The sequence below is a fragment of the Somniosus microcephalus genome, chromosome 1, assembly GCF_052327205.1.
Source record: "Somniosus microcephalus isolate GS21.2 chromosome 1, FLI_Smic_1.0, whole genome shotgun sequence".
NCBI classification, from domain to species: Eukaryota; Metazoa; Chordata; class Chondrichthyes; order Squaliformes; family Somniosidae; genus Somniosus; species Somniosus microcephalus.
In genome coordinates this window covers 428,260,429-428,404,607 of record NC_140987.1, presented here as the reverse complement: position 1 = coordinate 428,404,607, position 144,179 = coordinate 428,260,429, and positions in this window count along the sequence as shown.

The following is a 144,179-nucleotide window of genomic DNA, read 5'->3' as shown; positions in this document are numbered from 1 at the left end:
TCGCATTTCTGTAGGCTAACAGGAAATTGTCCACCTTATGCTGCAGTGGAATGTCGTCATTGCACATGGCCCTTACTGCTTTTTTAAAGGTTTGTACGAACCTCTCAGCCAATCCATTTGTGGCTGGATGATACGGGGCGGATGCCTTACCCCATTCCTTTTCATAAATCTTCGAATCTCTTCGGACACAAACTGTGGTCCGTTATCGGAGCAAATCTGCTCTGGCAAGCCGTTCCTGGCAAATATGGTCCGTAGGACTGCAATCGTTTTCTCCGTGGTGGTGGAGGACATTTTGATCACCTCAGGCCATTTCGAGTGCGCACCCACGGCTATTAAAAACATTGAGTCCATGAATGGACCAGCAAAATCAATATGCACCCATTGCCATGGAGAGGAGGGCCACTCCCATGGGTGTAGAGGAGCATGTGGTGGTGCATTTTGGACCTTCTGGCATCCTGAGCAGCTCTTTGTCAGGTCCTCGATTTGCTGATCGATCCCCGGCCACCACACATAAGCCCTAGCAAGGCTTTTCATTTTCACCCCTCCCCGATGGCCTTCGTGAAGCTCATTGAACACTCTCTCCGTTAACTTGGGTGGAATTACCACTTGGGATCCACACATCAAGGTCCCCTGGCATACTGACAGCTGTTCTCATCTGGATGAGAATGCTGGCAACAGTGAGTCGCCATGTGTTGGCCATCCCTTCACTGTCAAGTCATATACCCGAGACAGTGTCGGGTCATTTCGGGTCTCCTCCTCTATATCAGCGTTAGTTACTGGCAAGCATTCAATTATAGTCGAATAAAATATTTCGACAGGGTCCACTGCTGGTGCTTCCTCCGCAGTAGGCAGTGGCAGGCGTGATAGCCCATCAGCGTTTCCATGCTGTTTCGTGCCTTTGTACTCAATTTCATACTGGTTCGCCCCTAGAAAAAGGGACCATCTTTGTAGCCGTTGCGCAGTCATCACCGAAACGCCCTTCTTTGGATTAAAGATGGAGACAAGTGGTTGGTGGTCAGTCAGCAAGGTGAACCTCTGCCCGTGCAGATAGTGGTTGAACTTTTTCACTCCCACACTAGGCTGAGGGCCTCCCTGTCAATCTGGGCGTAGTTACGCTCGGCTGAGGTTAGTGACCGAGACGCAAAGGCTGCTGGCCTCTCCGAGCCGTCTTGGAATTTGTGCGACAGCACCGCTCCAATGCCATAGGGTGATGCATCACACGCCAACCGAATTGGTAGTGCTGGGTTGAAATGAGCCAACACCTCTTTTGATGTGATCAATTCTTTGCACTTCTGGAAAGCTCGTTTACATTCGTCATTCCACTTCCATGGTACCGCCGTTTGCAGTAGGGTGTTCAGTGGGTGTAGTACTGTAGACAAATTCGGCAAGAACTTATGGTAGTAGTTCACCAGCCCGAGGAACGACCTCAGTTGTGACACATTTTCCGGTGCTGGAGCCTTGACTACTGCCTCATTCTTTTCAGGGGACTTATGTAACCCCTCTTCATCAATAATGTGGCCACAATACGAGATCTGCTTCTGGAAAAACTCGCATTTGTGGCGATTAGCTCGGAGCCCATATTCCTTCAATCTAGTGAGCACCTGCTGCAGGTTGGCGAGGTGATCACTGTCATTTTCGCCCGTGACCAGGATGTCGCCCAAATAACACTGGGTCCCTGGAATCCCTTGCAGGACTTGATCCATTGCCCTTTGCCAAATAGCCGGAGCTGATGCTACCCCGAACACCAGCCGGTTGTATTAGTAGAGACCTTTATGAGTGTTGATCGTGAGGTACTGTTTCGAGGCTTCTTCAACCTCCATTTGCAGGTACGCCTGGGCCAGATCAATCTTAGTGAAGCGTTTCCCTCCAGATAGCGAGGCGAAAATATCTTCAATCCGCGGAAGCGGATATTGTACAGTGTGAAGGACTGTGTTCGCTGTCACCTTAAAGTCCCCACAGATGCGAACCTTCTTTGGTTCCCCAGGCGTATTACTCAACGACCTCTTCATTACAGGAACGATGGGTGTAGCCCACTCGCTCCAGTCCACGTTGGACAGTACTCCTGAATGTTCCAAACCTTCCAGCTCTGCTTCGACGGCTGGGCGGATCGCATAAGCTACCGGTCTGGCCTTAAAAAACTTTGGGCTTGCATTTTCCTCTATGTTGATCATCGCTATTATGCCTTTTAGTGTTCCGAGTCCCTCCTGGAACACTTCTTGTGCATCAGTTAGCATTTTTGACAGTCGTCCAGGTGTGACGTCGTCATCCTTTTTGGCATCTACAGTCAGTGCTTGTATGGAATGCCAATCTAGCTGTATCTTCCGGATCCATTCACGTCCTATTAGTGGTGGTCCTCCATCTGGCAATACATATAGGTCCATTTTTGGTGTTTCCTTGCCGTTATATATAATGTTCACCCTTATTTTTCCTTTGGGGTAGACTTTTTGCCCCGTGTACGTCTTCAAGACAATCTCTGTATCTCTCAAGGGTATATGTGAGAATAGCCGCTTGTACTCCCTTCGGTTTGTGACTGTTAGTGCTGATCCTGTGTCCAATTCCATTTTCACTTGGACTCCGGCTATCTTGCGCATGACCCAGATAGTTTGGTGATCCTCCGTTTTGATCACATTATGTAGTTTCAGACAACCCAGCTCATTGCTTCCAGAGTCTGTATCACTTTTCTGTTCGTCTGCAATACTCTCCGTCACCTTATGTACCTTCTTGTACTTCTACTGTGGAGATTTCTTGCTGCTGGTTTTCTTTTCCGACCTGCAGACTCTTGCTATGTGTCCTACTTTTCCACACTGTCTGCACACTTGGTCCTTGAACCAGCAATCCTTATGGTCGTGTGTTGTTCTGCCGCAGCGATAGCACTTCACTGTTCCGTATGACATTTCATTTGTGCCATATTCTTGCGGTCTCCATTGTATCTCTACCGCGCCCCGTGCTGCTGCTTCATGTGATACTGCCATGCTGAAAGCCTTGTCCAGCGTAAGATCCTTCTCCGATAGAAGCCATTTCTGGGTTCCTTCACTTTGAAGCCCACACACAAACTTGTCCCTTAAAGTATCTGCTAGTCCCGTTCCAAACTGGCAGTGTTTCGATAGCCATGGAGATGAGGGCCACTCCCATGGGTGTAGAGGGGCATGTGGTGGTGCATTTTGGACCTCCTGGCATCCTGAGCAGCTCTTTGTCAGGTCCTCGATTTGCTGATCGATCCCTGGCTGTAGTGTATGTACCTTTAAGGGGAGAACTACTTTTTACAGCTCCTGTATACTGTAGTACCGGCAGTGACCACACCTGTATATAAACCCTGAGTAGGGATCTGTACAGTTAGTTTTTAGTGTAACCCTCATCCAGTAAACACCTGTTGATTGTTCCCTGCAGTCTCTTGTCTAATTATTGAAGGACACACAACATCAAGATACACGGATCTAACATTGGCGATGAGAAGATTCAAACCTACCTGCAACTCTGCATCACCTCCCAGGGATTCGCTCCTGGAGAACAGTGAAAGAAGAAGGCCGAGTCCAGAAGCACGGGCGTCGACCATCCAGCGGAGACTTGAGCATCGCAGGGGAGGCTGTTGAGAGCTGGGCTTGGTTCTCCAGCGTTCGACAATGAAGTCGAAGATTGGATGACATATGTCGAACGCATAGAAGTGTACTGCAAGGCGAATGAAGTGCCAGATGACAGGAAAGTGCTGGTATTGTTGAATTCAATGGGTGCAAAAATGTATGGCTTACTGCGAAACCTAGTAACCCCAGAGAGGCCAGTGGAACAGGATTTTGAAAACATAGTGTCAATCCTACAGGACCACCTAGACCCCACACCGCTGCTGATAGTGGAAAGATTTAAGTTTCACAAAAGGAACCAGCATAAAGATGAAAGTAATGCTGAGTTTTTAACGGAACTGCGCAAGCTATCGAAACACTGCCAGTTTGGAACGGGACTAGCAGATACTTTAAGGGACAAGTTTGTGTGTGGGCTTCAAAGTGAAGGAACCCAGAAATGGCTTCTATCGGAGAAGGATCTTACGCTGGACAAGGCTTTCAGCATGGCAGTATCACATGAAGCAGCAGCACGGGGCGCGGTAGAGATACAATGGAGACCGCAAGAATATGGCACAAATGAAATGTCATACGGAACAGTGAAGTGCTATCGCTGCGGCAGAACAACACACGACCATAAGGATTGCTGGTTCAAGGACCAAGTGTGCAGACAGTGTGGAAAAGTAGGACACATAGCAAGAGTCTGCAGGTCGGAAAAGAAAACCAGCAGCAAGAAATCTCCACAGTAGAAGTACAAGAAGGTACATAAGGTGACGGAGAGTATTGCAGACGAACAGAAAAGTGATACAGACTCTGGAAGCAATGAGCTGGGTTGTCTGAAACTACATAATGTGATCAAAACGGAGGATCACCAAACTATCTGGGTCATGCGCAAGATAGCCGGAGTCCAAGTGAAAATGGAATTGGACACAGGATCAGCACTAACAGTCACAAACCGAAGGGAGTACAAGCGGCTATTCTCACATATACCCTTGAGAGATACAGAGATTGTCTTGAAGACGTACACGGGGCAAAAAGTCTACCCCAAAGGAAAAATAAGGGTGAACATTATATATAACGGCAAGGAAACACCAAAAATGGACCTATATGTATTGCCAGATGGAGGACCACCACTAATAGGACGTGAATGGATCCGGAAGATACAGCTAGATTGGCATTCCATACAAGCACTGACTGTAGATGCCAAAAAGGATGACGACGTCACACCTGGACGACTGTCAAAAATGCTAACTGATGCACAAGAAGTGTTCCAGGAGGGACTCGGAACACTAAAAGGCATAATAGCGATGATCAACATAGAGGAAAATGCAAGCCCAAAGTTTTTTAAGGCCAGACCGGTAGCTTATGCGATCCGCCCAGCCGTCGAAGCAGAGCTGGAAGGTTTGGAACATTCAGGAGTACTGTCCAACGTGGACTGGAGCGAGTGGGCTACACCCATCGTTCCTGTAATGAAGAGGTCGTTGAGTAATACGCCTGGGGAACCAAAGAAGGTTCGCATCTGTGGGGACTTTAAGGTGACAGCGAACACAGTCCTTCACACTGTACAATATCCGCTTCCGCGGATTGAAGATATTTTCGCCTCGCTATCTGGAGGGAAACGCTTCACTAAGATTGATCTGGCCCAGGCGTACCTGCAAATGGAGGTTGAAGAAGCCTCGAAACAGTACCTCACGATCAACACTCATAAAGGTCTCTACTAATACAACCGGCTGGTGTTCGGGGTAGCATCAGCTCCGGCTATTTGGCAAAGGGCAATGGATCAAGTCCTGCAAGGGATTCCAGGGACCCAGTGTTATTTGGGCGACATCCTGGTCACGGGCGAAAATGACAGTGATCACCTCGCCAACCTGCAGCAGGTGCTCACTAGATTGAAGGAATATGGGCTCCGAGCTAATCGCCACAAATGCGAGTTTTTCCAGAAGCAGATCTCGTATTGTGGCCACATTATTGATGAAGAGGGGTTACATAAGTCCCCTGAAAAGAATGAGGCAGTAGTCAAGGCTCCAGCACCGGAAAATGTGTCACAACTGAGGTCGTTCCTCGGGCTGGTGAACTACTACCATAAGTTCTTGCCGAATTTGTCTACAGTACTACACCCACTGAACACCCTACTGCAAACGGCGGTACCATGGAAGTGGAATGACGAATGTAAACGAGCTTTCCAGAAGTGCAAAGAATTGATCACATCAAAAGAGGTGTTGGCTCATTTCAACCCAGCACTACCAATTCGGTTGGCGTGTGATGCATCACCCTATGGCATTGGAGCGGTGCTGTCGCACAAATTCCAAGACGGCTCGGAGAGGCCAGCAGCCTTTGCGTCTCGGTCACTAACCTCAGCCGAGCGTAACTACGCCCAGATTGACAGGGAGGCCCTCAGCCTAGTGTGGGAGTGAAAAAGTTCAACCACTATCTGCACGGGCAGAGGTTCACCTTGCTGACTGACCACCAACCACTTGTCTCCATCTTTAATCCAAAGAAGGGCGTTTCGGTGATGACTGCGCAACGGCTACAAAGATGGTCCCTTTTTCTAGGGGCGAACCAGTATGAAATTGAGTACAAAGGCACGAAACAGCATGGAAACGCTGATGGGCTATCACGCCTGCCACTGCCTACTGCGGAGGAAGCACCAGCAGTGGACCCTGTCGAAATATTTTATTCGACTATAATTGAATGCTTGCCAGTAACTAACGCTGATATAGAGGAGGAGACCCGAAATGACCCGACACTGTCTCGGGTATATGACTTGACAGTGAAGGGATGGCCAACACATGGCGACTCACTGTTGCCAGCATTCTCATCCAGATGAGAACAGCTGTCAGTATGCCAGGGGACCTTGATGTGTGGATCCCAAGTGGTAATTCCACCCAAGTTAACGGAGAGAGTGTTCAATGAGCTTCACGAAGGCCATCGGGGAGGGGTGAAAATGAAAAGCCTTGCTAGGGCTTATGTGTGGTGGCCGGGGATCGATCAGCAAATCGAGGACCTGACAAAGAGCTGCTCAGGATGCCAGAAGGTCCAAAATGCACCACCACATGCTCCTCTACACCCATGGGAGTGGCCCTCCTCTCCATGGCAACGGGTGCATATTGATTTTGCTGGTCCATTCATGGACTCAATGTTTTTAATAGCCGTGGGTGCGCACTCGAAATGGCCTGAGGTGATCAAAATGTCCTCCACCACCACGGAGAAAACGATTGCAGTCCTACGGACCATATTTGCCAGGAACGGCTTGCCAGAGCAGATTTGCTCCGATAACGGACCACAGTTTGTGTCCGAAGAGATTCGAAGATTTATGAAAAGGAATGGGGTAAGGCATCCGCCCCGTATCATCCAGCCACAAATGGATTGGCTGAGAGGTTCGTACAAACCTTTAAAAAAGCAGTAAGGGCCATGTGCAATGACGACATTCCACTGCAGCATAAGGTGGACAATTTCCTGTTAGCCTACAGAAATGCGACACATGCAGTCACCAACCAGACCCCGGCCATGATGTTCTTTAACCGAAGGTTGAGATCTCGTCTGGATTTGCTCAGACCAAATGTACGAAGAGATGTTGAGAATAATCAATTCCAGCACATCAATGAGAAGCCGACAAGGAGCTTCAATGTAGGGCAACCAGTCTTGGCCCGCGACTACCGAACAGAGAAATGGCAACCAGGAACGATATGCACACGGCAGGGGCCACTAATGTACACAGTGGATATTGGGGAGAACATTGTGAGACGCCATGTTGACCAGATCCTAGAGTCACAGGAACGAGTCAACCCCATGTCTCGCGTACCTGGTGATGAACCTGACATACAGGTAGCATCTACCCCAGAAACAGTAGCATCGGAAGCTGATGAACCAACCGATGACAGGGGGCCAGAATCGCCTCCACACCAAGAGCAAGACACTCAGGAAAGGCGCTATCCAGAAAGGATCAGGAAGCTGCCCCAAAGGCTGAATTTATAAATAGACTATTTTCAGTTAATGTTGCATGTTAAAAGTGTTAATTGTAATTAGTTGATATTTAATTGTTAAATGAATGTTATGGTACTGTTAATCTAAAAGGGGAGGAATTGTAGTGTATGTACCTTTAAGGGGAGAACTACTTTTTACAGCTCCTGTATACTGTATTACCAGCAGTGACCACACCTGTATATAAACCCTGAGTCGGGATCTGTACAGTTAGTTTTTAGAGTAACCCTCATCCAGTAAACACCTGTTGATTGTTCCCTGCAGTCTCTTATCTAATTATTGAAGGACACACAACATCAAGATACACAGATCGAACACTGGCCACCACACATAAGCCCTAGCAAGGCTTTTCATTTTCACCCCTCCCAGATGGCCTTCGTGAAGCTCATTAACCACTATCTCCGTTAACTTGGGTGGAATTAGCACTCGGGATCCACACATCAAGGTCCCCTGGCATACTGACAGCTGTTCTCATCTGGATGAGAATGCTGGCAACAGTGAGTCGCCATGTGTTGGCCATCCCTTCACCGTCAAGTCATATACCCGAGACAGTGTCGGGTCATTTCGGGTCTCCTTCTCTATATCAGCGTTAGTTACTGGCAAGCGTTCAATTATCACAGAATCACAGAAATCACACAGTGCAGATAGAGGCCATTTAGGCCCATCGAGCCTGCACCGACACATATCCCACCCGATCCCCGTAACCCCTACATCAACACATATCCCACCCTATCCCCGTAACCCCACGTATTTAATCCCCCTAACACTAAGGGTCAATTTATCATAGCCAATCAACCTAACCCGCACATCTTTGGACTGTGGGAGGAAACCGGAGCACCCGGAGAAAACCCACGCAAACATGTGCAAACTCCACACAGACAGTCATAGTCGAATAAAATATTTCAACAGGGTCCACTGCTGGTGCTTCCTCCGCAGTAGGTAGTGGCAGGCGTGATAGCCCCTCAGCGTTTCCATGCTGTTTCGTGCCCTTATACTCGATTTCATATTGGTTTGCCCCTAGAAAAAGGGACCATCTTTGTAGCCGTTGCGCAGTCATCACCGGGGGAATGCCCTTCTTTGGATTAAAGATGGAGACAAGTGGTTGGTGGTCAGTCAGCAAGGTGAACTTTTGCCCGTGCAGATAGTGATTGAACTTTTTCACTCCCCACACTAGGCTGAGGGCCTCCCTGTCAATCTGGGCGTAGTTACGCTCGGCTGAGGTTAGTGACCAAGACGCAAAGGCTACTGGCCTCTCCGAGCCGTCCGGGAATTTGTGCGACAGCACCGCTCCAATGCCATAGGGTGATGCATCACACGCCAACCGAATTGGTAGTGCTGGGTTGAAATGAGCCAACACCTCTTTTGATATGATCAATGCTTTGCTGTTCTGGAAAGCTCATTTACATTCGTCACTCCACTTCCATGGTACCCCCGTTTGCAGTCGGGTGTTCAGTGGGTGTAGGAATGTAGACAAATTCGGCAAGAACTTATGGTAGTAGTTCACCAGCCCGAGGAACGACCTTAGTTGTGACACAGTTTCCGGTGCTGGAGCCTTAACTACTGCCTCAATCTTTTCAGGGGACTTATGTAACCCCTCTTCATCAATAACGTGGCCACAATACGAGATCTGCTTCTGGAAAAACTCGCATTTGTGGTGATTAGCTCAGAGCCCATATTCCTTCAATCTAGTGAGCACCCGCTCCAGGTTGGCGAGGTGATCACTGTCATTTTCGCCCGTGACCAGGATGTCATCCAAATAACACTGGGTCCCTGGAATCCCTTGCAGGACTTGATCCATTGCCCTTTGCCATAGCCTGAGCTAATGCTACCCCGAACACCAGCCGATTGTATTAGTAGAGACCTTTATGAGTGTTGATCGTGAGGTACTGTTTCGAGGCTTCTTCTACCTCCATTTGCAGGTGCGCCTGGGCCAGATCAATCTTAGTGAAGCGTTTCCCTCCAGATAGCGAGGTGAAAATATCTTCAATCCGCGGAAGTGGATATTGTACAGTGTGAAGGACTGGGTTCACGGTCACCTTAAAGTCCCCACAGATGCGAACCTTCTTTGGTTCCCCAGGCGTATTACTCAATGACCTCTTCATTACAGGAACGATGGGTGTAGCCCACTCGCTCCAGTCCACTTTGGACAGTACTCCTGAACGTTCCAAACCTTCCAGCTCTGCTTCGACGGCTGGGCGGATCGCATAAGGTACCGGAGTGGCCTCAAAAAACTTTGGGCTTGCATTTTCATCTAATTTGATCGTCGCTGTTATGCCTTTTAGTGTTCCGAGTCCCTCCTGGAACACTTCTTGTGTGTCAGTTAGCATTTTTGACAGTCGTCTAGGTGTGACGTCGTCATCCTTTTTGGCATCTACAGTCAGTGCTTGTCTGGAATGCCAATCTAGTTGTATCTTCCGGATCCATTCACGTCCTAGTAGTGGTGGTCCTCCATCTGGCAATACATATAGGTCCATTTTTGGTGTTTCCTTGCCGTTATATATAACGTTCACCCTTATTTTTCCTTTGGGGTAGACTTTTTGCCCTGTGTACGTCTTCAAGACAATCTCTGTATCTCTCAAGGGTATATGTGAGAATAGCCGCTTGTACTCCCTTCGGTTTATGGCTGTTAGTGCTGATCCTGTGTCCAATTCCATTTTCACTTGGACTCCGGCTATCTTGAGCGTGACCCAGATAGATTGGTGATCCTCCGTTTTGATCACATTATGTAGTTTCAGACAACCCAGCTCCTTGCTTCCAGAGTCTGTATCAGTTTTCTGTTCGTCTGCACTACTCTGCATCACCTTATGTACCTTCTTGTACTTCTCCTGTGGGGATTTCTTGCTGCTGGTTTTCTTTTCCGACCTGCAGACTCTTGCTATGTGTCCTACTTTTCCACACTGTCTGCACACTTGGTCCTTGAACCAGCAATCCTTATGGTCGTGTGTTGTTCTGCCGCAGCGATAGCACTTCACTGTTCCGTATGACATTTCATTTGTGCCATATTCTTGCGGTCTCCATTGTATCTACCACGCCCCGTGCTGCTGCTTCATGTGATACTGCCATGCTGAAAGCCTTGTCCAGCGGAAGATCCTTCTCTGATAGAAGCCATTTCTGGGTTCCTTCACTTTGAAGCCCACACACAAACTTGTCCCTTAAAGTATCTGCTAGTCCCGTTCCAAACTGGCAGTGTTTCGATAGCTTGCGCAGTTCTGTTAAAAACTCAGCATTACTTTCATCTTTATGCTGGTTCCTTTTGTGAAACTTAAATCTTTCCGCTATCAGCAGCGGTGTGGGGTCTAAGTGGTCCTGTAGGATTGACACTATGTTTTCAAAATCCTTTTCCACTGGCTTCTCTGGGGTTACTAGATTTCGCAGTAAGCCATACATTTTTGCACCCATTGAATTCAACAATACCAGCGCTTTCCTGTCATCTGGCACTTCATTCGCCTTGCAGTACACTTCTATGCGTTCGACATATGCCGTCCAATCTTCGACTTCATTGTCGAACACTGTGACACTGCCACTCTTCGGCATCCCTGGGTGTGGTTAGACTGGCTCAAAATGGCGTCTCCCGCGCTCTCCCTTCTTCTGCGCTGCGGCTGAAAATGGCGTCTCCCGTGCTTTCCTTTCTTCCCCGCTGACGCTGCTCGGCCCTTGAACACCGGCTGCGCGCTGCGCGTTTTCCTGCGTGCCTCTCTCTCTCATTGACGCTGCTCGGCCCTTGAACACCGGCTACGCTCTGCTCTCTCTCGTCGACGCCGCTCGGTCCTGAACACCGGCTGCGCCCTGTGCGCTCTACCCTCTCTCTTCTCCCGTCGACGCTGCTCGGCCTTTTTCTGTGCCGTCGGTCGGCTCTAGCCGCCGCTGTCCGGGAAGGGTCTGCGCCGTACCTGTTGCCAGCCCGTTTCGCTGGACCACCATGACTGGAGAACCAAGCCCAGCTCTCAACAGCCTCCCTTGCGATGCTCAAGTCTCCGCTGGATGGTCGACGCCCGTGCTTCTGGACTCGGCCTTCTTCTTTCACTGTTCTCCAGGAGCGAATACGTGGGAGGTAATGCAGAGTTGCAGGTAGGTTTGAATCTTCTCGTCGCCAATGTTAGATCCGTGTATCTTGATGTTGTGTGTCCTTCAATAATTAGACAAGAGACTGCAGGGAACAATCAACAGGTGTTTATTGGATGAGGGTTACTCTAAAAACTAACTGTATAGATCCCTACTCGGGGTTTATATACAGGTGTGGTCACTGCCGGTACTACAGTATACAGGAGCTGTAAAAAGTAGTTCTCCCCTTAAAGGCACATACACTACACAAGGGAAGCTGTATTAGAGGGGCAAGAGATGGTGCATTAGGGGGGCAAGGGAAGGTGCATTAGAGGGGCAGAAGAAGGTGCATTAGAGGGGCAAAGGAAGGTGCATTAGAGGGGCAAGGGAATGTGTGTTAGAGGGGCAAGAGAAGGTGCGTTAGAGGGGCAAGTGAAGGTGTGTTAGAGGGGCAACGGCAGGTGCGTTAGAGGGGCAAGGGAAGGTGCATAAGAGGGGCAAGAGAAGGTGCATTAGAGGGGCAAGAGAAGGTGCATTAGAGGGGCAGGAGAAGGTGCATTAGAGGGGCAAGAGAAGGTGCATTAGAGGGGCAAGAGAAGGTGCATTAGAGGGGCAAGAGAAGGTGCATTAGAGGGGCAAGAGAAGGTGCATTAGAGGGGCAAGAGAAGGAGCAGTAGTGCGGCAAGAGAAGGTGCGTTGGAGGGGCAAGAGAAGGTGCATTAGAGGGGCAAGAGAAGGTGCATTAGAGGGGCAAGAGGAAGTGCATTAGAGGGGCAAAAGAAGGTGCATTAGAGGGGCAAGTGAAGATGCATTAGGGGGGCAAGGGAAGGTGTATTAGAGGGGCAAGAAAGGGTGCATTAGGGGGCAAGAGAGGGTGCATTACAGGGGCAAGAGAAGCTGCATTAGAGGGGCAAGAGAAGCTGCATTACAGGGGCAAGAGAAGGTGCGTTAGAGGGGCAAGAGAATGTGCATTAGAGGGGCACGAGAAGGTGCGTTAGAGGGGCAAGAGAAGGTGTATTAGAGGGGCAAGAGTAGGTGCATTAGAGGGGCAAGAGAAGGTGCATTAGAGGGGCAAGAGTAGGTGCATTGGAGGGGCAAGAGAAGGTGCGTTAGAGGGGCAAGGGAAGGTGCATTAGGGGGGCAAGAGAAGTTGCATTAGAGGGGAAGGGGAGTTGCCTTAGAGGGGCAACAGATGGTGCATTAGAGGGGCAAAAGAAGGTGCATTTGTGGGCAAAAGAAGGTGTGTTAGAGGGGCAAGAGAAGGTGCATGAGAGGGGCAAGAGAAGGTGCATGAGAGGGGCAAGGGAAGGTGCATTAGAGGGGCAAGAGAAGATGCATTAGAGGGGCAAGAGAAGATGCAATAGAGGGGCAAGGGAAGGTGCATTGAGGGGCAGGAGAAGGTGCATTAGAGGGGCAAGGATGGTGCATTAGAGGGGCAAGAGAAGGTGCATTAGAGGGGAAGAGATGGTGCATTAGGGGGGCAGGAGATGGTGCATTAGAGGGGCAAGAGAAGGTGCATTAGAGGGGCACGAGAAGGTGCATTAGAGGGGCAAGAGAAGGTGCGTTAGAGGGGCAAGAGAAGGTGCATTAGAGCGGCAAGGGAAGATGCATTGGAGGGGCAAGAGAAGGTGCATTAGTTGGGCAAGAGAAGCTGCATTAGAGGGGCAAGAGAAGGTGCATTAGGGGGCAAGAGAAGTTGCATTAGAGGGGCAAGAGAAGGTGCATTAGGGGGCAAGATAAGGTGTGTTGGGGTCAAGAGAATATGCATTAGAGGGGCCAGAGAAGGTGCATTAGAGGGGCAAGAGAAGGTGCATTAGAGGGGCAAGATAAGGTGTGTTAGGGGTCAAGAGAAGGTGTGTTAGAGGGGCAAGGGAAGGTGTGTTAGGGGGGCAAGAGAAGTTGCGTTAGAGGGGCAAGAGAAGGTGTGTTAGGGGGGCAAGAGAAGGTGCGTTAGAGGGGCAAGAGAAGGTGTGTTAGGGGGGCAAGAGAAGGTGTGTTAGGGGGGCAGGAGAAGGTGTGTTAGAGGGGCAAGAGAAGATGCATTAGAGGGGCAAGAGAAGATGCATTAGAGGGGCCAGAGAAGGTGTGTTAGGGGGGCAAGAGAAGGTGTGTTCGATCTGATGGAGGAGGGGTTGATATAGGAAGTGAGAGAAGTTGTGTTTCGAACTTTCAGAAGCTTGATTGAGGAGCAAGGGCAGGAATGCGAAAGGGAGGTCATGGAATTAATTCGGGAAGATCCAAGAAACAGCATCTTCTCCACACTGAATAGCCATGCTGTTACATCCACTGTACATGGCTTCCTTCCAGATTCACATACTCAGGCAGTCATCCTCAGCCATTCCATTCAGATTTCAAGGGCTTCAAATTCTAAGAAAACTACGATATATAATTATTTTGTGACTTTTCAAAACATGAACAATGAATTAATTACATTTTAATAGCTTAGAAATGACTGCTTCTGTAAAAATGCCATATCCCTGGACACCCTTACTCAAAACTCTGTCACTCTCAGTCTTGAAAGCTCTCATTGTCCCAGCATCCACAGTCTTGTGGAGGAGAGAATTCCCGATTTCTACTACCCTTTGTGTCAAAAAGTGCTTCCTGATTTCCCTCCTATATGGCCTGCTTCTAATTCTAAGATTATGTCCCCCATCAGAAGAAATCATTTCTCTGTATCTACCCTATAGAATCCTTTTAACATTTTAAACACCTTGATTAGATCACCCCTCAATTTTCTGTACTTGAAGGGAATATAAGCCAAGTTTATGCAACCTGTCCTCAGAATTTAATCCCTGGTATCATTCTGGTGAATCTGTGCATCACCCCATCCAAGGCCAATATGTCCTTCCCGAGGTGCGGTGCCCAGAGCTGAACGCAGTACTCCAGATGGGGTCTGACCCAAGGCTCTGTAAAGCTGAAGCATAACTTCCACCCCTTTTGTAATCAGGAGTATGGCATAGCATGTTTCCAAATCAGCCCGACTGCCGCTCCACATTGCTGACTATGTGAGGATGCTTCAGTACGATGTGAGCATTAGTTCACATGTTAGGCTGTTAATTCCAGCATAATTGTCTATTACCAAGGAGATGAATCATGCTCCAGAGCTTCTGCATTGCTCATGTGATGCATTGACCGCGATTTCCCCTACCTGGGCTGGTTTCATTGAGTGGCGGAGCAGGCTCGAGGGGTTGAATGGCCTACTCCTGTTCCTAGGTGCCAACACCTTCATAGTATTTGTCACCAAGCAGCAGTTGAACAATTCCATTGCACTGCTGGATTTCCACATGAACAAAGAGCTACTTATTCCACTAATGTAGCCATTTGGGCCTTTGCCGTGACCTACATCAACAGAAAGTGGTTCCACGCTGTCAATGCTCGGTTGATTTGCGCCCGCCAGAATACAATCATGTGAGATAATTCCCCAGGAATTCCCACCATGTATTTATTTTGTGCCAATGGTCAGTGCTGGCCTTATTTGAAGGGGAACATAGATGGCGAGGTGGCTCCTGAAAGACCAAGGCTATTTCTTCAGCCCTGGCTAATGATACCATTGTGGCATCCACAGCCAGGACCTGAATGCTGATACGAAGAGGCTTATGCCACCAGTAGGATCATTTTTGAACATACCACTGGCCTCTTGAAGCAATGCTCCAAATGTCTGTGCAGATTAGGGGGGGATATTACAGTACAACTGTCCAAGGCCTCCAGGATCACCCGTGTGTGCTGTATGTTTCATAACTGCTCTGCAAAGAGGCCTAATCATGGAATACCAGCAGAACCTAGAAGGCATGACAGCACAGGAACAAGACTGAAAATGAAGAAATAGCTCCTGAAATACTAGTGCAACCTGGAAGACTGGTGGGCTAGCCAATAATACCAGATATATTTAGCTAAGTGTTTGAGCTGCCCGGTTAAGAAACCCTTCTGTCCACATGTACCAAAGAAACTGGCCCAAAATGCCTTCCAGAACAATGTCCTCAGCACTTTGTGCACTCCCTATGCTCATCTTCAGGACTTGTGCTGCATTGTTCCACGCAATACCGAAGAGATTCTCAGGAGAATGTACAAATCAAGTGCATCAAATTTATTGAATAAATTGTGTGATGCATGAATGAGGTCAGTATGTTTCCCCACAGTGCTTCCCCTTTGTGCTCGCGGATTCACTTACTTTCCCTAGTGAAAGAAGTATATGCGCTACTTGGTTACGGGTCTCATTGAAACTCTGCTGAGATTCTGATGGCCCTAGACCTCCTTGGGTTGTGCATTGTGTGTCGGCCGCATCCGAGATTGTGGTGACTGACTGACGATGTAGACCTTGAGCTACTTCCTCCTATGACTGGTGCACCAGATGATTCTGTGGGGGGGGGGGGTGCGGCGCGAGGGCGAGAGAAGGGCAGCCATACATCCCATAAATTCTGTACCTTTTCCTGACTCCTCAAAGTAGGGTTTGCAGCTCTTGGCCTGGAAAACTGGCTTTCCTCACTCTGCAATGCCTGATTCTACTATGATTTTGCTGATTAAATGTCTGGCTTTGTTCTGCCAGTCCTATTTCAAATGCTTAACAGCCTCCTATTTGAGCCCATAGCTGATTAAGAGGATTAATGCTTCCTCCTTTTCACTGGCTGGCCCGCTGTATGGAAGATACAAGCTACACTTTAGCCCAGAGTCTATAAACAAAAAGAGTGTGACTGAATCGCCAGGCTTAATATCCACAAAAACATTAATAATGTACACTTAACCTTTGAAAGCACCAGAACAACAATTTCTCGGCTTGTCACTTTTTTATCGTGAGTGCCAGAACATTTAGGTCTAGAAATTCATCTCAGACGGCGGCACAAAACGGCCGGTATCAGATCAGCCGCCCGTTATACACAGTACCTGATATTTAATTCCATTGACTGTAGTGGAACTGAATATCAGGCGCTGTGTATAATGGGCGGCCAATCAGATACCGCCCGTTTTGCGCCTGAGACGAATTTCTAGCTTATGTCAAATTTTGTAAGATAGAAACATAGAAGATAGGAGCAGGAGTAGGCCATTCGGCCCCTCGAGCCTGCTCCGCCATTCAAGGAGATCATGGCTGATCATCCAAACTCAGTACTCTGTCCCTGCCTTCTCCCCATATCCCTTTAGCCTTAAGAAATATATCTAACTCCTTCTTGAATATATTTAATGAATTGGCCTCAACTGTCTTCTATGGTAGAGAATTCCACAGGTTCACCACTCTCTGGGTGAAGAAATTCCTCCTCATCTCTGTCCTAAATGGCTTACCCCTTATCTTTAGACTGTGACCCCTGGTTCTGGACTCCCCGGCCATCGGGAACATCCTTCCTGCATCTAGTCTGTCTCGTCCTGTTAGAATTTTATAAGTTTCAATGAGATCCCCTCTCATTCTTCTAAACTCCAGCGAGTATAAGCCCAATCGATCCAATCTCTCCTCATACGTCATTCCTGCCATCCCAGGTATCAGTCTGGTGAATCTTCGCTGCACTCCCTCCATGGCAAGAACATCCTTCCTCAGATAAGGTGACCAAAACTGCACACAATACTCAAGATGTAGTTGTTGCGTTTGCAAAGATAATCCAGAAGCCGTATGCAGAGCTCAGTTCATGTTGCTTTTAATGGCTGATCCAAACACACTCTTTCAGGCAAAAGCAATTGAATACCTATAGCCAATGTCAGACACAATACAACGATAACAGCACTATCAAACTCCATGTGCTCAGGCCAAGGCAATCGAGTACCTATCACCAATGTCAGACATAACATTTCCTCCCCCCTCACAGAATTTCAAACATGAAATGTAGTGACAAAGTCCTGCAGGTGGCCAGGGCGAGAACGTGTACGAACAGGCCGAGGTGCGGACTGGTGAAGAGCAGGCCGAAGTGGGGACTGGTGAGGGGCAGGCTGAGGCATAATATCTGCTTGAGGGTTGGCTGGCTGAGCCACATGTGCATCCCGCCACTCTGGGGGTAAGGCTTGGGGATTAGGTCTGTATAATCCCGCATCAGGGGGTGCTGGCACCTTCCAAAGGCGGCTGGCATGCCACCGAGAGCGGTCAGTGAGGCAGAAAGTGCCTGGTCCAAGTTGGCGGCTGATTTGGAGAGGGGAGGACCAGAATGAGGCCATCTTATTGTTGCGGTGAGGCCTGCGGACTCTGACCCAATCGGAGACTGAGATGTTGGGCGCCTTGGCCCTCTTCGACTGGTCGAAGTGGAGTTTCATCTTCTCCTGCTGTCTAGCAACTGTGGCTTGAGCCCGTGGAGCAGGGCTCTGAGCTAGCGAGGGGCGGAGCCTGCCAAGGGGCAGCATGAGCTCACGGCCTAGCATGAGGGATGCAGGTGAGACCCCTGTAGTGGAATGCTGGGAGGCTCTGTAGTGTAGCAGTGTGTGGAGGAGGGCCTTGTCAAACGCACACCCCTGGGATAGGTGTGCTCTGAGGCCATTTTTCAGTGTCTGGTTAAAATGCTCCACCCCCCCATTTGACTCGGGGTGGTAGTACATATGTGACGGATGCCCTTGCTCTCAAGGTAAGAGGAGAGTTCCGAAGAGACCATTTGGGGGCCATTGTCTGTGGTGATGGCCTTTGGATGCCCCCAGCGGGGGAAGAGGGACTCAAGGATATTGATGATGACCCGAGAGGTGACGGAGCCCACGGCAGTGACCTCTGGCCATTTTGAGTGCAGGTCATAGGTCACCACTAGGAACCGTTGATGGTGAGGGACACCATAGATCTCCCCGCAGACGTCCAGCTGCAGGTGCTCCCAGGGCTGAGAGGGCCAGGCAAGGCGTTGCAGGGGTGGAGGAGCTTGGTGGCCAGTCTTGCCACTTACAAGGCAGGCTGCACAGTCCTTGACCAGGGCCTCGATTTCCCTGTCGACACCCAGCCACCACACTAGGTCTCGGCACCGTTGTTTGAGCTTCACTATGCCCAAGTGGCCCTCGTGCGCCATGGATAAAACACGTGCACGAAGGGCACTTGGGACCACAGTGCAGAGCCCACGTGCAACACTGGAGTCATTCCAGCAGGAGAGCTCCTCTTTAACTCTGGAGTAGGCAGACAGTTCCTCAGGCACCTTGCGAGGCCAGCCACCTCTGATGAAGGTGCACAGCTGGGAGAGGACCAGATCCTGTTCAGAGGCCTCTTTGAGCTCCTGGAGAGAGACTGTGGTTTGGAGAGGCGTGTGCAGCATCTGGACGATATCCTGTTCCACATGTTCAGACCTGACGAGTGGGGCTGGGGCAGAGACAGTGCGGGAGAGCAGATCTGCAACAACATTGTCACGTCCTGGTGTGAACTGGAGACTGAAATTGTATTGGCGGAGGCGGTCAGACCAGCGGTGTAGACGCAGTGATCTGTGGCCCGTGCCGGATGTCGACAGCAGGGCAGTGAGAGCTTGGTGATCGGTTCGCAGGGTGAAGGCACGGCCATATGTGTACAGGTGCCACCGCTCACATGCCCAGACGCACGCCAGCGCCTCACGCTCGCCTACTGAGTACTTCTGTTCAGTGGGGCTAAGGGCTCGGGAGGCAAAGGCGATTGGTTTCTCCACTCCATTCTGTATCTGCGATAACACTGGCCCCACAGCTGCAGCGGACGCGTCGCAGGTGACGAGGGTGGGGCTGGCGATGTCAAAGTGAGCCAACACTGGAGGTGACGTGAGCTGCGATTTGAGGAGGCGAACAGCTTCTGTACAGGCTTGTGACCACACCCAGGCTCATCCTTTCGCAGGAGCTGGCGCAGTGGGGGCTGAGTACTGGGGCAAAAACTTCAGGTAGTACCCAGTCATGCCAAGGAAGGAGGCAACCTGTGCTGCAGAGCTGGGTTCTGGGATGCTGTGAATGGCATCCACGTTTGACTGGAGTGGGGTTATACCATCAGCCGACAACCGAAACCCCACAAATTCGATCTCTGAAACAGCAAAGACACACTTTTTGCCATTCAGTGTGAGCTTGTGTTTTGCTAGAGCCGTGAAAACTCTGTGAAGGCGTTCGTCATGAGTGGAGGTCGAGGGCCCATGCACGACGATGTCATCCGTCAGACATAACAGTAGTCTCACCAAGGCCCTGTACAACTGCAGCAAGACATCTTCTATGGGCTGGATTTTCCTTCAGCAGTCAGGAAGGAGGCGGGACTACAACTTTCGGGTTTTAGTCCCGCCTCCATCAAGATGCGGCCAATCCATGCGATTTTCCCTTGATTGACCTTGTTGAGCCCGCCCAGCGGGCTCAGCAGGCCAATTAAGGGCCACCTGGCAACAGGTGACGTCACAGACTGAAATTTCATCTGTCAAGACGTCTTGACAGATGAAATATCAGTGTTTCACAGCTGTTTGAAGCTGTCAAACACTGACAGTCTTACTTCTAACCTGAGTCCTTCTACACAGACTCAGTTAGAACTCTCGTCGGCACTGAAAGCTGAAGGCTGTCACTTTTGACAGCTCGCGGCCATTCTGCTTTCAGTGCCGGCTGAATGATGGACTCCTGAAGCCTAGAGGAAGAAAGGCTGTAAAGGTAAGTACAGGTAATTTAAACTTCTTTACATACTTTAGACACACCAAACACACTTACCTTTGCACTCATGCACCCATCGCTCATCTGAACACCGACATCTCGACCCCTCCAAGTCCTTCAACCCGACGGCCCGCCTGCTCTAACCTGGCGTGGTTTGGAGCCGTCGGGAATGTAGTGTATGTACCTTTAAGGGGAGAACTACTTTTTACAGCTCCGGTATACTGTAGTACCGGCAGTGACCACACATGTATATAAACCCTGAGTAGGGATCTGTACTGTTAGTTTTAGAGTAACCCTCATCCAGTAAACACCTGTTGATTGTTCCTCTGCAGTCTCTGTCTATTTCTTGAAGGACACCATACGTCAAGATTCACGGATTTAACATTGGCGACGAGTCGATTCGAACCAACCTGCAACTCTGCAGAGGAAGGCCGATTCCAGAGGCATGGGTGTCGACCATCCGGTGGAGACTCCAGCGAGGCGGGCTGGCAACAGGTATGGCACAGACCCTTCCCGCACAGCGGCGGCTAGAGCCGACCGACGGCACAGGAAAAGGCCGAGCAGCGTCGACGGGAGCAGAGAGAGAGGGTAAAGCGCACAGGGCGCAGCCGGGGTTCAGGACTGAGCGGCGTCAACGAGAGAGGCGCGCAGGAAAACGTGCAGAGCGCGGCCGGTGTTCAAGGGCTGAGCAGCGTCCGCAGGGGAAGAAAGGAAAGCACAGGAGACGCCATTTGAGCCGCAGCGGAGAAGAATGGAGAGCGCTGGAGACGCCATTTTTGAGCCACAGCGGAGAAGAAGTGAGAGCGCGGGAGATGCCATTTTTAGCCAGTCTAACCACACCCAGGGATGCCAAAGAGTGGCAGTGTCGCAGCGTTCGACAATGAAGTCGAAGATTGGGCGACATATGTAGAACGCATAGAAGTGTACTGCAAGGCGAATGAAGTGCCAGATGCCAGGAAAGCACTGGTGTTGTTGAATTCCATGGGTGCAAAAATGTATGGCTTACTGCAAAACCTAGTAACCCCAGAGAAGCCAGTGGAAAAGGATTTTGAAAGCATAGTGGCAATCCTACAGGACCACTTAAACCCCACACCGCTGCTGATAGCAGAAAGATTTAAGTTTCACAAAAGGAACCAGCATAAAGACAAAAGTAATGCTGAGTATTTAACGGAACTGCGCAAGCTATCGAAACACTGCCAGTTTGGAACGGGACTAGCAGATACTTTAAGGGACAAGTTTGTGTGTGGGCTTCAAAGTGAAGGAACCCAGAAACGGCTTCTATCAGAAAAGGATCTTACGCTGGACAAAGCTTTCAGCATGGCAGTATCACATGAAGCAGCCGCATGGGGCGCTGCAGAGATACAACGGAGACCGCAAGAATATGGCACAAATTAAATGTCATATGGAGCAGTGAAGTGTTATCGCTGCGGCAGAAAAACACACGACCATAAGGATTGTTGGATCAAGGACCAAGTGTGCAGACAGTGTGGAAAAGTAGGACACATAGCAAGTGTCTGCAGGTCGGGAAAGGAAACCAGCAGCAAGAAATCTCCACAGGAGAAGTACAAAAAGGTACATAAGGTGACGGAGAGTAGTTCAGACGAAAAGAAAAGTGATACAGACTCCGGAAGCAAGGAGCTGGGTTGTCTGAAACTACATAATGTAATCAAAATGGAGGATCACCAAACTATCTGGGTCACGCTCAAGATAGACGGAGTCCAAGTGAAAATGGAATTGGACACAGGATCAGCCCTAACAGTCATAAACCGAAGGGACTACAAGCGGCTATTCTCACATATACCCTTGAAAGATACAGAGATTGTCTTGAAGACGTACACGGGGCAAAAAGTCTACCCCAAAGGAAAAATAAGGGTTAACGTTATATATAACGGCAAGGAAACACCAAAAATGGACCTATATGTATTGCCAGATGGAGGACCACCACTACTAGGACGTGAATGGATCCGGAAGATACAGCTAGATTGGCATTCCATACAAGCACTGACTGTAGATGCCAAAAAGGATGGCGACGTCACACCTGGACGACTGTCAAAAATGCTAACTGACGCACAAGAAGTGTTCCAGGAGGGATTCGGAACACTAAAAGGCATAACAGCGACGATCAAAATAGAGGAAAATGCAAGCCCAAAGTTTTTTAAGGCCAGACCGGTAGCTTATGCGATCCGCCCAGCCGTCGAAGCAGAGCTGGAAGGTTTGGAACGTTCTGGAGTACTGTCCAAAGTGGACTGGAGCGAGTGGGCTACACCCATCGTTCCTGTAATGAAGGGGTCGTTGAGTAATACGCCTGGGGAACCAGAGAAGGTTCACATCTGTGGGGACTTTAAGGTGACAGTGAACCCAGTCCTTCACACGGTACAGGGATAGGGTGGGATATGTGTTGGTGTAGGGGTTACAGGGATCGGGTGGGATATGTGTCGGTGCAGGCTCGATGGGCCGAAATGGCCTCTATCTGCACTGTGGGGTTTCTGTGATTCTGTGAATGAAGGTTCACCAGACTGGTTGGGCAGCACGGTGGCATAGTGGTTAGCACTGTTGCCTCACAGCGCCAGGGACCCGGGTTCAAATCCGGCCTCGGGTGACTGTCTGTGTGGAGTTTGCACATTCTCCCCGTGTTTGCGTGGGTTTTCTCCGGGTGCTCCGGTTTCCTCCCACAGTCCAAAAATGTGCAGGTTAGGTTGATTAACCATGATAAAAATTGACCCTTAGTGTTAGGGGGGATTAAATACGTGGGGTTACGGGGATAGGGCTTGGGTGGGATGGCTGTTGGTGTAGGGACCGGGCGCTAGGGTTTGGATGATCAGCCATGATCTCGTTGAATGGCGGAGCAGGCTCGAAGGGCCGAATGGCCTACTCCTGCTCCTATCTTCTATGTTTCTAATATCCGCTTCCGCGGATTGAAGATATTTTCGCCTCGCTATCTGGAGGAAAACACTTCACTAAGATTGATCTGGCCCAGGCGTACCTGCAAATGGAGGTAGAAGAAGCCTCGAAACAGTACCTCACGATCAACACTCATAAAGGTCTCTACCAATACAACCGGCTGGTGTTCGGGGTAGCATCAGCTCCGGCTATTTGGCAAAGGGCAACGGATCAAGTCCTGCAAGGGATTCCAGGGACCCAGTGTTATTTGGACGACATCCTGGTCACGGGCGAAAATGACAGTGATCACCTCGCCAACCTGGAGCAGGTGCTCACTAGATTGAAGGAACATGGGCTCCGAGCTAATCGCCACAAATACGAGTTTTTCCAGAAGCAGATCTCGTATTGTAGCCATGTTATTGATGAAGAGGGGTTACATAAGTCCCCTGAAAAGATTGAGGCAGTAGTCAAGGCTCCAGCACCGGAAAATGTATCACAACTGAGGTCGTTCCTCGGGTTGGTGAACTACTACCATAAGTTCTTGCCGAATTTGTCTACAGTACTACACCCACTGAACACCCTACTGCAAACGGGGGTACCATGGAAGTGGAATGACAAATGTAAACGAGCTTTCCAGAAGTGCAAAGAATTGATCACATCAAAAGAGGTGTTGGCTCATTTCAACCCAGCACTACCAATTCGGTTGGCGTGTGATGCATCACCCTATGGTATTGGAGCGGTGCTGTCACACAAATTCCCGGACGGCTCGGAGAGGCCAGTAGCCTTTGCGTCTCGGTCACTAACCTCAGCCGAGCGTAACTACGCCCAGATTGACAGGGAGGCCCTCAGCCTAGTGTGGGGAGCGAAAAAGTTCAACCACTATCTGCACGGGCAGAAGTTCACCTTGCTGACTGACCACCAACCACTTGTCTCCATCTTTAATCCAAAGAAGGGCGCTCCGGTGATGACTGCGCAATGGCTACAAAGATGGTCCCTTTTTCTAGGGGCCAACCAATATGAAATAGAATATAAAGGCACGAAACAGCATGGAAACGCTGATGGGCTATCACGCCTGCCACTGCCTACTGCGGAGGAAGCACCAGCAGTGGACCCTGTCGAAATATTTCATTCGACTATAATTGAACGCTTGCCAGTAACTAACGCGGATATAGAGAAGGAGACCCGAAATGACCCGACACTGTCTCGGGTATATGACTTGACGGTGAAGGGATGGCCAACACATGGCGACTCACTGTTGCCAGCATTCTCATCCAGAAGAGAACAGCTGTCAGTATGCCAGGGGACCTTGATGTATGGATCCCGAGTGGTAATTCCACCCAAGTTAAGGGAGAGAGTGCTCAATGAGCTTCACGAAGGCCATCTGGGAGGGGTGAAAATGAAAAGCCTTGCTAGGGCTTATGTGTGGTGGCCGGGGATCGATCAGCAAATCGAGGACCTGACAAAGAGCTGCTCAGGATGCCAGAAGGTCCAAAATGCACCACCACATGCCCCTCTACACCCATGGGAGTGGCCCTCCTCTCCATGGCAACGGGTGCATATTGATTTTGCTGGTCCATTCATGGACTCAATGTTTTTAATAGCCGTGGATGCGCACTCGAAATGGCCTGAGGTGATCAAAATGTCCTTCACCACCACGGAGAAAACGATTGCAGTCCTACGGACCATATTTGCCAGGAACGGCTTGCCAGGGCAGATTTGCTCTGATAACAGACCACAGTTTATGTCCGAAGAGTTTCGGAAATTTATGAAAAGGAATGGGGTAAGGCATTACACATCTGCCCCGTATCATCCAGCCACAAATGGATTGGCTGAGAGGTTCGTACAAACCTTTAAAAAGGCAGTTAGGGCCATGTGCGATGATGACATTCCACTGCAGCATAAGGTGGACGATTCCCTGTTAGCCTACAGAAATGCGACACATGCAGTCACCAACCAGACCCCGGCCATGATGTTCTTTAACCGAAGGTTCAGATCTCGTCTGGATTTGCTCAGACCAAATGTACGAAGAGATGTTGAGAATAAGCAATTCCAGCACATCAATGAGAAGCCGACAAGGAGCTTCAATGTAGGGCAACCAGTCTTGGCCCGCGACTACCGAACAGAGAAATGGCAACCAGGAACGATATGCACACGGCAGGGGCCACTAATGTCCACAGTGGATGTTGGGGAGAACATTGTGAGACGCCATGTCGACCAGATCCTAGAGTCACAGGAACGAGTCAACCCCATGTCTCGCGTACCTGGTGATGAACCCGATATACAGGTAGCATCTACCCCAGAAACAGTAGCATCAGAAGCTGATGAACCAACCGACGACAGGGGGCCAGAATCGCCTCCGCACCAAGCGCAAGACACTCAGGAAAGGCGCTATCCAGAAAGGATCAGGAAGCCGCCCCAAAGACTGAATTTATAAATGGACTATTTTCAGTTAATTTTGCATGTTAAAAGTGTTAATTGTTAAATGAATGTTATGGTACTGTCAATCTAAAAGGGGAGGAATTGTAGTGTATGTACCTTTAAGGGGAGAACTACTTTTTACAGCTCCTGTATACTGTAGTACCGGCAGTGACCACACCTGTATATAAACCCTGAGTAGGGATCTGTACTGTTAGTTTTAGAGTAACCCTCATCCAGTAAACACCTGTTGATTGTTCCTCTGCAGTCTCTGTCTATTTCTTAAAGGACACCATACATCAAGATTCACGGATTTAACAGGGAATCCCACACGACACCCTTCAAAATAGGGATTAGGCTAAAAACTGCCTGTTAACTACCTGTTAACAGGCAGTTAATTGGCACTAATCCCTTCCCGCCTCGGGTCGGCGGGTCCCAGTGCGGGTCGGGTACCCGCCTCCTTTGAAACTTATGTGGAGGCAGGTTTTGAGCGGGGTGGTGTTGGGACCCCCGAATTCGAGATTTTTGCCCCCCGCACGCCTAAAAGCCCGCCTCATGGCACACTGAAAATCGACCCCCATGTTTCTATGTTTCTATTATATTGAAGTATATTTCTTACTACCCCGAGTATATGATACCTCCTTTTTTTGTTACTTGCAGGGAAGCGGCATCATAACTGAGCCTTTTCATATTCTCATCTGACATCCCCACACATGTGCTTTCTAGCAGAGGTCACTGGTCAGCAATTGGCTGCGGGGATCCTGGTTGATTTTTCTTTCCTGTCCCTTGACTGGGGACACTGAGGTAACCGTGCAAGTTTTAATCACTTTAAGCCACAAACTTGCCCAAAATGGCAAGTACATTTGGGACCCGGTTATTGTTTTGGGTGTCGATCCTTCATCAGAATTGAAAACTGGAAGACAAGAGAGTCATAAAATGGGATGGGGACAAAAGAGAATAAAAGGTAGAAGTTAAGAATAAAGAATGATGACTTTTGTCACAGAGAGGAATTAATGTGTTGACTGGCCAGCAAATAGGTCATTTGAAAATCTGGAAAGAGGTGAAAACTAAAGAGTGATAAACAACGATTGAACCTGACTCCTTTCAGGCCTGTACAGCTCAGTACCACTTCATACATTACACTCGCCACCCATGCAGCCATCGCAGGATCCCGAGGCCTATACTTTTAAAGCAAAGTAAGGGAATTGGTATTTTCTTTAATTCGCTTATGGGATGTGGGCTTCGCTGGCAAGGCCAGCATTTATTGCCCAATCCTAACTGCCCTCGAGAAGGTGGTGGTGAGCCGCCTTCTTGAACCGCTGCAGTCCGTGTGGTGAAGGTACTCCCACAGTGCTGTTAGGGAGGGAGTGCCAGGATTTTGACCCAGCGACGATGAATGGGCTGTAAAACTGGTGGTGATCTGGTTATAATGCTCCACATTGTGCTATTGAAGACCAGATATAGTGATTTTGAAGTCATTCACAAAGCCCTTGGAATTACCGCGGGGGTTCTGCGACTCATCCACTGTAACTTTGGCGAAAGAACTGTGCAAACCCCAGAACAGTGGTGTAACCGGTAAGCTCTTCCAGCGAGGTTATGGCGGAGAAGCGGGAGAATCTCCGTGGAAATTCGCCCCCTTGTGTATATTGTAAAAACGCAGTGGACTGAATCCGTCTGTTGCCCACTCAGCAGCAAGGACCTTACATTGCAATAGTGTTTTGTCAAAAAGAGCCTTTGATATATGGAGATTTAAGAGTCAATTTCTTTGTGTTTCATCTTTTTTTCAAATAGCACTGCTTTGTGGTGCGGTCTTTTATTCCGACATTTTCTCCCCACATGAAGGTAAGTTGCCTTCGTGTGAAGAAGTTTAAAAGATGTAAGTTCACATAAAAGGACTTGTTTAACTAACAGTGCATGTTCCCATCCACTTCATATTGGCTACTGATGTGGTTTCCATGGTGAGATCACATCGTGTGGCAAATGTTATTTTTCTGCTGTGAACTAATATTTTTTTACATTTTCTCTGAAGCGAAATACCACAGTGTAACATATCTGGATGGCAGGAATATCAGTGAAATCAGGCACTGAGATTTCCATTCCAGTGAAAATAATAATATTTTGACTGGAGTGAAAATATCTGGAGCATCATGATCTCAATATTCATTTGCCAACTTAAAAAAAAACCTGTTAAAATATAGCTTTGATATTTTTTAGGGAGGTCTGAAAGGACTCCAGTAAAATATTCCTTTCTATTTGTCAGGGCATGACTGTTTCTGGAACAATTTCCCTTGCAGGTTTTCTCCCCGCCCTCCTGAAGGGGTTGGTTCTTTGCTGGGGAACAGCAGTTCCACGGACAGCAGTCACCCTCTCGTACTTTGTCCAGGCAGTATAACTTGTGATTAGGCCTTAGCAGTGGGTGTCGGCAGGCTAGTGAACTGCAGGAGTGGGGAAGAAGGTGAACGTAATCCTGCCCTTTGTTTTGGCCCTTTCCCCCCCCCCTTTTTTCTCTCCCACATGGCAGCTGTCTCCCATTCTGCCAGCGCATTTCACACCTAATCTAGAGCCGTCTTTTGTCTCCACTAGTCCTATCACCATCTCGTCTGGTTTTGAATACCTCTTAATGTCTCTTCACTTCTCTTTTGTTCTCTTCCAGCCTGGCCTCTTAATCTATTTCATTTCCTGTGCCTATCCAGTCTTGACAAAGGGTTTGACTCGAAACGTTGACTCTATTTTCTCTCCACGGATGTTGCCTGGCCTGCTGAGTTTTTCCAGCATTTTCTGTTGTTATTTCGGATCTCCAGCATCTGCAGTATTTTGCTATCGTAATCCTGCCCTCACCTGACGTCTACACTTCCAGCAGGGGTCGCTGGATAGCCATTGGGATTGAGAAACGTGGCCAACTTCTCCCATTCTCACCCAGCCGCGCATCTACTGCGGCCTTTTGCCGAGATCAGGTACTGCAGCACAGGTGGTGGGTCGATCCTGGCCCTCCTTGGTATTTATGGCACAGCTACTTACTGCATCAATTCGTTGAGCCGTTGGAGGTGTGGTTTAGTGGGTAAATGCACCACCTGACGTGGGGCTGAGCCATACAAACCAGGAAAGTCTCAGATTTTTTCCCTGGCCTGTGCTGTGTTCGATTACACCAGTAAGGGTAGCAGTGAGGCATGACAAAGAGCCAATGATCCCTGCTGCAACATGTGCATGAGCACAAGAACAGGTATATGAACGTACATAATTGGTGGGCAGGAAAAGACCAGCTGGTCCATCAAGCCTGCCCCACACTCATCATGACTATATACTACCCCCACCCCCGCAGTCACATAGTCTCCTGGGAGAGGCAAAATACCAGACAAAAAAGCCAGGCCCAATAATGGAATAAATACTCGGGAAAATTCCCCTCTTTTTTTATTCATTCACAGGATGTGGGCGTCGCTGGCAAGGCCAGCATTTATTGCCCATCCCTAATTGCCCTTGAGAAGGTGGTGAGCCAGCTGCTTGACCGCTGCATTCCATGTGGTGAAAGTACTCCCACAGTGCTGTTAGGGAGGGAGTTCCAGGATTTTGACCCAGTGATGATGAAGGAACGGTGATATACTTCCAAGTCAGGATGGTGTGTGACTTGGAGGGGAACTTGGAGGTGGTGGCATTCCCTTGCACCTGCTGCCGTTGTTCTTCTAGGTGGTAGAGGTCGCGGGTTTGGGAGGTGCTGTCGAAGAAGCCTTGGCGAGTTGCTGCAGTGCATCTTGTAGCTGTTACACGCTGCAGCCACAGTGCGCCGATGGTGGAAGGAGTGAATGTTTAAGGTAGTAGATGGGGTTGCCAATTGAGTGGGCTGCTTTGTCCGGTATGGTGTCGAGCTTCTTGAGTGTTATTGGAGCTGCACTCATCCAGGTAAGTGGAGAGTATTCCATCACATCCCTTACTTGTGCCTTGTAGATGGTGGAAAGGCTTTGAGAAGTCAGGCGGTGAGTCACTCACTGCAGAATACCCAGCCTCTGACCTGCTCTTGTAGTCACAGTATGTGGTTAGTCCAGTTAATTTTCTGGTCAATGGTGACCCCCTCAGGATGTTGATGGTGGGGGATTCAAGGATGGTAATGCCATTTGATGTTAAGGGAGGTGGTTAGATTTTCTCTTGTTGGAGATAGTCATTGCCTAGCACTTGTGTGGCACAAATGTTACTTGCCATTTATCAGCCCAAGCAGAATGTTGTCCAGGTCTTGTTGCATGCAGGCCCGGACTGCTTCATTATCTGAGGGGTTGCAACTGGAACTGAACACTGTGCAATCATCAGCAAACATCCCCACTTCTGAGCTTATGATGGAGGGAAGGTCATTGATGAAGCAGCTGAAAATGGTTGGGCCTAGGACACTGCCCTGAGGAACTCCTGCAGTGATGTCCTGGAGCTGAGATGATTGGCCTCCAACCACCACAACCACCTTCCTTTGTGCTAGGTATGACTCCAGCCAGTGGAGAGTTTCCCCCTGATTCCCACTGACTTCAGTTTTACTAGGGCTCCTTGATGCCACACTCGGTCAAATGTTGCCTTGATGTCAAGGGCAGTCACTCTCACCTTACCTCTGGAATTCAGCTCTTTTGTCCATGTTTGGACCAAGGCTGTAATGAGGTCTGGAGCCGAGTGGTTCTGGCGGAACCCAAACTGAGCATCGGTGAGCAGGTTATTGGTGAGTAAGTGCTGCTTGATAGCACTGTCAACGACGTCTTCCATCACTTTGCTGATGATTGAGAGTGGACTGATGGGGCGGTAATTGGCTGGATTGGATCTGTCCTGCTTTTTGTGGCAGGACATAACTGGGCAATTTTCCACATTATCAGGTAGATGCCAGTGTTGTAGCTGTACTGGAACAGCTTGGCTAGAGGCGCGGCTAGTTCTGGAGCACAAGTCTTCAGCACGACAGCTGGGGTGTTGTCGGGGCCCATAGCCTTTCCTGTATCCAGTGCGCTCAGCTGTTTCTTGATATCAGGTGGAGTGAATCGAATTGGTTGAAGACTGGCTTCTGTGATGGTGCGGATCTCAGGTGGAGGCCGAGATGGATCATTCACTTGGCACTTCTGGCTGAAGATGGTTGCAAACGCTTTTGCACTGACGTGCTTGACTTCACCATCATTGAGGACGGGGATGTTCATGGAGCCTCCTCCTCCCGTTAGTCCATCACCATCCACGCCTGGATGTGGCAGGACTGTAGAGCTGCAACCCCTTCAGGCAATCATGCTGATGCGATGCTTCCCTACAATCAAATATCCTACAAACACTCGCTATCTAGGCTCACACATGAAGAATGGCTATGTGGGCAAGGAACTGGAAGACTGCTGCCACCTGTAGAACAGTATCCCCTAGCATGAATCACATCTTTCAGTAGAGGAGTAAGGAGATGTAATGTTGCCTGATCATCTTGTCTGTGCAGAATGTTGCCACACAAGGTCAGATGCTAGTATTTGACCTGTAAGTTATTGGCATGTCAAGTATTCCCATGGATGTTGCATGCACCTCCTAAATGTTGGAATTCGTCCAGCATAAGCAGTCTACAGACTCAGCGAGAGCAGACCCAGCCTGCACATAAATAGTGTGAGTCGCAATGACAACTTAATTCGCAGCTTGTGATTTTTCACAGAGGCGGGGGGGGGGGGGTGGGGAGAGTCTTGTCTCTTGTTGGAGAAAAAGCAGTTTTTGAATAATCCAGCAATAGACAGTAGAGCAAAGCGATAGTCAACAATGAGTCAAACTCACTGCACAATGCATGATGGAAAGAAAGCTGTACATCCTAGAACTCTGAAATAAAAACAGGCGCTGTTTAATACACAGCAGTTCGACCAGCATCTGAAAGAGACACGATCCGCTAACATCTTGGATGCAACCCTTTGTCATAAGGAGGGAAACACCCTAAATGTTAACGTAACCTTTCTCAGATGCCTGCTGACCAAATTGCTGGTGATTTCCAGTATTTTCTGTTTTTATTCTGCAATACAGATGTTGACTTCAGTTGAACGCAGAGATTTTAACTTTCACTGCGGCTAAGGCATCAATTTCTCATGTTAAAAGCAAACGTGACTTTTTTTAAATTTATCCTTTTGGTTTCAACATTGGTCAGGCCTTGGAACAAAATTGCTTCAGTACTAAAAAAAAAGAGCCTGCATCACTATTTTATGTGGGTGAGATCAGCACTTGCAGATTGAAAGACTGAGAAACCAAACCAGAAAACATTCTCAGAGTGGCCGCAAACACAGATGTACAACTGCAAATTATTACCATTATGGATATAAATCTATGGAAAAGAAGCAAAGCAGAAATCTAACCTAAAAGGAGGGTAAAAAAAAAGCCAGTAGACAAGAACTTTCTTTGATGGGGCATAAAATAAAGATTGAAATTTGAGTCTCGAATTTCTACATTAGAAGCTGTTTGCTCCTTTGCCAAAACAAATGTATCTTTAATCCCAGTATGTAAGTAACTATTCTACTGGAGACAGCAGAACACATACGGGTACTGTCTGAGGAATCCCACAAAAATGAAATCGCCCCTTTCATTACTTCAGATAAACTATAGTCATAGACAAAACAATGATTTTTTTCCATTTATCAGCTTATTGCTCAGTTTTTCCATCACCATTTTTTTTCTACCAATTTATTTTTTAAATTCTCCCAGGAACCCATAGTTTTCCCCAGAAAATGTTTGATATTCATCTCCTGTCAAAAAAGCTCCTTAATTGGACATTAAGGAATAGTGCGCACAGATTTCTGTTTCGCCACAAGAATTGAACACAATATCAAAAACCTACCAGATTTTGCCTTTCAGCATAGTACAATCAATCATTATTAAACGATGGAGCTGGTGTGAGGTATTTGAGTCTGAGGAGATGTCCCATTTGACTCTTGAAGCATGACTCTCGCAAAGTCTCACTGCTTCTTTTGAAAGTGATACACTGACAGTCGAGGCTGGAGACCACAGAGTAAATGATTCCCTTTCCTCTCTCCCCCTCCCCCAAAAGACATGGGAGATGCTGTCAAAAATAGGCCAGATTTTTTTTTTTAAATACATAGTTTCTGAAAAGAGCAGAGCTTTCCATCTTAAAGGTATGTTGACCTTTATATTCATTAAGTATTTGAAAGCAACGAAAAATTTATGCAAATAAATGCAAAAAAACTGCAAATGCTGGAAATCTGAAGCAAAGGTAGAAAACGTTGGAAACATACAGCAGGTCAGTCAGCATTTTTGGAGAGAACAGCGAATTCAACGTTTCATCGAATTACAACATGGAAACAGGCTGTTTGGCTCAATGAGCTTGTGTTTATCCTCCAGCAGTTGTAATCCCATGTGCCTGCTCTGTTCCCATATCCCTTTATTCCCCTTCATTACAACAGTGACTACACTTCAAAAGTACTTCATTGGCAGTAAAGCGCTTTGAGACGTCTGGTGGTCGTGAAAAGCGCTATATAAATGCAAGTCTTTCTTTCTTTCTTTCACTCATTCTTAAATGTTACATGCAAACACACCAAAAAGACAAGACAGAAAAAGACCAGTCTGTCCCACAAGTTAATGCTGATGGTGCATTCCACAATCTCACAACCCTGTGTAAAAGGGTTTCTCCTGCTCTCTGTCCCCAATTGGTTATATTTAACCCTATATTTATGTCCCCTTGTTCCAGACCCCATCAGTCATTGGAAACAGTCCGTTTCTATCTACTCTGCCCCATCCCTTCATAATTTTAAACCCCTCTATCAAATAACCCCTTCACCTCCTATGTTCAGGCTGGACCCTGCTTCAGAGCCCTGAGTCGACTATTTTAAGGGTCTCACTGGAATATAAAGGTTGTATACTTGGCAATTTACTCGCATGGAGATTCAAAATAAAGATATTTTCTATTTTTTGGCTCTTCCTTTTTACCCTTGAATGCTAAGTATTCTGTTTGTTTTGAGGAAAAAGGGGATATAATCCCAATAAAAATAAACCCTCAGGGCTCGATTTTCCAAGCCCCGTGGAGGTGGGCATGGAGGCAGGACAGCACGTAAAATCGGAGAAATTGGGGGCGGGTGGCAAACCCGCCCCCATCCCGTCTCTGTGCCCTTTTGCCAGGAGGCGGGAGGATGTGCAGCTTCGGCTCCCGTCTCTCCTGGAGGCGGGAAAGGCTTTTAATCCTTTTAACTGCCTGTTAACAGGTAGTTAACAGGCAGAAAAAGGGATTAGTGCCATTTTACCTTCACAGGTGAAGGCTTCCCGACCTCGGAGAACCCCGCCGGGTTGGAGGAGGTCTGCGGCGGTCGGAGGCACCTGGAAGTAAGGTGTAGAGGTGAGTGATGGGTGCAAGGGTGGAATGGTAAGTATGCAAGGTGAGTGATAAATGCATGCAGAGCCGAACTAGGCAGATACCCACTGATAATAAACATCCAAAAACGAGCACTAAACTTCCTAAATCACCTCAAATCTAGCTCCCCAGACACCCTTCATTTCAAAGCCTTTCAGACCCAAGAGCTAAACCCAGAAAAGAGTCCCCTGAGTCAGCTGCTACTGAAACTAAGTACTCAGCCGGACCCTGACCAGCCCCAGACCAACACAGCCGTCCAAACACCAATCCGAGTGAACCAAATCATTAAACAATGCAAAGAAACCTACCTGGAACATTGGAACAAAGTAACCGAAAGCCAAAGCAGATTAGAATGTTACCGGGCCCTAAAAAGAGATTATAAACTGGCAGACTACCTCACGACCATCAGAGACACAAAACAGAGACAGACCCTCACCAGGTACAGACTAAGCGACCACCAACTGGAAATTGAAAAAGGCAGATACAAGAAATCCTGGCAGCCTAGAGAGAATAGAATATGCGATCAATGTCTGGCTGGCGAGGGTGAAACAGAAATGCATTTCCTCCTAAAATGTGAAAAATTCAACACATCAAGAAACATATTATTCAACAAGCTAAGCCAAACAACCCCAGATTTCAAGGAATTGGATGACCTGTCAAAATTGAGATTAGTCCTGGGAGAAGGAGACAGACCATACCTTGGGGCCAAATATGTAACAACATGTCACAACCTGAGGACTGTTTAAAAGTAAGACTGTTTAAAATTAATATTGTTAAAAGTAATATTGTATGTACCCAACAAATGTCAAATCGATTGACACCTACAGAATGTTGGAAAACTGTACCTTTTTGCTATGTAAGCTTTGGCAATATGGTTCTCTGTAAACTTTCATGCCAATAAAGCATTTGAATTGGAATTGGAATTGGAATTGGATAAGTTTAAAAAAGTGTTCACTTACCTTTTTTTACTTCTATAGCCTTTAGCCGTGCTGGATCGGGAGAGCGGACATCCACCTTGTCAATTTCAGGTAATGGCTGATGGACCCTCCGATCCATCAGACATCTGAAATTTACTTTATTACAATGTTTTTTCAGTCCTCACCACAAAAACGAATCAAACTCAAGAGAATGTCAGTGTTTGACAGCTTCACAGAGCTGTCAAACACTGTCATTTCTTCTTTCAAGAAGTCTTGACAGATAGCACGTCTGACGTTGACGTGATCTGTCAGTGACTTCTTCCCTAATTGGCCTGCTGAGCCTGCAGGGCGGGCTTAACGAGCTCAATCAGGGAAAAATCCCTCTGAATGGTCAGGCAAGGATGGAGGTGGGACATTGACATGACAAGCAGCAGTCCCGCCTCCATTGACAAAATCCAGCCCTTAGTTTTTATTGAGATTATAGTGCCCTTTTGGTCTCAGATTTGTTTTTCTTAAGGGAGGTTTCTTGGGCCTTGGCCCCTCTTTGCCTAATGATATGCCCAGGCTCAGCACCTTACCAGGAATGTATGTTTCTACCTGAGGGAATGTTTAATTTTTTTTTTTGGTCAGCTATATGTCAGATATGCACAAGTAACTGATCATCTTATTTAAAGTCTCCAAGTCAAACCACTGAGAAATCTACTCAGGTAGAATTTCTATGTGCTCAATATAGTAGCACACTCTCTGTCCGTAGGGACACACCCCACTAACGTACGTCTAGAGAACTTAGGCTCTGGTTGGCATTGGCAAGGTTAGGTACCATTTTTTATTTGTTCTCAGGATGCAGGCGAATCTGGCAAAGCTGCATTTATTGGCCATCCCTAATTGTCCTGAAAAAGTGGTGGTGGGGCTTCTCCTTGAGTTGCTTCAGTTCTTGTGATGATGGTGTTCCCACAGTGTGTTAGGTAGGGAAATCCAAGGATACTGACCCAGCAATAATGAAGGAACAGCAATATATGTCCAACTCAGGGTAGTATGTGACTTGGAAGGAAACTTGGAGGTGATGGTGTTTCCATGACCCTGTTGCTCTTGTTCTTCTTGGTGGTAGATATTACAAGGCTGGGAGATGCCGTAAACTTGGTGGGTTGTTGCAGTGCATCCTGTAGATAACACATATTACAGCTAGTGGTGGAAGGGTGGATATTGAATCCAATGGCAAGAGAGCCAATCTAGTTGACTGCTCTGTCCTGGATGGTATTAAGCGTCTTGATTCACCCAACTAGGCAAGTGGTGAATATTGCATCACACTACTGACTTGAGCATTGTAGTTGGTGGAGAGGCATTGAGGGATTAACAGGTGAGTCAATTGTTGCAGAATACGCAGCCTCTGCCCTGCCTTTGTAGACACGTTGTTGATATGGCTGGTCCACTTAAATTTCTGGTCAATGGTCATCCTCCTAGGGTATTGGGGATGGGTGATTCAATGATGGTGTGCCATTGAAGGGTAGAGGAATTGGTTCAGCCTTTTGTTGTTGGAGATGGTCACTGCCTGCCACTAATGTGGCACAAATATTACCTGCTGCTTGTCAGCTCAAGCCTGGATGTTGTCCAGGTTCTGCTGTAGGCTGGCATGGGATGTTTAATTATCAGCTGAATTGTGACTGGTCTGAACACTGTAGACTTGTCAATCCTGATCTTATGATGGAGGGAAGGTCATTAATGAAGCAGCTGAAGATGGTTGGGCCGAGAACACTTCCCTGAAGAATTCCTACAGCGATATTGTGGGGCTGCAATAGTTATCTTCCAACAACCAAAACCATATACATTTATATCAGGCATAACTCCAACCATTGAATGTTTTTCATCTTGAATTCCATTGATCTCAATTTTTCTGGGGCTCCTTGGTGCCATACTCAGTTGAATGTGACCTTATTGGCAAGGACAGTTACTCTCATCTTGTCTCTGGCATTCAGCTCGCATCCATACCTGGATCAAGACTGTGACAAAGTCTGGAACTGAACGGTTCTGGCACAACTTAAACTGAGCATCAGCAAACAGATTATCAGTAGATGCCACGATGGTATTATTGATGACCCCTTACATCACTTTGCTGATGATTGGGAGGAAGTTATAGGGGTAGTAATTGGACGGTTTACATTTGTTCTGCTTTTTTGGATAGAATATACCTGGGCAATTTTCTACATTGTTGCGAGGTGCCAGTGTCACAGCTGCATTTGAATAGCTTGACTAGGACAAGCAGCTATTCTGTTGCATAGGTCTTCAGCACTACAGCCAAGATGCTGTCAGGATCCATAGCCTTTGCTGTGTCCAATGCACTCAGTCACTTCTTAATGTCACATGGAGTGAACGGAATTGGTTGGACACTGGCATCTATGATGGTGGAAACTTGGAAGGAGGCCAAATGAGATCATCCACTTGGCAATTTTTACTGAAGGTACTTTAAAACACTTCAGCCTTGTCTCTTGCACTTATGTCCTGGGCTCTGACATAATTGAGAGTGGGGTTATTCATGCAGTTTCCCCCTCCCGTTAGCTACCTGATTGTCCACCACCATTCTTGAATGGATATGGTAGGGCTAGAGAGCTTTGCTCTGATCCATTGGTTGTGGGGCTGCTTAGCTCAGTCTATTGTCTGTGACCTTTTGCATTTAGCATGCAGGTAGCTCTCGTTGTGGTTCATTAGGCTGGTTCCTCATTCTAAGGTGTGCCTGGTGTTACTCGTGGCATGCCCTTCTATACTCCCCTCCTGCAAGTATAGGCAGGTTTACTGTTGGAGCTTAATTAGCTAAACCAATGCATAGAGCATTAATAACTTTCTTGCTGCTAGTCTGGCCAGGTTAGGTTCCATTAGTGAGCCCGGTTGACTGCTCAATCATGAACAATGCTTTGTGACCTGCCTGGCTCAGATATTAGATAAGTCCGTCACACGAGACTGACATGGTTCTGAATTTCTACTGCCATGGGCTGGAGGAAGCTGTTCCATTGCATGAGTAGAGTTTTGAATCATGAAGAAGATCTGTTTGGGCATATATCTTACACGCCACAAACTTACCTTGCATTGGGACTTGCTGTTATTGAAGAAAAATGAGATCAAAGTACCCTTCGCCTCCTTCTCAGCACTGTCCTGAAGGACTATGTTGTCAGTTTGCATTTCCGACATCCAATATTGGATGAGCCGTAATTTCCTTCAGTTAAACTTTGGGAACATAAGAACATAAGAACATAAGAAATAGGAGCAGGAGTAGGCCAGTCGGCCCCTCGAGCCTGCTCCGCCATTCAATAAGATCATGGCTAATCTGATCCTAACCGCCAATCTACTATCACAGAACCATCTCCTGAATCTAACAGAATTAGACACACGAACTAGATGCAGGATCAGGCTACACGGCCCCTGGGCCCGCTCCGCTACCCACAGGGCCATGACCGATCCGAACCTAGACTCATGTCCAAATTCCTGCCCGCTCCCCGTAACCCTTAATTCCCTTTACTTCTAGGAAACTGTCTATTTCTGTTTTAAATTTATGTAATGATGTAGCTTCTACAGCTTTTTGGGGCAGCATATTCCATGGACCTACCACCCTCTGAGTGAAGTAGTTCCTCTTCATCTCAGTTTTGAAAGAGCAGCCCCTTATTCTAAGACTATGCCCCCTAGTTCTAGTTTCACCCATCATCGGGAACATCCTCCCCGCATCCACCCGATCCAACCCCTTCACAATCTTATATGTTTCAATAAGATCGCCTCTCATTCTTCTGAACTCCAATGAGTAGAGTCCCAATCTACTCAACCTCTCCTCATATGTCCATCCCCTCATCCCTGGGATTAACCGAGTGAACCTTCTTTGTACTGACTCGAGAGCAAGTATGTCCTTTCTTAAGTATGGACACCAAAACTGTATGCAGTATTCCAGGTGCGGTCTCACCAATACCTTGTAGGGAAGACTGAAGTCATTGTCTTCGGTCCCCACCACAGAATCCGTACGCTTGCCACGTTTCCTAGTACCCCCCACTCCCACCCCCGGCCACCGTCGCAGGTTGAAGCCGATTGTTTGCAACCTTGGTGTCCTATTTGACACCGAGCTGAGCTTCCGCTCCCATATCTTGTCCATCACAAAGACTGTCTACTTTCACCACTGTGACATTGCTCGTCTCCCCCCTCGCCTCAGCCCATCTGCTACCGAAACCCTCATATATGTCTTTGTCACCTCTAGACTCGACTATTCCAATGCTCTCCTGGCCGGCCTCCCATCCTCCACCCTGCATAAACTCAGCTCATCCAAAACTCTGTTGCCCATATCCTAACCCATACTGTAGTGTCCGTGTGTAGATAAAGACACTGAAGACAGGAGTTGGTTCATAGGTATTTACTAAGCAAGTCTGGGGGGGGGTTTCTAAAGGATATACACAATACACAGGCTTATATAGCCCAAGTGGCAATTACCGGCATTACGCACACCTGGGGCTCTTAAAGGCACATACACCATAATTGCTCTTAAAGGCACATACACCACAATTCCTCCCCTTCTAGCTAACTAGTACATCATATTTTAAGTAATTATTAATTACATGTTATATGCAAAATAATATACATTGCTGTATTAATTAATTATAAGTTAGTCTCTCAGGAGGCTTCCTGACTCGGTCCGGATAACGCCTCGGGGGTGTAGTAGTTTCTGGTGGTGTAGTAGGTTCTTCTGGCAAGGCTGATTCGGCTTGAAGGCCAGTGTCGGGTTCATCGGGCTCCAGTATCACCGGATCGGAGGTAGATATGGGTATCTCTACTTCATCGTTAGATGTATAGAGTGGTGGTGTAGGTTGTCCCTTTTCGGATGACTTGATGATTTGGTCAACATGGCGCCTTATTATGCTGTCTCCGATGTCCACGGTATACATCAGTGGTCCTAATCGTGTGCAGATTGTTCCAGGCTGCCATTTCTCGGTACGGTAGTCCCGGGCCAAAACCGGTTGGCCTATCTGGAAGGCCCTAGTTGGCCTTTCATTCATGCCCTGAAACTGCCGGTTCTCCACGTCCCTTCGGATGTTGGGCTTGACCAAATCCAGCCGGCATCTTAGGTTTCTATTGTAGAACATCATGGCGGGAGTTTGGTTAGTAACCATATGCGTTGCATTCCTATATGCAAATAAGAAGTTATCCACCTTGTGCTGAAGTTTTATGTCTTCATTACCCATGGCCTTGATGGCCTTCTTGAAGGTCTGGACAAACCTTTCAGCCAATCCATTGGTGGCGGGATGGTATGGGGCGGACGTGTAGTGCTTTACCCCATTGTTCTTTAAGAACTTTCTGAATTCTTCGGACACAAATTGCGGTCCATTATCAGAACATATCTGCTCCGGCAGCCCATTCCTGGCAAATATGGTCCTTAATACTGTGATGGTTTTTTCCGTGGTGGTGGAGGACATCTTTATTACCTCCGGCCACTTGGAGTGTGCATCAACTGCGATTAAGAACATTGAGTCCATAAATGGACCAGCAAAGTCGATGTGCACCCTTTGCCAGGGAGATGAGGGCCACTCCCATGGATGTAGAGGGGCCTGTGGCGGAGCATTTTGGACCTTCTGGCACCCTAGGCAGCTCTTGGTCATGTCTTCGATGTCTCCATCGATAACTGGCCACCATACAAACGCCCTAGCTAGGTTCTTCATTTTCACTCCACCCAGATGCCCCTCGTGAAGCTCCTTTAGCACTTTATCCTGGAGTTTGGGTGGAATCACCACTCTGGATCCACACATCAAGGTTCCTCGGCACACTGACAGCTGTTCTCTTCTTTGCGAGAATGCTGGCAACAGTGGTTCGCCATGTGCTGGCCATCCCTTCACTGTTAAATCGTAGACCCGTGAGAGAGTAGGGTCATTTCTTGTCTCCCTTTCAATGGCAGAATTTGTCACCGGTAGACATTCCACTATGGTAGAGTGGAATATCTCTACTGGGTCTACTGTAGGTGCCTCTTCTATCGTTGGCAATGGTAGGCGTGATAAACCGTCAGCATTCCCATGCTGTTTTGACCCTTTGTATTCAATGTTGTATTGGTGTGCCCCTAGAAAAAGGGAACACCTCTGTAGTCTTTGTGCCGTCATAATGGGGACACCTTTTTTAGGGTTGAATATGGAGATGAGGGGTTGATGGTCAGTCAGCAAGGTAAATTTTTGTCCATGTAGGTAATGGTTGAATTTCTTCACTCCCCATACCAGGCTGAGTGCTTCCCTGTCTATCTGGGCATAGTTACGCTCAGCTGAGTTCAATGAGCGTGACGCAAAAGCTATCGGCCGTTCCGAGCCATCAGGGAATCTATGGGACAATACCGCTCCTATGCCGTAAGGGGATGCATCGCACGCCAGTCTGATTGGTAGTGATGGGTTGTAATGAGCCAAAATTTTCTCGGATGTGATTAAGTCTTTACATTTATGGAAGGCACGTTTACAGCCTTCGTTCCATTTCCAAATCACTCCTGTCTGTAGAAGATCATTAAGAGGGTGTAGAATAGTTGATAAGTTCGGTAAAAATTTATGATAGTAATTTATTAATCCCAGGAATGACCTTAATTGTGAAACATTTTCAGGTGCTGGGGCTTTTATAACTGCTTCAATTTTTTCAGGTGACTTATGCAACCCTTCCTTATTAATTATGTGGCCACAATATGATATCTGATTTTGGAGAAATTCGCACTTGGGGCGAGTTGCTCGTAGGCCTCGTTCTTTCAGCCTAGTGAGCACCTGCTCCAAATTGGCAAGGTGCTCATTGTCGTTTTCTCCTGTTATAAGGATGTCGTCTAGGTAGCATTGAGTCCCCGGAATCCCTTGCAGGACTTGCTCCATAGCTCTTTGCCAGATAGCTGGAGCTGATGCTATTCCAAAAACCAGTCGATTGTACTGGTACAGGCCTTTGTGTGAGTTTATTGTGAGATACTTTTTAGAGGTCTCTTCAACCTCCATCAGCACGGTGGCATAGTGGTTAGCACTGTTGCCTCACAGCGCCAGGGACCCGGGTTCGAATCCGGCCTCGGGTGACTGTCTGTGTGGAGTTTGCACATTCTCCCCGTGTTTGCGTGGGTATTCCTCCGGGTGCTCCGGTTTCCTCCCACAGTCCAAAGATGTGCGGGTTAGGTTGATTGGCTATGATAAAATTGACCCTTAGTGCTAGGGGGATTAAATACGTGGGGTTACGGGGATAGGGTGGGATATGTGTTGGTGTAGGGATTACGGGGATCGGGTGGGATATGTGTCGGTGCAGGCTCGATGGGCCGAAATGGCCTCTATCTGCACTGTGGGGTTTCTGTGAATTTCTGTGAATTTCTGTGAATTCTGTGAATATGCCTGTGCCAAGTCAATTTTTGTGAAACGTTTCGCTCCGGATAGTGAGGCGAAAATATCTTCTATCCTCGGAAGAGGATACTGTACCGTGTGAAGGACCGGGTTTACAGTCACCTTAAAGTCCCCACAGATGCGAATTTTTTTCTGTTCCTCAGAGTTATTTTTCAATGTTTTTTTCATGACTGGAACGATGGGTGTTGCCCATTCGCTCCAATCTATTTTGGATAATACGCCTGCCTTTTCCAAATCCTTCAGCTCTGCCTCGACTGCCGGACGTATTGCGTATGGCACCGGTCTTGCCTTAAAAATTTTTGGAATTGCTGTATCTTCCACTTTTATTGAGGCGGTGATGCCTTTCAAGGTTCCTAGTTTCTCTTGAAACACTTCTTTGGCGTTGGCCAAGATGTCTTTTAATCGTTCAGGTATGATGTCATCATTGTTTTTTTCCTTACTGGTCACCGTCAGTGCCTGAATGGAGTGCCAGTCTAAACGTATCTTCCTTATCCATTCACGTCCCAACAACGGTGGACCACCATCTTGTAGAATGTATAAATACAACTTTTGTATTTCTTTGCCGTTGTATACCACAGGCACCCTTATTTTTCCTTTGGGGTAGACTTTCTGCCCCGTATATGTTTTTAAGATAATGGATGTGTCTTTTAGAGGTATATGCGAAAATAGCCTCTCGTAATCTCGTCGATTTATTACGGTTAGAGCTGATCCTGTATCTAGCTCCATTTTAACTGGGGACCCTGCTATTGTGAGGGTAACCCAAATGGTTTGGTAATCCTCTTTGGCAAGTACATTATGTAATTTGAGACAGCTTAGTCTCTTGTTTCCGGAGTCGCTATCGCTATTCTGGTCTTCGGAGCTATTGTCCGTCATCATTTGTACCTTCCTGTACTTTTCTTTATTGATTTTTTGTTTTCTGTCAGTGGATTTATTTTGTCCAGATTGGCATACCCGTGCAATGTGTCCAATCTTACCACATTGCCTGCATGCTTTGCCCTTGAACCAGCAGTCCCTCTGGTTATGGGTGGATCTGCCGCAGCGATAACATCTTCCGAACTCCTGTGTCATTTTATGGGTGCCGAAGTCCTGTGTCTCTTGTTGTATCTCTGCAGCTCCTTTTGCTGCTGCTTCGTATGATACAGCCATACTGAAAGCTTTGTCCAATGTTAAATCTTTTTCAGAAAGCAGTCTTTTTTGTGTTCCTTCACTTAAGAGACCGCAAACAAATTTGTCTCGAAGATAATCCGATAGTCCTGCTCCGAATTGGCAGTACTTTGATAGCTTTCTTAATTCGGTTAGGTAATCAACGTTACTTTCATTCTTGTGTTGATTTCTCTTGAAGAACTTGAATCGTTCCGCTATCAGCAGCGGTGTTGGGTTTAAATGCTCCTGCAGGGTATCAACAATTTCTTTAAAAGTCTTGTCCTTTGGTTTGGCTGGAGTGATTAAATTTCGTAACAGCCCGTATGTCTTCACGCCCATTAAGTTCAGAAGTACTGAAGCTTTTTTTTCATCTGTTATTCCATTTGCAGTGCAATGAACCTCTACTCTTTCCACGTATGTGGTCCAATCTTCTATTTCGCCATCAAAAGCCTCAATATTACCAGATTTAGGCATTTCAGAAAAGATATGGCGCTTCCCGCGCTTTTTTTCTTTTCTTTTTTTTTTCTCTCTCTGTAGAAAAGATATGGCGCTTCCCGCGCTTTCCTGCCGCTGCTACCGATAACAACGCTGTTTTACTGTGGTTTCCGTTTATTCACTGTTGGAGACTCGTTCCCGACGGAGGTCTAAACGCTGACCTGCTTGCCGCGCCGGCTGTCTATCGAGTGCACCCTCCCAGTCCGTTATTGCTTGCCTCCGATTTCGCTGCCTGTCTCAGCTGTAGAGCCCGCCGCTGGAGCTCCAGCCTGACGCCCAGGAAGGATTAGCGCAGTACCTGTCACCAGCTTGGCCAGCTGGTGAAACCACAGTTTCTCTTACTTCCTTGAGTCTTCTGGACGCTGGAGGAATCGATGTCCTTGAGGTGCTGCCGAATTGCAGGTAAGTCCGTTTCCACTTCGTCGCCACTGTAGTGTCCGTGTGTAGATAAAGACACTGAAGACAGGAGTTGGTTCATAGGTATTTACTAAGCAAGTCTGGGGGGGGGTTTCTAAAGGATATACACAATACACAGGCTTATATAGCCCAAGTGGCAATTACCGGCATTACGCACACCTGGGGCTCTTAAAGGCACATACACCATAATTGCTCTTAAAGGCACATACACCACACGTACCAAGTCCTGCCCACCCATCACCCCTGTGCTCACTGACCTCCAATACCTCCAATTTAAAATTCTTATCCTCATATTCAAAGCCCTTCATGATCTCGCCCCTGCCTATCTCTGTAAACTCCTCCAGCCCTACAATCCTCTGAGATCTCTGCGTTCCTCTAACTCTAGCCTTTTGTGTACTCCCCACTCTCTGCCTCACCATTGACAGCCATGCATTCAGTCGTCTAGGGCTTAAGCTCTGGAATTCCCTCCCTGAACCTCTGCCTCTCCACCTCACCTCCTTAAAACCTATATATTTGACCAAGTTTTTAGTCACCCCTTCTAATATCTCCTTCTTTGGTTCAGTGTCAATTTTTGACTGATTGCACTTGTGTGAAGTACCTTGGGACATGTTTCTATGTTAAAAGGTGCTATATAAAGGCAAGTTGTTGTTGTTCTCCTGGCTGAATCCAACATCCATCAGGACCCCCCAAATCAACGATTAAGACAGATGCAGGATTTGTTTAAGGAAGATAGACCTGAATAGGCTAGGCCAACTGTCCTGTTTTCAGATCAAAAGGAATGAGCAATGTAATAGGAGAAGGAGAAGGCATCTGTGAGCTTTAGATGGTTTCTAAACTGTTTCCAGTTCATGGGATGTGACTTGAACTGTGATATACCTATCAATTCATCCAATGAAAAGCGACGAGTTAAGAAAGTAACTATAGGTTTTTATTGGCTAAATAACAGAGCCCACCCTCGTGGGTGATCGGATACAACAAGGAGCAATGCCAGCCAGTCGACTACCTTTATACCTGGGCAGGTAGGTGGAGTCATGGGCGGAGTCAGCAGTGGTCAGCCCAGGTATAGCAGCGTGACAAGAGGCGACCTCGTATAGTGATACAACAGTGTGAACAGTGATAACCATAGAGTAACGATATAACAGTGATAACTATAGTGTAACGATAGTGAACGATAAAAGTGGTTTACCACATTCACCCCTTGTTTAGATTTGAGTCCGGCGGGGTGAAGTGTACTACCAGTTCTGGTATGTCAGTCTGTCCGGAGGCCTCGTAAGCCTTTCTGATCGTCGCAGCGGCGGTGTTGCATTATCCGGTGTTAATGCTGGTGTCTGCGTGGTCGGCGAAGGCTCGTGGGGTTCCGGCATGCCGTCTACCTGGTCTGGAATTGGGGGGGTGGTGGGGGGGGGTGAAGGTGGTGTCTCCGGAGTGCCTGAGGGTGCGAGGTCTCGTAAGGAGACTGTGTCCTCCCGCCCGTCTGGGTATGCCACATAGGTGTACTGGGGGTTGGCGTGCAGGAGGTCCACCCTCTCGACCAGGGGGTCCGTTTTATGGGCCCTCACGTGCTTTCGCAGCAAGACGGGCCCCGGAGAGGTCAGCCAGGTTGGTAGCGTGGTTCCCGTAGTCGACTTCCTGGGGAAAGCAAACATTCGTTCATGGGGGGTGGCGTTGATGGCAGTACAAAGTAGTGACCGGGTGGAATGCAGCGCTGCCGGGAGGACTTCCTGCCAGCGGGAGGTTGGGAGGCCCTTAGACTTTAAGGCTAAGAGGACGGCCTTCCATACCGTCGCGTTCTCTCTTTCTACCTGGCCGTTCCCTCGGGGGTTGTAGCTGGTGGTCCTGCTTGCAGCAATACCTCTCGCTAATAGGAACTGACGGAGTTCCTCGCTCATGAAGGAGGAGTCCCGGTCACTATGTATATAGTTTGGGAACCCGAACAAGGCGAAGAGGTCGTTCGGGCATTTAATGACCGTGGTACTGGTCATGTCTGGGCAGGGGAAGGCAAAGGGGAAACGGGAGTACTCATCAACAATGTTGAGGAAGTACACATTACGGTCAGAGGACGGGAGGGGCCCCTTAAAGTCGATGCTCAGGCGCTCGAAGGGGCGGGTGGCCTTGATCAGGCTTGCTCTGTCCGGCCTAAAGAAGTGCGGTTTGCACTCGGCACAGATCTGGCAGTTCCTGGTCATGGTCCTGACCTCCTCGATGGAGTAGGGCAGGTTGCGGGCCTTAATGAAGTGGTAAAGTCTGGTGACCCCGGGGTGGCAGAGGTCGTTGTGGAGGGTCTGAAGTCTATCACTTTGCGTGCTGGCGCATGTAATTCGTGACAGAGCATCGGGGGGTTCGTTCAGCTTACCTGGCCGGTACAAGATATCATAATCGTAGGTGGAGAGCTCGATTCTCCACCTCAAGATCTTGTCATTCTTGATTTTGCCCCTCAGCTTGTTATTAAACATAAAAGCGACCGAACGTTGGTCGGTAAGGAGGGTAAATCGTTTGCCTGCCAGGTAGTGCCTCCAGCGTCGTACCACCTCCACAATCGCCTGGGCCTCCTTCTCGACCGACGAGTGTCGGATCTCAGGGCCCTGTAGGGTCCTTGAGAAGAAGGCCACCGGTCTCCCCTCCTGGTTAAGGGTGGCGGCTAGGGCGAAGTCGGATGCATCGCTCTCGACTTGGAAGGGGATGGACTCATCCACTGCGTGCATAGTGGCCTTGGCAATGTCTCCCTTAATGAGGGAGAAGGCTGCGCACGCTTCCTCCGTAAGGGGGAAGGATGTGGACTTCATGAGGGGTCTGGCTTTGTCCGCATAATTGGGCACCCATTGGGCATAGTAGGCGAAGAGCCCCAGGGTTCTCTTCAGTGCCTTTGGACAGTGGGGGAGGGGTAGCTCCATGAGGGGGCGCATTCTTTCGGGGTCGGGGCCGATGACTCTGTTCTCTACTACACAGCCGAGGATGGCAAGGCGCGAGGTGTTAAACACACATTTATCCTTATTGTAGGTGAGGTTCAGCCGTTGGGCCGGACAGAGGAATCTCTCCAGATTAACATCGTGGCCCTGCCGGTCGCGGCCGCAGATGGTGACGTTATCTAGATAGGGGAACGTGGCGTGCAGCCCGTTCTGGTCAACCATCCGGTCCATCTCCCTTTGGAAGACCGAAACCCCGTTGGTGACGCCGAAGGGAACCCTAAGGAAGTGGTAGAGGCGGCCGTTCACCTCGAAGGCTGTATACTGGCGGTCCTCAGGGCGGATAGGGAGTTGGTGATAGGCCGGCTTAAGGTCGATGGTGGAGAATACCCGGTACTGCGCAATCTGATTGACCATATCAGATATGCGGGGAAGGGGGTATGCGTCCAGCTGGGTGTACCTGTTTATGGTCTGGCTGTAGTCGATGACCAGGCGGTTTTTATTGCCGGTCTTAACGACCACGACCTGGGCACACCAGGGGCTGGTGCTCCCCTCGATGATGCCCTCCTTCAGGAGACGCTGCACCTCAGAGCTAATGAAAGCTCTGTCCCCGGCGCTGTACCGCCTGCTCTTGGTAGCGACGGGTTTGCAGTTGGGGGGTGAGGTTAGCGAACAGGGAAGGTGGCGGGACCTTGAGGGTGGATAGGCCGCAGGTGTTACGTGGTGGGCGGTTTAAAATCTGCTGGTTGTCGACTGTGAGTGGGGGGAGGGGTCCGCCGTATGCTAGCGTGACGCTTTGGAGGTGGGATTGGAAGTCTAGGCCTAGTAGGACGGCAGCGCATAGCTGGGGCAGGACGAGGAGTTTAAAATTTTTATACTCCGTACCCTTAACCGACAGGGTCACAACACAGTAGCCGCTGATGTCTGTGGCGTGTGACCTCGATGCCATCGAGATCCGGTTGCGCGTTGGCAGGACAGGGAGGGAGTAGTGGCTCACCGTGTCTGGGTGGATGAAGCTCTCCGTGCTTCCGCTGTCGAACAGGCAGGTCGTGGCGTGGCCGTTTACTTTGATGTCCATCATCGACTTGGACAGGTGATGCGGGCGGGCCTGGTCCAGTGTGACGGAGGCTAGTGTATAGCTGAGCGAGTTGTTGTAGTCTGCGGTTGAGGCGGTAGTTGGGTCTAGAGGCACGGTGGCGGTCAGGCGTGGTGGGTAAAATGGCGTCTCCCACGAGGTTGGACAAAATGGCGGAGAAGATGGCTGCCCCCATAACTCACATGAGGCACTGCTGGTGTCAGTTGCCTGTATCAAAGATGGCCGCCCCCATGACTCACATGTGGGGATGCTGGCCTCTGTTGCCTTGAAGGAAGATGGCCGCCCCCACAGCTCGCATGAGGCACTGCTGGCCTCTGATGATCCACCTCTGCAGGCCTTAGCGAAGTGGCCTTTCTTCATGCAGTTTGAGCAGGTAGAGTTCCTGGCTGTGCAGCGCGACCTCGGGTGTTTCGCCTGGCCGCAGAAGAAGCAGCCGGCGGCCCGATCGCGGGGGTCCGATGTCGGAGCCGGTACCGGGGGTGGCGGTCTCGATCGGGTCCGGGACGCCGACGCTGAGGTAGGTCCCAGGGGGGTTGCTGCGGGGGGTATCGCGGTCGGGGTCGGTCCCAAGTCCCAGGGTCGCGAGTTACAGTATCTTGAGTATGCCTCGAGGTCCCGATGGGCCACCTCTAGAGAGAGAGCGAGGGCTGCAGCTTTGTCCAGGTCGAGGTCCCTTGCTTCCAGTAGTCTTTGCCGTGAGTAGTCGGACCGCAGGCCTTTCACGAAGGCATCGCGGACATTGTCTTCAGTATTTTCTGTCGCTGTTACCGCTTTAAAGTTACAGTCTCTGCCGAGTGCTTGTAGCACCCGTAAAAATTCCTCCACGGGCTCTCCTGGCTGTTGCAGGCGGGATCTTAGGAGGTGTCTGGCATACATGGAATTTACCGGGGTTTGGTACTGTCTTTTCAGCCGGTTGATGGCGTCCTCATATGTTTTAAGGTCCCGGATGAGTGCGAATACTTTAGGGCTCACTTGGGCGTTCAGAACTCTTAGCATGGATTTCTGAGGCACACCGGATTCCCCCAGGTAGGCTTCGAAGCAGCTCAGCCAGTGTTCGAAGTCGAGGGCTGAGTTTGCTGCCTGTGGGTTTAGATCCAGGTACGGTGGTCTGAGGGCTCGCAGCCAGGCCGGCTGCTGTGGCTGTTGTAGCTGGGCGTCTGGCTGGTCGCTTGGCTGGTCGTTTGACTGCTCAGGTGTCGACATTTTAAAATTTAGCCAATAAAATTGATATACCTATCAATTCATCCAATGAAAAGCGACGAGTTAAGAAAGTAACTATAGGTTTTTATTGGCTAAATAACAGAGCCCACCCTCGTGGGTGATCAGATACAACAAGGAGGAATGCCAGCCAGTCGACTACCTTTATACCTGGGCAGGTAGGTGGAGTCATGGGCGGAGTCAGCAGTGGTCAGCCCGGGTATAGCAGCGTGACAAGAGGCGACCTCGTATAGTGATACAACAGTGTGAACAGTGATAACCATAGAGTAACGATATAACAGTGATAACTATAGTGTAACGATAGTGAACGATAAAAGTGGTTTACCACAAACTGTACACAAGCCTTTTCACAGTTATGTAATTCTACCTCCAGTGCTTTCCACTCCACTATAAATTTGGTAAGTATCATTAATCACTCCATCGGTAAAGCAAATGATCAGCTCCTACTGTACAGTTTTACATGTTTCCTGCTGACTGATCTTGGGCCATATTTTCCTCTGTTCAATAATTAAAGCAAAACAAGTAGATGTGGTGGAATACCAGTGGAAAGCACTAATAGATTATTCATTTGTGCTCAGCCTTGCTGTGAGGATTGCTATTATTAAAAAAAAAAGGCTTAGGGAAATTAGTGAGAAGAAGAAAATAGCAGCATTTCCCAATTAAGACCTTGATGATGCATTAGAGGTCTGTCTTGTTTCTAATCATAAAAAGGTTATTTTTCTATTGCTTTAAGGAATTTTAGTAGCTGGCTATATGGTCACAACTTTGATTTGTTTACTGCTGGCTGGAAAAAGACTAGCTTAGTGACTTAGAATATACTTGGCTGCACGTGTTAATGTCACTTCAAAGTGGGGGGGGATTGACTCACCTCTGTCTAGGCAGACGATTAAAACAAGCGTTAATTGCCAAGTCCACTTAGATGACAGGAATATTTTATATTGTTTACTTGGCCACAAGGAGACAGTTAATTAGCTAGGAACATAGGAACAGGAGTAAGCCATTCAGCCCCTCGAGCCTGTTCGCCATTCAATTTGATCATGGCTGATCTTTACCTCAACTTTATTTACCTGCTTTTGTTCCATATCCCTCGATACCCTTACCTAATAACAAAATCTATTGATCTCAATCTTGAAAATTTCAAGGCTTAAAAATTCGGTTGCCTTGCGCCTCCCGTTAGCGCCCTAAGAGGGCGCGGCGCAGCCAACGCCTCCTGTGAAATTCAGCGGGAGGTTAGCGGCAGCGGTAACCGTTAGCGCCCCATGGCACTGCGCCGCCAGCGATTAGGTCATCGCCGTGCACAGCACCCTGCTCGGGCCCCGGCTGCGATCTTCGGTAGTGCCCCCTGACTTACTGCCGCCGGGGAGGCGCTAATTAAAGGGAAGGTGCTGGGCAGCCATTTTTGTTGCTGGCCGCCTGCCAGCACCTGCCACCTCTGCCGTCCCCAGCCTCCTCTGAAGCCCACCCCCCGCCCCCCCTTGCACCCCGCAGAGTGCCAGCTGCGCTCCGTGAGCCCGGCACTTCTCTTGAGTGCCGGGCTTTTTGCCAGCACTCCTATCCCTGATGGCCCAGCTGGGCCCCGGATCGCGCTGCGCAAGGCCCCTCCCCTTTAAGAAGGGGAGGAACGCCTGCAGTACCGTGGCGTGACGCTTCCCTCTTGGGGCACTACCGATGAATTTCAGCGGGGCCGTGGGGACTCTAAAAGTAGCGCCCCGGCGAAGTTAGTGCTCCAAAGGGGGCGCGACTCCCCCCCAAGAGTTCCAGATTTCCACTAACCTTTAAGTGAAAAGTGCTTTCTGACTTCACTCCTAAATGGCCTACCTCTAATTTTAAGATTATGACCTCTTGTTCTGGATTCCCCACCAGAGGAAATAATTTCACTGTATCTACTCCATCGAATCCCTTTATCATTTTAAACACGTCGATTAGATTATCCCCCTCAACTATCAAAACTTAGGGGAATACAAGCCAAGTTTATGCACCCTGTCCTCATAATTTAACCTTTTAAACCCTGTAATAATTCTGGTGGATCTGTGCTGTACCTCTTCCAAGGCCAATATATCTTTCCTGAGGTTCCGTGCACAAACCCGAATGCAGTACTCCAGATGCGGTCTGCCCAAGGCTCTGTACAACTGAAGTGGTGATTGTTTGGGAAGTTGGCTAGGAAAGCATTGCAATACTCGAGCCTGGAGGTGACAAAGTAATAGATGAGGGTTTCAGTAACAGATGAGTTGAAAGGTGGAGGTGGAAACAGTCAATGTTATGGAAGCAAGCAGAACTGTGATGGAGAGAACATGGGGTTGGAAGCTCAACTCAGGATCAAATAGGTTGTGAACAGTCTGGTTCAATATGAGACAGTGGCTATGGTGGGGTGGCCTTGGTGGCAAGGGTACGGAGTTTGTGTGGATGGAATGTAAAGCTGGGCAGGGTTGCTTAAGAAAGGGGCAAGGTGTTGCCTCCCATGACTCAAGTTTCAGTCAAAGCCAGGATGGCAACGCAATCGTCCACAATAAGCTTGTGGATGGCAAGAGGCTTCTTCACAACTGAACGGACATTTTGGAGGGAAATGCAGAGGTGCAATAATTGTTGATCTGCTGGCAGAATCCAAGAGGGCATTGGTGGATGGGGTGGGTGTAATGAGCATGAGGTGGGTACACTAGACGGCCAAGTTGATGAGAGATAAGGATGGGCCAGTTTGGGAGGCTGGACATACGAAATCAGTGACAAGTACGTCGATGGTCATTCAAACAATGCCAAGAGAAGCACAGAGGGTAGGTTTGGGCTTACTCAAGAGGGACTCATGCCTGGGATGGCAGCAGGACTGTAGTAAGGCTAGTGGTGGATTGGGGGAAGGGGAGGGGCAACGGGTCTGAGAGGGCAGAAATTAAAGGTGGCATGACTGGGTGACAGGAAAAGAAGAAGCCAGGAGACAAGGGTCCCAGGAGGCCATTAGAAAAGAAGGGAGCTGGAAGTAATGAGCTTGGGTTTACATTGTAACAGTTTACTTAATTGGATATTAATGAAAATTATGCAGGCTGGAGAAGGTGAAAATTTAGCATAAAACTTCAGTTCTGCCCTAGTGTTGGTCAGCTAATGTAGTAGGGAAAGATTTCAAAGTATTGCCACAACATTGACAGAAGTAAATTGTGAAGAGGACTTTTCTGGTGTGTAGCATGGGTCAAATAACCAATGTTGGGCATCTGTTGGTGCAGCAAGAGCAGAAGACAGAGGACAGCCCAGTAGAGCAGACGGTGTAGGAGGTGTGTGTCTTGTAAAACAAGCTGTACCAGGCAGGGGATGTAATGCAATGGAGTCAGCAGAGGTGCAGTGTATAACTAGTTGAACTAAGCAGAGATGCATGACACAAGGTTCACCAAGACCTACGGGGATAGTGAACATATAACCATTCGCACTGCACCATTGGTGATGGTGAAAGGCACCACTGTCCTCAACTTTTGTGTCACAGATTCCTTCTAGGCGCACACAGAGGATGTCACAGGAGTTAACAGCTTTTCTGTGAATTGTACTGTAAAGGAGGTAACACAAGCTCTGTTTTGTCACACAGCCACCTGCCTATACTTCAGCAGTAACCAGCAGCAGAGGCACCAACACTTTTTTCTAAATTGCTTACTGCAAGCTGGGCAGCGAGGGTAGGGAGTGTAGTGACCTCTTCAAGTGCATGTCAAAGACCGCTTGGCTCTTACACTTACAAGTAGATAAAGCCATTAATCCATTTGTGTACTCTATTGCCATTACATGTATTCTAATGAACATATGCCCCATCAGTGTGCTTGAATAAATTGACGTAACACTGTGCAAATCATAGAATCTGATTAATGCCAGTTGGTCTACGCACCACTCCAAATGCCCCATGTCCAGTGCCTTTAAGTGCCTCTCTCGCAAATAAATCATTAGAAGAAGAGGCAAGAGAAATTATAATGGGCAGTAAGGAAATGGCAGAGGCATTAAACAAATATTTTGGGCTGGATTTTCTCAATGGGGAGCTTTTGGAGGCGGGACTCCCACTTGTCGGGATTTAGTCCCGCCTCCATCGACTTGTGGCCAACCCACGCTATCATCCCTTGATTGACCTTGTTAAGCCCGCCCAGCGGGCTTAGCAGGCCAATTAAGTGAAAGCCAGTTACAGGTGACATCAGCAAGTGACATTTCATCTGTCAAGAGCTTTTGACAGATGAAATGTCAGTGTTTGACGGCTCTGTGAAGCTATCAAACACTGACAATCTGTCCTCTAAGTTGAGTCCTCCCACTCAGACTCAGTTAGAGAGCTCTCCTGAGCAGAAAGCAGAAGGCTGCAGCTTTTGACAGTTCAGCAGCCATTCTGCATTCTGTGCCGGTGAGCTGAGGGACTCCCGAGACCTAAGAGCATAAGCATAAAGCGCATAAGAAATAGGAGCAGGAGTAGGCCAGGGAGGAAGGGAGGAAGCCTGCAGGAAGAAGTAAAGGTAAGTAAAATTTATTAAAACACTTTACACACACCTCACACACTTACCTCTCCACACTTGCACTCATCACTCACCTGCCACCGGACATCTCGACCCCTCCGACCCCTGCAGACCGACGGCCCGCCTCGCTGACCCTGGCGAGGTTTGGAGCCGTTGGGAAGCCCACACTTCAGGGCTGAAAATAGGGATTCTCAAAAAAACTGTCTGTTAACTATCTGTTAACTATCTGTTAACAGGCAGTTAATTGGCCCTAATCCCCTTCCCGCCTCTGGGAGGTGGCTCCCAGCACAGGTCGGGTACCCGCCTCCTGGGAAGATGGCATGGAGGCGGGTTGGGGGCGGGATGGATACCTGCCCCCAAATTCTGCCATTTTCCCAGCATCCCGCCTTCATACCCGCCTCCCCAGGGCTGGCAAAATCGCCCCGAGTATCTGTCTTCACGGTAGAAGACACAAAAAACATTCCGGAAATAATGGGGAACCAAGGGTCTAGAGAGAATGAGGAACTTAAAGAAATCAGTCTAAGTAAAGACATAGTACTGGAGAAATTAATGGGACTAAGTGGCGATAAATCCCCTCGACCTGATGACCTGCATCCTAGAGTTTTAAAAGAGGTAGCTGCAGAGATAGTGGATGCACTGGTATTAATCTTCCAGAATTCCCTATATTCTAGAACAGTCCCCATGGATTGGAAGGAAGCAAACATAATCCCGCTATTTAAGAAAGGAGGAAGAGAAAAAACAGGGAACTATAGGTCAGTTAGCCTGACATCAGTAGTAGGCAAAATGCTAGAACCTATTATTAGGGACGTGGTAACAGGGCACTTAGAAAATCATAATATGATTAGGCAGAGTCAACATGGTTTTATGAAAGGGAAATTGTATTTGACAAATCGGTTAGAATTTTTTGAAGATTTAACGAGTAGGATAGATAAGGGGGAACCAGTAGATGTAGTGTATTTGGATTTTCAAAAAGTATTCGATAAGGTGCCACACAAGAGGTTATTACACAAAATTAGAATTCATGGTATTGGGGGTAATATATTAGCATGGACTGAGGATTGGTTAATGGACAGAAAACAGAGAGTAGGAAAAAACAGGACTTTTTCAGGTTGGCAGGTTATAACTAGTGAGGTACCGCAAGGATCAGTGCTTGGGCCTCAGCTATTTACAATCTATATTAATGACTTAGATGAAGGGACTGAGGGTAATGTATCCAAGTTTGCTGATGATACAAAGTTAGGTGGGAAAGTAAGCTGTGAGGAGGACGCAAAGAGACTGCAGTGAGGTATAGACAGGTTGACTGAATGGGCAAGAGCAAGAACATGACAAATGGAATAAAATGTGGAGAAATGTGAAGTTATCCACTTTGATAGGAAAATTTAAAAAACAGATTTTTTTTGAATGGTGAGAGACTGGGAAATGTTTGCACTCAGAGGGACTTGGGTGTCCTTGTACATGAATCACAGAAAGTTAACATGCAGGTACAGTGATGTGCCTCAATAAATCCGAGACTCGATGTTAGCGAAACAAAACAAGGCTTTTATTGACTTAGAAGGTAACACACAGAGGAGAATGTATCTTCCATCCAGAGGTCTGCCGTACTGGATGTGCTGCAGGCTGGGCCAGCTTACGTAGGAGCCAGGTATGGGCGGAGCCCTACACACAGTACAATACAATGGAAATGAAACTGAAACCAACCACAGTCACAGGCAGAGAAATACTGATGAGTGATGAATGGAATATTTCATCACATACAGCAAGCAATTAGGAAAGCAAATGGTATGTTAACTGTTACAAAGGGATTAGAGTATAAGGGTAAAGAAGTCTTACTACAATTATACAGGGCATTGGTGAGGCCACACCTGGAGTACTGTGTACAGTTCTGGTCCCCTTACCTAAGGAAAGACATACTTGCCTTAGAGAGAGTGCAGCAAAGGCTCACTAGACTGATTCCTGGGATGAGGGGATTGCCCTTTGAGGAGAGATTCAGTAGACTAGATATATATTCCTTAGAGTTTAGAAGAATGAGAGGTGATCTAATTGAAACATAAAATTCTTAAGGGAGTTGACAGGGTTAATGCTGGGAAAATGTTACCCCTGGCTGGGGAATCTAGAACACGGGGTCACAGTCTCAGAATGAGGGGTCGGCCATTTAGGACGGAGATGAGGAGAAATTTCTTCACTCAAAGGGTTGTGAATCTTTAGAATTCTCTACCCCAGAGAGCTGTGGATGCTCAGTCGTTGAGTATATTCAAGACAGAGGTTGATAATCTTTTGGGAACAAAGGGAATTAAGGGATATGGGGATAGTGCAGGAAGGTGGAATTGAGGTAGAAGATCAGCCATGATCTTGTTGAATGGCAGAGCAGGCTCAAAGGGCCAAATGGCCTATTCCAGCTCCTATTTCTTATGTTCTTATGTTCTTAAATAAATCAGCAATTATATCTTGTTCTCAGGAGTGGTGTTTGCCTTGCAGGGGCCCCCTGCAAAGGTTTAATTTGAGCTCCTACATTTTACTAGACAATACTAAATTCTACCTACGTAATACTTTCTTCTTAGGAAGTCCCTCGGAACCGAGGATGACTTGCTTCCACACTAAAAATGAGTTCGCAGGTGACTAATGAATCCAATGCGGGACCTACAGTCTCTGTCACAGGTGGGGCAGACGGTGGTTGAAGGGGTGGGTGGGTGGGATGCTTGGGTTGACGTGCGCTCCTTCCGGTTTGCGCTTGGCTTCCGCTTGCTCCCGGTGAATAGACTCGAGGGCCCCGATTTTCGGCCAGCTGTCGGGTGGCTTTTCATGCGGCCGTGGTCCGAAAATCGCGGAAAAAGCGGGTTGGGACCCCCCCCCCGCCTGATTCCCCGCCCCGTCCGACTTTTGGACTGCCATTTTCACGCGCCCCGCTTCAGTCCCGCCCGCCGCTGGCGGGATTGTTCGTCGGAGCACTAACAAGCAATTATCTGCTTGTTGAAGTGGATTTTCCCGTGCCGTTGTGACTTTGGGGCTTTCCCCACCTGAAACCCCGCCGATGAGAGCTGGCGTGAAAACAGCTGGCTTGCTTGCTTGCAGCAGCAGGTCGCTGAGGGCTGAAGATATTTAAAGAGGCAGCCTTTGCAGGCTGCAGGACCTTGCTTACAAGGCTTGGGGGAACTATTTGAAGCCTTAGGAGCAGCTGCAGAAAGTTGGAGCCTCACACACTTCTTCAGTGTGAGCTCCTGGGAAGCCCCTCTCACCACCCTAACTCAGGACCTCCTCAACCGAGGCATCTGCTAGAAGCATGGGAGGCCTTTGGCACCTTCCCTTCCTGGCATTAGAGGATCTCCAACAGCAGAGGTGGCAGCAGCAGAGCCAGGAACAGCAGGATGATTACCAGGAGCACCAGGCTGCTGCTCACTCACCTGAAGCTGCACAAGCCAGAAGGGGCCAGCACTTGGAAGTGGCTTGAGAGCACCTTGCTGCGCTTTAGGGGGCCAGTGGGACCCGTTTCTGCACTGGCAGTCCTACTCAGAAGGACTTCCATGAAGATCTGGTTTCTCTGTTCAACAGATGGCCAACACTCCTCAAGAGATGTCATTCTCTTATGAGCACTCACCATGTTTTCCGTATGCTGGCGAGTTATCTCCTCCATGGAGGTTGCCAACCTTTCCATGGTGCTGCGTTCATGCACCAATGACTCCACAAAGGCTCTGCTCATGGTCGCTATGGACTCCTCCATTCGCTCCACACTCGCAGCGACCCTGGAGACAAAACCTGCCAGAGACTCCTGCATCTGTGCATGGAGATCCATCACCTCTTCTCTTGCGGATGGACCCAGAGGCAGAGGGTCGAGATGCAGCGCAGCTGAGCTGAGCTGGCAGAGCCCTGCGCCCTCTGACGAGGACTCTCCACTGCTGTCCCTGTCTCCAGAATCTGCTGAGGCTCACTTGTCAGCTGTGAAACACCAGGTGACAACACTACTCTATGTCCCAAAGGTCCCCCCGAGGTGTGAATGTCTGCGCTGGTGCTGGGTGCGCTTACTTCTGCTGACGCTGCACCCTCAGAGGTTGGAGCTTCCTCTGAGGAGTCTGGCTGCACAGCCTCTTCCTCCTCCACAGTGAGGACGGGGGCTCTGGATGGTACTGTGGGGGAGTAAAGGAAGGAGTTAGAGATATAATGCCAAGGTTCCTCTGGTGACTCCCAGCGAGTTGGCATCTGCTGACACCTGCATCCATGCAGCATTGGTCTCAGTGGGAGGCCTCTTCCTCCCTGACCTAGGGAAGAGGACCTCCCTGTGGGCCCTAACCCCATCCAATAATGCCTGCAGTGAAGCCTCGTCGAATTTGAAGGCAGCTCGGGGTCTGGCACTGGCCACAGCTGCTGCAGGCTCCTTATGCCATCCTGTATGGTTCATTTGGAAGCCTTCAGAGGATGCAGTGCTTGCCATGGACCTTGAAAGCACCACGAATGATGACATCATACTGTGGGGTTTTCTGACTCGATTTAGACAATTAGCAAGGCTTCCCACATGCTGGGAATTAATTGGCCAATTGAGGGAAAATTGCGTGGGGCTGGCTGACACTTTTTTATGTGTGTCAGAAACCCCACATTCGGGGAAATCCGACCATTTCCCACACAAGCCGAAAATCGGGCCCGAGGTGTTCGGCGCCTTCCCAGATGCTTCTCATCCACTTTGTGCGGTGTTGGGCCAGGGATTCCCAGGTGTTGGTGGGGATGTTGCACTTTTTCAAGGAGGCTTTGAGGGTGTCCTTGAAGCGTTTCCTCTGCCCACTGGGGCTCTCTTGCCGTATCGGAGCTCCGAGTAGAGCGCTTGTTTTGGGAGTCTCGTATCGGGCATGCGGACAATGTGACCTGTCCATCGGAGCTGATTGAGCGTGGTCAGAGCTTCGATGCTGAGGATGTTGGCCTGAGCAAGAACACTGACGTTGGTGCGCCTATCCTGCCAATGGATTTGCAGGATCTTGCGGAGGCAGCGTTGGTGGTACCTCTCCAGTGCTTTGAGGTGCCTGCTGTACATGGTCCATGTCTCTGAGGCATATAGCAGGGCGGGTATCACTGCTCTGTAGACCATGAGCTTAGTGCTGGCTTTGAGGTTCTGGTCTTCAAACACTCTCTTCCTCAGGTAACCAAAGGCTGCACTGGCACACTGAAGGTGGTGTTGGACTTCGTCATTCGCTATGCCTGCCTTTCCGTGGGATATGTGGAACATTCTTTGTTCCAGTCCTGCTCAGGTCCCCTCCCTCACCTCTTTTTCCGGTACATCGATGACTGTATTGGTGCCATTTCCTGCTCCCGTCCTGAACTAGATAAGTTCATTCACTTTACTTCCAATTTCCACCCTTCCCTCACCTTCATATGGTCCATCTGCTACTCTTCTCTTCCCTTCCTTGACTTCTCCGTCTCCATTTCTGGCGATCGGCTTTCGACTAACATCCACTACAAGCCCACTGACTCCCACAGCTACCTGGACTACACTTCCTCCCACCCCGCTTCCTGTAAGGACTCTATTCCATTCTCCCAGTTTCTCCGTCTCCGCCGCATCTGTTCTGACGATGCCACCTTCCATACCAGTGCTTCCGACATGTCTTCCTTTTTCCTCAACTGAGGATTCCCCTCTACTGTGGTTGACACAGCCCTTGACCATGTCCGTTCTATTTCCCGCACTTCTGCTCTCACCCCTGCCCCTCCCTCCCAGAACCATGATAGGGTTCCCCTTGTCCTCACCTTTCACCCCACCAGCCTCCACGTTCAACGGATCATCCTCCGCCATTTCCACCACCTCCAACATGATCCCACCACCAAACACATCTTCCCCTCACCTCCCCTTTCAGCATTCCGAAGGGACCACTCCCTCCGCGACACCCTGGTCCACTCCTCAATCACCCCCAACAGCCCTTCTCCTTCACCTGGCACCTTCCCGTGCAAGCGCAGGAGATGCAACACATGCCCTTTTACCTCCTCCCTTCCCACTGTCCGGGGCCCCAAACACCCCTTCCAGGTGAAACAGTGATTTACTTGTACTTCTTGCAATTTAATATACTGTATTCGCTGCTCACGATATGGTCTCCTCTACACTGGGGAGACCAAACGCAGATTGGGCGACCGCTTTGCGGAACACCTCCGTTCAGTCCGTAAGGGTGATCCTTAGCACCCAGTCGCCGGTCACTTTAATTCTCTGCTTCACTCCCACTCTGATCTCTCTGTCCTCGGCCTATTACATTGTTCTAATGAAGCTCAATGTAAGCTCGCGGAACAGCACCTCATCTTTCGATTGGGCACTTTGCAGTCTGCCGGACTCAACATCGAGTTCAACAATTTCAGATAATAATCCCTGCCCCCATTTTTCATGCAGTATGATTTTGCCATTCCCATTTGCAACATTTTCACAGCATGTTCTTTCAATTACTTCCTCCCCTCCTAAACCCCCTCCCCCCCTGTCTCTGCACCTGCTTAATATCTGTTACATCTCCAGCTTTTTCCAGTTCTGATGAAGGGTCCCAGACCTGAAACGTTAACTCTGTTTCTCTCTTCACGGATGCTGCCTGGCCTGCTGAGTATTTCCAGCATTTTCTGTTGTTATTTCAGACTTCCAGCATCCGCAGTATTTTGCTATTATAAGAGAAATGAGTTCATACATTCGTGCCAGTAGTGCTTCTCCACCATGTTTTAGCGCCTCGGCGGGGATTCCATCTGCTCCTGAGGCCTTGTTGTTCTTCAGTTGTCGGATGGCCTTTTCAACCTCATGCCGGGCTGGGGTTGTGCTGAGATGGTGGCGGATAGCATGCTGTGGGATGGAGTTGAGGACACTCGCGTTGAAGACGGAATCTCAGTTAAGGAGATCTTCGAAGTGCTCCTTCGAGCAGGCACTGACTGCCTCTCTGTCCTTGATGAGTACCTCTCCGTTCTTGGCCCGCAGTGGGGTAGGACCTTGGGTGCTTGGGCCATAGCTGGTCTTGACTGCGCTAAAGAATCCACGCACGTCGTGGTTGTCGGCTAGCTGCTGGATCTCCTGCGCTTTCTCCACCCACCATCTGTTCGTTAGGTCGCGAGTTTTTTGTTGGACCTCGGCCTTCAGGCGTCTGTAGAGCTGCTTTCTTGCTCTCGAGTTCTGCTGTTTCCAGATCAGGAATGCCTTGCGCTTCGGCTTATTAGTTCCTGTATCTCCTAGCGTCTCTTCACAGGTGCTGATTATGGAGGAGTTGAGTGCAGATCAGGCGCTGTGGACACTCTGTGTCTCTGAATCACTGAGAGTCGTCAGGTTGGTTGTGAGGCGCAGGCTGAATAGGGCTTTCTTAGCAGGGTCTTTGAGTGCTCCAGCATTGATTTTCCTGCGGCATTGCTTCCGTTGCCACCGCTGTTTTGGGGCTACATTGATGGAGATGACAGAACGGATTAGGCAGAGGTCTGTCCAGCAGTCGTCAGCTCCTGTCATGGCGCGGGTGATGCGGACGTCCTTGCGGTCCCTCGCTCGGACGATGATGTAGTCCAGCAGATGCCAGTGCTTGGAGCGAGGGTGTTGCCATGAAGCCTTGTACTTGTCTCTCTGACGGAACAAGGTGTTGGTTATGACAAGGCCATGTTCTAAGCATTTCGTCAGGAGGAGGGTACCATTGGAGTTGGCTTTCCCTACCCCCTCTCTGCCGATCACGCCTCCCCAGAGTCGCCAAGGAGGATCAGCTTGTCGCCTGTTGGGACTCCGGACAGGAATTGTTCGAGGCTGGAGGAGAATTCCTCTTTGGTCTCGTCTGTGGCTTCCAGTGTTGGGGCGTATGCACTGATTACCATTGCGCACTGGCTAGGGTGAGCCGTAGAGTCATGAGGCATTTGTTTATTCCACAAGGGGAGCCTCTGAGACGTTCAACTAGCTCATTTTTTATGACGAAGCCTACCCCATGGAGGCGGCGTCCTTCTTCAGGTTTGCCTTTCCAGAAGAAGGTTCAACCACCGCCTTGCTCCTTGAGCTGGCCTTCCCCTGCCCGCCGGGTCTCGCTTAGGGCGGCGATGTCTACATCGAAACGTCTGAGCTCCCAGGCAATGATAGCAGTACGGCGTTCCAGTCTGTCGCTGTTGAGGTTGTCCATGATGGTCCTGACGTTCCAGGTCCTGAACTTCATTTTAAAGGGTGGAAGATGCCTGTGCATGAATTCTTTTAACGTGGGGTGGCTGTTGCACACCAGCCACCACACAGGCTTGACAGAGCAAGGTCTTGGTCCAATGGCAAGGGGATCCAGGACGATTGGAGACCAGGCTCTGCTACATCGGCCTAGCACACACACACACAAACATACTCCTACTTAATATGATGTCAAATCCACACACGTAAGATTGTGAGAAGGCATGTTTGCAATAGGTAATATAAAGATAGATGACAAAATGACCAGGGATCAGCTATTACCATTGTGTAGGTGTCCTTTCATTGAATTCACTTGGGGCTCCATGCAATTGTAGGGGTTGCCTGGTCCAAACGCCACCCCTTATTGCTCTGTCATAGGTTTGTGTTGTTGAATTCTGTGCCTTCCTATTATATGCCTTTAAACACAAGAACAGTGTCATTTAGTCCCTGGAGAGTCCTTCTTGCAGAACATTCTCTTTGCCATTATGACATGTGTAATGCTATTTTCACTTGTATTAGCTTTCTTGCTACATGCTAAACATTTGTGTGTGTGAGCACAATGCTTTTTGCACATCTCTAACATCTCCAATATTTCTACATGTCTATATATGTCCTGTTCTGCTACTTTACAGTAGCATTCTTGCCTTACCTTTGGCTCTTTGTCAAGTCATACAACTTGCTTTGGACTTTGTACAAGGTGAACACCAAGTTCCTCACGTATCTTATCTCTCTGTCTTGTCGCGGGGGGGAGGGGGCTCCTCCTACATCAAAAATGCGCTGCTGTTTCTCCATTACACAGTCCACGAGCACTGATCGGACTGGGTCCACAAAATAGGCTTCATGATGTTGCAGCTCGTCCATTTTGCTAAGGTTTTTGTCTACCCCACAGCTGGATTCACAAGCTTTTTGTCCTTTATATAGGACATATTTTCTGCTTGAGAACTGCTAAAGAGTCATTTGTTACAGGTGCCTTTTCATTGACGTTTTTTTCTGTTGACATTTCCACCAACAAAGTAGTATTGCAAAAATCACAGGCACTCGTTACTTTGCTGGCAGGTTGTACGTAAAATATAGTAGAGGTTAATTTATCGAAAAATGGAAAATATAGCCTCCCATCTCCACAGCAGCTCTGCCCAGGCAGTGATAAGCAGAAACACCAGGTGGTGGCGTCACAGGCTATTCTGGGACATTGCTACATTTATTTTATTTTATGTTTCACTGAAACTGCAATAACACCCGAAGCTATATTAGTAACTAATGTGCTTTTGATGCCCATAATGACTTCTGTGGACAGATAATAGGTGGACTTTCTGAGTCTTCACCCATGGCAAGGCATCGCCCCACCGTGAGCGCGGATCTGAAAATCGTGGGTGTTCCGCTTGCCTTTTTCTGACCCATGCTTGTAGGGGCCAGGTATCTCGCCGCAGGTGAGGACTGGGAAAGTTCACCCTGCTGTCTTTTCACTTGTAATGCCTAAGGTCAAAATAAAAATCATAAATGCTGGAAATCTGCGACAAATACCGAAAATGGTGAAAGTATATGCAGCAGGTTAGTCAGCATTTGAAAGAGAAAGATCGACTCCTATTTTGCATGGATCCCTTTAAAGAGTTCTGCTGAAATGTTAATCTGCCTTCATCATTCAGATACTGACCGACCCGCTGTGCATTTCTGGGTTTTATTTTAATGTAATAAGGTTGCCTTCTTTCTTTCAAAAGCTAAAGTAACAAGCAGTTTTCAAAAAAATAGAATTATGTCATAACTGAGTGCTGTGCTTGGAAAATAGAATCATAGAATGGTTACCACACAGAAGGAGGCCATTCAGCCCATCGAGCCCGTGCCGGCTCTCTGCAAGAGCGCTTCAGCTAGTCCCGCTCCTCCGCCCTTGCCCTGTAGTCGTGCAAATTTTTTTCCTTCAGGTACTTATCCAATTCCCTTTTGAAAGCCACGATTGAGTCTGCTTCCACCACCCTTTCAGGCAGTGCATTCTAGATCCTAACCACTCGCTGCATAAAAAGGTTTTTCCTCATGTTGCCTTTGGTTCTTTTACCAATCACCTTAAATCTGTGTCCTTTGGTTCTCGACCCTTCCGCCAATGGGAACAGCTTCTCTCTATCTCTCTAAATTGTTACCTCAAAGTAGATAACACTTCACATTGGCAGCAGTGGTACAGCCATACCTCCAACATGAATATGGGAATGTGACAATGTGTAGGTGGTAACAAAGAAAAACAATGTGCTCCCTCCAATATAAAAGGCTTTTTTTTATCCACTGATTTATCCAATTCTTAAAGCTGAAATAAATAATCAATGTACATCCATTGCTAATTCATCCATAAGAATTCTGTGCACCAGTTTTGCCAGCATTACTTCTGAACTTTATTTAATCACTGTTTGCTTAACATACTTTACAGCATATAATGTATTTGGCAATCTCACTTGCCAAAATGAGATCAAAGTACTAAAATGCAATACAGGTACACTATCCCTTATCCGAAAGCCTTGGGACCAGCTGAGTTTCGGTTTTCGGAATTTTTCGGATTTCAGAAGGTATTATTATAAGACTGGAAAATTTGTATTTAATATAAATTTTAAAAGTTCAGGCTACCTCTTGCGACTGTTCCGTGTCTCATTCCCCGTCTTGCTTCTCTGGAAAGCCGGATATCGGCTGACTCCTACTAAGCTGGCCCGCAAATCAGGTCGGGTGGGGGGGGAGAAAAGAATATCGGACGGGCCGCGGTTCAGGTCGGGGCCGGGGGGGGTCGGGGTCGGGGGGGTTGGGGGGGTCTGGGGGGGGGGGGTCGGGGTCGGGGGGGGGTCCGGGTCGGGGGGGGTCAGGGGGGAGAAAAGAATATCGGACGGGCCGCGGTTCGGGTCAGGTCGGGAGAAAAGAATATCGGACGGGTCGGGGGTCGGGTCGGGTGTGGGGGGGAGAAAAGAATATCGGACGGGCCGCGGGTCGGGTCGGGTCAGGTCGGGGGAGAAAAGAATATCGGACGGGCCGCTACAGCTATCGGACCGGCCACTGTATTGTTGGGTTCACTCTCCCGGTACCTCCTTCACACTGCCCGGCTCGGCCTGCAATCTCCTACCCAGGAGGGAACTCTGTGACCCTCTGCCCTGCTCAGCGTAAGTCGTGCGCCACTCTGGTCATGTCGTGTGCACGACTTACGCTGAACGAAAAAACTTTCGGTTTTTAAAGGTTTTCAGTTTTCGGAAGTTCGGATAAAGGATAGTCTACCTGTATCATGGGGTACGGTAGAATAGTGGTTATGTTACTGGACTAATAATCCAGAACCCTGAACTAATGATCCGGAGACGTGAGTTCAAATCCTACCATGGTAGTTGGGGAATTTAAATTCAGTTAATTAAATAAATCTGGAATAAAAAGCTTGTACAGGTAGACTACCTTTTATCCGAACTTCCGAAAACCGAAACCCTCTAAAAACCGAAGGTTATTTCGTTCAGCGTAAGTCGTGCGCATGACATGACCAGAGTGGCGCACGACTTACGCTGAGCAGAGGGTCAGCGTAAGTCGTGCGCACGACCCCGACCCCCGCCGATGACCCCCCGCGGACCTCCCCCCCGCCGACCCCGACTCCCGCCGACCCCCCCACGGACCCCCGCCGACCCCGACTCCCGCCGACCCCCCGCCGACCCCCCTGCCGACCCCGACTCCCGCGGACCCCCCACCGCCGACCCCGCCGACCCCCCGCCGACCCCCCCGCAGACCCCCGCCGACCCACCCCCGACAAATTTCCCAGTCTTATAAAATACCTTCCGAAATCCGAAATTTTCCGAAAACCGAAACACGGCTGGTCCCGAGGTTTTCGGATAAAGGATAGTCTACCTGTATCAGTATTCGTGACTATGAAACTACCAGATTGTCATAAAAACCCATCTGGTTCACTAATGTCCTTTAGGGAAGGAAATCTGCCGTCCTCACCCGGTCTGGCCTATATGTAACTCCAGACCCACAGCAATGTGGTTGTCTCTTAACTGCCCTCTGAAATGGCCCAGCAAGCTTCCTAAGGGCAATTAGTGATGGACAATAAATGCTGGCCTTGCCGGCGACGCCCACTCCCATGAATCAATTAAAAAAATCTAATATATTTTATCGACATGATACCAAATTATTAGAATTAATTGTAATTTGTTTCCAAAAGAATTTGGGGGCGAAATCGGGTGCCTTTGCACCTCCCATTAAAGCCCCAGGGCGCAAATGGCTTTGCGACCAGGCACGGCACTGATATCGACTCCCGCCATATTCGGCGGGAGTTTTGCGGCAGCGCTACAGCGTTGCACCCTGATCTCCTTCGCCCAGGGATCATGACGTCAATGCCGTGCGCATCGCCCCGGTAGCGCCCCGGACCTGAAATTGACTTCCGCCCCCTGCAGCAGCGCCAGTCGAAAACACCGACAGCTGCAGGAGGTGAGCATCGGGTGGGTGGCCACTTCGGGGGCAATGATTAAAGGCGAGGTAGCCGAGGTAAGTAAAAGAAAAACCTTACCTTTCTTGTTCCAGATTTTTTTCTGCGGGTTCCTGCCTGCGATCGATCAGCCCGGTGCTCTGCTGATCACGTGGGATCGTGGCTGCCTTGGTGGTCCAGGTAGGTACTTTTTAAACTGCAGAGCCTGCAGCGATGGCCCTTCCCTTTAAGGGAGGGAAGGAGCCTTTGAACGCGACAGCGCTGCATGGCCCAGTGTGCCGTGCTGCTGAAGTCTCCGCCCTGCCTGCTGCTGATTGCGCACCAAGAAGGAAATGAAGAGCTTGATTTAGCGCCCCACTTCCTTCTTGGGGTGCAAAACCAATTTTTTTTTAAAGTTGAGAAAATTAACGCCGGGCACTAATGTTTCTCAACTTTTAAAAGTTAGCGCCCCAAACGGGGCTATAATGAATTTCCCCCCCATGTCTGTACATGTCTTAGACATACTTACTGAAAGCCTGCTTGTCATTCCACACATGATATCAGTCTTTCGTAACTGTGATCTATCATTACTACAATATTATCACATATTAACAACATCAATGTGCCATAGAGTTTAAAGACAGAAAATTATGCTGTGCAATATTATCAGGCCAAATCTTAATGCATTCATATCAAATGCCTTTGTCCGCTATTTTAATGGAGGTGTTAGCCTGTTACAATAAAATAGGTTAATGCCTCTGTTAAAATAGCAGACAGAGGAATTTGATATGAAGACGATTAACATTTGCACGATAAATATCACATGGTGCCATATTCAGTTTGAGAATTGCTTATTTACATTAAATCTATCATTTTTCCCTCTCCACATTTCCTATTGAACTACATGCGAGGTGAGAATTGATCAGTTATATATTTTAAATGCTAGCATTACTCACAATTTAAATGTACACTCTCGGGAGCCGCAAGCCTACATTTCGTTGTACTGCACTTGTGCACTAACAATGACAATAAAGTTGATTATGATTATGAAGATAAACAACTTTGTAAGAACAGAAATATTGTATCTTACACCACACAATATATTATTCTGCACCTAAGGGCCTGTCCCTTTAAGTTTTAATTGCTGCAATATCCTGGGGTCAATTAAAGGTTAATTGCTCTTGGAGAAATGCTGACTTCATCTGCCAGTGAGGTATTTTCTGTTGCTGGAGGACGTTTATCCATAGATAGCAATGATTGACTTGCTGGTTTTTTTTCTTTCTGGCTTTTATCTTTTTTTTTCTGTACCTTTTTCAAGTGTGACAGAAATCTGTGTGCCAAAGTGTGAGAGACCCATCTTAAAACTATTAAATGAACAAGTCGCTCAACAACCCCGCAGCTTCGTATCTGAATTGTTTTCATCACCCAAATTCCCCTCGTATGAATCAGATGATCTGAGGCTTGAGTAGTAAGGATAACAATCTGACAAAATGCTGCTTCAACAACAGTTAAAACATGAAGAAAATAAATTGGTATCATTTGTAGGTTATTACATAAAACACTACATAAAATAACAAAGAAAAGAGGAAAGTTAAAGCCTGTAGGACAATCTTGTGGTTTAGAGGACTTTGTAAATCACTCTTGTGGTTTCTGGCATCCTCTGAGCCACACGACTGTCGCATGGCCTCGTAACTCCCTGCAAGCATCTATTATTCTATACATAGCACACCCTGTGGGTGTCCAGACCAACATGGCAATTGCTTCAAGAATTCCATCAGCATAAATGTCCAAAGGATCAGGCTGAGAAACAGTGGCAATGTCAATGCTTCATTTAAATATAGATCTCACCCTGGAGCCAAATGTTCCATTTGAATGATCATTTTGGCCCAGATCGACACTTAACATTTATAAATGGCTAGAAAATGTTTCGTCAAACAGCTCAGTGTTGCGGCAGCTTGTTCAATAAGATGGTTTCAGTTGTAGTGCTTGATGAAAAGCATTTAGATGGGAAGGGGGGCAGAAAAGGTTATTCTTAGGCATACGGTCACAGTATACAGCAATGGAGGGCCTAAAGCAGAAACTAATTGACTCAGGAAATTACGGTTTATGTTTACTTACAAGATGAGCACTAATTTTTGGAAGAGCTTAGAGTAATTTGCACTAAATGGCTTCAGGAGGTAGAAAATAAGAAATTAGAAAGCAGACAAGGCCATTCTGCCATTCCAATTCACCCTGTTTGTTTGTTTTTTCAGGACCTTGTGGAGTTTTACTTGGAGCTGGTGTGCTTGGTCACAGCCTTAGTCCCTTCTGGCAGGACGTGCTCAGCCAGCGTCCTGGGCAGCAGCAGTGCACGCCGGTCTGGACCTCTCAGGAAGTCTGGAAGTGATGGTCGGTCATTTGTTGTAACGGGCCAGCCGGGAAGCTTCACCCCCCCCCCCCCCCGATGCGCTCGAAAATATCATTCGGAATGGAATTCATGATGCTCCTGGCCTTGGAGGAGATGCCACTCTGATTGGGTGAACCTGCTTCATCAACTGTCTATACGTAGCATGAGGAACTCTCCTTCCTCGACCTCCTGCACTGCTTGTCACTCTGTTCTTTTGGTCCATGTATAGAGCCGCTCTTAAATAATTTTTTGTCTCCCTTCTGCCTTGGTACCAGTCTACATCCCTCTACAGGGAACAAATGAGATTAAGGTTGTAGACTGCCAATCCAAGGCTAGAAATTACTCTTCCAGCACTAAATGCTTTTGAGAGTTATTAGGCATGCTGGTTAACCCCCCCCCATTTTACTGTTTCCTGAAGCTGTGCTAAAATTTGCACTTTAACACCTGCACAGCAGGCAATCTAATGAAACAGCAGAATTAATAATCCTGACAATTAACTGTGAACTGCAATTAGGAGCTATTTAAACAGCTGAAATAGCACGAGGGAGCCAAGGGCAGCTGTCAACTGAGCAATATTCCTGAAGAGTAGAGCGTTTCAGACAGAGGAAAGGCAGGTGGAAACAATGAGGAAAACAAAGAACAGACAAGATGGGACTGATGCTCTTCCCCCTCAAATGTTGAGATGAGAACCTACAGGATCCAGAAAGATAATAGAAAAAAAAAGTATCAGATTTAAAGACACCTGCGAAAGAAATTTTCAAAAGAAAGAAATAAATCTGCGAAAGAAATCTGAGATCGATAGAAAGATAGATGGTACTAACTTGCATTTCTATAGCGCCTTTCACGACCACAGGACATCCCAAAGCTCTTTACAACAAATGAAATACTTTTTGGATGTAGTCACTGTTGTAATGTAGGAAACACAGCAGCCAATTTGCGCACAGCAAGCTCCCACAAACAGCAATGTGATAATGACCAAATAATCTGTTTCAGTGATGTTGGTTGAGAGATAAATATTGGCCAGGACACCGGAGGTAACTCCCTTGTCACTATATAATCATGCAACTGGACAGGAGTATGGAGCAAGCACACACCACACTGCACATGCAATGAATTAGCATTGGAATATGGTGCATTTTCTATTCAAGTGCCTATTATACCAGCAATAATAAGCCTGACTCTCCTAATGCACATCTCAGTGCAATAGTGAACAGAAACCACGTTCTGTGAACAGCAATTCAGCAGCATGTGATAAATGGGCAGAACTGTGGGCTAGTTCACGCTCCTGATGTTACTGCTATGTAACCAATAGTCCAGATGTTACAGCTAATGCTGATGGCAATTCCCAGAAAGTTACTGGTAACAGAATAGGAGGAGACAATATTGGCATTTCATGAGGCCCACTATAGATTGGCTTATCTCGATGAGCCCCATTTATATTTCTCATTCCTTTCCTATATCACAGCAGTTTGGTATTTTTATTTTTTCCACATCCAACTTCAATGTTCCTTACTGCTGTCATGTAGTTATTCATCGACATTTCATGTTCAAATCAATTCCATGTTTTGTAATAGCTTTATTCAGCAAGATTGTTAATACAAGACAACACAGCATAACAGCTGGGAGCATATAGCTGAGGGTCAGTACAATAAATAGTATGCACAAAACAACAACTTGTATTTATATAGCGCCTTTAGCATAGTAAAATGTTCCAAGGCACTTTACAGGAGCGTTATCAAACAAAATTTGACACCGAGCCACATAAGGAGATATTGGGGCAGATGAGCAAAAGCTCGGTCAAAGAGGTAGGTTTTAAGGAGCATCTTAAAGGAGGAAAGAGAGGTAGAGAGGCAGAGAGGTTTAGGGAGGGAATTCCAGAGCTTAGGGCCGAGGCAGCTGAAGACACGGCCACCAGTGGTGTAGCGATTAAACTCGAGGTTGCTCAAGAGGGCAGAATTAAAGGAGCGCAGAGATCTCGAGAGGATGCACAACATATCTTTGGACAGACGCATGTCCTCTGCCTTTATATACCACAATAATTGTCCTGCCAAAAGCCAAAATGCTAATTGAATATACTTTTAGATCACTTTTAACTGAATCCATAACACTAGAGTGACATCACTTGCCACTGCACTACTATCTTACACACAAGAAAATTCTTTCGCTATTTGGCAATGGAGCAGCATTGAGATAATACTCGAGGGAACACTAACGTGCAGCACTGTGGAGCAGAAGTATGAGCCCTGCTCTGCTGACTTACTGATCTCAATTGTGTGGTGCAAGGCCGGGCTGGGTGGAAGCTAGACAACTCTCTGAAGGAAGCCAAGAAACATCAGCTGGGGTGTCTCCCCTAGGTCATATATCGTATATCCTCTAGTGACGAGTTGAAAGCAGCATTGACGGTGGTCTGGGAGCAAGCACCCACGGCACCTTCCCAGCGGCAGACACGAGGCTTGGCCAAGGAACTTCAAAGGGAAAATAAAGCCGTGCATGCCCTTCATTGGAAGGTAACAAACTCTCTTAAAAAGAAACTTAGGAATGATCAAAGTCCTCCAAAATAAACACCAGACTTTGATTCTGTATCACTTACACTGAGGTAGGCTTTTAAGCCAATTTAAAAAAAAATGTATTATGAAAGCTATTTGAAACTATTCCAGGCACAGTAGTACACAGGGAGATGTACAGTGGCACAGTGAATTTTCAGGTTTCATTAAAAAACAACCACAGATTTAATAGGAATATATATTTAAGTGGGGTGGATTCTGTTGAGCTGCCTCTGCAGGAAAGGTCAAGTAGGATAGTGTCAGTTTTTCCTTCCTTGTTTGAACATACAGAAATTATTGGCCCAGCTCAAAGCCAACATCACACATAAACATATTTATAAGTGTGCTGGAGCACTGGATTTAAATGGGACTAAGACTGTCAGCTCCAGTAAATGCTGTTATGTTACTAAAATACTTTCATAAAGGAGTGGAGCATTTCCCCCCCCCTGGTTCGACTAAAAATAAATTAATGTATAATATTTACCACTCATCGGGCCCTGTGAAAGACAATCCGCACTCATTACTATTTATTTGATTTTTGTTTGCAAGGAATCATTTTACTTATTTGTGAGTCTTTTCCACCGGTAACATAATCCAGTCGTGACAGAGTGGCATAAATTGCGTAGTGTCAGTTAACATCAGGCCAGGAGGCTGCCGCCCCACTTATCACCCCATACTGTTGTATTTAAAATAGTTGGCGTAAGTTGTAGAGTTCCAGCCCCCTTGTCTTCTGATAGCATTGGCACATACTGTGGTAAAGTTCCGCAGAGGCCTGCTGCTCGCCAGGAGCCCACTCAAATGGTCGTTATTCACTGGTAAACTGAACCTGATTCGGCCTTGGCCCAACATTCACCTGTGCACCTGTTCACCTGTAGGGGTTCTCTGTATAGAGTTCAGAAGCAGGAACCTTGGGATGATATTTTCACCATTGCAGTCACCTTACTGAGATCAACGAACTTAGCAAAGAGCGAGGATCGAACTGGAGGCCTTCAAGGTTTGTGTTGCCAAAGTTCCATGCTGGATTGTGAATTTGATAACTGAGCCATTGGGAGGTACGAGGGTTTTCTTTTTAAACTTTAATTTTTTTTAGAAATGCAGGTGCGATTGTAGAAACGACTTTGCTAAGTTGTGCTCCAGACTTGGTTCCAAGTTGCTACGAGAGCAGTTTTAGGGTCTGGGACCCATTTATAATGGAATGTTCTTTTAAACAGAAAATACTCTCCGGTGAAATTTTAGGATTCCAAAGAACTTGATAATGCAGGATTACTAGGAACCGATGCACAATCCTACACCAGTTGGACGCAAAGCCCCAGTTCGTAAACCAAGAAAGACATAAGTGGGTGAAAGTCAATTTCAGCAACAGGGACTCAAAAACAAGGGGATTGAACTGTCTCTAAGAACAAGGACACCTGTGAACGCTGGTAAACACCCTTCAAAAACCATTACTTTCAGGTAAACAAGAGGTCATGTTCTGAACAAATTATCTGACAACCTAATATAGAGGCCCTTTTGCAACAAATGTCTAATATTATGTGTCGACTCATGGGATTAGACGCAAGGGTTTTGTAAATTTTAAACGGAATGAACACAGCTGTTGTTCCATTACACTATGCTGATTTGAAACCATTAATATGAAGATTTTATTTAACTCTTTGAGGACTACAGTGCATTTAAAAAAGTAGACTTGCACTTTATTTGGATAAAACAGAGTTAAATATCCTGTGCTTCTAAACATTCTGAATTCTATATAATTTCTACCATTAGAGAATCACAGAAATCTTGTGTAAATGCTGCACGAAGCAAAGCACGCGGATTTTGGAAGGCCCACAGACATTCAGCATTGGAAGGGTTACAGTAATCCATGGAGAAACCGATAAGCAAACAGCTTCTGAAGAAACGACAGCAACATCAAGTCAGTTGGGGTTCTAGCCTGGTCATTCAGCAGGTTTGTTCGTATACGTCAACAGTGGGTTAGACGGCAGTTATACTGCATCTGCGAAGGGTACATGTTTGAGCGTGCAGAAATCAGATAGGCCGGAGTTATATCGCCGCTCAGTGACAGGAAAGCTGGTTCCAGGCCCCAGGCCATGCTCATTCCATGGATTCAAGTGCTATGAAGCTAAGACATTCATTCATGTGCACATATGCAATTCATACGAAGTAGGCGGGAAATCTGAATTTGCAGAGAAAGCTGTGGATACCATTTTGGAGCAGACAACTGGACTTCGTGAGGAGAATGGAACTATAGATTTCCTCCGACACTGCAGACATAATTCAAAGTCCTGTTTTACACCCAACTTGGCAGATCAGGGTTATACCGCTGCCTCTACACTTAAAAAGGTCCTTGACTGGAAAGGTTCTCTCGCTTCCTCTATTAATGTACTGAGAATCCCAAGCTATACTGCCACTTTTGAAGTGGAATAAAGGGTGGTATAACTGAGACTGAGACAAGGAAGTCGCACTGCCATTGATATGTTGTATTTTTGATTATGTCTGGCACCATGGGCTTTTAGCAAAATTCAGTGTTGCGTTAGAGTCTGCGGTCAAGTTCTGACTTGCTGTAGGACTTCCTGCCTAAATACTGAGTGAGTGCTGCATCACTGCATTCACGTAACACGTTAAATCCACTGCTCCCTGTTTTGGGGGTACAAGTGTAATTTAAAGATCCCATGGCACTACTTAGAGAATGTATTGGGGGCGAAATTCGGTATCGCCCCGTTTGGGGTGCTAGTATTGGCGGTGCGCAAAGTTTAGCGCCAGGCGCAAATTATCGCCACCTCCTGCGAAATTGGGTACCTGCGCCCCTGAGGGTGATTGCGGTGCTAAGTCAGGCGCTGCACGACAGTCTTAAGGCGCTAACCCAGCAGAGCGAGGCGCTACCTCACAGTGCTGGCGAAGCTCATGTGATGTCAGTCAGCAATGGAACACAGACACACTGGCACCATCCAATTCTTAAAGGGGAGTTCTGACGAATGGTCATCGACCTGACATGTTAAATCTGTTTCTCTCTTCACAGATGCTGCTTGACCTGCTGAGTTTCTCCTGCATTTTCTGTTTTTTTCTTAAAGGGGAGGGTTGATCTTGCCTTGCTCTCCATCCACATCCTGCTCATTGCATCCTTGAATCTCGGCCTGAATCTCAGCCTGGAGAGACCTGTACATCTAATCTGCTGGAAAGAACAATGGAGAGACCCAGGGGAAGATCTCAGAGTGCAGACCCCACAGTCTCTTCTAATTCGATACAAGGAAGGGCAAATCAAAACCAACCTGCAAAACCCCTTCACACAGCGTGGAATCTCTCCAGAAGTCTGTCTCACTCTCTCACAATGTGTGGTGCAAAAATGTCACCTTCAAAAAAGGCAGGAGGTGTTCCCCTTTAAATAGCGCTCCCCTAGTCCCTTTCAGACAGTATAACAGTCCCCTCAGCCAGTCGTTGCTAGCGCCAGGCGGTAAGGCAGGGGGCGCCACTGAATTTCCGGACTGGGGCGCCCCAAGGGCATTGCACTCTGGAATGACGTCATGATCTGCGTGCGCCGGTGAGCGGGCGTTGCGGTTTAGCGCCGGCGCTAAATGTCCACTCAATTTGGGAAGAGACGCAGGGTTCACTGCACCCGGGCGCTAGTTGGTTAGCGCCCCACTTCTCGACCTCTTTAGGCGCTAATGGGTGGCGCAACCAACCAAATCTTTCCCCTATTGTGTTCTCCCAGGAGCTTCCCAATATTCTTCTCCAACTAACACCTTCAAAAACAGGTTAACTGCCTTTTCATTTCATTATTGTTTGTGGGATTTTGCTGTGTGCTAAATGGCTGCCATGTTTGCCGAGGTAACAACAAACAGAAACATTCAGTGAGTGGAAATATATCATATATAGATTGTTGATAAAGTTAAAGTACAAATGATAGATGCTGAAGCAAATTATAGACAGTAAACAAGAAATGGCTTTGGTCTTCCCAATGTTTAATTGGAAGAAACTGCAGCTCATCCAGGACTGGATATCAGACAGGCAGTCTGACAACACAGAGGCAATGGAGGGGTTGAGAGAGGTGCTGGTGAGGCAGAGCTGGGTATCATCAACATACATGTGCATCCTAACGTCATGCCGTCAGATGATATCGCCAAAGGGCAGCATGTGGATGAGAAATAGGAGGGGGGCCAAGGATAGATCCTTGAGGGACTCCAGAGGTGTGGGGATGAGAAGAGAAGACAATGAAGCAGACTGTCTGGCTACGACTGGATAGATAAGAATGAATCCAGGAGAGGGCTGTCTAACTCAGCTGGACAACGGAGGAGAGGCATCTGCACTTCTCTTCTTCGGCAGTCCCTCGGGAACCGAGGATGACTTGCTTCTACATTAAAAATGGGTTTGCAGGTGACTGATGAGTCCAATGCGGGACCTACAGTCTCTGTCACAGGTGGGGCAGACGGTGGTTGAAGGGGCGGGTGGGTGGGGTGCTTGGGTTGACGTGCGCTCCTTGCGTTGCCTGCACTTGGCTTCCGCTTGCTCCCAGCAAAGAGACTTGAGGTGTTCGGCGCCTTCCCGGATGCTTCTCCTCCACTTTGTGCGGTCTTGGGCCAGGGATTCCCAGGTGTCGGTGGGGATGTTACACTTTTTCAAGGAGGCTTTGAGGGTGTCCTTGAAGCGTTTCCTCTGCCCACCTGGGGCTCTCTTGTCGTGTCGGAGCTCCGAGTAGAGCACTTGTTTTGGGAGTCTCGTATCGTATGTCTCGTATCGAGGCATCTACAACTGAAAGAGTGACTTACGTCCATTTATGCAGAGTTTGATGCAGTAGCAATTAGCACTACATCACACACAATACTTCGAGAATGACAGAGTGGGCTGGGAGTTACAGTAAGTAAGTCCCAGAAATATAGTAAGTGGGATGCCCAGAGATGTAGCAATTAGTGCTAATCAATCAACATCAATATTGTAACAGTAGTCTGAGCTTGCATTTTCCCTGGAACAGGCCTGTGCCCTGATAAAGAGCAAGTAGTCACCTCATGTTTCTGCTGGATGCTCCTCGTTTGTTACTGGGTTTCTTGGCCTCATCACACTTGGCTCTTTTTCTGTCACACAAAGCGAATGAGAGAAAAGGCTCCCTTTGCAGCTTTATTTTGCACCCCTCACATGTCTGGAGGGTGAATGGAGCCGGTTCCTTTGGTGACCATAGGTGTTCTCCATGAAATGCCTTCCTAAGCTCTCAGCAAGTACCTCTTGCACTCTAATATTTATGCCCCATGCTGGCTGTCTGGAGGCATCTATCTTGTCATTTAACCAGTTGACCAACATTTTACAGAGTTAGTTTAGCACAAATGCTAAACAGTTTACTTCTTTCAATTGAAAAGTGAGTGTTGGAAGACTTTGGGGGAAAAATTCGGTTGCTTTGCACCCGGGCGCGGCACCGCCAACACCTCCTGCAAAATTCAGCGGGAGGTTAGCGGCGGCGCTAACAATTAGCGCCCCGTGGTGCTGTGCCGCTGGCGATGACGTCATCGCCGTGTGCAGCGCCCCGCTCACGCCCTGGCTGCGATCTTCGGTAGCGCCCCCTGGCTTACCACCGGACACTATGTCCGACAGGGTCAGGGTGGCCTACCTGCGGCCAGGGCAGCGCTATTTAAAGGCGAGGTGCTGGGTGACCATTTTTGTTGCTGGCCGCCTGGCAGCACCGGCCTCCGCTCCCGTCCCCGGCCTCCTGACCCACCCACCCACGGAGTGCCGGCTGCATTCCATGAGCCCAGCACTTCTCTTGAGTGCCGGGCTCTTTTGCCGGCACTCCGATCCCCGGGGGCCCGGCTGGGCACCGGGTCGCGCTGTGCAAGGCCCCTCTCCTTTAAGAAGGGGAGGAAGGCCTGCAATACTGCAGCACGTAGCACCGCGATATTCCCTCGTAGCGCCCCAAGAGAGAGGCGGGGTGCTTCCAGTATCACCCCGCTTCCCTCTTGGGGCGCTATCACTCAATTTCGGCCGCAGGGGTGCTAATTTTTCAGAGGCACTAAAAGTAGTGCCCTGGCAAAGTTAGCGCCCCAAAGCGGGTGCGACTCAATTTCTCCCCCCTTTGAGTTTCAGGAGACCTGGCCATGAGTTCAGTTCATTTTAACTGATCAGTGGAGAGTAATTTGGCAGTGTAACAGTTATACTTAGCTAACCACAACAGCGATCAGGAATTACTTCTTTTTGTAAAACACTGTTGAACACCACTTGGAAGAAGCACAGAGGGTAGCAAGGGCACAGACTGCACTCTGGGTGGGGAACTTCAAAGAGTGGCTCGGTAGCACCACTACTGACCGAGTTGGCTGAGTCCTGAAGGACATAGCTGCCAGACTGGGGCTGCGACAGGTGCCGAGAGAACCAACACGAGGGAAAAACCTACTTGACCTCATCCTCACCAATCTACCTGCCGCAGATGCATCTGTCCACGATAGTATTGGTAGCAGTGACTACCCGCACAGTCCTTGTGGCAGCAAATTCTTGTCTTCACACCGAGGACTCCCTCCATCGTATTGTCTGGCACTACCAGCGTGCTAAATGGGATAGATTCAGAAACGATCTAACAGCTCAAAACTGGGCATCCACGAGGGCCATCAGCAGCAGCAGAATTGTATTCCACCACAATCTGTAACCTCATGGCCCAGCCTATCCCTCACTCTACCATTACAATCAAGCCGGGGGACCAACCTTGGTTTAATGAGAAGTGCAGAAGAGCAAACCAGGAGCAGCACCAGGCGTATCTAAAAATAAGGTGCCAACCTGGGGAATCTGCAACACAGGACTACATGCATGCTAAAAAGCGGAAGCAGCATCCTATAGACAGGGCTAAGCGATTCCACAATCAATGGATCAGATCAAAGCTCAGCAGTCCTGCCACATCCCGTCGTGAATGGTGGACAATTAAACAACTAACGGGAGGAGGAGGCTCCATGAATATCCCCATCCTCAATGATGGTGGAGCCCAGCACGTGAGTACAAAAGACAAGGCTGAAGCGTTTGCAACTATCTTCAGCCAGAAGTGCCGAGTGGATGATCCATGTCGGCCTCCTCCTGAGGTCCCCACCATCACAGAAGCCAGTCTTTAGCCAACTCGATTCACTCCACATGATAGCAAGAAACGGCTGAGCGCACTGGATACAGCAAAAGCCATTCGGCCCTGACAACATCCCGGCTATCGTGCTGGAGGCTTGTGCTCTAGAACTAGCCGCGCCTCTAGCCAAGCTGTTCCAGTATAGCTACAACACTGGCATCTACCCGACAATGTGGAAAACTGCCCAGGTATGTCCTAGCCACAAAAAGCAGGACAAATCCAATTTGGCCAATTACCGCCCCATCGGTCTACTCTCAATCATCAGCAAAGTGATGGAAGGTGTCGTCGATAATGCTATCAAGCGGCACTTACTCACCAATAACATGCTCACCAATGCTCAGTTTGGGTTCTGCCAGGACCACTCGGCTCCAGAGCTCATTACAGATTTGGTCCAAACATGGACAAAGGAGCTGAATTCCAGATGTGAGGTGAGAGTGACTGCCCTTGACATCAAGGCAACATTTGACTGAGTGTGGCATCAAGGAGCCCTAGTAAAACTGAAGTCAATGGGAATCAGGGGGAAAACTCTCCACTGGCTGGAGTCATACCTAGCACAAAGGAAGATGGTTGTGGCTTTTGGAGGCCAATCATCTCAGCCCCAGGAGGTCGCTGCAGGAGTTCCTCAGGGCAACGATGCCCACATCCCATGAACAAATAATTAAAAAAAATATTAACTCCTCTTAAGTCTACCAACCTTTGCATAATGTTATCAGCAAAATTAAATGGATTGAGCCTGTGGATCCAAATCATTAATACATACCAGAAACAGGAGAGGTCTTAGAATAGATTCCTGGGGTACTCTACTCAATATATCTGCCCCATTATGTCAAATTAGCCCCTCTACCTTAGAACTCTCCTTTACTTCCTCCCATAGTCAGTTTTAATCCACATCCATGCCCTTGTTCTTCTAGGTGGTAGAGGCCGCGGGTTTGGGAGTTGCTGCTGAAGAAGCCTTGGTGAGTTGCTGCAGTGCATCTTGTAGATGGTACAAACTGCAGCCACGGAGCGCTGGTGGTGGAGGGAGTGAATGTTTAAAGTGATGGATGAGGTGCCAATCAAGCGGGCTGCTTTGTCCTGGATGGTGTCGAGCTTCTTGAGTGTTGTTGGAGCTGCACTCATCCAGGCAAGTGGAGAGTATTCCATCACACTCCTTACTTGACCAAGCCGATTTCTGGTATTAGAAGGATGAACAATGACAAGTAACTTTGTAAGCTAGGGATCTTCAGCCTGCAAAAGTGACATCTCAGAGGGGAGATTATTGAGATATGTGACACTTAAAGGGAAAGACCAAGTAAACCCAAAATACATCAGGGTAGCTCGATGGGAGGATACAGGTTCAAGGATGTGAAGGGTAAATTTAAGACCAAAGTATTTATTTGCACAGAAGCTGATCAACAGTTGGAATGGGTTGCCAAGAAGGTCGATTAAGGCCAAGGCACTGGATCTATTTGAGAAAGAGGCAGATGCTGTAATTGGCAGACAGCATGGTTAGTATTATGAAAGGTTGATATAAAATCAGCCAGAGCCTTCTTCAGTAGAACTGGCCTTCTGTTACACCCTGATTGATCATGTGGAGCCAAAATGGTTTCCACAGATTCTTCTATTTATTAGATATTAGAGTGCTGGCAAGTTTTCTTTAATGTCACTATAATCTCTTTACTTACATTACTATGGCTGTGACTTTCACCCTGTTAGTCTCCATCATTTTCCATCAAGTAAGATCTAAAAAAGGGAATACGGGCAAAAAGAAAGTATGAGAATTGATCAGTGGCTAACATAAAAGGGAACCCAAAAGTATTTTATAAACAGTAAAAGGTTTACAAAGAAAGATAGGGACAAAAAAGGAGATATTCTTGTGAGGCAGAGGGCATGGCTGAGGTACTAAATGAATACTTTGCATCTGTCTTCACTAGAGAAGAGGATTCTGCCAATGTAGCAGTAAAGGAGGAGGGAGTAGGATAACAATAGATAAAGAAGAGGTAATTAAAAGGTTGGCAGTCCACAAAGTAGAAAAGTCACCCGGTCCGGATGGGATGCAACCTAGGTAACTGAGGGAAGTAAAGATGGAGACTGCGGAGGCTCTGTCCACAATCTTCCAATCCTCATTAGATATGAGGGTGGTGCCAGTGGATTGGTGGATTGCAAATGCTACACCCCTGTTTAAAAAACAGGAGATGGATAAACCCGGCAACTACAGCTCAGTTAGCCTAACGTCAGTGATGGGGAATCTTTTAGAGACAACAGTTCGAGACAAAATTAATGGACTAATAAATGAAAGTCAGGACGAATTTGTTAAAAGCAAATCGTGTTTGACTTACTTCTTTGATGAAATAATGGAGAGGGTTGATGAGGGTAGTGCAGTTTATGTTGTGCATATGGACTTTCAAAGGTGTTTGACAAAGTACCACGTAATAGACTTATTAGTAAAATTAAAGCCCGTGGGATTAATGGGACACTGGCAGCGTGGATACAAAATTGACTAAGGGACAGAAAGCAGAGAGTAGTGAGCAGTTGTTTTCATATTTGAGGGAAGTATACAGTGGGGTTCCTCAGGGGTCGGTATTAGGGCCACTGCTCTTTTTGATATGTATTAATGACCTGAACCTGGGTATACAGGGCATCATTTCAAAGTTTGCAGATGGCACGAAACTCGGAAATGTAATAAATAATGAGGAGGGTTGTAACAGACTTCAGGAGGACATGGACAGATTGGTGAAATGAGCAGACACATGGCAGATGAAATTTAACGCAGAGAAATGTGAAGTGATACATTTTGGTTAGAAGAATGAGGAGTGGCAATATAAACAAAATGGTACAATTTTAAATGGTGTGCAAGAACAGAGAGATCTGGGGTGTATGTACACAAATCTTTGAAGGTGGCAGGACAAGTTGAGATGACTGTTAAAAAGCATATGGGATCCTTGGCTTTATTGATAGAGTGCAAAAGCAAAGAAGTTATGCTAAACCTTTATAAAACACTAGTTAGACCTCAGCTGGAGTATTGTGTTCAATTTTGGGCACCACACTTTAGGAAGGATGTCAAGGCCTTGGAGAGGGTACAGAGGAGGTTTACTAGAATGGTACCAGTGATGAGGGACTTTAGTAAAGACTGGAGAAGCTGGGATTGCTCTCCTTAGAGCAGAGAAGGTTAAGAGGAGATTTCATAGAGGTGTTCAACATCATGAACGGTTTTGATCAAGAAAGTAAAGAGAAACTGTTTCCACTGGCAGAAGGGTCTGTAACCAGAGGAGACAGATTTAAGGTGATTGGCAAAAGAACCAGAGGAGACATGAGGAGAATTTTATTTTTACGCAGCGCGATGTTGTGATTTGGAATGCAGTGCCTGAATGGGTGGTGGAAGCAGATTCAATAGTAACTTTCGAAAGGGAATTGGATAAATATTTGAAGGAAAAAAATTACATGGCTATGGGGAAAAAAGCAGGGTAGTGGGACTAATTGAATAGCTCTGCCAAAGAGGCAGCAAAGGCCCGAATGGCCTCCTTCTGCATTGTATCATTTTATAAGCTAGCAGAGGCAAAATTCATCCTACATTTGGGGACTATCACCAACCAGGAGGTGACCAAATCCTGATCATAATCACAATACAGATTGTGAGCATCATGCAATATCAGAGGACATTGCTGCCACAGTCTGCATAAACTTTGCTGTAGCATGGCCCAGTGATTTGAAGTAGCAGCACACTACACCATGGAGTGGTTGGATGTAGAATTGCATCTCAATTCTCCTCAGTTAGGCTGTCTGAGGGACATGAACAATTAGAGCAAGGAACACCGTTAGTGGGAGGGAAGGAAAAATGAGCGGGCATGTCCTTACACATCTCTTAGTCACTGGTTATAAAGTTGTAGTGACAAAAATCTGGGACTAGGTTGCTTGCCTATTGTCTTCACCAGTGATACGACCAAAGAGATAAAAGTAAAATTGGTGGGGGCGTTGGGACAGGAGGAAGTTACAATCTGCAAGAGAAGCGTGTGCTCCCTCATGGAATATATACCAACAGATGTTGCTGATGAAGCTGATCGTGCTTGACTAATCTACTGGAATTTTTTGAGGATGTAACTGGTAAAATAGATAAGGGAGAACCAGTGGATGTGGTGTATTTGGACTTTCAAAAGGCTTTCGATAAGGTCCCGCATAAGAGATTAGCGTGTAAAGTTAAGGCACATGAGATTGGGGGTAAGGTATTGACTTGGATAGAGAACTGGTTGGCAGACAGAAAGCAAAGAGTTGGAATAAATGGCTCTTTTTCCGAATGGCAGGCAGTGACTAGTGGGGTACCGCAGGGATCGGTCCTTGGACCCCAGCTATTCACAATATATATTAATGATCGAGACAAGGGAACTAGATGTAATATCTCCTAGTTTGCAGATGACACAAAGCTGGGTGGGCGTGTGTGCTGTGAGGAGGATGCCGAGAAACTCCAGGATGATTTGGACAGGTTGGGTGATTGGGCAGAAGCATGGCAGATGCAATATAACGTGGATGAATGCAAGGTTATCCACTTTGGTGTCAAAAACAGGAAGGCAGATTATTATCTGAATGGCAATAGATTGGGAGAAGGGGAAGTGTAACGAGACCTGGGTGTCCTTGTGCACCAGTTGCTGAAGGTAAGCATGCAGGTGCAGCAGGCAGTTAAGAAGGCAAATGGTATGTTGGCCTTTGTAGCGAGAGGGTTTGAGTACAGGAACAAGGATGTCTTGCTGCAGTTATACAGGGCCTTGGTGAGACCACATCTTGAGTATTGTGTGCAGTTTTGGTCGCCATATCTGAGGAAGGATGTTCTTGCCATGGAAGGAGTTCAGCGAAGATTCACCAGGCTGATATCTGGGATGGCAGGAATGATGTATGAGGAGAGATTGGGTCGAATGGGCTTATACTCGCTGGAGTTTAGAAGAATGAGAGGGGATCTCATTGAAACTTATAAATTTCTGACAGGACTGGACAGACTAGATGCAGGAAGGATGTTCCCGATGGTCGGGGAGTCCAGAACCGGGGTCACAGTCTAAGGTTAAGGGATAAGCCATTTAGGACAGAAATGAGGAGGAATTTCTTCACCCAGAGAGTGGTGAACCTGTGGAATTCTCTACCACAGAAGGCAGTAGAGGCCAATTCATTAAATATATTCAAGAAGGAGTTGGATATATTTCTTAAGGCTAAAGGGATCAAGGGATATGGGGAGAAAGCCAGGACAAGGTACTGAAGTTGGATGATCAGCCATGATCGCATTGAATGGCGGAGCAGGCTCGAAGGGCCGAATGGCCTACTCCTGCTCCTATCTTCTATGTTTTTACGTTTCTATGTTGCTTGAGCATCTGGAAGTAGGTACTCAGTTATACCGGGGTAATTCAAGGACAATCCATTAAAACCTTCTATTTCAAAACCAACAACATCTCTATGCGTCATCCTCCAGTAGATGATTGACGGTGATTCTGGCTGGGATTACACCTAAATGAATGCAGCAAAGGCTTACTCACTAACTTTTCATGAGACAAGAGGCCATGAATTGTATTCCTGCGGATTGCTTTGCCACCCAAGTGCTTTTTGACTAAAAATCATCTGCAACAATTCAATTCAATTCAATTCAATTCAATTCAATTCAATTCAATTCAAATTCAATTCAAATCGCTTTATTGGCATGACAAGGTACATCTTATGTTGCCAAAGCATCGAAAAACATTCATGGTTGAACACAAAAATACAGATCTATCCATACAGTGTATAAACAGATATATCCCTGAGTGTATAAATATACATTCATATAATTTGTATATACTCTTTTCTTATATTTCTTATAACCAGCATTCAAGACAGCGATGCACAGACGTTGTCAGTGGAATTGTCCTGACTGATGCTGTGAAGGCAACTTTGTAATTCATTATTATGTGAAGTTACTGTCCAATCATAGGATACAATTTACATTTTCTCAAATGTCCATTTGCCATCTGTGGCAATATAAACCATCAAATTAAAACATGGTAATGCTTTAAACATCTGAACATCAATCTTCAAAGCTGAGATGGTATCCTGTGGTAATTAGTGCTTTTGTCAATTAAAGTGAGCAAGAAAAGTCACTGAATTTTCATTAACTAAATTTAAATTAGGATAAATTTCTCGAGATCTAAAACTAAAAGACTACAATTCAAAGATAAAGAGGCGAGATTAAAACTAAAATTTCCAATATTTATAGGAAGAACACATTGGAGTAGTCTGCAAACTTTGTAATAGATGTTGGAAATTGAAACTGAGGAATAAACTCTGAGTGTCATTCAAGCTCCAGTTTATTATTTCTCAACATTTATTGTGACCTTGTGAGTTGTGTGAGAAGCAAAATAAAGACAATTTTTGAAACATAAATTTCAGGAAAAATTGGGTTAGAACAAACATATGGAAAGCAAAAGCTAAATTTTTAACTAAATAGTTTTTGAAGACTAAAACTAAGTATGACTCAAACTGGAGAACAAAAGACTAGACTAAAATTAGAACTACATTTTCTTCAAAGACTATGGCCCAGAAATTGGGCTACTTACTGCCACGAGTTACCACTGCAATCCTGGAAAAAATGGCGGCCAGCACGCTAACGCCCTCCTCTGGTGCGGGACTCGACAGCCACCATTTTGGTGAGGGCCGATAGCAGCGCTGGCCCTAGAGATACAAATATGAAGAGTGTGATGTCACATGCTGACTTAACGTCACTTAGCGCTGGGTCCTAAGCTCATTCTGAAAAGCGAGCATGCAGCGACGTGCCAGCACTTCTTAAAGGGACACATACATCTTTCAGGTAAGTTTGCATTGGATTGGATTTTTTATATTTTATTGAAGTAGTGGCTTGGTGCAAAACATGTTTAAAGTTATTTAAGTGTGCAGGGAGTGCAGGGATTGCTGCTGGATGCTTGCAAGGCCTCGGGTGGTAAAGGAAGGCCTCTGAGAAGACAGAAAATGCTGCAAATACTCAGCAGGTCAGGCAGCATCCATGGAGAGAGAAACAGAGTTCACGTCTCAGGTTGAGACCCTGCCTGACCTGCTGAGTATTTCCAGCATTTTGTGCTTTTATTTCAGATTTACAGCATCTGCTCACACAGGGAAGAGGAAGATGCAGAAGAGAACAATGCAGATGAGGAGGAAGCAGAAGAGGAGGAAGCAACCCAGAGAGCCCCTTTCTGGCCAGGATATCTGGGATGGAATCATCCACCTGTGGCACCAGTGGCCACAACCCCAATTCCCCTTTCAACATTTGTCCCACACCTTACCTTCTCTCTGTTATGGACCATCACAGTGTCCTCTTGGCCACAATGCTGAAATAAGAGCCACCAGAAAGTAAACTTTCCAATCCAACTTTATACATCTACCCATCCAATATGACATCAAGAAATCAATTCATCACCCTTATGTATTCCCTTAGTGACTGTCTTGTGTGTGCCTTTGCCTATCCTACTGATGTCACGCAGTGCTACCCCAGTGGCTGCAGCATGGCTGGTGGAAGGCTGCTGACTTTCAGTGGGAGGACACTGTAAATGTCCTTGCTGGTTGACCTTGAGGAGCTGGTGTCTGGGAGTGTCAACTTGAGTGACGGTGTTTTTTCTTCTTCACTCTCCTCTCCCTCTTCTTGGTCAACCACTGGCTGGGCAGACTGCATTTCTTGGGTGTGTAAAATGAGGAAGGCACAAGGATGGAGTTGTGGTGAGGGGAGCGCAGGAAAACAAGAGGTGAATGCCTGAAGGATGATAACGTATGAGGATACCAGCATCTTGTATCCTTTCAGCCCTACTGCTGGCCAAGGGCTCAGCCTTAAGAGCTGAAGACTCCCATTTGGGATTTCTTTTTAATGCTAATTTTTTTAGAAGGCAGTTGAGCTGTAATGGTTAAAAACTGCCTATTTTTAAATTATTTTTATTTTATTCATTATAGAAGACAGTTCCCCTTTAAGGGACCACACAGCTTTCTGAAATGACAGCGAAGGCTGTCCTTACTGCAATGATGCTATGGCCACGCTACATTGGGCCTCGTGCCAGCACTATCGCCATGAAAATGGCCTTGCATGGTAAGTTTAGTGCTGGGGTAATGTTAATTAGCAACCAGCACAAATATCCCTTGACTATCTCTTGAAAAAAGAAGGCTGAGGGGTGACCTAATAGAGGTTTTTTAAATTAGGAAAAATGTTGATAGAGTGGATACAGAGAGAATGGGCTGGATTTTACTCACCGAGATGAGTTGGGGGCGGAACTGCTGCCTTCCAGGTTCTAGTCCTGCCCCAGCGACGTCCAATGCACAGAGCTATTTTCCCCTGATTGGCCTTGTTAAGCCCGCCCTGTGGGCTTGCTGGCCAATTAAGGGAAAGCCGGTGTCAGATGATGTCAGTTGATGATGTTTCATCTGCCAGTTTTCTTAAAGGGACATGATCCATTTATTTTTGACAGATGATTTGACAGTGTTTAACAGCATTGAAGTGCTGTCAAACACTGACAATCACTGTACAAAGGTGAGCCCTTGCACCCAGGCTCTCCAATGACTCTCTCCTTAGGATAAAACAGACGGCAGCTGTAGGTGAGGTTACAGAAGCGATCTGTCACTTCTCCCATTGAGGTGAGGCCACATAAACGCTTCAAAGCTTGTCACCTACAGAAAAATCTAAACACATTAAAAATGACTTTCCCAACAGTTCCTTACCTCTGATACTCACCAGTGTCCCATTACACCACTTCTGCAGCTGTCATCTGTACACCAACAGTACAACAGGCCCACAGCACACCTCACTTGCCCTGGCAGGGCTCCCCAATGTCATGAAGCCTGCAGCAGAGGTCTAAAAATTGGAAAAAGCCTCTTAACTGCCTGTTAACTACTTGTTAACAGGCAGTTAAGTGGCTATAATCCTCTTCCCGCCGCTGGGAGTCAGGTCCCTGCGCAAATCGGGGACCCGACTCCTGGGAAGATTGGTTGGAGGCGGGTTGGGAGCGGGTTCGGGACCTACTCCTGTTCTTTTTGACTTTCCCAGCAGTCCCACCTCCAAACCCGCCTCCTCAGGGCTGGTAAAATCCAGCCCAATGTCTCCACTTGTGGAGAAGAGCATAACTGGAGGCCATCAATATAAGATAGTCACCAAGAAAGCCAATAAGAAATTCAGAAGAAACTTCTTTACCCAAAGAGTGGTGAGAATGTGAAACTCGCTACCACAGGGAGTGGTAGAAGCGAATAGTATAGATGCATTTAAGGGGAGGCTAGACAAGCATATGAGGAAAAAGGGAATAGATGGTTATGCTGATAGATTTACATGAGGAAAGACAGGAGGAGGCTCGAGTGGAGCGTAAACGCTGGCATGGATTGGTTGGGCCGAATGGCCTGTTTCTGTGCCGTACATCCTATGTAATATGTAATCCCGGTCCTGTCAGCGCTATCAATTTCGGCGGCCATTAAATCCTGCCCATGGTGGCACCGGCAGGTTTTTAGCGACCTCGAATTTCTAGGCCTATAAATAAAATAGACAAACTCTTGGCCCAGAAACAAAACTAAAAGTAACATTAAGATTATTTCTACCACCTAACAACACGGGTGGTAATACTGCTTTCATAGTGTTGTGCAACATGACAACCTCAGCTGAGAGAAACAGGAAACCAAGATTTATAGTGCAGGAGTACGAGCTGATTGTGGAGGAGGTGTTAAGGAAGTAGGCTTTACATTATGCTATGGTGAATTATCACAACTTTATTTCCACAGTTAATTATGCTAAAAGCTAGGTTTACTGCTGGGGTAGTTACACAGCCATAAGCACCAATAAGTAGTAAAATCAATACAGACAGGTCATGCCACTCATTGTAACTATTACAACTATTGTCCTCTTTTCATCACTAATCTGCCAAGATAGTATTAGTGCTTCCAATCGGCATTGTGACTTATGTTAATGATATTACTTGAAAAGCAATAACGAAAAATCTAGTTGCATTACTTTTTTTGGTCAACGGGTTGTCTGAGACATGTGTAGACCCACCGCCATACTCGAGAGTAGTATGGTTTGGAGACTGAGAACCCCATGTAAGTAGAGATTCTGTAGGGAAATGCACCATTTACCTAAGCCATGAGAGCAGGTTGGCAACAGCCAATACTGAGGGACCAGCAAGTGCAAAAGAAAGAAAGACTTGCATTTATATAGCACCTTTCACGACCTCAGGACATCCCAAATGTCGTAGTTTTGAAGTGCAGTCACTGTTGTAATGTAGGCAACATGGCAGCCAATTTGCGCACAGCAAGCTCCCACAAACAGCAATGTGATAATGACCAGATAATTTTTTTTTTGTGATGTTGGTTGAGGGATAAATATTGGCCAGGACACCGGGGATAACTCACATGCTCTTCTTTGAAATAGTGCCATGGAATCTTTTACACTCACCTGAGAGGGCAGACGAGGCCTCAGTCTCATCTGAAGATGGCACCTCCGACAGTGCAGTGTTCCCTCTCAGTACTGCACTGGGGTGTCAGCCTAGATTTTTGTGCTCAAGTCTCTGGAGTGGGACTTGAAGCCACAACCTTCTGACTCAGAGGCGAGAGTGCTACCCACTGAGCTGAAACCCATGAAAAGTGTGCTTGAGTGCACTAATGGATTTTAAAGAATAAAGAAAGAACTTGCATTTATATAGCATCTTTTATAACCTCAGGCGGTCCCAAAGTGCCAATAAACTACTTTTGAAATGTTGTCAGTACTGTGGTATATGGATACATAGCAGCCAAATTGCATACTGCAAGGTCCCACAAACTGAAATGAAATAAATTACCAAATGATTAATTTCAGTGATGTTGGTTGGTTGAGGAAAAAGTGTTGTCCAGGACACCAGGAGAATTGGCCTGCTCTTCGAATTGTGCAATAGGATATTTTCTGCCCACCTGAGAAAGCAAACGGCTTAACGTCTCATCTGAAAGACAGCACCCCCTATAGGGCAGCAATGAGTACTGCAGTGAAATGTCAGCCGAGATCATGTGCTAAAGTTTCTGGAGTGGGACTTGAACACACAACCTTCTGATTCAGAGGCGAGTGCTAAAGTTGAAACTTTGTTCTAGCCTTTGGCCTTCCATTCACCACAATAACTATGCAAATATCGATTTGCTAAATTGACCATGGCTAAAACATTTCGGATTCGACACAGGGCACTGTGAAGCTTTCTATTGTTATCTAGTTAGGATCACACTACCTGTTAAGGCATTATTTTACAGGGCTTTTTGGAGCGAAGTGGGAAAATCTCAGCCTCTGGTGTCAGGTCTATCCCTCCAGATTTCATTAATGAGTGCGGCTGGCTGGTAATTTCTTAGCAGTGTGTTGGATTACAGAGGATTGACTTGATACCAGTCTCCCATTGTCAACTCAACCCAGGTGATGATCTCATCTCCTCCCCAAGAGTAGTCCCTGATTAAGACAGCTGGCAAGCATGGGTGTGATGGTCTACTAGATAAAAAGCAGTTACCAAGAATTCTTCCTAAGCAGAATAGTGAGCAGCAATGTGTGAATACATTGCCACCATCCTCTTAACTACAGCAGGAAGAAACAGCATATCCTGTTAATAGATAGTTCCACTAGTTGGAGATGTAAAGCTTCAGCAGCAACTGCATGCCTCTCGGTAATCGAATCATGATAGGTTATGAACCCTGAATGTATGAGTGTGTATTCATATATTCAGTCTCAGGGTAATGCCTTCAAGCAGCTGTCATGCCAAGCCTCAGAGGTGCCTCACCAGCTTTGCAACAGATACCTGCCTTCAGCATGGTGGAAGGAGCTACATAGGACAACTTGTGACCTGCCAATCACTTTCATGTTCAACGTTGCAAGTCAGCCTTACTAATCTCCAAATGCTTAATTCAGCTCCTTACAAAATCCAAGAGTTTCAGCAAAGAGATATGCTCACCATTAGACCGACTCTCCATCCATGATGCTGTGATAGGTTGCTGAAGCCTTGAGCCCTCCTCCCACAACCGCCTCCCCTTTTTGCCACAAATACCCCTCACTGTGGGGTGTTGGATCTCTAATGTGGATCAAAGGAAGCCCTTCTGCTCCATGTCTATTAACTCCAAACCATGATGGAGAAACATCTCAAAGTAAAATACTTTGAAGTGCAGTGACTGTTGTTATGTAAGTAAATGTAGCAGCCACGTTCTGTACAAATCCCACAAGCAGCCACAACTTGCATGACTATTAATCTGTTCTTGCTGGTGTTAGTCGAGGGAGGAATGTTGGTGAAGGCACTATTTTGAGGTTGGGAGCCTGGCCAGGAAAGCATTGGAGTAATTGAATCTGGGGGTGATAAAGACATAGATGATTTCAGCAGAAGGTGGGCTGAGGTAGGGGCAGAGATGAGTGACATTACAGAGGTGGAAGTAGGCAATCTTTGTGAGGAAGAGGATATAGGGTTGGAAGCTCAGCTTAGGATTGAACAGGACACTGAGATGGCAAATATTCTGATTAAGCCTCAAACAAAAGCAACAGGGTGGATCAATGTGCAGATCCTTCTGTAGCTAATGTTCATGAGATCCCACCAAGATCGAATATCATAGTACAACTCGTTAAGCAATGAGATTACTCTGATCCTGAACTGTACAACACTACAATAGCAATATGCACTACTATAGCAGTAATGTCCAACATACTTAGAATGTTTCAGGATTATTGTAGCCCATCTATCTGCTACATTGGTAATGTACGTGCTTTGCTTAAATGCATAACTAGCGAGGACAAGATCAAACCAGTTATAAAACAGGTTCAGCAAAGCAGAGTAAAAGATTGAACTTCTACAAGTTGTAGTCATTGGCAGTTTCCTTATTAATAAGTCTCTATTAGAATATACACAGTCACACATTACATATATCAGCACACAAGTGAAACTCTCATTACAAGAACTTCATCAACATATAAACCAGATTAAATTCTGAACCTAAAAGCAAAAATAAAAGTAGGAGGAAAAAAACAGTCCAATTAAAATGCCTATGCATGCCAGCTCTAACGTGAGTTTCACTAAATTTCAAGCAAAGCAGCAGGTGAGATAGCCCATGTCAAAAACCTGGTACACGGTCAGCCTTGTCCCATAGTACACCACTTTCTGAAACAAAAGCTGGGAGGTCTATGCCATGCTCACCAGTATGTAGTGCACAAGCCTCATAAGCTATACACTTTTGTAGTTCTCGTAAAATTGTTTCTTTGGGGGGGGGGAGGGAGAGGAGGAGGAGAGGAGGAGAGCTGGGAACTTTGACACTGTTGCCTCCACATTGCAAAATCAGCAATATCCACAACTGTGTGCTAATATCAAACTGAAAAAGTTGAAAGGGGTGAGAGAATAACTGGATAGATTATAGAAAAAAGGTACACAGACCAAGAAAAGAATGGAAACCAGAGCATAAAGCTCGGGTCCAATGTTACAATGGAGAAAGAAAATAGAAGAGGAAGACTGGTTTGCAACTGAGACCTACGATCAAAAAGGGGAACAGGTAAGTAGGGAAACCATAAAAGTAAAATAAATAATTTAGATAGAGTCTGGCAGAAGAGTTATGAAGAGTACACCAATTGAGGTCGAGAAGAAAGGACAACTGAGTTGGCTACTTTCAGGCAGGACAGCGGTTGGGGTGTTACAGTTAACCATTGCGACTCTAGGCTAGGTGCAGCGTGGATCAGCAGCGGGGTTGGTGCCCAGGGAAGGTGCGGCACAGGCCAACAGCAAGGTCGGGAGGACCACAATGCATCCTATGAAGCCCAGGCAGAGAGGACCTGTGGGAAGGAGGGAGGAGGACAGTAGGAGTATGTTTGTGTGTATGTGCTAGGCCGTTGTAGCAGAGCCTGGTCTCCAATCGTCTTGGATCCCCTTGCCATTGGACCAAGACCTTGCTCTATCAAGCCCGTGTGGTAGCTGGTGTGCAACGGTCACCCCACGTTAAAAGAATTCACACACAGGCATCTTCCACCCTTTAAAATGAAGTCCGGGACCTGGAACATCAGGACCCTCATGGACAAAGAGACTGTAGGTCCCGCATTGGACTCATCAGTCACCTGAGAACTCATTTTTAATGTGGAAGCAAGTCATCCTCGGTTCCGAGGGACTGCCTAAGAACTGAAGAAGGTTAGGGAGCGGAAAAGAGAACAGGCACAGGTTCCACTTCTGATCATGATTCCGTGAGCCCTGGTGGAAAACTCAGAGCTGAGAATAGGAGTGGCTTGAACAAGGAATGCTCCTCTCTGTTGACTAACCCGCTGAACCTCACTCTCAAAGAATGGCCTCTTGGATGACCCACGGAACATCCTCCCCGCAACATCCCCCCCCCCCCCCCACCCCGGTAACAGACAGCCTTCAGAAGTGGAAAGAAAAATTGAGAAAGTGAGTGCATGAATAGAAAAAGAGGAATATTGCCCCCCACCCCAACAGTCTGGGGTTGGAAAAAAGACAAGTACCTTAAGAAAAGAGATTGTTGGAGAGAATCTGAGCAAATTATCAATAGACAAATAAAGATTGTTACAAGGCATTATTTTAAAATCGGTGGAAATCTCATTGATAATTTAAAGGAGTCACAATGCTACTTATGTTAAGTATAGATCATTGTCACTGTAGAGTGAAAATTAGCAAATATATTGTGTTGTAATCAGTCAATGTTGTAATCAGACAAGAAGTTGAAACACACAGCGATTAATGCAAATCTATGTCCAACATGTGGTATTATGTGCTTGCGGGATAGTAACAGACAATGATAAGTGATAAAAATTATTGAGAAACTTTTGAATGTGGATACAAAGCTCTTGCACTGGTAAAAGCATGGGGATGTCAGGTACAGCAAGGAGGCGAAATGTGTGAAAAAGAGCAAATAAAATGACATCATCAAAAATAAGCGCTATTTAATTTCAATCAAAAGGCTGTGTTTGAAATCAGCAGCAAATCTCCATTTGTTGTGAGTGTAAATTGCTTAAACATATGTTACACCACACACCTGACAAATGACTCATAGTTTGGATTTGAAACCTAGCATATATACATACAGTAATTGCATAAACTTGGGAGTCAAGTGCACGGCAAGACACATTTATTCAATTGACTGAGATGAACTGCCTTTTTAAAAGCATTAAATTCAACTATTAAAATTCCATAACTGTAACAAAAAAAGTGACACACTTAATACCTGAAAAAATTGTTTTTAAATGTTCCGAAGTATTTTTCCCTTATTAAGATGAGGCATGACAGTGATTGAAAGAAATGTTTTATTCTCCTTGGCTGTACAAATCACACCCAGTTCAGGCTTGATGAAGGTCCATCAAGAGGCCAATGCGAGGTTTGTTATATTCCCCTAACCAGGTTTAAACCCAATTCTTGGGAGGCTTCCACTGCAGAACTCGCCTACAGCTGGGAATGACAAATCGAGTGGCAATTTCAGGGGAATTTAACTGTGGATTCCTATCCACTGAGGAGCAAAGCTTGTTCACGTTGCGTCCAAGAAATTCTCACCAGGCCCAACATTGGACTCCACAGCTTTCAAATTATTGACCCTGTTTGACTCCAAGAAGGATAAAAATTATATAACTCCACAACTTGGAAAGAGATATCAACCGCCATGCACTGTATGAAATTTTAACATCGTCAGAGAATTATGTTTTGGTTACATTTGTCTTTTTCGTTTTTATTCTCCCAAAGCCGAGCTAGTTTTTAAAAAAAAAATGAAGTTGCTCAGGATTGATTGAACTTAAAAAAAAAATTGTTAATATCCACTGAGCTGCCTGCCTTAAGTTGTAAGAGCTGCAAAGGCAGCAATTCTGTCCTCCTGGTAAGAAAAATAAAATCAGGATCGATCAACGCCTGAAGGAGAAAGCCAGGTTAATGTTTCGGGTGTGGCGCTTCAGCAGTTAAGCCAGTGATCGATGCTTTTATGTGTTTGTGAGAAAGAGAGACTTTGGCCGGAATTTTCCAGGGTGGTAGCGGACGGGAATGGAGGTGGGTCGGGTGGGAAATTTGAAAAAATTGGGAGCCGGTCGGGAACCTGCCATCATCCCGCCCCCGTGCGCCTTTCCCACGGGCGCGTTTGCCGGTGCGGCAGTGACCCGACCGGCAGAGGCGGGCGACCTAATTGAAATCATTATCAGGTAGTTTACAAACACTTAAGAGCCTTTCTCCCCCTACATTTTAAATTTCCCTGCATGACCACGGGATTCACGCAGCTCAGGAACCACATCTGTCAACCTGAGGCAGTAGTTGTTTGGCCATTGCTCCAGCTGATTAGTTGATAGCATCAAATGTAGTTTAAAAGCTCCTACCTGACAGCTGATCACTTTCCTCAGGCAGAAGCTGTTGCTGACTACATTCCCAGCACAGATTGAGCTTTCTGCAGGCTGCAAGTCTTTCCAGCAAAGTCTCCATTCAGTCTCACCTCATTGGAAGAATCTCTCTCACCATTGACAGAATGCTTATGTCAACTCTACTTCACCTGCCATCTCTTCCATCAGCATGGGTGCCATTTACACTGTCTCACCTTGGTCCTCAGAATTTGACCATGATGAGCCCCAACACCAGCAGCACCAACAACAACACCAACCTTCTCCTCAACGCCCTGATGCTGCACAGGGCAGAGGCGATACCCCCAACACAGGGTATACAGGCAGAGGATGAGCTTCCTCAACATGACTGAGCAGCAGTGCCAAAGAAGGCGCAGGCAATCGCGCCAGGTCGTCGCAGACATTTGCAGATTGCTGGAGCAAGCCCAGCAGCCCAGAGGAGCGGGTGGACATGCCTTACCAGTGGCTGTCAAAGTCACCAGCGCCCACAGCTTCTTCACCTCAGGCTCCTTCCAGGTATGTGCAGCAGACATTTGTGGCATCTCGCAGTTGGCCGCCCACAGATGCATCACACAGGTCACTGATGTCCTCTTTGACAAGTCAGCCAATTATATCAACTTTGCCACTGATGAAGCCAATGTTACTGAGGGGGCGCTCGGTTTTGCCGCTTTGGCAGGCTTCCCATGAGTGCCGGGCATCATCGACAGCACACATGTGGCCATCAGGACACCTCATCATCAACCAGGAGTCTTTGTCAACTGCAAGGGCTTCCACTCTCTCAATGTGCAGCTGGTCTGCAACCATAGGAAGAACAGCATGCATGTTTGTGCCAAATTTCCTGGCAGCTGCCATGAATCTTTCATTCTGTGCCACTCCCCCCTCCCTCAGCTCTTCCACATCCAGACATACCTTCTGGCTGGCTGCTTGGAGACAAGGGCTATCCACTGAAGACGTGGCTCATGACACCCTTGAGGAAGCCAAGCACTGAGGCCAAGGAGAGATATAATGAAAGCCACATTTCTACCAGATGTGTCATAAAGCAGATAATAGGCATGCTCAAAATGCAATTCAGATGCCTTGACAGATCTGGAGAAGATCTTCAGTAGCACCAGCCAAGACCTCCAGAATCATCATCGTCTGCTGCGCCCTGCACAACATAGCACAGCAGCGAAGATTAGCGCTGCATGAGGAGCAAGGCACTGAGCACACAGCCTCTTCAGAGGAGGAGGAGCAAGAGGAGGAGCATCAGCTGGAAGATGAGGAGGAGCAGGAGCTGGAGGAACCTGCGGTGCAAATGGCACCCGCACTCGAGAACATTGCTGCCTGGAAGGTGAGGGATTGCCTCATCATGGCCAGATTTACTTCACTTTACGTAGTCCACCCATATGGCTGCCACATGCTTTGCCAGGAATGAGAATGAAACCAGACGGACCAGCTGGCATCGAACTTAGCAACAGCTACGGCCACGGCAACAGCACACCCAGCCCAGTCGACCCTGCAAAGTCCTCCTCACCAACATCTGGGGACTTGTGCCAAAATTGGGAGAGCTGTCCCACAGACTAGTCAAGCAACAGCCTGACATAGTCATACTCACAGAATCATGTCTTTCAGCCAATCTCCCAAACTCCACCATCACTATCCCTGGGTATGTCCTGTCCCACCGGCAGGACAGACCCACCAGGGGTGGTGGCACAGTGGTATACAGTCGGGAAGGAGTGGCCCTGGGAGTCCTCAACACTGACTCCGGACCCCATAAAGTCTCATGGCTTCAGGTCAAGCATGGGCAAGGAAACCTCCTGCTGATTACCACCTACCGCCCTCCCTCAGCTGATGAATTAGTACTCCTCCAGGTTGAACACCACTTAGAAGAAGCACTGAGAGTAGCAAGGGCACAGAATGTACTCTGGCTGGGGGACTTCAATGTCCATCACCAAGAGTGGCTTGGTAGCACCATTACTGACCAAGCTGGCCGAGTCCTGAAGGACATAGCTGCCAGTCTGGGCCTGCGACAGGTGGTGAGAGAACCAACATGAGGGAAAGACCGACTTGACCTCGTCCTCAACAATCTACCTGTCGCAGATGCATCTGTCCATGACAGCATTGGTAGCAGGGACCACCGCACAGTCATTGTGGAGACAAAGTCTGTCTTTACACTGAGGACACCCTCCATCGTGTTGTTTGGCACTACCACCATGCTAAATGGGATAGGTTCAGAACAGATCTAGCAGCTCAAAACTGGGCATGCATGAGGCGCTGTGGACCATCAGCAGCAGCAGAATTGTATTCCACCACAATCTGTAACCTCATGGCCCGGCATATCCCTCACTGTACTATTACCATCAAGCCAGGAGACTAACCCTGCAGCTCTGCAGTCCTGCCACACCCAGTGAATGGTGGTGGACCATTAAACAGCTAACTGGAGGAGGAGGCTCCATGAATATCCCCATCATCAATGATGGTGGAGCCCAGCACGTGAGTGCAAAAGACAAGGCTGAAGTGTTTGCAACCATCTTCAGCCAGAAGTGCCGAGTGGATGATCCATATTGGCCTCCTCCTGAGGTCCCCACCATCATAGAAGTCAGTCTTCAGCCAATTCGATTCACTCCACGTGATATCAAGAAACGGCTGAGCGCACTGGATACAGCAAAGGCTATGGGCCCCGACAACATCCCAGCTATCGTGCTGAAGACTTCTGCTCCAGAACTAGCCATGCCTCTAGCCAAGCTGTTCCACTACAGCTACAACACTGGCATCTATCCAACAATGTGGAAAACTGCCCAGGTATGCCCTGTCCACAAAAAGCAGGACAAATCCAAGCCAGCCAATTACGGCCCCATCAGTCTATTCTCAATCATCAGCAAAGTGATGGAAGGTGTCATTGACAGTGTTATCAAGCGGCACTTACTCACCAATAACCTGCTCACTGATGCCCATTATGGGATCCGCCAAGACCACTCAGCTCCCGACCTCATTACAGCCTTGGTCCAAATATGGACAAAAGAGCTGAATTCCAGAGGTGAGGTGAGAGTGACTGCCCTTGACATCAAGGCAGCATTTGACTGAGTCTGGCATCAAGGAGCCCCAGTAAAACTGAAGTCAATGGGAATCGGGGAAAATGTTCCATTGGCTGGAGTCATACCTAGCACAAAGGGAGATGGTTGTGGTGGTTGAAGGTCAATCATCACAGCCCCAGGACATCACTGCAGGAGTTCCTCAGGGCAGTGTCCTAGGCCCAACCATCTTCAGCTGCTTCATCAATGACCTTCCCTCCAACATAAGGTCAGAAATGGGAATGTTCGCTGATGACTGCACAGTGTTCAGCGCCATTCACAAATCCTTAGATAATGAAGCAGTCCATGCCCGCATGCAACAAGACCTGGACGACGTTCAGGCTTGGGCTGATAAGTGGCAGGTAATATTCGCGCCACAGAAGTGCCAGGCAATGACTATCTTCAACAAGTGAGAGTCTAACCACCTCCCCTTGACATTCAACGGCATTACCATCGCCAAATTCTCCATCATCAACATCCTGGGGGTCACCATTGACCAGAAACTGGACCAGCCACATAAATACTGTGGCAACAAGAGCAGGTCAGAGGCTAGGTATTCTGCGGCGAGTGTCTCACCTCCTGACTCCCCAAAACCTTTCCACCATCTACAAGGCACAAGTAAGGAGTGTGATGGAATACTCTCCACTTGCCTGGATGAATGCAGCTCCAGCAACACTCAAGAAGCTTGACACCATCCAGGACAAAGCAGCCTGCTTGATTGGCACCCCATCCACCACCTTAAACATTCACTCCCTCCACCACTGGCGTACCATGGCTGCAGTGTGTACCATCTACAAGATGCACTGCAGCAACTTGCCAAGGCTTCTTCAGCAACATCTTCTAAACCCTCGACCTCTTCCACCTAGAAGGACAAGGGCAGCAAGCGCAACGGAACACCACCACCTCCAAGTTCCCCTCCAAGTCACACACCATCTTGACTTAGAAGTATATCGTCGATCCTTCATCGTTGCTGGCCCATCCCTAATTGCCCTTGAGACGATGGTGGTGAGCCACCTTCTTGAACTGCTGCAGTCCGTGTGGTGAAGGTACTCTCACAGTGCTGTTAGGTAGGGAGTTCCAGGAGCTGGGGAGCACCTTGCTGCACATCAGTGGGGCCTTGAGGACCCACGTCTACACTGACATCCCTCCTAGAGAGGACATCTATGAGCCTCTGCCATCTATTCTCCATAGATACCCATCTATTGTCCAAGGTAGTCATCTATTCTCCATAGAGACCATGTGCTCCTGTGAGTGACGCATTAGCTGCTCCATGCAGGTGGCCATCCTATCCATTGAAGAGCCTACAGTCGCTGTCGCCTGCGACACAGTGGTGCTCATGTTGGAGATGGACTCCTCCATTCTCTGAACACTGGCAGTCATTGTGCTCACAAAACCTGTCAGAGGTTCCTGCACTTGTTCCTGCAGCTCCAGGGTCACCCTCTTTCTGGATGGCTCCCGAGGCTCAGCGACTGCATGCAGCTGAGCAGAGCTTGGTGCGTCCTGCGTCCTCCGACGAGGGGTCTCCACTGCTGACCCTATCTCCACCATCTGCTCTTGCTCACTTGTGACTTGTGACACATCAGGTGACAACACTATCTCACGAGGGACCCACCGAGGTGTGAGTATCTGCGCTGGTGCTGGGTGTGCTTCTGTCTGGTGACGGTATGCCCTCAGAGGCTGGAGGCTGCTCTGAGGAGTCATCTTCCTCTTGCGTCTGGACAGTGGTGGGGGGCTCTTGATGGACCTGTGGGAGAGTAAAGAGATGAGTTAGATATGTCATATGTAGATTGGGTACAGAAACCATTATGCACATGATGACCATTCAATGGCTGCTGACATCAACCCCCATATGAGTGACTGATATATGCCATGTAGCTGTATGATATGTAATTCTGTCACCAGGTTTATGTGATGTCCCCCTCTCCCCATCTCCCACCTTTAGGTGCTCGGCGACTCCCGCCAACTCTAACGCAACCTCCTCTGCTGTGGTCAGGGTGGCCATTGATGGGGGTCCACTGCCAGTTCTCTCCCTCTCCCTCTTATTGTGAGCTCTCTTTTCCTGCAAGGAGGGAAAGAAGAGAAGGTTGAGTGAGAATGATGGAGTGAGTGTAAGAAATGGATCAGTTACATTTGTAGAGGGAGACTATGATGGAGTGGGCTGGCAATTCCAAGTGGCCTCCTTGTGTGTTGTCAGTTGGCATGATTGCATTAGGATGAGGGTGAGTGTGAGAGGTGGTTCGTCATATGGGGATGTGATAATGTAGATAGAGAGAGAGCGAAGGGTGGAAGTGCAAGGTAAGTTGGTGTGAGTAAGATGTGCAGGAGCAGGGTCGGGAAGGCAGAGTGATGGGGATGTGATGAGAGGCACAGCAGGATGAAGGTGAGTGTGGCTTTGTACTCACATTTCCTGATCTAATGAGATCATTGAAGCATTTGCGGCACTGCACCCAGGTCATCCTGATGACATTCCTGCTATTCACCTCCTCTGCTATTTGGAGCCAGGCTCCTTTTGTCTGCTGGGGGGGTGGTCTCTTCCTCCCATCAGCAGGGAAGAGGACCTCCCTGCGTTCTCTGACTCTGTTCACAAGCATATGGAGGGAGTCATCGGAGAACCTGGGTGCAGCCCTCTGCCTCTGTGAGGCCATCTCTCCAACTGTTTGGAGAAATGAAATCCTCCAGTGTGCTGCCTGCACATTCCTAGATGAACCTTCAAATGCAATGCGGCCATGGCTCCTTTAAATATCCCAGCTGAAAACGCGTCATCGATGTCACCAGAAATGCACCATTTAATTGGGCTGGGTAACGCACAGGGCAGGCTTACTAGGCCCCATTATTGGAACGTCATTCTGTGGAGCGGGTGGAGCCAGCAGCGGGGTCGCGACCTGCACTGGTGGCCACCCGCACTGGACCCGTCCAGGTACGGATAATTCTGGACAATGGCATCGATTTTTACTCCCGGGCAGGAACGCGGCATAGGAAGCGGTGTGCCCATCCACGAGCTGCAACAGGCCAGGCTCGGCCAATTTCAATGCTCGAGCCACCCGAAGAATCCCAAATGGGGGGTGGTGGGGGGAAAAGAAGTCCCGGACCAAGATTTCCTTGTTGGGGCCTGAGGAGCTCAACGTGGTCCAAAGGTGAAATGGGCCTGAACTGAAACAAAAAGTTTCTTGACTGAGTGCTGGTATGAGTTTGTGGGACGAGCAGTCAGCACCTTCTCCATTTCTATGCGTAGATTTCTAGCTTGCTGGCCACAAAGCCAGTTTATATGGGATTGAGTCCATGTACCCACCTATGTACAATAGGCTAAGCATTGCCATCTGACCATCAGATGATTGGAAAAAGCCCCGGAATGTGACAAAGAAACATCAAACATCAATCTCCAGAACATTGGAAAAGTGGTTGAAGTCCACGCCAGCTTTGAAGAAAACAGAAGCATTTAACAGTGCGCGGAATAATCTCTCTCAGGGGTAACACTTTGTCATAACTGAACTGTTAAGCTGGCATGTATCGCTAAAACAAGTAAAATCAATCAATAAACACAATACACCACAGCGGGGGGAAATTCACACTCTAGCATCATGATTAGCACAACTCAAAAGACTGGAAGACTAGCAAACTGATGTTGTAGTGGGTCAAGAGTTTTGGTGTTGGTGCAAATCGTTCTCTGTGCTGGACTCGCTGCAAATTCAGAATCTGGAGAGCATTAAAAGTATGGTTGTTAGCCAAAAGAAGTGTGTGATACCTGGATGCTTAACCAAGATTTTTCAGCTGCCAGATATAACAGCAAACCGGTCAATCAAAGTTGCTGTCAGACAGCTGTGTAAAACCTGGCTGTCTGAAGGCCTACATAGCCTCAATACAAGGTGGCAGATTGAGGAAGACCACCATAGCTGGAGTCTGAGTGGGTGGCCAGTGCTCGGGAGTCAGTAACCTCAACCACTGTGCAAAAAGGCTTTATAAATCTCCAATCAGAAACTATTAGGTGCACCTGAGCTAGGCACTGAATCAATGCCTATACAGAGCTGATACAGTTGAACATCAATGAAAATGGGTCCCTTGGCCTAGAAATTCGTGGCCACCGACACTGGCAACTTGGGTTAATAGCCGCTGAAAATGGATGCAGCGATATCCGAGAAAAATTTGCGCAGGGGGCTAAAGATTTTTAGCCCAGCACTAACTTACTGTGTAACGCCTTCCTGGTGGCGTTAGTGCAGGACTGGAAGTCGAAGTTCCCATCCTGAAGTGGCGTTCCAGCTTCTAATAGCCTCTGGGAGCGAGGCTGTGGAGTTCGCAAGGAATTGTGGGCAATTTAAAGGGCTATGAATTAAAGGGGCAATGCGTTCAGAACTGATAAAAATTAAAATGAAGTGAAAAAATGTAGTTTTCAGCCCTTACTGCCTTTTAATAAAAATTATTAAAAAGAAGTCCCAAATGGAAGTCTTCAGCACTTAAAGCTGAATTCCTTTCCAAACCTCAAAAAATGGGAAAAGTGCTTCAGCACTAACACAACACGCAACACTCCAGCTTTATGCATGGAGTACACTTTGCTGGGAGTGTACTATAGGCCCCCAAACAGTCAGGGGGAGATAGAGGAACAGATATGTAGGCAAATCTCCGAGAAGTGCGAAAATAATAGGGTAATAATAGTGGGGGATTTCAACTTCCCCAATATAAATTGGGACAGTCAGAGTGTGAAAGGCTTAGAGGGTGCAGAATTCTTAAAGTGCATCCAGGAGAGCTTTTTGAGCCAACATGTAGAAAGTCCTACAAGAGAGGGGGCGGTACTGGACCTAATTCTGGGGAATGTAGCCGGGCAAGTGGTGGAAGTGTCAGTAGGAGAGCATTTTGGCGACAGTGACCATAATTCGGTGAGATTTAAGGTGGTCATGGAAAAAGACAAAGACGGCCCGGAAATAAGGGTTCTAAATTGGGGGAAGGCCGATTTTAATATGATAAGGCAGGATCTGGCCAAAGTGGACTGGGAGCAGCTGCTTATAGGAAAATCCACATCAAAACAGTGGGAGACTTTCAGAAGGGAAATAGAGAGAGTACAACGCCAACATGTTCCTGTAAAGGTCAAGGGTGGGACCAACAAGCAAAGGGAACCTTGGATGACAAGGGATATACAAAAATGCATTAGAAATAAGAGGGGGGCTTTTGGCAGTTACAAAAGACTAAAGACAGAAGAAGCCCTAGAGGAGTATAAAAAGTGCAGGGGCATACTTAAAAAAGAAATTAGGAGGGCGAGGAGGGGCCATGAAATAACACTGGCGAGCAAAATAAAGGAAAATCCTAAGATGTTTTATAAGTATATTAAGGGCAAGAGGATAACCAGGGAAAGGGTAGGGCCCATTAGGGACCAAAGTGGCAATCTGTGTGTAGAGCCAGAGGATGTAGGCGGGGTTTTAAATGAATTTTTTGCATCTGTGTTCACTATGGAGAAAGACGATGCAGACATAGAAATCGGGCAAGGGGACTGTGACATACTTGAACATATTAGCATCGAGAGGGAGGAGGTGCTAGCGGTTTTAGCGGGCCAAAAAGTGGATAAATCCCCAGGCCCGGACGAGATGTATCCCAGGCTGCTGTGGGAGGCAAGGGAGGAGATTGCAGGGGCTCTGACACTAATTTTCAGAACCTCTCTGGCCACAGGGGATGTACCAGAGGACTGGAGAACAGCTAACGTAGTACCATTATTCAAGAAGGGTAGCAGGGATAAACCAGGGAATTACAGGCCAGTGAGTCTAACATCTGTGGTGGGGAAATTATTGGAAAAAATTCTGAGGGACAAAATTAATCTCCACTTGGAGAGGCAAGGATTAATCGGGGATAGTCAGCATGGCTTTGTCAAGGGTAAATCATGTCTAACAAATCTGATCGAATTTTTCGAGGGGGTGACTAGTGGGGTGGATGAGGGAAATGCTGTGGATGTGGTGTACATGGACTTCAGTAAAGCTTTTGACAAAGTCCCGCATAGGAGACTGGTCAAGAAGGTAAGAGCCCATGGGATCCAGGGTGCCTTGGCGCGTTGGATCCTAAACTGGCTGAGTGGCAGGAAGCAGAGGGTGATGGTCGAAGGTTGCTTTTGTGACTGGAAGCCTGTGTCCAGTGGGGTACCTCAGGGATCGGTGCTGGGTCCCTTATTGTTTGTGATCTACATAAATGATTTGGATGAAAATGTAAAAGGTATGATCAGTAAGTTCGCAGATGACACGAAAATTGGTGGGGTGGTAAATTGCGAGGAGGAAAGCCTCTGGCTACAGGACGATATAAACGGGTTGGTCAGATGGGCGGAAAAGTGGCAAATGGAATTTAACCCTGAAAAGTGCGAGGTGATGCATTTTGGACGGACAAATAAGGCAAGGGAATACACAATGAGTGGTAGGACCCTAGGAAGTACAGAGGGTCAGAGGGACCTTGGTGTACATGTACATAGATCCCTGAAGGCAGCGGAGCAGGTAGATAAGGTGGTTAAAAAGGCATATGGGATACTTGCCTTCATTAGCCGAGGCATAGAATATAAGAGCAGGGAGGTTATGATGGAGCTGTACAAAACGCTGGTGAGGCCACAGCTGGAGTACTGTGTGCAGTTCTGGTCGCCTCACTATAGGAAGGATGTGATTGCTTTGGAGAGGGTGCAGAGAAGATTCACCAGGATGTTACCTGGGATGGAGCGCCTCAGCTATGAAGAGAGGCTGGACAGGCTGGAGTTGTTTTCCTTGGAGCAGAGAAGGCTGAGGGGGGACCTGATTGAGGTGTACAAAATAATGAGGGGCATAGATAGGGTAGATAAAGAGGAACTTTTCCCCTTAGTGGGGGGGTCAATAACAAAGGGGCATAGATTCAGGGTAAGGGGCAGGAGATTTAGAGGGGATTTGAGGAGGAACTTTTTCACCCAGAGGGTGGTTGGAATGTGGAACTCAATGCCTGAAAGGGTGGTGGAGGCAGGAACCCTCACAACATTCAAGAAGCATTTGGATGAGCACTTGAAATGCCATTGCATACAAGGCTATGGACCAAATGCTGGAAAATGGGATTAGACTGGACAGGGATGGATGGGCGGCGCAGACACGATGGGCCGAAGGGCCTCTTTCTGTGCTGTAAAACTCTATGACTCTATGACTCTATGACTCTAAGACTGCAAGAGAGGTCCTCTACCCACAGGGACCAGGAGGCCCTCCAGAAAAAATGATGTGGGACCAGATTACTGAGGCCGTCACTCACACCACCTGGCTCCAGTGCCCAAAGAAGCTTCATGACCTCAGAACCACTGGTCATGGTCAGTGAATGCATCTTCAAAAGCCATCTCCTACCAAGTGAATCACTAGCCTCACACATTGCTCAATGCACGACCGCCCCCCTGCCCCCCATCACTCACCTACCAACAATCTATACCAATCTCCAATTCCCAGCCTCACCTCACCCCCTTGGAGGCGACAGTGCAGGTCATTCTTGGCAGGAGCGTGGCCAAGCCCTTGGCCAGTCGCGGGCAGAAAGGTTACAAGATGCTGGTATCCTCATCCATGATCCGCCTTTTGGCATGTACCTCATGCTTTCCCACCCTCCCCTCACCACAACTCCACCCTTGTGCCTTCTTCATTTCACACACCCAAGAGATGCAGCCTTCCCAGGTGGTAAAGGAAGAAGAAGAGCAGGAAGAGGAAGAAGAGGAGGAGGAGGAAGAAGAAGATGAGGCAGAGGAGGAGGAAGAAGAAGATGAGGCGGGAGGAGGAAGGAGGAAGAGGAGGAGGAAGAAGAAGAAGGAGGAAGAGGAGGAGGAAGAAGAAGAAGGAGGAGGAGGAGGAGGAAGAAGAAGAAGGAGGAAGAGGAGGAGGAAGAAGAAGAAGGAGGAAGAGGAAGAGGAAGAAGAAGAAGGAGGAGGAGGAGGAAGAAGAGGAAGAAAAAACAGTCACTCAATTTGACACTCCCAGCCAGCAGCTCCTCAAAGTCGACTAGCAAGTCCATCTGCAGTGTCCCCCATCGAAAGTCAGCAGCCTTCCACCAGCCATGCTGCAGACACTGGGGTAGAATGTGTGACATCAGTAGGATAGGCAAAGGCACACACAAGACAGCCACTAAGAGAATGGTGATGAAATGATTTCTTGATGTCATATTGGGTGAATAGATGTATAAAGTTGGATTGGAAAGTTTGCTTTGTGGTGGCTTTTATTTCAGCATTTTGGTCAAGATGACGCTGTGATGGTCAGTAACAGATGTAAGAAGTCACACAACACCAGGTTATAGTCCAACAGTTTTATTTGAAATCAGGATGTCACTGAGCGGCTGCAGGGCATTCTGGAGGGGGAGGGTGAACAGCCGGAGGTCGTGGTCCACATTGGTACCAACGACATAGGTAAAAAGAGGGATGAGGTCCTGCAGCAAGAATTTAGGGAGCTAGGGGCAGGGTTAAGGAGCAGGACCTCAAAGGTTGTAATCTCTGGATTACTCCCGGTGCCACGTGCTAGTGAGTATAGGAATAGGAGGATAGAACAGATGAATGCGTGGCTGAAGGGATGGTGCAGGAGGGAGGGCTTTAGTTTCCTGGATCACTGGGACTGCTTCTGGGGCAGGTGGGACTTGTACAAGTCGGACGGTTTACACCTGAACCAGAGGGGAACCAATATCCTTGCGGGGAGGTTTGCTAGCACTGCTGGGGGGGGTTTAAACTAACTCGGCAGGGGGATGGGATACAGAGTGGAGCTATAGTAGGGGGTGAGGTACAGCCAAATACGGAGGAAAAAACAAGTCAGCAGGGAAGGCAGAGCAAAGATGTGAAGGCAAAAGGGAATATGGCAGGGCTGGAATGCATTTATTTTAATGCAAGGAGTCTTGCAAATAAGGTGGATGAACTGAAGTTGTTGATGAACACATGGGAGTACGATATTGTGGCTATCACGGAGACATGGTTGAGGGAGGGTCAGGACTGGCAGCTGAATATTCCGGGGTATAGAATCTTCAGGCGAGACAGAGGGGGGGGTAAAAGGGGAGGGGGTGTTGCAATATTAATTAAGGAGTCTATTACTGCTGTAAGGAGGGATGATATATTAGCGGGTTCCTCTAATGAGGCCATATGGGTAGAACTTAAAAACAAAAAGGGGGCAAGCACCTTGCTGGGAGTGTACTATAGGCCCCCAAACAGCCAGGGGGAGATAGAGGAACAGATATGCAGGCAAATCTCAGAGAAGTGCGAAAATAATAGGGTAATAATAGTGGGGGATTTCAACTTCCCCAATATAAATTGGGATAGTCAGAGTGTGAAAGGCTTGGAGGGTGAAAAATTCTTAAAGTGCATTCAGGAAAGCTTTTTGAGCCAACATGTAGAAGGTCCTACAAGAGAGGGAGCGGTGCTGGACCTAATTCTAGGGAATGGAGACGGGCAGGTGGTGGACGTGTCTGTAGGAGAGCATTTTGGCGATAGTGACCACAATTCGGTGAGATTTAAGGTGGTCATGGAAAAAGACAAAGACGGCCCGGAAATAAGGGTTCTAAATTGGGGGAAGGCAGATTTTAATAAGATAAGACAGGATCTGGCCAAAGTGGACTGGGAGCAGCTACTTATAGGAAAATCCACATCAAAACAGTGGGAGGCTTTCAGAAGGGAAATAGAGAGAGTACAACACCAACATGTTCCTGTAAGGGTCAAGGGTGGGACCAACAAGCAAAGGGAACCTTGGATGACAAAGGACATACAAAAATGCATTAGGAAAAAAAGGGGGGCTTTTGGCAGTTACAAAAGACAAAAGACGGTGGAAGCCCTAGAGGAGTATAAGAGGTGCAGGGGCATACTTAAAAAGGAAATTAGGAGGGCGAGGAGGGGCCATGAAATAACACTGGCGAGCAAGATAAAGGAAAATCCTAAGATGTTTTATAAGTATATTAAGGGCAAGAGGATAACCAGGGAAAGGGTAGGGCCCATTAGGGACCAAAGTGGCAAGCTGTGTGTAGAGCCAGAAGAAGTAGGTGGGGTTTTAAATGAATTTTTTGCCTCCGTGTTCACTGTGGAGAAAGATGATGTAGGCATAGAAATCGGGCAAGGGGACTGTGACATACTTGAACATATTAGCATCGAGAGGGAGGAGGTACTAGCGGTTTTAGCAGGCCAAAAAGTGGATAAATCCCCAGGCCCGGACGAGATGTATCCCAGGCTGTTGTGTGAGGCAAGGGAGGAGATTGCGGGGGCTCTGACACAAATTTTCAGAACCTCTCTGGCCACAGGGGATGTACCAGAGGACTGGAGAACAGCTAACGTAGTACCATTATTCAAGAAGGGTAGCAGGGATAAACCAGGGAATTACAGGCCAGTGAGCCTAACATCTGTGGTAGGGAAATTATTGGAAAAAATTCTGAGGGACAGAATTAGTCTCCACTTGGAGAGGCAAGGATTAATCGGGGATAGTCAGCATGGCTTTGTCAAGGGTAAATCATGTCTGACCAATCTGATTGAATTTTTCGAGGGGGTGACTAGCTGTGTAGATGAGGGAAATGCTGTGGATGTGGTTTACATGGACTTCAGTAAAGCTTTTGACAAAGTCCCGCATAGGAGACTGGTCAAGAAGGTAAGAGCCCATGGGATCCAGGGGGCCTTGGCGCGTTGGATCCTAAACTGGCTGAGTGGCAGGAAGCAGAGGGTGATGGTCGAAGGTTGCTTTTGTGACTGGAAGCCTGTGTCCAGTGGGGTACCTCAGGGATCGGTGCTGGGTCCCTTGCTGTTTGTGATCTACATTAACGATTTGGATGAGAATGTAAAGGGTATGATCAGTAAGTTCGCGGATGACACGAAAATTGGTGGGGTGGTAAATTGCGAGGAGGAAAGTCTCAGGCTACAGGACGATATTAACGGGTTGGTCAGATGGGCGGAAAAGTGGCAAATGGAATTTAACCCGGAAAAATGCGAGGTGATGCATTTTGGACGGTCAAATAAGGCAAGGGAATACACAATGGGTGGTAGGGCCCTAGGAAGTACAGAGGGTCAGAGGGACCTTGGTGTACATGTACATAGATCCCTGAAGGCAGCGGAGCAGGTAGATAAGGTGGTTAAAAAGGCATATGGGATACTTGCCTTCATTAGCAGAGGCATAGAATATAAGAGTAGGGAGGTTATGATGGAGCTGTACAAAACGCTGGTGAGGCCACAGCTGGAGTACTGTGTGCAGTTCTGGTCGCCTCACTATAGGAAGGATGTGATTGCTCTGGAGAGGGTGCAGAGAAGATTCACCAGGATGTTACCTGGGATGGAGCGCCTTAGCTATGAAGAGAGACTCTACAGGCTGGGGTTGTTTTCCTTGGAGCAAAGGAGGCTGAGGGGGGACCTGATTGAGGTGTACAAAATGATGAGGGGCATAGATAGGGTAGATAAAGAGGAACTTTTCCCCTTAGTAGGGGGGTCAATAACAAGGGGGCACAGATTCAGGGTAAGGGGCAGGAGATTTAGGGGGGATTTGAGGAGGAACTTTTTCACCCAGAGGGTGGTTGGAAGCTGGAACTCACTGCCTGAAAGGGTGGTAGAGGCAGGAACCCTCACAACATTCAAGAAGCATTTGGATGAGCACTTGAAATGCCATTGCATACAAGGCTATGGACCAAATGCTGGAAAATGGGATTAGACTGGACAGGGATGGATGGGCGGCGCAGACACGATGGGCCGAAGGGCCTCTTTCTGTGCTGTAAAACTCTATGACTCTATGACAAGCTTTCGGAGCGCTGCTCCTTCATCAGGTGAAGTGGAGAGATGCATAAAGACACAGCTTATATAGTCAGAGAATAATGCCAGATGATTACAGGTAACCTTTCTAACTGCCATTTATCACACCTCGGCAGAGAGATAATCACAACGATCAAAGGTGTGAATGGTGTCCAAACAGGTTAGTCAGGAAAACATTACATCAAAGAACAACAAGGTGGGGTCACAAGGGGTCAAATGTTGCAGATGCTGGGGTCTGTATGAAAAACAAAAAACAGACAAAAAAACATTTTTTTTTGTTGTTGCTGGAAATCACAGCAGGTCCGGCCGCATCTGTGTAGAGAGAACAAGCCAACGACGACTCGAGTCTGGGTGACCCTACGTCAGGTGGGGTTACATGTAGCGCGACCTGAACCCAAGATCGCGGTTGAGGCCGTCCTCATGAGTGCAGAACTTGGCTATCAGTTTCTGCTCGATGATTTTGCGTTGTCGTGTGTCTCGAAGGCCGCCTTGGAGAATGCTTACCCGAAGATCGGAGGCTGAATGTCCTTGACTGCTGAAGTGTTCCCCGACTGGGAGGGAACACTCCTGCCTGGCGATTGTTGCGCGGTGTCCGTTCATCCGTTGTCGCAGTGTCTGCATGGTCTCGCCGATGTACCATGCTCCGGGGCATCCTTAGAAAGATTACCTGTAATCATCTGGCATTATTCTCTGACTATATAAGCTGTGTCTTCATGCATCTCTCCACTTCACCTGACGAAGGAGCAGCGCTCCGAAAGCTTGTGATTTCAAATAAAACTGTTGGACTATAACCTGGTGTTGTGTGACTTTTTACATTTGTCCACCCCAGTCCAACTCCGGCATCTCCACATCATGGTCAGTAACAGAGGGAAGGTAAGGTGTGGGACTAATGTTGAAAGGGGAATTGGGGTTGCGGTCAGTGGGATCGTAGGCATATGATTCCATCCTGGATATCCCGGCCAGAAAGGGCGGTCAGGGTTGCATCCTTCCTTCGGCTTCCTTCTCTTCTGCATCTTCCTCTTCCCTCTGCGAGCGGATGCTGTAAATCTGAAATGACTGCATAAAAAGCTGGAAATACTCAGCAGATCAGGCAGCATCTTGACCTGAGATGTGAACTCTGTTTTTCTCTCCACGGATGTTGCCTGACCTGCTGAGTATTTGCAGCATTTTCTGTCTTCTCAGAGGCCTTCCTTTACCATCCGAGGCCTTGTAATCATCCAGCAGCACTCTTTACACACTTAAAAAACTTTTAACAACTATTGCAGCAAGCCACTACTGCAGTAAAAAAATTTTTAAAAACCAGTCCAAAAGCTTAAATGCAAACTTACCTGAAAGATGTGTGTGTCCCCTTAAGAGGTGCTGACAGCGCCTCTATGAGTCTGCTTGCACGCTGGGTTTACCTGGCTGCCAAAGCGAGGCATTTTCAATGCTGTAACTTTGTTTTGCATTTAAGACAGCTGCACATAATGTGCGTTCATATATAGTCTGCACCCTTCACCCCTTTAGAACACAAATACGGTTGGCGTGCATAGGACCCAGCGCTGAACCCAGCGCTAGGGTTGAAGTTCACCATGGTGCTGTTAAGTTGGCGTGTGACGTCACCACTTCGCCATTTTTTTTTGCAGAGTGATACCTCTTAATGGCAGCGCTACCGGGCCCACAAAAACGGAGGACGCTGCGGGATCCGCCACCAGCTGGGGCGGAAGAGCAGCCGCCGTCGCTTTCTCGACATTACATTGCGCTAACGGGTGGCGCAAACCACCTGAATTTCTAGGCCCTTGACTCGAGCCCTAATAAGCAACCACGCCACAACATTTCCTGCACTTTTCTGTTTTTGCACTGAATTTCACATCTCAGTATTTCGCTGTGGCCTCAAACTATGTCACCGCTGGTAGTGTGGTTTAAGTTACAGACTACAGTAATAGTTCGGATAGCTCCAGGTGTTGGCTGTATTGGAAGATGTTAATTAACCATTTGTAGATTTGCATTATTATGGCATATTTTTGCACTTCGCTGATGACAGTTAAAGCTATATACGATAAAAAGTTGACGTCATATGGATAACTTGAGCTGTTTATTTTGTTATATCATAATTTGTTACATCATATCAGTATGCAGCAGTGTAGTTTATACGTGGAATAGCACAAACTGCATTTGTGTTCTAAAGGGGTGAAGGGTGCAGACTATATATGAACGCACATTATGTGCAGCTGTCTTAAATGCAAAACAAAGTTACAGCATTGAAAATGCCTCACTTTGGCAGCATATTCCATCTTCTGATGGCAGGGGAGTGAGCGGAAAACAAGCAGAGCCAGCTCACCCTGCTGCATGCCCATGGAATGGCATTAAGAGTGACTGCAGTGCAGCCTATGGCTTGGATTGTCCTACACTGTTAACTAGGTGTGACAATACTGTGGTGAGCAGCTCATGTTGGAAACATAACTTCAGTCCCTCAACCGTGGTAAATTTGAAAAGGTTGCAGGAACAAAAAGTACATCAAATAATTTGATGTGGCCTCAATGTCAACATTTGTAGATGATGGTGTCCATAATATATACATGCACACTCACATTACATGTATGTGTTTGGTATCTTGAGGTGGCCATAGATGGAGACGGACACCGGTTAACTCCGCAACATGGTTCAATCAACACTTGCACATAAAAGCTTCTGCCATGAGGCAGCAAAAACAAAGAGTACAACCAGTACAGATCAGACTTAACTCAGGAGACCAATTGCCACAGCACCACCTAGTGGATCAGGTTACTCATAACCTCCCAGGTTACTACACTCCTCCCCCCTTAAGATTGCCGTATGCAATTCTTAAACAATAACCCTTACTAGGTACTACGTTTTAATTAACCAGTATGCTCTAACCATGGTTAACCCCTGACTAATTTAACAGGTTTGTATAAGTCTTTCTGGTTGCTTGCGAATCCTTTGTGAACGTCTTAATTCCACTTGTGGTGGATTCTCAGATTCATTCGCACTTGATATTGGAGTAGTCTCTGATGTTGGTTTTACTCTGTCCCACTGTGGCCTGGCAGTGCCAGTGTCCACTGGCACCTTATAAGCCATGCTGGGTCCTGGAACAGCCTCCTCTACTGCCCTTTGTTCCATCTAGGGCAGTTCCCCCTGCTGCCGGCTGAAAAGCTGATCCACATGCCGACAAACCCCTCGACCATCCCCTAGTAACACGGAGTACGACACAGGTCCTGTAATGTCCTGGATTAGTCTTGGTATCCATTTAGGTCCATAGCCAAAGTTCCGGGTGTACACAGAGTCCCCTATGGCGAAATGGCGAGCTTTAGTATGTTTGTCATGGTACGCTTTTTGGTTTGTTTGTTTTGTCTCAACCTTGCTTTTGAGATCTGGGTGTATCAGGTCTAACGTGCACCACAACTTTCTCTGGTAATGGATGGAGGCCTGTGGCATCCACCCGATGTCCCAGGAATATAACTTCCTTCTCCATGAAACTACACTTACTCCATTTCAGGCGTAGCCCCGCCTCTTCCAGCCGCTGTAGCACTTTGTCCAGTGTTTTTAAGTGATCCTGATCATCACTTCCTGTTAGCAGAATATCATCTAATTACACGGCCACCTTTGGAATGCCCTGCAGACTGCCCTCCATAGTCCGTTGGAATATTGCTGGGCTAGAACTGACACCAAATGGTAACCTGGCATACGTGAACAGCCCCTTGTGCGTGTTCACTGTGACAAACTTTTTTGATTCTTCATCTAGCAATATCTGCTAATACGCATGACTCATGTCCAGTTTGCTGAATCTTTCTCCCCCAGCGAGCGATGTTAACATGTCCTCCATTCTCGGAATGGGGTACTGTTCCAGTGATGATACTCTGTTCACTGTTAACTTATAGTCACCACACACCCTTACGTTACCGTCGGGCTTCAATACCGGGACTATTGGTGCCGCCCAGTCTGAAAATTTCACTGGTTCTATTACTTTGTCCCTTAGCAGGCGATCTAGTTCCGCCTCAACCTTGGTTTTCATTGCAAAAGGTACCGACCTTGGTTTAAAGAAACGAGGCGTGGCATCACTGGCTACATGAATCTTGGCTGTGGCTCCCCTTAAGGTGCCCAGTTCGTCCTTGAACACTAACTCATGCTTCATCAGCACTTCTTGCAGTGCCTCTGTATTGTCCTCCATTTTATTCATTGCCTGCCAGTACACACTCAATTCACTGATCCACCCTCGCCCTAACAGGTTTGGCCCTGACCCTGCTACCACTACCACCGTAAGCTCTTTGGTGACTCCTTTGTGTTCCACTTGTACTTCGGCCGCCCCCAAAATGTCCATCTTCTGTCCTGTGTAGGTTTTGAGACTAATGGGGCATGTACCTAGCTCTGGTACTTTTGCTTCCCCCCATAGCTTGGCATACTCAGTCTGCGACATTATGGTTACACTACATCCGGTGTCAATCTCAAACTTTACTTGACCTCCGTTCACTATCAAATACTGAGTGAGAGGGGGTACGTTGGGCCTTGAAGTGTCTATACTGTATACAGTGAAAACCTCCTCACTAGACTCACTGGACTCTTCCTCCTCTTGTATGTAATTTGCCCGCTTTGTGTACTTCTCCCTCCCCCCTTTTGCATGCTTTGCCCCTTTAGCACTGCTTCTCTCACTCACTGCCCTTTTACAGACTTTCTTTAAGTGCCCTATTTTTCCACAATTGTGGCACTTTGCCTTTGCAATCCTGCAGTCCTTTGCATAATGGCTCGTCCCGCCACATCGGTAGCAATCCCCAACCCCAACTGGTGGACTTTTCGCGCCAGCTTCCATCTTGAAAACAGCTCCTCCCACTGGTTTACTCCATTTCTCCTTGCTCATACTGTTTAAGTCCTTAATGTCCTTGTTAGCCGTCTCCATGGCTTGTGCTTTTTTAAGTGCCGTCTCAAACGTTAATCCTTCTTCTGACAGCAACCTTTGCTGTATACTGTCGTCGTTAACTCCGCATACTAGTCTGTCCCTTAACATGACTGTGAGCGCATTTCCAAAATTACAGTCCTGTGCGAGCTTCCGAAGCTCCTTCACATACTCAGTAACGCTTTCTTCCGGCCTCCTAATCCTCGAATTGAATTTCCATCTCTGTACTATTTCACTAGGTTTCGGATTGAAATGATTCTTTAGTAGACTCACCAACTCGTCAAAAGATTTTTCTCCTGGCCGCTCCGGGTTCAGCAGATTCCTCATCCGTGTATAGCTTTGCGCTCCCACACAACTCAGTAAAATGGCCGTTTTCTTTTCAGCACTGTCCACCTCGTTTGCCATAAAGAAATGGCTCAGTATTTCACAATACTCCTCCCAAGACTGCGACTTGCTGTCAAAAGGTGCCACGGAGCCTACCGTTCCTGCCATCCTTGGGGTCCGGTCACTTCAACCAAAAAATCAAACTCCGTTTCGACTCCCGCGGCCTAGCCTCGTGCTTTTCCGACTAGTTTGCTAACCAACCCAAGCACCTCTTCCGAATACTCCCTAACTATGACTGATCCACCAAAACTTTTCCGTCCTTTATGCTCGTCGCCATATGTGGTATCTTGAGGTGGCCATAGATGGAGACGGACACCGGTTAACTCCGTAACATGGTTTAATCAACACTTGCACATAAAAGCTTCTGCCATGAGGCAGCAAAAACAAAGAGTACAACCAGTACAGATCAGACTTAACTCAGGAGACCAATTGCCACAGCACCACCTAGTGGATCAGGTTACTCATAACCTCCCAGGTTACTACAGTGTTTGATACCCGCTCTCATTGTTCCAAACCCTTGGTTCCTAATTATTTTTCCTTTTTCCCATCTGTTCCTACTTCAACATTGTAAAGAGTCCTGAGGTGGCCTCCCCCTCAACCCTTCTTGACAGACATTGCCCACGGACCAGAGAGCTGGCCTTGTCCTGTCTAGATCATGCTAAACTTGACCATTCTGTGGTCACTGAACCCCAGGGCAGTTGTGGCTTCCATATTTTCTAGGGCTAAAAATTGAGTAGCACCCCATTTGGGATGCTAACTTCGCCGGGTTTTTAGTGCCCCGGAAAAATTTGCGCCCCCGCGCCGGAAATTGAGTGGTTGCACCCCAAGAGGGAAGCGGTGCGCTACTGGAAGCACCCCGCATCCCTCTTGGGGCGCTACGAGTCAATATCACGGTGCTACGTGCCGCAGCACCATGCGTGGTATTGCAGGCCTTCCTCCCCTGCTGGGCCCCCGGGGATCAGGAGTGGCGGCAAAAGAGCCCGGCACTCAAGAGAAGTGCCGGGCTCTTGGAGCGCAGCCGGCACTCCGCGGGGGCGGGGGAGGCTGTTCAGAAGGCTGGTGATGGGAGCGCAGGCAGGTGCTGGCAGGTGGCCAGCAACAAAAATGGCCGCCCCACACCTCGCCTTTAAATTGCGCCTCCCCGGCCGCAGGTAGGCCCCCCTGACCCCGTCGGACATAGCGTCCGGTGGTAAATCAGGGGGCGCTCCCGAAGATCGCGGCCGGGGCGCGAGCAGAGTGCTGTGCACGGCGATGACATCATCACCCGCAGCGCAGCACCGCGGGGCGCTACCGGTTAGTGCCGCCGCTAACCTCCCGCTGAATTTCGTGGAAGGCGTGGGCGGCGCCACTCCCGGGCGCTAGCTGCTTTTGCACCCCGTTAGTGCCCTCTTAAGGCGTTAACAGGAGGCGCAAAGCAACCCAATTTTTCATCCCTAGGTCTCTTTCAAATACCAGATCAAAGTGAGCATCAACTCCCATCCCACGGCTTCCTTAATGCACTGGCTCAAGAAGCCTTACATCCATCAACTTGGAAACCATTTAGGTTTTCCTAGTATATATTAAGTTGATTGAACTTTCACGTTAAAATAACTTGCCTGCTATCAAATTGCCTTCCTACTCTTCATGGGGCAAATTGTCCTCTTTCTTATGTTGACATGGTAGGTGAATGCATACCTAGTGTTAGATTTTTTTAAATTATTACATTAGAGATATTATTTTGCAGCTTTCTAACTCCCACAGAATCAATTTCTTTTGCCTCCCATGTATAGCTGACATATAGAACTACAACACCCCTTTTTTGTCCACTCTGTCTTTACAAAATATTCAATAAATAAAATGTTACCATAAACATTTTTTGTGAGTATTGTAAAATGAACCAATCTTAATATGAACAAAGTATGCATTTATATGTATAAATAAAGGTGTAGATATATATTATATATTTTTACAAAACAGAGTATTTGTCTTTTGAAGACAATTTTTGTAGTAAGTGTTGGTGAGCACTTTTGAAAAGGAGAGATGCAGATGAAATGTTAACGTTTTTATAAACTGCCTTGGCTACAATGAAATACAGAGAATCCAGCTGTGGAATATGGGCATGTTTTATGTCCTTTCAGAGTGAGGTGATTGCGGTTTCACAGTGTTCACACTAGCTGGGTATTTGGAAAGCTGAAATTAAAAAAAAAATACGTTAGCGATGGAAGGGAATGTTTTTCTGACATCAATGCTGCTTCCGAAATTTTTGGTAAAGTGGTCGTGTTTTGCTGATGTAAAAGGCAGACTAATCCCCCCCTCTCTGTGGCTCTTGGAAACCATGTAAACACACCGTGAGTGAAAGTTACATTTGCACTTTCACAAGAGCTTTCTAAGAGAATCTGCAACGGGAACTGCAGGTGTGCTGAATGATTCCTTGATTAATTGACAGGCAACAGACCGCAGCTGTAGTTGAAATCCTAAAAAAAGTTTGATAAATTGAGAAAATATTATCCCTTACCTCAAATCTGTTCCCCTATCAGGAACTGCCATTTCTCCATGGTTTCGGCTGGTGTTTTGTCCATGTGCCACAGACGCCCGTCATACCCTGAAGGAGTTATAACAAAGATTTCTCATTAAAACTGTGGGGGAAAGTTGTAACTCCGGCAAAAAAAAAAGAGAGCTTGCATTTGGCAGGGATATATATTTAAAAAATGCAGGATCAGTATGCAGCAGTAGATAATAAAAGTAATTTTGCAAGGGCAGGGAAAATGCTGATCATCTTTGATAGCAAGCCACTTTGGTTTGATGTCATCAGTGAAGGCGCCAGCATCAACAGAGAGACAAGCTCAAGCCATTTCTTTGGAAGTGTGCATTGTTTCTAATGACACAAGCATCACAACATTTATGTTGCTGGCTTAATTAGTCATTTCTCTCACACTCTAGAAGTTCCTTATTAGTGTTTATAGTGTTAGATTGTTGCCTTTGTTCGCTCGTAGCTTAGCAGTAAGCTAGCACTATATGTGAAGCAATGCTCATGTCACCAGAGACGGTTGTTAGTACCAAAAGAAGTGGCTCGAGTCCGCATTACCAAATTTAACTCCCAGCAGGAGTCGTGCGGGCCGAGGCGGCTGGCAAACCTGCCGCCCTCCGCAGCATGAAGTCCCAGGGAATTTAACTCCTAGGCCTCATCTGCATAGACCCGCTAGTCTGCCACCTGAACACAGTGGGAAGTGTTAGCTGGCCGGCAGGCAGGAGCGGGATTCCAGGTGGTGCGAAGCCACCGTTGGAGACCCAAAGGAATGGAACCCGGCACTTGGATAAGTGGTTGGGACAGGGGTCAAACCGGCATTGCGGTGGGGGGAGTGGGAGGAAAGCCTGGGCAGAGGAGGCCCAAGATTTCCTTGTGGGGCACGGAGAAACTCTCCTGTTCCTCCACAAGGAAACAAAAAAAAAAATCAACTTATCTTTCTGGGCCTCTTGTGGCCCTGGCTCCTCTTGCCACCACATTGACCTGGCGAGGATGCCAGGACGGCCTCCCCGCACAGCCCCCTGTTTCAAAATGCAGTATTATTTAAAGTTGAACCCCACTGCCTTCCGGCAAATGTCCCTCTCGTCTGCTCAAAAGTGCAGATTAACGCTCGAACCCACAGGGAAACAACGGGATTGGTGGGGCTAACTTGCTGCGGCCATTTTAATTGCCCACACGGCATTTTCAGTGGGGTTAAAATTAGCCCTTGTGTCTCTGCTGGTGGTGGTACCTTTGATGACAACAACAACTTATATTTATATAGAACCTTTAACGTTATAAAACGCCCCAATGCACTTCACAGGAGCGTTAGGGCAGATGACCAAAAGCTTGGTCAAAGAGGTCGGTTTTAAGGAGCATCTTAAAAGGAGGAAAGAGGAGTGGAGAGGTGAAGAGATTTAGAGAGGGAATTCCAGAGCTTAGGAACTAGGCAGCTGAAGGCACGACCGCCAATGGTGGAGCATTTAAAATCGGGGGATGTTCAAAAGACCAGAATAGGCGGAGCGTAGAGGTCTCGGGGGATTCTAGGGCTGGAGGAGGTTACAGAGATAGGGAGGGCTGAGACCATGGAGGGATTTGAAAACAAGGATGAGAATTTTAAGATCGAGGCGTTGCTTACGTTGCTTATCTGGGAGCTAATGTAGGTCAGCAAACACAGGGAAGATGGGTGAGCGGGACTTGGTGCGAGTTAGCACATGGGCGGCAAAGGTTTTGATGACCTCAAGTTTATGGAGGGCAAAACTAGGGAGGCTGGCCAGGAGTGTATTGGAATAGTCAAGTCTAGAGGTGATAAAGGCGTGGATGTGGGTTTCAGCAGCAGATGAGTTGAGGTAAGGACGGAGATGGGTGATATTACGAAGGTGGAAATGGACAGTCTTAGTGATAAAACGGATATGAGGTAGGAAGCTCAATTCATGATCAAGGTGACACCAAGGTTGTGAACAGACTTGGTCAGCCTTAGACAGTTGCCGGGGAGAGGGATCAAATCAGTGGAAAGGGAACGGAGTTTGTGGCGTGAACCGAAGACAATGGCTTCGGTCTTCCCAATATTTAACTGGAGGAAATTTCTACTCATCCAGTGCTGGATGTCAGTCAAGCAGGATGACAGTATAGAGATGGTGGAGGGTTCGAGAGAGATGGAGGAGAGGTAGAGCTGGTGTACATGTGAAAACTCACGCTGTGGCATCGGATAATGTCACCGAGGGGCAGCATATAGATGAGAAGTAGGAGGGGGCCAAGGATAGATCCTTGGGGGACACCAGAGGTGAGAGTGCGGGATCGGGAAGAGAAGCCGTTGCAGGTGTTTCTATGGTTACGGCTGGAAACCATAAGCAGTTTGCTGTCAGAGATGGCTGGCAGCAGGCTGACCAACTCAAATGTTCCTGTCCAACCCGCACAGGCCAGCAAGACAGTTTTGAATATTGTGCGGATCAAGCTGCTGTGAAACCGCAATATAAATGAGGCAGCTTCTACAGCAACAATAGCTGCAGATAGCACTGCAGGATTGCTTTGGGGAGTCATTCTGTAACATAAATGCAGCATAACACTATTAAAGATGGTGGCAAGCAGTCGGGTATGCTGGAGTTTTTTTTTGAAAAACAGTAATTAATTTTTCAGGCAGCTTCAAGAGAGATGAAAACTGCACCTTTAAAATTCTCCAAAACATAATTAATATAAAGAACTGAGGCAGACTTTCATGTCTAGTTATCTTTCACACCCCTGAACTGGCTGCTGATTACCTGCAAGAATTTGTCTTGCAAGCCAAGAATTCCTGATGACAAGGGTACTCAAACCTAAAGTTGTGGGTGAGCTGAATTCCTGAGATTTTAAAATGTTAACTCCTCTTTTCTGAGGGCACATTTGAACAAAATCAAAGCTGCTGTGCTCTATAAACATGTTTCCATGGTTTTAAAGCATTCTATTAAAAGAGCTCTTTTTATTGCAATTGTTCTCAGTTACAACACATGTAATGTATTCATAAATTGTTGGCATGGTATATGTGGTTCCGCGTACATAAAACAGAGCAACCTTAATGAAAATCATGTTCAAAAGGAGCTTTTGGACCAACATAGAGGTTTATTTCATGCCTCTGTTAGAGTAAGTTTCATCCTGGGTTCCAGCTTCTTGGCTCCAGGGTTGTGCAGACTAACTTTGTGATTAAAGTCACCTCAATTTGTAAAAGGATACACTTGTGAAATATCAACCTTGCTCGGGAAATCATTAAAAGGTGTATTTTCAGTCTTCTGTGAGGGAGTACAGATTCTTATGATAGGGAAATAGTATGTGATGGCAAAAGACTACAAGATCATCATGATGCTTCTGTGGCAGTTTGCACTGTTCAAGCTCTTCAAAGCTACAGTTCTTTAATCTTGGATTTAGAAGTTGTACACTCTCTTTCAGCTGGGAGTTTCTGTTCTCCATGGCAGAAACCGTAATGACAATACATCTTTAAAACAAAATGCACTGTGTGGTGCGGTGCTGAGCCACACAGAGCAGGAAAGTTCCCAGTTCAATCCTAGCTCTCTACTGAGTTATTTGATTCTTGGCAAGGTGTCAGTAGCAGTGCTATAATTGACCTCAATGTCTCTAGGATAGGGAAGAGGAAAAATCTACTGGGGATCCCAGTCACGTTGGCAGTCCAATTCCCCATTTTTGGCTGGTTTATGGACAAGATCAGGCTTGGCTATGATATCTGCATGTTTGGTGAATGTGAGAAGACTCACACTCAAGCAACACTTGAGAGTGTACGTGTGCAACTCTACCCTAGCACAAGTCAATAATGGAGGTTTTCCTGGGTCTAGGGCTGGTTCCTGACTAGGTGCGTGTTCTGCCCAGCCTGGTTTCCAGCTATTTACTGTGCCCAGGTGACCTAGTGAGTTTGGGGGCAGACACAGGAAAATTTCCCCTCAGGTTTTCTGCAGAGTAGGGGAGAAACGAAAAAAAAAGTTTCACTAAGTCTATTTTTTCAACGAGATTATACAGCTGAAAACACATTAATGAAATACAGCAGGTCCCATTTGCTCAGTCTCAGCTTTCTATTTAAATAAAAATTATTACATACATTAATTATAGCTTAAAAAAATTGACAATTATAACACCATCTCTCAAATGTCTTAAAGCACTTTGCATACAATGAATTCTTTTCTGACATATGCAGTCAAACATGGCAATAATTTTGGGCACAGCAAGATTCCACAAACAGCAATGAGATAAATGACTAGTTAATCTGTTTTTGGTGGCATTGGCTGATGGAGGAATGTTGACCAGCAATGTTCACCCTGTTCTTCTTTGAATAGTTGCATGAAATATTCTTGTGAGCAGGCAGACAGGACCGCCGTTTCATAGAATCTTAAAGCACAGAAGGAGGCTATTCGGCCCATTGTGCCTGCTCTTTGAAAGAGCTATCCAATTAGTCCCACTCCCCCGCTCTTTCCTCACAGCCCTGCAAATGAGTGTTTTAACAGCGTCACTCTGCCTTTCCAAGCTTGCTCCTGCACATCCTTACACCAACATACCTTGCACATCCACCCAGACCTCTCTCTCTCTCTATCTACGTTATCACATCCCCATCTGACTAACCACCCCTCACACTCAACCTCATCCTAGTGCAATCATACCAACTAACAACACGCAAGGAGGCGATTTGGCTTTGACACCCCACTCCATCATGGTCTCCCTCTAAAGATCTAACCCATCCATTCCTTACACTCATACCATCGCTCTCACTCAACCTTCTCTTCTTTCCCTCCTTGCAGAAAAAGAGAGCCCACAACACGAGGGAGAGGGAGAGGGAGAGGGAGAGAACCGGAGGTGGAAAGCCATCATAGGCCACCCTAACATCAGCAGAGGAGGCTGCCTTGGAAGTTTCTGGAGTCACCAAGCAGCTGGAGCTGGGAGACGGAGAGAGGGGGACATCTCAGCGACCTGGTGACAGAATTACATATCATAAAGCTACATAAGAACATAAGAAATAGGAGCAGGAGTCGGCCATTTGGCCCTTCGAGCCTGCTCTGCCATTCAATAAGATCATGGCTGATCTTCTAACTCAACTCCACCTTCCCCCACTATCCCCATATCCCTTAATTCCCTTCTGTCTCTGGGGTAGAGAATTCCAAAGATTCACAACCCTTTGAATAAAGAACTTTCTCCTCATCTCAGTCCTAAATGGCCTACCCCTTATTCTGAGACTGTGACCCCATGTTCTAGACTCCCCAGCCAGAGGAAGCATTTTCCCAGCATTAACCCTGTCAACCCCCTTAAGAATTTTATATGTTTCATAAGAACATAAGAACATAAGAAATAGGAGCAGGAGTAGGCCAATCGACCCCTCGAGCCTGCTCCGCCATTCAATAAGATCATGGCTGATCTGATCTTAACCGCCAATCCACTATCACAGAACCATCTCCTGAATCTAACAGAATTAGACACACAAAATAGGAGCAGGATCAGGCTACACGGCCCCTGGGCCCGCTCCGCTAACCACAGGGCCATGTCCGATCCGAACCTAGACTCATGTCCAAATTCCTGCCCGCTCCCCGTAACCCTTAATTCCCTTTACTTCTAGGAAACTGTCTATTTCTGTTTTAAATTTATGTAATGATGTAGCTTCTACAGCTTTTTGGGGCAGCATATTCCATGGACCTACCACCCTCTGAGTGAAGTAGTTCCTCCTCATCTCAGTTTTGAAAGAGCAACCCCTTATTCTAAGACTATGCCCTCTAGTTCTAGTTTCACCCATCATCGGGAACATCCTCCCCGCATCCACCCGATCCAACCCCTTCACAATCTTATATGTTTCAATAAGATCGCCTCTCATTCTTCTGAACTCCAATGAGTAGAGTCCCAATCTACTCAACCTCTCCTCATATGTCCATCCCCTCATCCCCGGGATTAACCGAGTGAACCTTCTTTGTACTGACTTGAGAGCAAGTATGTCTTTTCTTAAGTATGGACACCAAAACTGTATGCAGTATTCCAGGTGCGGTCTCACCAATACCTTGTACAACTGAAGCAATACCTCCCTATTTTTATATTCTATCCCCCTAGCAATGAAAGCCAACATTCCATTGGCCTTCTTAATCAATTAGATCACCTCTCATTCGTCTAAACTCTAAGGAATATAGGCCTAGTCTACTCAATCTCTCCTCATAGGACAATCCCCTCATTCCAGGAACCAGTCTAGTGAACCTTCGCTGCACACCCTCTAAGGCAAGTATGTCTTTCCTTAGGTAAGGAGACCAGAACTGTACACAGTACTCCAGGTGTGGCCTCACCAATGCCCTGTATAATTGTAGTAAGACTTCCTTACTCTTATACTCTAATCCCTTTGTAACAAAAGCAATCATACCATTTACTTTCCTAATTGCTTGCTGTACCTGCATGTTAACTTTCTGTGATTCATGTACAAGGACACCCAGGTCCCTCTGAGTACAAACATTAACCAGTCTCTCACCATTCAAAAAATGTTCTGCTTTTTTGTTTTTCCTACCAAAGTGGATAACTTCACCCTTCCCCACACTGTATTCTATTTTGCCATGTTCTTGCCCATTCAGTCAACCTGTCTATATATTTTTGTTAATTAATTTATGGGATGTGGGCGTCGCTGGCAAGACCAGCATTTATTCACCGTCCCTAATTCCCCCTGAGAAGGTACTGGTGAGCCACCTTCTTGAACCGCTGCAGCCTCTTTGCGTCCTCCTCACAGCTTACTTTCCCACGTAACTTTGTATCATCAGCAAACTTGGATACATTACACTCGGTCCCTTCATCTAAGTCATTAATATAGATTGTAAATAGCTGAGGCCCAAGCACTGATCCTTGCGGTACCTCACTAGTTATAGCCTGCTAACCTGAAAAAGTTCCGTTTATTCCTACTCTCTGTTTTCTGTCCATTAACCAATCCTCAATCCATGCTAATATATTACCCCCAATACTATGAGTCCTAATTTTGTGTAATAACCTCTTCTGTGGCACCTTATCGAATGCTTTTTGAAAATCCAAATACACTACATCCACTGGTTCCCCCTTATCCATCCTACTAGTTACACCTTCAAAAAACTCTACAGATTTGTCAAACATGATTTCCCTTTCATAAAACCATGTTGACTCTGCCTAATCATATTATGATTTTCTAAGTGCCCTGTTACACGTCCCGAATAATAGATTCTAGCATTTTGCCTACTACTGATGGCAGGCTAACTGGCCTATAGTTCCCCATTAGGCGCAAATCCCCAAGCGCCCGGGCGTGGTGCCGCTAACGCCTCCCGCGAAATTTAGCAGGAGGTTAGCGGCGGCGGTAGCCGGTAGCACCCCGTGGCGCTGCGCCTCACCGCCAGCGATGATATCATCACCATGCACAGCGTCCCGCTCTCGCCCCAGCCGCAAACTTCGGTTGCGTTCCCTGACTTAGCACCGGACGATGTCCGATAGGGTCAGGGGCGTTTTTGCAGCTGCGGCAGCACTAAAAGGGGCAGACGTCGAATGGCCATTTCTTTTTTGGTCAATAAGGGAACACCTATAATTATGGGGGATTTCAACTATCATATTAATTGGACAAATCAAATTGGGCAGAGCAGCCTTGAGGATGAGTTCATTGAGTGTATTAGGGACGGGTTTCTTGAGCAGTATGTAACTGAACCGACCAGGGGGCAAGCAACCTTAGATCTGGTCCTGTGTAACGAGACGGGATTAATTAAAAATGTCCTAGTAAAGGATCCCCTTGGAATGAGTGACCATAACATGGTTGAATTCCATATTCAATTAGAGGGTGAGAAGGTTGGATCTCAAACAAGCGTGCTAAGCTTGAATAAAGGAGACTATGAAGGTATGAGAGCGGAATTGAGTAGAGTGGATTGGGAAAATAGATTAAAGGGTAAGACGATACATGATCAGTGGTGTACATTCAAGGAGTTATTTTACAACTTCCAAAAAAAATATATTCCACTGAGAAGAAAAGAGTGTAAAAGAAAAGACAGCCATCTGTGGCTAAGTAAAGAAATTAAGGATAGTATTCGACTAAAAACAAGGGCATATAAGGTAGCCAAATCTAGTGGGAGGATAGAGGATTGGGAAAACTTTAAAAGACAGCAAAAAATAACAAAAAGATTGATTAAGAAAGGGAAGATAGATTATGAAAGTAAATTAGCAAAAAATATAAAGACAGATAGTAAGAGTTTTTATAGTTATATAAAAAGAAAAAGGGTGGCTAAAGTAAATGTTGGTCCCTTAGAGGATGAGACCGGGAAATTAATGGTGGGAAATATGGAGATGGCAAAAACACTGAATGAATATTTTGTATCAGTCTTTACAGTAGAAGACACTAAGAATATCCCAACACTGGACAAACAGGGGGCTAAAGGGGGGGAGGAGCTAAACACGATCAAAATCACTAAGGAAGTGGTACTCGGTAAAATAATGGGACTCAAGGCGGATAAATCACCTGGACCTGATGGCTTACATCCTAGGGTCTTGAGGGAAGTGGCGGTAGGGATTGTGGATGCATTGGTAATAATTTTCCAAAACTCCCTGGACTCGGCAAAGGTCCCGGCAGACTGGAAAACTGCTAATGTAACACCCTTATTTAAAAAGGGCAGTAGACAGAAGGCTGGAAACTATAGACCGGTTAGCCTAACATCTGTGGTAGGTAAAATTTTGGAGTCCATTATTAAGGAGACAGTAACAGGACATTTGGATAATCATAATTTAATAGGACAAAGTCAGCATGGTTTTATGAAGGGGAAGTCATGTTTGACAAATTTGCTGGAGTTCTTTGAAGAAGTAACGTATAGGGTGGATAAAGGGGAACCAGTGGACGTAGTGTATTTAGACTTCCAAAAGGCATTTGACAAGGTGCCACACAAAAGATTATTGCTTAAGATAAAAAATCACGGGATTGGGGGTAATATTCTGGCATGGATAGAGGATTGGCTATCTAACAGAAGGCAGAGAGTTGGGATAAATGGTTCATTCTCAGACTGGCAATCAGTAACTAGTGGTGTTCCGCAGGGGTCAGTGCTGGGTCCCCAACTCTTTACAATCTATCTTAACGATTTGGAGGAGGGGACCGAGTGTAACATATCAAAGTTTGCAGATGATACTAAGATGGGAGGGAAAGTAGTGAGTGAGGAGGACATAAAAAACCTGCAAGGGGACATCGACAGGCTAAGTAAGTGGGCAGAGATTTGGCAGATGGAATACAATACTGGAAAGTGTGAGGTTATGCACTTTGGCAGGAAAAATCGTAGAGCAAGTTATTATCTTAATGGCAAGAAACTGGAAAGTACTGAAGTACAAAGGGATCTGGGGGTCCTGGTGCACGAAACTCAAAAGGTTAGTATGCAGGTGCAGCAAGTGATTAAGAAGGCCAACGGAATGTTGGCTTTCATTGCTAGGGGGATAGAATATAAAAATAGGGAGGTATTGCTTCAGTTGTACAAGGTATTGGTGAGGCCGCACCTGGAATACTGCGTACAGTTTTGGTGTCCATACTTAAGAAAGGACATACTTGCTCTCGAGTCAGTACAAAGAAGGTTCACTCGGTTAATCCCGGGGATGAGGGGATGGACATATGAGGAGAGGTTGAGTAGATTGGGACTCTACTCATTGGAGTTCAGAAGAATGAGAGGCGATCTTATTGAAACATATAAGATTGTGAAGGGTTCGGATCGGGTGGATGCGGGGAAGATGTTCCCGATGATGGGTGAAACTAGAACTAGGGGGCATAGTCTTAGAATAAGGGGCTGCTCTTTCAAAACTGAGATGAGGAGGAACTACTTCACTCAGAGGGTGGTAGGTCCATGGAATATGCTGCCCCAAAAAGCTGTAGAAGCTACATCATTACATAAATTTAAAACAGAAATAGACAGTTTCCTAGAAGTAAAGGGAATTAAGGGTTACGGGGAGCGGGCAGGAATTTGGACATGAGTCTAGGTTCGGATCGGTCATGGCCCTGTGGGTAGCGGAGCGGGCTCAGGGGCCGTGTAGCCTGATCCTGCTCCTATTTTGTGTGTCTAATTCTGTTAGATTCAGGAGATGGTTCTGTGATAGTGGATTGGCGGTTAGGATCAGATCAGCCATGATCTTATTGAATGGCGGAGCAGGCTCGAGGGGCCGATTGGCCTACTCCTGCTCCTATTTCTTATGTTCTTATGTTCTTAATTGCCAGCACCTGCATCCTTCCCCTTTTTTCTTCGGGGCGTTGGCCGCAATCGCTCAGCCCGGCCCTCCTCTTGAGCGCTGGGCTGTTTTCACAGCACCCCGCTCCCCGGTGGTCCAGCAGGGCACCGGTGCGTGCAGTGCTAGGGCCCTCCCCTTTAATCAGGGGAGGAGGACTGCAATGACACGGCGCTACGTGCCGATGCGCATGGCGTTGTTGCATGTAGTGCCACAATATTCAGTTGTAGCACCCCAAGAAGGAGGTGGAACGCTCCCAGTAGAGCTCCGCCTCCTGCTTGGGGCATTGCAACTGAATTTCAGGCAGAGGGGCGCTGTACCAGTTCTTCATATAACATTTCTAACACATCTCTTTACTCTCCCACAGGTCCATCAGGAGCCCCCCTCCCCCCCCCCCCCCAACTGTCCAGGGGGAAGAGGAAGATGACTCCTCAGAGGAGCCTCCACCCTTTGAGGGTGGACCATCACCAGAAATGAGCGCACTCAGCACCAGCTCAGAGATGTACATCTCGGTGTGTCCCACGTGAGATAGAGCAGTGTTGTCACCTGGTGTCTCACAACTCACAAGTGAGCAAGAGCAGATAGTGGAGACAGGGGCAGCAGTGGAGACTCCTCACCGGAGGGAGCAGGACACTCCCAGCTCTGCTCAGCTGCATGCAGACGCTGAGCCTCAGGGGCCATCCAGAAAGAGGGATTTCCTGCAAATGCAGCTGCAACCGCGATGTCTGCAAATGTGCAGCAAATGGAGGAGTCCATCTCCAACATGAGCATCACCATGTCACAGGCGATGGCAACCATAGGCTCTTCCATGGATAGGATGGCCACCTGCATGGAGCAGCTAATGTACCACTCACAGGAGCACATGGTCTCTATGGAGAATTGATGGCACACGCTTTATGACCTCCTCTCTAGGAGGGATGTAAACATTGACTTGGGTCCTCATGGCCCCTCTGCTGTGCAGCAAGGTGCTCTGCAGCTGCTTACTAGCAGGGACGTGCAGGTGGCCCATGAGAGGGATGATGGTGAGAGGGGACATGGAAGTGGGGGCTCCTCTCAAAGCACTCACACTTCTCCCCCATTGCCCCCCACCCCCACCCCCAGTCACAGCCCCACATGCCTCCTCGGACAGCAATGGCTGAGTCTGCCCCTGCGCAGTTGCAGGAGGAGCAGACTTTGGCGGGGCCATCAGAGGCGCCAAAACCCAGAGGACGTCCACCAAAAGGGTCTGTGCAGTTGCAGCAGGGAAGTGAGCAGGCTGCCTCTACCTCTGCTGAAGCCACTCGGGTAGCACCATGTAGAAGCACGCGTAAGAGAAAGATGAAACACAAGTGGATTTACAAGGGTAGCCACTTGGGTGTTTTGTTAAATGATTCAGTAAAGTTTCTGTTGCTCTAATGTCACACATAAAAATCCTTATTTTCACTACTTCCCAGTCATGGACAGATTTGTGTACGCCTTTGGAAATGTCTTAGTGAGTTGGAGTGAAAGGTGAGACATAGGGCTGGATTTTGCTACGGGGGTGGGTTGGAGGTGGGAAACCCACATTCGGGCTTGTTGTCCCGCCTCCATAGAGATGTGGCCAACCCACTGGATTTTCCTCTGATTGACCTTGTTGAGCCCGCCCTGTGGGCTCAGCAGGCCAATTAAGGGCCACCCGGCAACAGGTGACGTCAGAGATTGACATTTCATCTGTCAAAAGCTTTTGGCAGATGAAATATCAGTGTTTAACAGCTGTTTGAAGCTGTCAAGCACTGAAAAACTGCTGATTCAGCCTCAGTCCTTTCTCAGGATAACTTTAAAATCATTTTGCTGCAGAAACCAAGAAGCTGATTTTTTTTTAAAAATCGGGGCTTCTGTGGTTCTTGCAGCCGACTCCCGACACCGGAATGCAGGACTCCTGTAAAGGTAAGTAAAAGTAAGTTAAACTTATTTAAACACTTTAAACACTTGCAAAACACTTACCTTTGCACTCCTGCACCCCTCACTCACCTGAACACTGGGCATCTCGACCCCTCCAAGACCTCAGACCCACGTCCTGCTTCGAAAACTTTTCGTGGTTTGGAGCTGTCGGGAAGCCCACAAACCAGCAATAAAAATCGCGAATAGGCAAAAAACTACCTGTTAACTACCTGTTAACAGGCAGTTTAATTGCCTTTAATCCCTTCTCGCCTCTGGGAGTGGGGTTCCAGCACTTGTCGGCAACCCGACTCCTATGAAATTGACATGGAGGCGGGTTGGAGGCGGGATGGGGTCGGGACCCCCGGATCTCTGATTTTTATCGCCCGCACGCCTCCAACCCGACTCCAGGGGCTTAGGAAAATCCAGCCCATAATGTTACCTCCAGCAATGGTGGTCAGTATGAAAGGAATGGCTTGATCATTGTAGGGATGCTTTATGGTGTTGCTGTGGGCTGGTGCCAACTTGGCACAGCATGTGGCAGCTACATGGGTGTACTGTGTAAAGTTAAGTAAATCTGGCCATGATGAGGGCAGCCCTGGCCTCCCGGGCAGCAATGTGTTCAGGTGCTGGTGGGATCTGGACCGCAGCTTCCTCTTGCTCCTCCTCCTCCTCCCCCTCCTCCCCTGAAGAGGCTGTGCGCTCAGTGCCTTGCTCCTCATGCAACGGTAATCTGCGCTGCTGCACTATGTTGTACAGGGTGTAGCAGACCACGATGATTCTGGAGACTCTGGCTGGTGCATACTGAAGGCCTCCTCAAGATCTGTCAAGGCATCTGAAGCGCATTTTGAACATGCCTATTGTTTGCTCTATGTCACATCTGGTGGAAATGTGGCTTTCATTGTATCTCTCCTGGGCCTCAGTACTTGGCTTCCTCAGTGGATAGCCCTTGTCTCCAAGCAGCCAGCCGGAAAGTCTGTTTGAGGGACTGAGGGAGGGTGGACTGGCGCAGAACGAAAGAGTCATGGCAGCTGCCAGGGAATTTGGCGCACACGTGCATGATGATCTTCCTATGGTTCCAGACCAGCTGCGCATTGATGGAGTGGAAGCCCTTGCAGTTGACAAAGACTCCTGGGTGATGATGGGATGCCCTGATGGCTACATGTGTGCAGTCGATGATGCCCTGCATCCATGTGAAGCCAGCCAGAGTGGCAAAGCCAAGCGCCCTCTCAGTAAAACTGGCTTCATCAGTGGCAAATTTGATATAATTGGCTGACTTGTCAAAGAGGACATTGGTGGCCTGTATGATGCATCTGTGGGTGGCCGACTGCGAGATACCACAAATATTTGCTGCAGATCCCTGGAAGGAGCCTGAGGTGAAGAAGTTGAGGGTGCTGGTGACTTTGACAGCCACTGGTAAGGCATGTCCACCAGCTCCTCTGAGCTGCAGGTCTTGCTCCAGCAATCTGCAAATGTCTGCGACGACCTGGGGCGATTGCCTGAGCCTCCTTTGGCACTGCTGCTCCGTCATGTTGAGGAAGCTCATCCTCTGCCTGTATACCCTGTGTTGGGGGTATTGCCTCCAGTGCGTGCAGCCCTACACTGATGCCCTCTGTCCTGAGCAGCATCAGGTGGTTGAGGAGAAGGTTGGTGGTGTTGTTGGTGTGCCTGCTGCGCCAGGTGCTGCTGGTGTTGGGGCTCATCGTGGTCTGATTCTGAGGACCAAGGTGAGATAGTATAGATGGCACCAATGCTGATGGAATAGATGGCAAGTCAAGTAGAAATGACAGAAACGATCTGTCAATGAGGTGATAGGTGACACTGGATGACGATTTTGCTGGAAACACTTGCAGCCTGCAGAATGCTAAATCTGTGCTGGCAATGCTGTCAGCAACAGCTTCTGCCTGAGGAAAGTGATCAGCTGTGAGGTAGGAGTTTTTATTGTACTTTCCATGCTGTGCACTAATCAGCTGGATCAATGGCCACTCAACTCAATGGCCTGAGGACTTCCTCAGGGCAGTGTCCTTGGCCCAACCATCTTCAGCTGCTTCATCAATGACCTTCCCTCCATCATAAGGTCAGAAATGGGGATGTTTGCTGATGACTGCACAGTGTTCAGTGCCATTCACAACTCCTCAGATAATGAAGCAGTCCATGCCCGCATGCAAGAAGACCTGGACGACGTTCAGGCTTGGGTTGATAAGTGGCAGGTAACATTTGCGCCACAGATGTGCCAGGCAATGACTATCTCCAACAAGCGCAAGTCAAACCACCGCCCCTTGACATTCAACGACATTACCATCACCGAATCTCCCACCATCAACATCCTCTCCACTTACCTGGATGAATGCAGCTGCAACAACATTCAAGAAGCTCGACACCATCCAGGACAAGGCAGCCCACTTGATTGGCACCCCATTTACCACCTTAAACAATCACTCCCTCCACCACTGGCGTACCGTGGCTGCAGTGTGTACCATGTACAAGATGCACTGCAGCAACTCGCCAAGGCTTCTTCGGCAGCACCTCTTCCACCTAGAAGGACAAGGGCAGTAGGCGCATGGGAACACCACCACCTCCAAGTTCCCCTCCAAGTCACACACCATCCTGACTTAGAAATATATCGCTGTTCCTTCATCATCGCTGGGTCAAAATCCTAGAACTCCCAACCTAACAGCACTGTGGGAGTACCTTCACCACACGGACTGCAGCAGTTCAAGAAGGCGGCTCACCACCACCTTCTCGAGGGCAATTAGGGATGGGCAATAAATGCTGGCCTTGCCAGCGACGTCCACATCCCATGAACGAATAAAAAAAACTTCCGCCTCAGGTTGACAGACGTGGTTCCCGAGCTGCGTGATTCCTGTGGTCATCCAGTGAAATTTGAAAGGTAGGGATAAAAAGACTCTTATGGGTCTGACAAGTCCCTAATAATGATTGAAATGAGCTTGCCCGCCTCTGCCGTTCAGGTCGTTGCTGCGCCAGCAAACGCGCCTGAGGGAATGGCGCGCGGGGGTGGAATGACGGCAGATTCCTGACCCACTGCAAGATTTAGAAATTTCCCAACTGACCCGCCTCCAATTATGTCCACACAGACCCCAGAAAATTCCAGCCAATATTCCAGCTGAGGCCTAACCAGTGATGTAAAACAATCTTAAAATAGGAGGATGGCCTTGATGGGCCAATGGCTTTCCTCATCTGTAAAAATCTTTATCAGCCTTGACTCAGTGGTAGCACGCTCGCCTCTCAGTCAGAAGATCGTGGGTCAAGTCACACTCCCAGACCCGAGCACAGAATCCAAGACAGCACTTCAGCGCAGCACTTCCTCAGTACTGCATTGTCGAAGGTGTCGTCTTTCAGATGGGATATTACACTGAAGCCACGTATGCCCTCTCAGACAGATATAAATGATCCCAATGCATTAAAGAAGAGGATGGAAGTTCTCCTGGTGTCCTGGCCAACATCTATTCCTTAACCAGCATCACTAAAACAGATTATGTGGTCATTTACCATCGCCGAATCCCCCACCATCAACATCCTGGGGGGTCACCATTGACCAGAAACTTAACTGGACCAGCCATATAAATACTGTGGCTACAAGAGCAGGTCAGAGGTTGGGTATTCTGTGGCGAGTGTCTCACCTCCTGACTCCCCAAAGCCTTTCCACCATCTACAAGGCACAAGTAAGGAGTGTGATGGAATATTCTCCACTTGCCTGGATGAGTGCTGCTCCAACAACACTCAAGAAGCTCGACACCATCCAAGACAAAGCAGCTCGCTTGGTTGGCACCCCATCCACCACCTTAAACATTCACTCCCTCCACACTGGCACACCGTGGCTGCAGTGTGTACCATCTACAAGATGCACTGCAGCAACTCGCCAAGGCTTCTTCGGCAGCACCTCCCAAACCCGCAACCTCGACCACCTAGAAGGACAAGGGCAGGAGGCGCGTGGGAACACCACCGCCTCCAAGTTCCCCTCCAATTCACACACCATCCTGACTTAGAAGTATACCGCCGTTCCTTCATCGTCGCTGGGTCAAAATCCTGGAACTCCCTCCCTAACAGCACTGTGGGAATACCTTCACCAGATGGACTGCAGCGGTTCAAGAAGGCAGCTCACCACCACCTTCTCAAGGGCAACTAGGGATGGGCAATAAATGCTGGCCTTGCCAGCGACGCCCAGATCCAATGAACGAATGAAAAAAAAACAATTTATCTCATTGCTGTTTGTGGAAACTTGCTGTCCGCAATTTGGCTGCAATGTTTGCTAGATGACAATAGTGACTACACTTCAAAAATAATGAATTGGCGGTAAAGCACTTTGGAACGTCCTGGGGGCATAAAATGCCTTATGTAAGTGTAGGTCTTTCTTTCTTTCTTTGTGATCTTCTTCAGCTGTAGCCTGAAACTGACAATCTATTCCAAATTGCAAAGCTCCCTAACCAAACCATAATGAAACCCTTGAGGCTTCACATCCCAGTTTGCAATGTTCCCTTCTCCCCAGTTTCACACCCCAACACACAAATGGAAATATCACAAAGCGTGAATCTTTGAATATTGAGTTGTGAAATTTGCAGGAGAACATCTGTGTTTATTTACTGTAAGCATCCCAAAAACACAACTTTATTACTTTCCAAGAACCAATCAAAAAACAGGTTTTTAGGCTTTACCCAGATATTTTTCTTGTGCTCCGTGCCAATAACTGGATTGAACAGAAATCCTTTTTACTGTAATTAGCTCAGTGAGTTGACATGAGCCCTCTCATGTTCTTGTCTTCAGATAGTAGAAGAATAAACACCATCAGATCGAGGGACTTAGACTACAAATCAAATTTATTAAAAGTAAAACAGATGTAGTGGAAAAAAAATCAACACAGCAGATTTCACTTGATTTCAGAGCGTCTGACTTGCACCTCTTCGGGTATCCAGGAACAACAAAATACATGACACTTCACTACTCTCTTCATAATACTGAACTTGCTCCAGCGTCTATAATCTTAAGCTTACATGTGATGTTTCGCCTAATCACCGTGGAGAAGCTATGAGCCACATCCATAGGTTGCAGTACAGGAGATTGTTAAGAAATGATTCAAAGAACCACCCCTCAGGAAGAGTATGTTGGCCTTGGAGGGGGTGCAGCGTCGATAAAGGAACGGTGATATATTTCCAAGTCAGGATGGTGTGTGACTTGGAGGGGATCTTGGGGGTGGTGGTGGTGTTCCCATGCACCTGCTGCCCTTATATTTCTAGGTGGAAGAGGTTGCGGGTTTGGGAGGTGCTGTAAAAGAGTTACTGCAGTGCATCTTGTAGATGGTACACACTGCAGCCACGGTGCAATGAGTGAATGTTTAAGGTGGTGGATGGGGTGCCAATCAAGCGGCTGCTTTGTCCTGGATGGTGCCGAGCTTCTTGAGTGTTACTGGAGCTGCACTCATCCAGGCAATTGGGGAGTATTCTATCACACTCCTGACTTGTGCCTTGTAGATGGAGAAAGGCTTTGGGGAGATGGAGAAAGGCTTTGGGGAGTCAGGAGGTGAGACACTCGCTACAGAACACCCGGCCTTTGACCTGTTCTTGTAGCCACAGTATTTATGTGACTGGTCCAGTTAAATTTCTGGTCAATGGTGACCCTAAGGATGTTGATGGTGAGGGATTCAGTGATGGTAATGCCATTGACTGTCATGGGGAGGTGTTTGGACTTTCTCTTGTAGCACACAAGAAATCAAAGGGATCTTCCATAGTTGAATAAAGCTGATCAAATCAAAGTGACAGAGGCCCAAGCACATTTGCACATGTTACCAACCCTTAAAATTGTTGTTTCCAGACAAAGTGGGCAGTCTGTGTTAAGTGGTTTCTATTTGCTTTGTGATTGAAACATATTTGCATACAGATAATACCTTTGAAGGGACATTTTGCATACTAGACAGAGACGTGTATCCTCTATGACCCGGAGAAAACCAGTTCAGACAGCGGTGATGTCGCTTGCCGAAGAGGACAGATTAGCTGAGATTTGATATTGTGCTTTCATTACTTTCGCTTTCCATCCCCCAAAGCCATAAATTAAAACTCGTATTTGTCTTTAAACCCCTTCATAGCCTTACTCTTCCCTATCTTTAGCCTGTAAATGGCCCCTGAACTCTCCATTCCACTGAATCAAGCCTCTTGTGCAGCTCTTTGATAATCTTTTGGTCACCCCGCTTACCCTCTCCTTTGGCTCAACATCCATTTTCCTCATGCCTTTGAAGTGCCTTGGGGCATTTTTCTACATTAGAAGGCACTATATAAATGCAAGTTGTTGGTGTTGTAGTAGAGTTAAGCAATGCCTCGATTTAAAAATTCTCATCCTTGTTTTCAAATCCCTCCATGGCCTCACCCCTCCCTACCTCTGTAATCTCTTCCAGCCCCACAACAGTCCCACCCCCCACCCCGAGATAGCTGCGCGCCTTTAATTCTGGCCTCTTGAACATCCCTGATTATAATCGCTCAACCTTTGGTGGCCATGCCTTCTGTTGGCTAGGCACTAAGCTCTGTAATTTCCTGCCTAAACCTCTCCGCTTCGCTACCTCTCTTTCCTCTATTAAGACGCTCTTTAAAATCTACCTCTTTGACCAAGCTTTTGGTCATCTGCCCTAATTTCTCCTTATGTGGCTCGGTGTCAAATTTTGTTTCATAATGTTCCTGTGAAGTGCCTTGGGAAGTTTTACTGCGTTAAAGTTGCTATATAAATACAAATTGTTGTTGGTGTTGGTAAAAGAACTGTCCCCCCCGCCCCAACCCCAGTTTTTCCCCCCTTGATCCTCCTCTTCTGAAGATGCTGATTGAATAACAACTTACATCGTGCTCTTTGTGTAGAACATTATAAAAGTAAAGTGGAAAATGCCAAGCAAAAGATGAAAAAAGAATTAAGTAGTGAGAAGATCAAAGCATGTTTTTAAAGAGATTTTAATGGAAGTAATAGACTCCGGCCACGATACAGTTTCAAGGTGACCAGTGACCCAGTCAAGTAATCATTATTTATGTGTAGTCTGAGGCAGTGAGGCTATGTAACTATGGAGGGCATCGTAGCCAGAATTAAATCTGGCCTCGCATACACTTTCCAGCATAGGTCAAGATCGTGAAAAGGAGTGGAAATCCTAGCTTTTTATTTCCTGCCTCCTCCATCCATAGATGACAATTGTAGAACCTCCAACACAGTCCTGGTTGAGAGACACTAAGTCAGCATGGAACAAAGATTGACCTGGGAGCTTCCTGCTCTGTAACCCATCAGGACTAATTAAGCACAGCTTCACTCCTGAAGTACAGCTTCTCTAGATGGGAATGCAAGTTGGAGATGGGCCTATATAGCCCACTGAATGCAGTGTTGGACTTTGTCGTCAACGTCGATACCTGCCCTGCTGTATGCCTCAGTGACATGGACCATATACAGCAGGCACCTCAAAGCACTGGAGAGGTACAGGTACCACCAATGCTGCCTCTGCAAGATCCTGCAAATCCATTGGCAGGATAGGCGCACCAATGTCAGTGTTCTTGCTCAGGCCAACATCCCCAGCATCGAAGCTCTGACCATGCTCAATCAGCGCCAATGGACGGGTCACATTGTCCGCATGCCCAATACGAGACTCCCAAAACAAGCGCTCTACTCGGAGCTCCGGCACGGCAAGAGAGCCCCAGGTGGGCAGAGGAAACGCTTCAAGGACACCCTCAAAGCCTCCTTGAAAAAGTGTAACATCCCCACCGACACCTGGGAATCCCTGGCCCAAGACCGCACAAAGTGGAGGAGAAGCATCCGGGACGGCGCCGAACGCCTCGAGTCTCTTCGCTGGGAGCAAGCGGAAGCCAAGCGCAGGCAGCGCAAGGAGCGCACGTCAACCCAAGCACCCCACCCACCCACCCCTTCAACCACCGTCTGCCCCACCTGTGACAGAGACTGTAGGTCCCGCATTGGACTCATCAGTCACCTGAGAACTCATTTTTAATGTGGAAGCAAGTCATCCTCGGTTCCGAGGGACTGCCTAAGAAGAAGAAGATATAGCCCAGATTCTCCAACCTACACTTCCATCTAGCAAAGCTTCACTCTGGGAGCGCAGTCTCACTGACATTGCCATACCAAGCAATGCATTTAGCCATGTTTAAGTGGAGGGGTGCTTGAAATTGTCAACAGAAAAAGTGCTCCATGTGGTAGGCCCAGAAATCAAATCCACTTTTAGTTTTTTTTTTACAAATCAAATAACAGCTTGTGTTTTTTTTAAACTAGAACATGCCAAGGGGACATGTTGAACGGTTTCTTTCCCAGTATTGTATAACAAAATTGGAGAAGTACACAATGTGGACATTTAAGATGGCTCAAAATTTTTTTTTTATATTGAGAGAACTATGCTACTAAATTAAATCTGAATCAATTTCTAGGTGTTGTTCTGGGCAGAATTGCCACAAGAACGATTGATACAGCTGTCAAGTTATAAAGTTTAAATTGTTATCCAAATAACATTCAGCCAGATTAAACTTTTTTCTAAAACCGATTTCAAATAGTTTAGTGGCATTAAATAAAATCGGCCACTTTCCTCTTTCACTCAGTGCTGTGAAGGTGTAACACTCAGTTGCTTTCATGGGCTTGTAAAATAAAACTATTTGCAGGAATTTTTGTCCTTGTGAGTTTGCTTAAACAAACACAAATTATCAGGGAAATGATAATTAAATTATCTGTTATTTTCTTTCCAGAAAGCAAGCCTTCCAAGTTATCATTTACATATCCAGGTATCAGCGTTGATTTATAAAGCATGACTGAATCAAACACTCGTGCTGAGGCACAATTAGTTACTACAAGCTAATAGGTGTCACAATGTGCTCCCTGTTGTCTATTTAAATCAAGTACCTTCAGTTAAAACTACAAATGATCAGTTCGCTAAAGAAAGTGATTCATTGTTAAACTGCTAATTAGAAAGATAATTTAAACTGCAGTATATGGTTATATTTCAGCTTGTGAAGTTTCACAGATCAAGCACTCAAAATGCTTATACCCTAAAAGTCATACCCTAAAGCTTATTACTGTTAAACACATTCATAACCTTCACGAAGCAGGTAAAGGCCCAAGTAATCTTACTAATTAATTTTAGATTTCCTGAGGCTTTGATGAAATTGAATCTACCCCAAATTTCACAACAGTATTTTTGTCAAGCATTCAGGTATGCCATTAATGGATTCTGCCAAATGTTGAGGTCATGCTTACTTTACAAAGATATCAAATTTAAGGCAGGCACAAATTCCCTCTCTCCCTTCCCCCTCCTCGCCCCAAAAAATCTCCACGGCAACACAACAATAACCAAGATAAACATACAAGAAAATAAAGCTTTTGGCAGCATTAAACAACAGAAAAAGGAAAAGTAAAAATCTTTGTGACACTGAAGAAACATGACTCCACTCTGAGGAAAAGTAGTCGATTTAAAGGGCACTTAAAAAGCCCTCCTGTTGAACATATACTGCAGATGGTTTGGATGCTTGTGTCACACTCATAACAGAGAAAGGGTTCACATGCAAGTTCAATTATTTTATTCCAAAAAGAAAATCCTGTGGTTTAATCAGTGTGGCTTTAACAAATATTTTTCTTGATTAATCCTTCAAAAGATGCAGTAAAAATATAATGATGATGACATGAACTGTCATCTGAGAACAAGGAGCGATGTGTGTGGGTCTGTTGCTTCCCATGTTTCTTTCCTTTTGGCTAGGCCTTTAAGAAGAAATGCAGAAAAAAAATTCAGATTGTGGATCCTGTGTCATGGAGCTAAAGACATTAAATAGGTAATAAACAACAGAAAACGCTGGAAAAACTCAGCAGGCCAGGCAACATCCGTGGAGAGAGAAACAGAGTCAATGTTTCGGGTCGAAACCCTTCTACAGAACTGAGAAAAAAAGGCAGGAAATGAAAGAGATTAAAAGGCAGTTTGGGGGCTGGGAAATGGGGGAGGGGATGAAAGAAGAGACATTGAGAGATATTCAAGGTGAGACGAGATAGTAATAGGACAGGTAAAGAAACAAACAATGGCTCTAGATAAAGTGTGAAATGCGCTGGCAGAGTGAGAGACAGCTGCCATGTGGGAGAGAGAAAAACAAGGAAAAGTCACAAACATAAAATATAAAAATAAATAAAATATAATTTCCAGCATCCGCAGGATTTTGCTATCGACATTAAATAGGTATCTTGTTAACCTGATTGGCAGCTTCCATGGTATTAAAGGTGGAAGTACAATTCATTGTTAACACCATTACTTTCATTGATTACTGTGCATACCCTTCAGCCATTTCTTATTCTTTTACTAGACTACAGCTGTAAGGGTTGCCATGGCATTTGGTTTCAAGTATGAATTATGGGGAAATTATGGGACTGAGGGCATTGCCCACAATAGAGGCAAACAAAAGTAGGCTCAAAGTTGGAAAACAGTCCTCAGTTTACGTAATATTTGATTTTTTATTTCTTCCATCCACTGGTAGAGAAATGTCAATACAGGGCTCAGCACCAATGGCCCCTCCACACTGCTGTTTACATGTAAGCTCCTGTTGGTGGGCACATCAAGTGCTTAAGGCATTTATCCAAAGGGTGGGCAATTTCTGTTTCCTGGTTAAACTCGCCTGGTGGGCCTCCAAAATCCCTCTGCCACCTCCCCACTACGCTTTCAAATCCACCCCCACGCCCCCCCCCCCCAGCCAGTGGAGTAGATTTTACAAATTAGTGCTCCCAGAGCAGAGTTTCCCACAATGGCAGTGCTTATTGGGAATTTGGGCAAGGAAGTCAGCGCATCCCATGTGGATGGATGACAAGTCATGCGGGGTCTGCTAACCCCCATGCCTTGAACTTCTGATGTGTGCCCCTGTCACATGAAGCTCTGCACTGGTGGCTCCCAGCTCATAACATCTACCTCATAACTTTCTATTACCTATGTCACAGTGAGCAGGAAGGAACAGCTTTATTTCTTAAGGCTAAAGGGATCAAGGGATATGGGGAGAGGAGAGAAGCTGTATAACACTGGCGGCACGCTATGTTACAGCTTGCCATGAACAGAGAGCCAACCAGTAAACTAAGAAAAGAATATATATAAACAATGCGAATGGAAATTTATACACTCAGGGATATACCTGTTTATACACTGTATGAATAGAACTGCGTTTATGTGGTAAACCATAAATGTATTTTGATGCTTTGGCAACATAAGATGTAACTTATCATGCCAATAAAGCGATTTGAATTGTGAATTGTGAATTACTGAATTTGGATGATCAGCCATGATCGCATTGAATGACAGAGCAGGCTCGAGGGGCCGAATGGCCTACTCCTGCTCCTATTTTCTATGTTTCTATGTTTGTACATAAGCACATCAAGTGGCTTTTGCAAATTAGGTTGGTGCACTCAAAAATCTAGTGCTGGTGTGGGTGGAGCTTTGGAGACATCTTAGAAATTTTCAGACTGCTCTATTAAAACTGGACTCATAGAATCATAGAATGGTTACAGCACAGAAGGAGGCCATTCAGCCCGCCGAGCCCATGCTGGCTCTCTGCAGGAGCACTTCAGCTAGTCCCACTCTCCTGCCCTTTCCCCGTAGCCCTGCAATATTTTTTCCTTCAGGTACTCATCCAATTCCCTTTTGAAAGCCATGATTGAGTCTGCCTCCACCACCCTTTCAGGCAGTGCATTCCAAATCCTAACCACTCCTGCGTTAAAAGGTTTTCCCTCATGTTGCCTTTGGTTCTTCTGCCAATCACCTTGAATCTGTGTCCTCTGGTTCTCGACACTTCAGCCAATGGGAACAGTTTCTCTCTATCAACTCTGTCTATACCCCTCATGATTTTGAATACCTCTATCAAATCTCCTCTCAACCTTCCCTCCTCTAAGGCGAACAACCCCAGTCTCCCCAGTCTATCCACATAACTGGAGTCCCTCATCTCTGGAACCATTCTTGTAAATCTTTTCTGCACCCTCTCTAAAGCCTTCACATCCTTCCTAAAGTATGGTGCCCAGAATTGGACACAATACTCCAGTTGAGGCCGAACCAGTGTTTTATAAAGGTTCATCATAACGTCCTCGCTTTTGTACTCATTGAAACTTATAAAATTCTAACAGGACTAGACAGACTAGATGCAGGAAGGATGTTCCCGATGGTCGGGGAGTCCAGAACCAGGGGTCACAGTCTAAGGATAAGGGGTAAGCCATTTAGGACAGAGATGAGGAGGAATTTCTTCACCCAGAGTGGTGAACCTGTGGAATTCTCTACCACAGAAGGCAGTAGAGGCCAATTCATTAAATATATTCAAGAAGGAGTTGGATATATTTCTTAAGGCTAAAGGGATCAAGGGATATGGGGAGAAAGCAGGGACAGGGTACTGAATTTGGATGATCAGCCATGATCGCATTGAATGGCGGAGCAGGCTCGAGGGGCCAAATGGCCTACTCCTGCTCCTATCTTTTATGTTTCTATGTACTCTATACCTCTATTTATGAAGCCCAGGATCCTGTAAGCTTTTTTAACTGCTTTTTCAACCTGCCCTGCCACCTTCAACGATTTGTGCACATTTACCCCTAGGTCTCTCTGTTCATGAACCCCCTTTAGGATTGTACCCTTTAGTTTATATTGCCTCTCCTTGTTCTTCCTACCAAAATGTATCACTTCACAAATACCCTAGTTTGCTTTGTGAGTGAAACGGTTGTGTTTTTATCCCCCCCCCCCACCTCACAGCACTCACTCTCCCATATTGAATTATACAACACTGAATCATGCACAAATTTTTTTTTAAAAGAAGCACCAAATGAGATCCATATTGTCAACATCTGATGATTAAAAACTGATTCATTCACAATTTTGCAACACCCCTTTTTTAAATTTAGGGGTATGTTTCCTGTATGCCGAATCCTGACTGGAATCAGATCATTTGCACTTTCTAGTGTCAACCGTGGCTCAGTGGGTAGCACTCTCGCTCTCTCTCTCTCTCTTTTGCCTCTGAGCCGGAAGGTCGTGGGTTCGAGCCCCACTCCAGAGACTTGAGCACAAAAGATCTAGGCTGACACTCCAGTGCGGAACCGAGGGAGCGCTGCACGGTCGGAGGTGCCGTCCTTCAGATGAGACGTCAAACAGAGACGTAAAAGATCCCACGGCCACTATTTCGAAGACTCCCTCATCTGAAATCTGTCACGCAACAACTCTATAATTATCACTGTTGCCTGTAAAAGGAATAGCTCTTCATTCTGCCCATATGAAAAACGTTTCTAATTTAATTAATGATGATGGGCAGAAATATAAATTTGGGGACAAATCAGTTTTGCAGCTGCCTTTTAGCCAAGCTGATGCTCTGCAGCATGGGAAAACAGTCAATATATACGGTTGGGTGGAAAAGAAAAACGAACAACATTATCAGCCAGCCTGATTGCTGTCCAGTGACACCGATGGGAAGTTATTGTTTGAATATGGGGCAATGGAGATCGGATCGGAATCGGCTCTATTGCCCTCCTTTGTTGAATAGCCCAACACTCAAATGCCAAGGTTTGTATAACTCGGCTGAGGTACCAAAAGGGCTTCTACTGTCCCTGAATCTGCACCTCTCTGCTCGAGTCTCCACCTTCTGGAATGAAAGGGAGAAAAATTGAGGAAAAAAAGCAGGCAAAATTAATTCTAATCCTACCAAAATATCCTAGCAAAAATTAATTTTCAAAAAGTTAGAAAAATTGCTGGAATCAAATGTTGAGCAATCATGTCTGAGGGTTGCTATGGAACGGGAACACAATCTGCTTGAAAATTAAACTCCTGATATCTCACATTGGATTTTCTGATTCATCAAGGGAGCCACAACAACTTGTGCAGTTAGATGCTGTTATTTTGTTTGCACCTCAGTCTGCTTCTTCACTGTCTCTGCCCCAAGCAAGACAATAGCTAGAATGTATTTTCCCGTGCTGGTACCACAGTGGTGCTGGTCTGAGAGGAACATTTGTTGAAACTTCTCGAAGTGTACACGACCAGATGAGATACACATCTACCAAATGGTTTGCAGTTTTATGGTATTGGTTTATATAAATTTTGGCAATCACACATAGAAGAACACCAGACTTCCAACACTAGCGTTGTAATAGGACTGTTTTCCATATTGGAATTGGGTTTTATAAAAAAACAATTCTTCCCACTTCCCTTCTCTCCTGAAGGTTACGGGACGGTCCCACTGGCATCATCTGCACTCCAGTATCTCATTCAAATGGCCTGTCTATGTGTGAAGTAAACCAGTGAGTGAGAACTTGCTGTTTGACTGTAGGAGGCATTGCATCTGAGCCCAATCCTGTCCACACCCAAAGTTCACATAGTCAGGGCTGGATTTTTCAACCTCAGTGGGCCCGTGGCAGGCGATGTCCGTGGTGTGTGGGGACCTCACGTCTGTCTTGATCCCGGCCTCCAACAAGATTTTATGTTGATTGCACCTGCAAGGTTCCCAGCCAATTAATAGGAAGCAGCTCTGATGATGTCATTTGATGACGCGTCATCAGCCAGTTTTCTTAAAGGGGCCATGTCCAAATTGATTTTGGCAGTTCTGCTGTCAATGTTCTGCAGCACTGAAGTTGTAAAGTTAAGGCACAAGGGATTGGGGCAAGGTACTGACTTGGATAGAGAACTGGTTGGCAGACAGGAAGCAAAGAGTTGGAATAAACGGGTCTTTTTCCGAGTGTCAGGCAGTGATTAGTGGGGTACCGCAGGGATCGGTCCTAGGACCCCAGCTATTCACAATATATATTAATGATCTAGACGAGGGAACTAGATGTAATATCTTCAAGTTTGCAGACGACACAAAGCTGGGTGGGCGTGTGTGCTGTGAGGAGGATGCCGAGAAACTCCAGTATGATTTGGACAGGTTGTGTGATTAGGCAGATGCATGGCAGATGCAGTATAATGTGGATAAATGCGAGGTTGTCCACTTTGGTGGCAAAAACAGGAAGGCAGATTATTATCTGAATGGCAATAGATTGGGAGAAGGGGAAGTGCAACGAGACCTGGGTGTCCTTGTGCACCAGTCGCTGAAGGTAGACATGCAGGTGCAGCAGGC